Source organism: Anser anser, assembly GCF_964211835.1.
Source record: "Anser anser genome assembly, chromosome: 30".
NCBI lineage: Eukaryota > Metazoa > Chordata > Aves > Anseriformes > Anatidae > Anser > Anser anser.
Genome location: NC_139751.1, coordinates 1743937 through 1851436, shown reverse-complemented (window position 1 = coordinate 1851436; position 107500 = coordinate 1743937). Strand labels below are relative to the sequence as shown.

General features: G+C 50.8%; 6 protein-coding genes and 1 long non-coding RNA gene across 11 annotated transcripts in view; 6 read left to right on the top strand and 1 right to left on the bottom strand.

The window, feature by feature from the left end:
• HOXC10 (homeobox C10) overlaps positions 1–1767 on the top strand; it is a 9616-nt gene extending 7849 nt beyond the window's left edge. The window contains exon 2 of the mRNA XM_083814086.1: positions 1–1767. This exon is cut by the window's left edge and continues 4080 nt beyond it. The gene's annotated coding sequence lies outside the window, so the exon portion shown is untranslated.
• Positions 1768–7057: 5290 nt separating this feature from the next.
• Positions 7058–9879, top strand: HOXC9 (homeobox C9). The gene is made up of 2 exons (XM_083814559.1): positions 7058–7737; positions 9441–9879. The coding sequence occupies exons 1-2, from the start codon at positions 7200–7202 to the stop codon at positions 9683–9685; spliced, it is 783 nt and encodes a 260-aa protein (XP_083670685.1). The 5' UTR covers positions 7058–7199; the 3' UTR covers positions 9686–9879.
• Positions 9880–16529: 6650 nt separating this feature from the next.
• Positions 16530–20463, top strand: HOXC8 (homeobox C8). Its single transcript, XM_083814560.1, has 2 exons — positions 16530–17228; positions 19124–20463. Exons 1-2 carry the CDS (start codon positions 16793–16795, stop codon positions 19414–19416), a joined length of 729 nt encoding a protein of 242 aa, XP_083670686.1. The 5' UTR covers positions 16530–16792; the 3' UTR covers positions 19417–20463.
• Positions 19529–25492, bottom strand: LOC310888146. The gene is made up of 2 exons (XR_014575838.1): positions 24289–25492; positions 19529–21020 (listed from the first exon to the last, which is right to left on the bottom strand). It is a non-coding gene; the product is annotated as an uncharacterized lncRNA (long non-coding RNA).
• Positions 25493–26166: 674 nt separating this feature from the next.
• On the top strand, positions 26167–40298 carry HOXC6 (homeobox C6). 4 transcript variants are annotated; one of them, XM_083814561.1, is made up of 3 exons: positions 26167–26308; positions 28955–37913; positions 39149–40298. In XM_083814561.1, exons 2-3 carry the CDS (start codon positions 37514–37516, stop codon positions 39460–39462), a joined length of 714 nt encoding a protein of 237 aa, XP_083670687.1. In that variant the 5' UTR covers positions 26167–26308; positions 28955–37513; the 3' UTR covers positions 39463–40298. The 4 variants fall into 4 exon arrangements, with proteins under 4 accessions (XP_083670687.1, XP_083670690.1, XP_083670688.1 ...); XM_083814564.1 differs by having other exon boundaries at positions 26168–26308; positions 37705–37913; XM_083814562.1 differs by having other exon boundaries at positions 26170–26308; positions 31527–37913.
• On the top strand, positions 26174–64524 carry HOXC4 (homeobox C4). 2 transcript variants are annotated; one of them, XM_083814558.1, is made up of 4 exons: positions 26174–26308; positions 60579–61276; positions 61375–63378; positions 63866–64524. In XM_083814558.1, the coding sequence occupies exons 3-4, from the start codon at positions 62835–62837 to the stop codon at positions 64207–64209; spliced, it is 888 nt and encodes a 295-aa protein (XP_083670684.1). In that variant the 5' UTR covers positions 26174–26308; positions 60579–61276; positions 61375–62834; the 3' UTR covers positions 64210–64524. The 2 variants fall into 2 exon arrangements, with proteins under 2 accessions (XP_083670684.1, XP_083670683.1); XM_083814557.1 differs by having other exon boundaries at positions 60579–63378.
• On the top strand, positions 40741–44464 carry HOXC5 (homeobox C5). Its single transcript, XM_083814565.1, has 2 exons — positions 40741–43046; positions 43772–44464. Exons 1-2 carry the CDS (start codon positions 42590–42592, stop codon positions 43984–43986), a joined length of 672 nt encoding a protein of 223 aa, XP_083670691.1. The 5' UTR covers positions 40741–42589; the 3' UTR covers positions 43987–44464.
• Positions 64525–107500: the final 42976 nt, after the last annotated feature.

Sequence of the window (107500 nt, the reverse complement as noted above, 5' to 3'; positions counted from 1 at the left end):
GCTTTCCCCTCGTTTGACTTGTTTTTTGCGAGCTTCAGGACGAAGTTTCTGTACAAGCAGTATATTTCGATTGCAAAAATAGCAATGTCCTTGCTCCACAGGACAGGCTCTTGGTCTAAATGTTATAACCCAGACTGAGACAAAGTCTCCGGAATAAAATCACGTGCGATGAAGGAAATGTGTATGTTTAAGCATCGGTTTGAAAACATGTCGCTTTTCTTTGTTTGCTGTGTTAAATATGCTGTGTTTTAAGTGTGAAAAAGACGGAATAGTTGTTGATTTTGGTTCAAAGCAATGTTGCATGGAGTACGACTATTTTCATCATTCTTTTAGGTTGAATACACCAGGCTGGAAAAATGTAATAAGCGAGTTCAAAAAAGGGTAAGGGAAGAAAAAAAAATGGAAGAAACTCATTCACAATACTGTAAATTAATATTTCATCAGGGACAAGGTTGATTACTGGTACTTTTAACCATAATTATTTGATATTAGTGCTGTGATAATTGAATGATTTAAAGGATTCATTACATGTATGATGAGTTTGCCTTCTCTGTATTAACTATCTGCAGATTTCTTTCCCTTTCTTCTAACAGCATGTACAAGACAAAACAATATCTATTCTCTGTATATTAAGATTGATTTTATTTCTGAGAGACCACCCCCCTGGAGAGAAAGAGAAGAATCTAAAGTTAATATATGTTTAGCAACCCAACACCAGAAATGCAATAAAAGTTAAAATCTCCCCTACTGTTTTTTAATTATGATATTAGATCAGGAAGAAGGACGGTGGGAATTTATTGCTCCAACTATTTTGTATAGATGTGCCTGTTTTTTATGTAAAAACATGGGTAGTCAAAAAGACACCATGCTGTTCGCCTTCATCTTTCTTCACGTAATATTGTTTGCTTTGTTGCTAATGTTCATGCACTTTCTGATGCTGTTATCAGAGTAAAATATTAGAGATATTACGATACGCTGGATTGCATAATTTTTCTTGCGTCTCTTTGTATAATGCTCCTCTCCCAGCAGGTGTAATTTTAAAACCTGGAGGCTTTTGCTCGTGTGTGTGCGTGTGTGAGCGCATTGCCTATGTATGAACTTTATCCTTTGCTGCTAGGAATGACTTTGGGTGGTTTTGCAAAATACCTCCTAGCCAAAGCAATGGGTCGGAGAAGTTGAGTAGGAGGCTGTGGGAAGATGGGGTTGCTTTGATAAACTCTCCCTTTTTGCAGCAGGGGAAGAAGTGGGCTATATTCTGGTTTGGTTTCCCCCCTTCCTTCTCCACCCCCCCCCCCCAAAAAAAAAAAAAAGAAAGAAAACAAACAAGCAGTCCTGGTTTACGCAGATATTTGCTCCGCTGGACTTGGAGCAAGTCTGCTGACGGCTCAGCACCTCCCTGCGAGATGTGCCCGCTCTGGGGCTGCAAAAGGACCGGGGCTGCCGGGGGGGAGCCGCGTAAGTGGCAGCAAATGTCCCCGCACCAGGTCGTTCCCTTTGGGTGTCGGGGTGCCCACCAAGTCCTTGCAGAGGCAACGGGCTCCGCAGAGGAGCTGTGCAAGGAGCTGCTTGGAAAGGAGGGGTGGAGGAGGGCAGGAACGGGGCATCGCCTCAATATTCTGTATTTTAAGCCATATCTGTGGCAGATGCAGGCAGGTTTAGCACTGGGCTGATCTCCTGGAGGAGACGTTTGCACCAGGCCAGAGATATTGCGATGCAGCTTGGGCTGGAATCCATCGCCTAAAGCAGCACTCTTCGCCCCTCCGCCCCCCTCCCGCCCCCCCATGCATTTTGTGGGGTTATTGTCTTATTTGAGGGCACCAGACTCTTCCTAACACCTTGTGCTTGCTTTCAAGCTCGCTGGTGTGCAACTGTAGCAGCCAAACAATAGAATTTGCAGACACAACTTGGAGCTTGCAACTATAGTTATCTATGCTAATTACAGGGTGTCTGACAGAAACATAATAAATGTAAAGGGAGAAGTATAGAAATATGTTTCTTCAGGCAGTATACAGTTCGCCTCTCTGGGTTCAGGCTTGTTTTCTTGCTCTTCTTTTAATTTACTTCTCTGGGAAATTTTTTTTCCCCTTCTCTTGACCTGCATTTCATATCACACCCAAAACCGAGCTAACCTGGTATGCCTCAGCGTGGCGTGGGGCTTCGTTTCGTGCCCTCCCCGGCTGCTGCAGACAAGCTGCTGTTTGTGAACATCTGCAGTAGGCTTCGTCTGGTGGAGACCTGAAATTTTGGAAAAGGACACCATAACACACTTAAAGAAATTGTTCTGAGCTTTAATTGCACCTCGGAATTTATTGTCTATTAACCGTACCTCCAACACTGGAGAGACAGGAATTCTTAGCAACAAACAGAGTGGGGGGGGGGGGGGGGGGGGAGAAAGCACTTAAGCAGGTAAAAAACTCCTGCAGTGTCCTTTTAACTAAACGCTGATTTTATTTGCCTTAGCTATGGCTCCCATATTGGGTTAGGTTGAAGTTTCCACGTTGATATAGGGCGCTGTGCGTGCAAGTTCCACCGGTCAGTTGTTGTCCTGGGGAGCTTTCCCTGTATGATAACTTGTAAGAAACCCTGATTAAATATGATTTTCGAGCAGCCAAAGAATTTAGTAGGGGGAAAGGCAAAGCCTATAGCCTGCAATCGCGCTGCTGCAAGAACCACGGATGGTATCTGGCCTGAAATTAATCTCTCTCCATATTTATTTACTTTAAGAGACAATCCTGGAATAAATAGAGGCATCTGGGGGATCAAGAAGTATTTTGCAGCCTCTTCAGAGAGTCTGCTTTACATTCGTGCAATCTATTGTGTACAGTTTCTTCCCTCTCTCTCTTTTTTTTTTTTTTTTTAATAAAAGAAAAGGAGGAGTGAAGAAAAGGAACAAAAGACAGAAGGAACTTGGGCAGGCTAAAGAGGAAGGGAATGGGGAAAGACAAAGCAGGGGAAAGAAGGGAACTTCATCCTGGGCTGGGGCTGGGGATGCAGGCGCAGGGGCGTGCTGCTGGCTGGAAGTTGGCGCTGGCTGCAGGCTGACTTTCGTTTCGCTTATGGAGAGATATGAACCAGCACCTCCCTTCCCTGCTCCGGCACGGCTGGAGGTGTGCAGCGGGGCCGGGGGGGAAGGAGCGGCGAGAAAACGCCGATTTCTTTTTTAATCCGAACTTGACAGTGTTAATTGAACCGAGGGAAAGCGGGGGAATGCTCTTGTTCTTTTTTTTTTTTTTTTTTTTTTCCCTCTCTCCCCTCCTTTTCCCCTCCCCGTGTGTGTGCGTGCGAGAAGGCTCCGTTTGTCTGCCTGTCAAGGGGGGCGCGGTGCCTGCTCGTCCCCGGGCCCCCCGGTGGAGCCCCCGGGCTGCCCCCGCGGGCGGCTCCGGTCCCGGCCTCGGGGTGCCCCGGGCGGGCACAGCAGCCGCAGCCCCTCTCTGCAGGAAGGCGGCGGCTGCTGCTGGCTCTCAGGCCTGCAGTTGCAGCACGGATGCCCCCCACCCCACCCCCAGTTGCTGCCTTTTCCCTACCATCAGTTTTCTCAAAAAAAAAAAAAAAAAGATTATTTTTTAAAAATGCAAAAATCAAAGACAGCAGTGTCACTTCAGTGAGCAGGCTCTCCAGTAGCGTTTCTTTTTTTCCCCTCCCTCTTCTGTCTTTTTATTTTATTAGGATTATTTTTGTCTCCGTTCCTTCCAATCAGGGGAGAATTTCTCAAAGCGAAACTAAAAGATTTCGAAGTAAGCGGAGAGCTCAGGGCAGGGAAGGGATGCAGCTCGGGCTGAGCACACACAGCACTTGCAGGGAGCAGGGCGAACATGGGAAGAAGCATTTAGCTCCGAAAAGGTGTCAGAAGTCAACTGGCCAGGACAGTGCTCAGACAAAGGCTTGATTTTCTGTAACGTCCTAATTTGCGAAGCGATTTTTTTTTCCTCCCTCCGCCAGGAATAAAACAAAACAAAATAAAATGCTCCTACAGCTTGTGGACTGCTAGTGTTAGTTTTTTCTCAATGCAATTAAGTTTGTTCCCCCTGCAGATTCAAAAGGGGAGGTGAGAGGAAAAGATATTAGTCTGCCTGGAAGGGATCTGATAGTTCACCATCATTTCAGAAGAGGTAATCTCCCATTAAACAAGTATCGAAGCTTTTGTGGAGGCATAAGAGTCTAGCTGGAGCGTGCATAAAAGATGTGAGATAACCTTGTAGCTGCTGAATTCAATAGCAAGGCGTGTTTTAATTCCTGTGTGGATGTTTGCTTGGAGCCACTACTACTTAAAAGAAGAATATCTCAGGATCTTGCTTTCTTTGCCCTGCACTCTGAGTGGACTTTATTCACGTAACTTTGCATTCATCCATGGGGATGGTTTCATGTCGAGATAAGCGTGAAAGGAGAATATTTCATGTGGGTTCACATCGTGTTTTGGGATTCTGCAGCTAACCGGGGAGAAAACGTTGTCTTGAGCCGTGTCTTTAGTTTGCTTTAAGGTGAAGTGTCTCCATCTCTGCTTTGTACAGCTTAATTCTCAGAGACGAGCAGGCTCTGAATGGAAGGGGTTTGTATTACAAGCGCTATGATTTTTTTTGTAGATCCCACAATATGGGGAGTGAATAATTCTATGTGCTGGAGGTTTCCGTGTAAATAAAAGAAATCTTTGCAAGATATGTTTGCCTTTGTGTAACACCAAAATGCACCATCCACGACTAATTTAGTGACCTTGTCTGCTTGCATTAAGGTTACAAAAACTGCTGCTCCTCATTATAACTCTGTTGCTTGGGTAATTTCTGCTCGTTTTGTGGTTCGTCTGTGGTATATTCTGACATATTTTTCCTCTGGAAAACGTCCCCACTGCCTCTGCTTTTCGGTGCTTCTCTCCCTCTGCATGCTCAGTCCCTTTCTCTCTCCCTCCTTCTCTCTCTGCCTCTTTTTCTTTCTCTCTCTTCCCTTCTGCATATACGCCTGCAGACAACCCTTCTTTTGTAAGGATTTTCTTAAGAATATTCCACCAAAGTAGAAAAGCCAAGCTGCTTTTTCCCCTGCACATGTCACCTCCCAGTATATTAAGCCTTGCACAGTAAGTATTTTTAAAATGGGAATAGATAAAAGAATGATGATCATATATTTTTTTTCTCGTGAACATAAAAATAACCGTCATTGGAGGGTTGTGATTGACAGATAAATTGGTCTCGATAAAGGCCAAAGAAGACATTCTACTCCTGCAGGAATATTTCCCTTTAAGGGCTCACATAAAGCAGGGGACTTAAAACGGAACGAGGAATAAATTCTGTGGGTGACCGAGTTGATGTCTCTTCCCTTCGAATTTGGAAAACCTTGAATCCCTTCACAAACATCCCCCCCCCCTCATATTTTTCTTTTAAAGCCTTCCCTATTTTCTGAGAGGGAAATCTTATTTCTAGCAGCTGCAAGGGCAGCCTGCTGCAGCTTTTTACTCGAATTAAGGTGCAGGATTTTATCTTGGCTCAGCTGAGGCATGTAACTTTGGAGGGTCTGGGGGCTCTCCTCGCAGCATCACGCCTTCTTGCCTGTTTGTGCCCGGATCTGCTTTAATCCCTTTTCTCCTAATGCTCGAATTTCCCATGCAAGTTGCTGAGAGAAAAAAAAAAAAAGAAAAAAAAAAGGGAATACAATTCTGTCATGTGTGTTCATGGGACCTGCACAGACTGTACAGAGCGTGTGTCACTGGTGAACGCTGCATCACTGGAGACACACTGCCCACCCCCTGTGCCTTCCTGCCTGCCTGTCTCTCCCTAGGAGGAACCACCACCGCTTTCTGAGCCCACACTTTTTCTTGTTCTTGCAAATTTTGACCATTTTCCTCTCTCCCCACCATGTCACCCCAGTCCTATAAAACCCGAGGTGATGAATAGCCCTGGAGAGCCTAGACAATCCAGATTATTATTTTCTTGTTTGGTTTCTTGAAAAAAAAAATAATGAGAGGTTATTTTTGGTTCGGTATCTTTTTTCTTTCTTTCTTTCTTTCTTTCTTTCTTTCTTTCCAGAGAAATAGCCTAACTCCATTCTTTCAGACTCCAATGGGCGTGAGCTATTTACCTACCTGTCTTTCCTTACAAAGGAAAGGTTATTCTCTCAAAATGCAGGCAGGGTATCACGGATTTTTTAACGCTCCCAACTTCTTCAATCGATTTGGTGCAAAAAGAAAAGTTTCCACGCGTTTAAAAAAAACAAAAATCAGAACAATCATGTGCCAACCACACATTGTTTCTCGCTCCTAATACGCAAAAGCGTTCCCATCCTCAGCTACGCCTTATAGCTGAAAGTCAGTCTTACAGTTTTATTTAATGAACGACACATTTATGAACAATCAAATGATCCTCGTAAAAATTTTATTGAAGGACATAAAAACATCCACGACTACTTGCCGAATAATGCAGCCTTTCACTGCAAAAGCTCTTTCCTTTTTTTTTTTTTTTTTTTTTTTTTAAGTGGTGGTGGTGGTGTTATTATTTTCCCTTCCTCTTTTCAAAGGTGCTCCTCACATCTACACATTTTGGTTTTCCTCCGGAAGACACTTATTTTGCAAAGCAGGAATGGATGTGCCTGTGCCCCCCAGATTTCTCAGCTGTTAGGCAGGCTGACGGTTTAGACATCGCTGGAAAAAAAAAAAAAAAAAAAAAAAAAAAAAGATGACAAAAGCTCCGTTTGTGCCTAGAAGCCTCTCCCCCCACGGTCCTTTGGCGAAGTGCGGTGGGGAGCCCAACTCTAAGCCCACTTCGCCCCGCTCCCCTCGCCACCCGAGATATTCAATTTTCACGTAGCCAGCCTAGCCTGGGAGCTGCAGAATCGAAGGACAGAGACAAATTACGTCAAGAAATAGTTCCTGCGCTACCTTCCCCGGTTACCTTCCACCTTCCTCAGCCCTGGGGTCGCCGTGCCCGGCTCGGGCAGGGCGGCCCCCGGCCCCCGCGGAGCCGCCTCCCGCCTCCCCCGCTCCGCGTTATTTCCAGCGCTTTTAGCAAAAGCCAGGTCGCATAGGCGCTATTAAAAAAAGACCTGCGGATTGATCCACGCTATATTTTTGGGTAAATACAATCACGTGAGGGCGGGCAGCCAATGGCAAACTGGGAAAGGCTGAAAAAATAATTACCTGCCCTGATTGTTCTATGAGAAGATAAAAAGTACACATACAGTTCATACAATAATCTTATGAATGTAAAAGAGGGGGAACCATGTCGGCTTCTGGCCCCATAAGCAACTACTATGTAGACTCCTTGATAAGCCATGAAAACGAAGAGCTCTTGGCCTCCAGGTTCCCCACCACTGCCTCCCACCCGGCTGCTGCCAGACCTTCAGGATTAGTCCCGGACTGTGCCGACTTTCCTTCCTGCAGTTTCGCCCCCAAGCCGGCCGTTTTTACAACCTCCTGGGCTCCCGTGCACTCCCAGTCGTCCGTGGGCTACCACCCGTACGCCCCCCAGGCGCCCGTGGGGGCCGAGCCCAGGTACATGCGGACTTGGCTGGAGCCCCTCGCCGGGGCCGTCTCCTTCCCGGCCTTCGCACCCGGCGGCCGCCCCTACGGCCTCAAACCCGACGCCTTCCCCGGGCGGAGGGCAGAATGCGGCCCCGCGGACGGCCGCGGCTACCCGGACTACATGTACGCGGCTCCCGGGGAGCTGAGAGACAGAGCAGCGCAGACAATTCCTTCCCCGGAGTCCGAAGCCATCGCTTCCAGCAAACACAAAGAAGAAAAGCACGAATTAGACCCTAGTAAGTCGAAGTCATTCTTGTTTACAACCGGGGAGGCATTACAGCTTCCAGGACCGTACTCAATAAAATGAAATTACCTTAGAGAGCCCGACCCTAAAACTCCAGATATGCAGGAAGATCTGGGGGTTTGAGAGAGTCCGCCTAGCAGAGCCTGAGAGCGAATATCTGTACTTTGTTTTGGGCTGTTTAGGCTATTTTTGCAGGGGGGCTGTTGGCTGCTTTGATCAAATATTCATCACCTTCCACTGGGGGGAATTAAAAAAAAAAAAAAAAAAAAAAAAAGGAAGGAAATGCAAGGCAGGGAGTGCGTGTGCGAGGGGGCTAGGCAGGGGGAGAACCCTCTTTGCTTTCAAATATTTCCACTTTCAAAGAAGGAGGACGAGCTGCAGCTATCTCCCTGCTGGCTGGAAGTGAACGTGTTGCTGTGGGGGTTTGGGAGGGGAAAGGAGGCTCTCTGAATAAATGCAGAGGTGTCTCTTTATCTGTTTGAAAAATCAAGAGGAGCTGCACCCGTGCAATTGTTCCTAAAATATCCCAGCACGTGGGAATAAAGGAAAAGGTGGGTACCCTGGGCGGGGGGGCCGGGGGGAGAAGGAGCGAGGAGGAAAATTGGGATGGGGAAGGCAAGAGCTGAGTGCGCGCAGGCAGCTGGGGGCAAAAGGCAGCGAGCGCAGGACATTGGACCATACACTTGAAGAAACATCTTCTGCAGCCCAAGTGAGAGAGGGAGGGAAAAAAAACAAGCACCACGAAACCTTGAACACGGGGAGGGGGGGGGCAGCAGCGGGGTCAGGTAACCACCAGCACCACCCGCACCTCCAGACTGCAAGCGGGGACCCGGTCTGCCTCAAAACTGCTGCAAAACCCCCGCTGGAGCTGGGCTCAGCCCCAGCCGTGGGGCTAGCAGGGGGGGGCCGGGGTGCACCATGTGCAGGCTGCACCTCCTGGCCTAACTTTGGGCTCGAAAGGCGGTTTTCGAGTGTTGAGCTGGGTGGCAGCAGCTGGGAGCACCTTTGTGGCTCTGTATCTCGCTGCCTATCTCACACCTCTATTTATTACACGCGGGCCGGTGCCAGGCACCCTCGTGATAAAAATCAGGCGAGGAATCAGGGGGCGAACGCCTGCCTTTTGGCTGCCAGGGAGCTCCCTAAAACGGGGAGAGAGCGAAGGAGGCGAGCACCGCTCTCCCTGCCCAGCCGAGTGGGGCTGTGCGAGGTCCTAAAGGCTAGGAAAAAGCTATTTCTGGGAGCCAGGGGGGCACCTCGAGTGTCATCTTAAGATATTACAAAAATAAACTGGACTTTCCAGGTCTGTGAAAGCTTCGAGGGAAAGTATTGGAGAGCTGAGGTTGTAAAAAGAGTTTATGGGCCTATGAAATGGTGGGAATTTTGACTTTTTATGACTATGTTCTTAGATTACTGCTAGTAGCAGTCATGTGGATAATTATTATTTTAAACCCATTGCTACAGTTTTATTTACTGAAACTTTTATGTGAGAACAGCAGCAAAAGAAAAGGAAATGACCCCTCCAAAATAAACAGATTAAACTCTTCTGAAGGTCACTTAAAATATTTAGGTAAGATCTGCTAATTAAACAGGTTTCTTTCTATGGACACGCCAGGACGTGGAGGGGGGAGGGAAGAAAGGCAGCTGTATACATTGATTTCTTTTTCCAAAAAAAAAAAAAAATATCTTCTTTCTCAGACAATCCCGTCGCAAATTGGATTCATGCGCGCTCCACGAGGAAGAAAAGATGTCCTTACACAAAGTATCAGACCCTGGAACTGGAAAAAGAGTTTTTATTCAATATGTACCTTACACGGGACCGGAGGTACGAAGTAGCCAGAGTCCTTAATCTCACTGAACGCCAAGTCAAAATCTGGTTTCAGAACAGGCGAATGAAAATGAAGAAAATGAATAAAGAAAAAACCGATAAAGAACAGCAATAAAGTTGGCAAAGTCCAGTCAATGAGAATCGAGGGTGGAAAAAAAAAAAAAAAAAAAGAGGCTGTTTTTGGGGGTTGAAATGTTTCTGACTTTGAATGTGCGGATGAATGTTTAGCATTATAGGCAAACACAGCAAGCGTTTTGGGACACGAGTCTTTTCTAAAATGCAACTAAATAAAAGAAAGATGTTTGGGGGGGTTGTTTTCTCTTCCTTTCTTCTTCCTCATTTTTTTGTTTTGTCCTCCTCAGAAAACAAACACAAGAAGTACTTGAATTTTTTTTTTTTAGTATTTTATTTCATAAGTTAAACTGATCCAGTATTTTTATTTTTTAATTCCGTGAGCTCGTGAGTGAATATTTTGTACAAAAGAGAGGAAACAGAGAAAAGAGACTGAAGGGAATATGGCTCAATGATGTTCTGTCATGGTGTTGAACGTTTCTGCTGTACTTATTTGTGTATTTTATTCTCGTCTCAGAACCGTTCTGTAATATTGTTATGTTCGCTATTGTAGAGCAGCTCTATGTAAATATACCTAACGTCACGGAGAAAAAAAAAAAAAAAAAGAAAAAAAAATCTCATCATGGAGGTGTCTTTATTCAGAGCCCTCTGCAGAGGAGCAGCCCCGGGGCTTTGCCGGTGCCGGTGCCGCAGCCTCGGCGGGGTGGACCCGGGCATCCCCCGCAGGCAGAGGAGAGCGGAGCTTTCTGCTTCCTTCCCCAGCACTTTTATATTTCACAGTACCATAATAAAAGGCGCTGAGGTAAGGGTTATATGTGCCATCAATTTTTAGATTGGGATAATTAATTGTACTAATTTATGACCCCAGGCAATCGAAGTATATGTAAAAAGCCTAAATATGGATGCTGGGAATAGAGGAGCTGGCAAAGGCATCCGCTCTCTGCCATCCGCTCAGGGGGAGCTTCTGCGATACCGATGGGTTGCCAAAACTTGGAGCACTGCTGGAAGTGCTGCTCCTCGCAAGACAGCCGGAGCTGCCCAGGAGGAAGGGGAAAAAAAAAAAAAAAAAAAGGATTAAAAAAAAAAAAAGGCTCGGGTGGAGAGGAGCTGCGGGAAAGAAAGAGCAGGGGAATAAAGCAATGCGTGGTGGCGATGCGGCACTCTGCGATTTTTCGGGCTAGAAGACAAAAAGGCAGATTTCCCTCCCTTGGCCCTACACGGGGAGGAAATAAAAAAAAAAAAAAGTGGGGGGGGAGGCTGTTGGCTGCGGAAAGGTCAAACCCCACCGTCCTGCCAGGGCGAAGTGGGTCGGGGCTTTCTGGAGCTGCAGGGGCTTGTGCAGAGGCGAGAAAACGCTGCCCACAGCGCGCTAGAGCCGGGATTTATCAATGGCTCCTTCTCTGGGCGCTTTCCAGGCTGCTGAATGAGAAACAAGAGGCAGGAGATTGTATAAAAAATGAGCAGCGAGGGATGTTTAATCATAAAAACTTGTTATAGGTCCCTTTCTTTAATGAAATGAGTGGAGCAGCGTTTTAATCTTTCTAATCAAAACCAGATCAGGCGAGCAAGATACGTTTGTCGCCCTCGTCCCAGTTCCTCCGAAATAAAAAAATCTGGAAGCGATTACTTCTGCTGATCTCATAAAATATTGCTCTTTAATATTTCTTGCTTAAGCATTTGGAGTTTTTTTTTCTCTTCCCTGATTTGTGTCCTCGCTTTTAAAGCGGGCTCTATTTTTGTCACCGGCGGGGGACAGGCGCACCGCGGTCTATCAGCGGAGCCATCCCTGGAGCAAGGGAAGCTAAAAGCCCTTTTACAATCCCAGTTTTGTGCTAGGTCTGTTTGGAAAACCTTAACGAGCGCAATGAAATGGTCAGGTTAGAAAACATTTTAGCAGAGTGAAGATTTATGGACAAAAAAAAAAAAAAAAAGAAAAAAAGGAGGGGGGGGGATCTTTCTACCTCGTGTCAATTCATTTTTATTATTGTTATTATTAATATTATTTTCCCTCCCGTCTGCTTCTCTGTCTGCGTTCATCCCGGCTCGAATAAAGGATGAAATCTTGCAGGTTTGAGAAGCTGCTCGCCCACCTCCTCTTGGCGAGAGGAGAGAAATCTCTCCGTTTTATTGTTATTAATTAAGAGAAAATCCCAATCATCATTTGGACAGGACTTTGGAGGCAGTTTCGGACCCGGCTCTCTGGAGGGGCTTGTCAGGAGTGTTTAGCGATGTTGAAAAGACATGATGTATGGAAGTTCATTTTGGCCCCCTTTCATTCAAACGGATCTCATTTCCAGTGAGACCACAGCCTGCTCCCTCCCTCCCCCAGCCCTCCCCTCCCTCCCCAGCCTCTTCCTCCCTGCCGCAGCCTCCGCTCAGCCTCCGGTCCCATTAGAGCCGACGGGCAGCGGAGGAGATGCCCCTTTGTCTGCACCGAGCTGCTGCCGGGGCTTTCTTTTGTTGGTGGTGGGTTGGGTTGGGTTAAAATCCTGCCGCAGTTTTAGTTCATGTGCAAGGCCCCCGGTATCCTCACCCCCCGGTGCAGGGTTGCACCAGTTATAAAATGCCATTTGGCCCTGCTGGGAGGCTGCGCTGGTGCAGCTCAGCCATTGAATTTCTCCGCCACCGCAGCCCTCGCCTCCTCCAGTGGAGAAAAAAACCCCAGTGTGGTTTAAAATAAATAATAATAATAAGATTAAAAAAAAAAAAAAAGGAAAAAAAAAACCAGCAACCGGCCATCACCGAGCAGCACAGCTCGTGGCCAGCCTTTCCCCGGATTAATGCATCAAAATGCTCCAATTTCGGCATTCTTTGACATATGGCGCGTGTGTGCAGACGCATACTGATACAGCTATTGTGTGCCTGCGCTGGTGAACATGCACATGTATTTCTGCCCAGGGAGAGAGGTAAAGATGTGCTTATGGCTCAGCCCGTGCTCACGGAGATAGAAATATGTATGTTTAATATATGTGCGTGTCTATAAGGTCCTCGGTGTGTCGGGTGCGTGTGTGGTTTGTGTGTGCCGGGTTTCAAATCTGCCCTTTTGTAAGGCACACAAAACCGACAGGACCCTACAGCTGTCCATAGGTACATTTCCGCAGCCAAAAAAATGCCACTTTTACAACTCTGTTTGTCTCACTGCTATGCGGGGCTGAATAGGAGCGAACAAAACAGGACCCTAGATCTGGCTAGACGTCTGGCTTTAATTGCTTTATGGTTTAAATAAGGTGGGTGCTCTTCTCTTTGAAACCGGATTATTGGAATGTTTTGTCTACAAGCTACAAACAACAGACCCCCTCGGACGAGGGGAGGTAAAAAAATAAAATAAAACCCCAACCCCAAGCCAAAACTGATAAAAGCGGGGAGGCTGCGGGGGGGGGGTGGGGGGTGGGGGGTGGTGGCACATCTGGTGGGTTTGTTTGGCCCTGCGTGCGTGTGTACACACATTGTGCTGCTTTTTTTTTTTTTTTTTTTTTTAATGGGTGAAAGACTGGGGGGGAGAGAGGAAAACAGTCTTCCCCCCCCCCCCCCCCGGGAAAAAAAAAATCCTTGTGTTTATATAGTGCTCCCTGCCGCCCCGCTGCGCTGCTGGAGGCTCCGTTCGCCCCCCCGGGGGAAATAGGAGGAGGTGAAGGGGGGGGTCAGTTAAAACGCAGAGCCCGGGGACCTTCGGGGGTCTGCAGGGGCCCCCCCAAACCGCCCGGGGCGCTGCGCCCCACGGCGGCCGCGAGATGGCGCTGTTGCCCAATCTTAGCGCGGGGCTGCGCGCAGCGGGGAGCGCGCCCCGCACCCGCGGCTCCCCCGCGCCCGCGGAGCGACCCCGCGCAGGGTCCGGCTGGGGAGGGATGGAAGAAAAGGAAGGGGGGGGGCACGGGGCCGCCTGGCTTCACCACCACCCCCTCCCTCCGCTTTGCACCGCGCTGAGAAAAATATAAATTGCCTTTTTTTTTTTTTCCCCTATATATATATGTATATTTTAACGCGGAGCAGCGCTCAGGGCTGACATCTGACGGCGCGGGGAGCGCATAAATGCATAAAAATGCTTGCAGAGAAATTGCCTATATCCAAGCGTGTTTTTTTATTATTTTTTTTTCTCCTTTATTGACTCACGTCACGTATCTCTCCAAAGCCTCTTCCTTTTTGGGGTGGGGAAGGAGGGAATGACATCTTCCAGTGAAGGTCAGGGCAGGGGGGGGGGGGGGGCATAAAATAAACTCCGGGAGTGTACAATGAAGCACCTAAAAGTACAATACAGCCGCACCGCTAACGCCAGAGTGAAGCGCATGCACCCGCAAGGCACATTACCCCACACCCATCCACACCTCCAAACACAGCCAAAACAGTAGAGACAAAGAGCAGCACTTTCCCCAGACACTAAATGTCAAGATATTTCCTTTAAAATGAAGTAGGCAATCGCATATATCTTATTTCATGAAATCTGGAAAGGTGGGGGGGATCCTTTCTTTCACAGTCACTGAAGGCAAACATTTATTTCCCAGCCTAGGTATGACTCCGGCTGTTGAAATACTCGGTGCACCTTTGCTTACTGCGTCCGGGGATAAAGGTTCGAAAAATGCAGCATTTCTTCCCGATAGCAGCCCGAAATGCCCATACCTGACAACTTTTTTTTTGTGCTTTCCCATCCTTCTATTTGCACAGCAGCGTTTATTGCATGGGCAGGCACTGGGATTTTAAAAATAGAAATGCTATTGATTAGAGGAGGAAAATAGTTACCTCGACTATTAGCTGTTAATTAAGGAGCCTCTGTCCCTAGCTGCCCTTTTCTCCTGTTTTGGGGGGTTTCTCTAGGGAATGGGCAACCTGGGGAAGGGAGGACGAAGGTGGGTGCGTGCTGGCAAAATGAATATGGTCATTGTGCCGTCCTTGAGATTATTCGGGTATGGAGACTATTTCTTCACAACTAACGCAGCTTGTTTTTTAAAAGTATTTTCACAATAGGCGATGGAAAAATCACTGTTCTCCTGCACAGCTCATTGTCTGCATACGGGGAGGAAAAACCCAACACATGTAGCCCTTCTGAAGGGAAAAATACACCCCCTATTTCTGAAAATCTAATAAAGATGGACTGAGCAGCTACTGTGCCTTTTCCTCTTCTTGGGAAAGGAGCTGCTAAAAAATCCAGTTTCTGTCTCACCAGAGGGTTGAGCCACCCCGTGCCTCAAAAAAATCGAGAATGTGACCTTTGCTGAGAAGAAAAACACCTAAAATCACCTCTGCAAGCGCAGCTGAGGTGGGATTTTCTCCCTCCACACTTGAAATCGGCCAGAGTTCCCCAGGTCTCTTCTGAAAATAATTAGGCTGCTTTTTGTGGAGGAACATGAGGGAAACATTTAAAGGGCTGTAGACTTTTGAAGGAAACACGGGGACTGGTATAACACTATGTCATTTACAGACGTGGGGTGGATATTTTTGGCGGCTCGGGACTCTACGGAAAATATTCCTTTGCGAAGTGTCTCCCCCCCCCACTCCCCTACCCACGCCTTGAAAAATTAAGGCGAATCCCGGTGATTTGAGGTGATTTTTTAATGAGCTGAGTTCCTTCGTGCGGTCGTAAAATGAAGTGTCCGAAGTGAAATGTTGCAGCGAGTGGTCACTCACGGTGCAAAAAGTCTGGGAGAGGGGCACGCCAACACCACTGCCAACGACGGAAAAATCCCAATGTGCAAGAGCGAGCAAAAATGCCGATGGTTATTTTTTTTTTACAGGCGAAGCCCCCTGGTACATGCACAAAAGGGAGCACATACTTTCTGTCTCACTTTTCCTCTTTCTTCCAAAGTAGCTCTCTTTAAGCAATGGTCTACTTTATTCCCTTGGAAGGACGCTTCCCTGTTATTTCCAGCCGTGGATTTTCAGTGGTTGGCTCGAAAGGAAGCACGAAAAAAAAAAAATAACTCCCCATAATTTTCTGCCTTTATTTTCTTAAAAGAAGGACAGCAAGAAGCAGCCAATCAATAAGGAGAAGCTTCCCTCGCCCGCTCGCTGCCTTTTTGCTTTTGTTTGCTTGTTTGATTCCAATCTTCCAACCACCATCACCACAATAACAACAACACACACACCCCACCAAAAAAGGGGGGAAAAAAGCAAAACCAACCAAAAAAAGGGGGAAAAAAAGGGGGGGGGGGAATCTGGGCTCTGCGCCTCCAAGCACCCCCCCACCCTCCTTTACTCCCCCCTCTAGGTGGGACCAGCCCCACAGAGGTAACCCTCCCTCACAGCCCCCCCCAACCCCAACACAATGACAACAACAACAACAGGGGGGCACCCCCCTAGCCCCTTCCAGCCCCCCCTTGCAAGCGGGCGACCCCACGGAGGGGGGGCTGAGCCCTTGCAGAAGCTCACCCCGATTTTTTTTTTTTTTTGGGGGGGGTGGGGGGGGGAGGGGGTGGGGGGTGATGGGGAGGGCAAGGGGGGGCTGCTTGGGCTCCCTTTACCTGTTGAGGTTACCTAGGCTGACCTCCCAGCGCATGTATTTGCTGCCATCAGTGAAGAGGCTGCTGCTGGGAAAAAAAAATAAAAAAATAAAATAAAATAAAGGGGGGGTGTGGATATTAATGCGCACCTTTCCTCACCCTCCTCCACTCGTTAGGTGTGGGTTCCCCCCCCCCCAGAAGGAGGGCTCTATGCGTGCCCCCCCCCCCCCCCGGCACACACCACCTTTCCTTCACCCCTTCCCCCCCCCCAACAAACCCCCCCGAGCGCCCCCAAATCGCTGTCATTTCCCTCGCAGCCTGTCTCAGTGTGGCGGAGTGATGTGTACATATCGCGTGTGAGGGGAGAGAGAGGAGGAAAAAAAAAAAAAAAAAAAAAAGCCACACCACCGGGATTTTGAGGAATTTGCCTGTGGTGTTAAAGGGAAGGAGCAGAGTTACAGAGAAATTGAGAGAGAGAGCTCTACCTACCGACAGATTACAAGAGAAGTCAAGAGCACCGAGAACCAACCGTACAGACACACAGAGGCACCATGAAACGCCTTTGAGATCGCATTAAAAAAAAAAAAAAGCCACTAAAAAGCAGGACTTGAGACAGTCCAGGGACAATCTCGCACTAATCTAGAATTAAAGCCGTCTTTTTTTTTTTCCTTTTTTTCCTTTTTTTTTTTTTTTTTTTTTTTTTTTTGCATGCGAGGGTCATGAGTTCCTACTTTGTAAATCCTCTCTTTTCCAAGTACAAAGGCGGTGAATCGCTGGAGCCAACTTACTACGACTGCAGATTTCCACAAAGTGTTAGCAGGAGCCATGCTCTCGTGTATGGTCCGGGCACTACTGCTCCCACCTTCCAGCACCCTTCACACCACGTCCAAGAGTTTTTCCACCACGGAACCTCGAGCATCTCCAACTCTGGATACCAGCAAAACCCATGCGCCTTGGCGTGTCACGGAGACGCTTCTAAATTCTATGGATATGAAGCTCTACCGAGGCAATCGCTTTATGGTGCTCAGCAAGAGACGACTGTTGTACAATATCCTGACTGTAAATCGTCTTCCAACAGTAACTCTAGCGAGGGACAAGGGCATTTAAATCAAAATTCGTCTCCCAGTCTCATGTTCCCATGGATGAGACCTCACGGTTAGGACCTTTTTTTCCTCCTCCTTAAATGTTTTCCTTTATTTTTTCTCTCTTTCTCTCCCTCTCTCTCTCCCTCCCCTCTGTCTGTCTGTCTGTCTGTCTATCTATATATGTATGTATGCATATACAAGCACAAACATATGTATATATATATATACACGCACGTACACACATATGCATACATATATATATAAATATAAGAGGCGTAGATGTAAAATATGAAAGGAATGAGCAGTTTTGTGCTAATGTTTCTTCTTTTTAGGAAGACCTTTGAAAGCAAACAAGACAGCAGTTACTAGAGAGCCAGCAAGGTGATTCCCTGCAAAAGGCTTAAATCACAATAAAGTAAAACTTGTTTTTTATTGCTTGCCTTGAGGATAGGCAATAAGATACAGCTCCCACGAGGTTATTTGCATGTTGATAATACACTGCTCTTTAAAATGTCATATAGCCTTTCATAACCGCTTGGAGACGAAGCCTGAAAGGTGGGAACTTGTATAAGTATTACTAATACTTTACATCTGTTTCTTAAAGCCTAGAGATAAAAGTTTAAGCAGAAAAGGAAACTTAGCTCAGAGCTATGGGGTGGGGTGGAGGAGAACATTATACTGTCCTGGGTTAAAGAAGGGGGTGGGAAATTCAAAATAATTTGGGCTGAATGGAACTTTGCTCATGTGAAGTCCAGATAATTGCACAGAAACCTAAATACTTCAAAGTACAAGTTTCCCCCACCTAAGGACCAAGGTTGTCTAGAAGCCTTGTTAATTCAAAACATGTGAAGGTTAGTGTTAATTTTAAGGACAATCAGAGCACCAAAGTTTCTCCCCTAGCTCCCTACGCCTAGAAAATTGAAAAAGAAAGAAGAAAAGAGAAAGAGAAGAAATAGGAAGGAGCTCTGGCTAATGTAGAGAGGATGTGGCCCAGAGAGGCTGGGAGATAGACGCAGAGGAAAACATGATATTTATCTAAGCTTTGACCTAGAGGTAGTCTCAAGGATGCAATCATTTCAAGCTGAAGCACATATATTTTTTTTTTGCAAATGCATTGTTTTTCTCATTAAGAAAGGGCTTTGCAGAAGGAAGTGCAGGGGCTCAGCTGCACATACCTACGTCCTCTTTCTTTCTCTTTGACTATTGCTACAAATGTCCACCTCGAGTTGTTTTAAATGCAATCTCTGTGTTTGCACAGGCACATATCCATCTCTGTATGTGTGTGCTTTAGAGACATACATAACCGAGAGGACAGGCGTAGGGAATTTAATGGAAAATCCTAATTCTCAGGGCGTAAATATTATCAAACAGCAGGACCCTGAGCCTGTATTTTGGGAACAAGATTTGGAACAGGAAAACAGAGGTGGACATTTTGGAAAATAATAATAATAATAATAAGGAAAGAAAAAGAAAGGAAAAAAATGAACGGGAGAATGGGAGGAGAAGGAGAAAGGCTGGGAGGATTTCACGGTGAACAATGCAGCCTTCATAGAAAAAAAATGATTTTTTTTTTCTTTTTTTAATTGAGATGGCCAGCACGACTCACCATACAGAATCACCTTTTGGGAAACTGGAAACATCTCTTTTGTGAATGAGCTTGACAGCCACGTCCCCACACCCATCCAAAAGCAGCCAGAGCTGAATATTCCCCAGAAAGAGCCAGGGAGGGACAGCCAGCTAACGTTAGCAGCCCCCCATAGCAGCGATATGATTATTAACCCTAATAACCCAGCGACTTTCTCGGAGTGCCTTCAGTATGCAAAAAGGCTGAAGGGGGGCTTTTTTGGGGGGGGAGGGGGGCAGCAGATTCTCTAGGAAAATCCAGGCGAGGGGGGCCGGGGGAGGGAATAGCGCAGCCTCCGATGGGGGAGAGCCACGAAGTTATTTTTTTTGTGTGTCCTACAGCTCCCGGAAGACGCAGCGGCAGACAAACTTACAGCCGGTACCAGACCCTGGAGTTAGAAAAGGAGTTCCTCTTCAACCCGTATTTGACACGGAAGCGGCGGATTGAGGTCTCTCACGCCCTGGGACTGACCGAGAGACAAGTGAAGATCTGGTTCCAGAACAGGAGGATGAAGTGGAAAAAAGAAAACAACAAAGATAAGCTGCCAGGGGCCAGGGACGAGGAGAAAACGGAAGAAGAAGGGAATGAAGAAGAGGAAAAAGAAGAGGAGGAAAAAGAAGAAAGCAAGGACTGATTTCTCAGCCCCTTGAAGTCTCGTTTTATGGCAGATGATAAATCGAGATGTTTACGACGGTCATTTGCTTTTATAGAGTATAGAATGGAGAGGCTCACACAGCAGTAACTACCTGTCAAACAGTTGTAGCCTTTTTTATTGTCATAGAAACTTCCCCTACTTTTTTTCCCCTCCCTTTTTTTTTTAAATAGCTGCGTTTTTAGTTCAATAAATACATAGTTGGCTTGACTGCAACAGCAGGGGAAAAAAAATGATCCAGCAAAGCCAAGCAACCCCCACCCAGCAGCCCAAAGCAAGCCTGGAAGCAAATGTCACTGCTCGCCCCTGCTCCCCCTGCCTCGCTGCACCCAGCGATGGGTGCAGGAGATGTATTTATTTGAACAGCTTTGACTTTGCCTTTTTCGCTTGGTTTTGCCCCCAGGGGAAGTGCGAGGGTGCTTCCAGCTTCCTCAGCCTGGTCGGGTAGGGGCTGGTTGGGCAGAGCTTCTTTCCCCCAAGCCATTTATCCGCTCCCTATTAGGGGCCGCTCCTGCAGCCCCTGCGAGATAAGGACGGGATAAGGACGGGCGACCCTACCTGGGAGCGCCCGCAGACACCCGCACCATTTCCAGCGGGCTCTGGCTGTATATAAAAAAATGCCTTTTTCCCTGAGATAGGCCAAAATCCCCCCCCCCCCCCCCCATTCATTTCTATAGGCGCTGTTTACCCTCTGGCTGTGTGAGCACTCGAAATTCTTCATGTACTACCTAAAGGGAAAACCTGCAATAATTATCAGATCTATTATCAACATGGGGCTTACGTATCCTAAATTTTACTTGCTCAGAATTTATTTAAGAGAGAGAGAGCTGTGTTTCTGCCCTGATGCAAGCTACTAAGTAGCATAAAATAATAATAAAAAATAATAAAAAAAAAACACCTTGTATTGTACTTTATCACTACCTATAGAAGGAGTCATGCTTTGAAAGTATTTGTAATGCGGTTTTATTGTCGTTTGTTGCTGCTTATTTTCTTGAAAAAAAAATAAAAAAAAAATCCCAACAACTGAAACTGCCTAGTTGAGAACGCACAGTATTGTATTATTTTATTGTGCTTATAAAGTAGTGTAGAACTAAATTGCACTGAATGTATAGTTATCTATTTGTCTTGACTTATCTGTTAATGCAACATGCTCGAAACAAAAAAAAAATCGTCATTTGTTTTATGTAAAAGCATAGTTCTGCGTGTTCAACCTCTGAATGTAGCAATTTCAGCCAGAAAAAAAAAAAAATCTGGACACCGTGGATTTGTATTGTATACGTGAGACATTACGTAAATAATAATAATTATAATAATAATAATAATAAAAGATTTTAAAAGGACTGCGTTGCCTGCTATGTCTTTATTTGGGACGTGCTGTGATGGGCGAGGAGGGGGCTCTGGGGGATATTTCGTGCCCCAGCCCCTCCTGGCACCCTTCAGCCCCCAGCCCCGGTGGTAACTTGCGAGGCAATGGGCGCATCTGGCGCGGGCAGCACCTCGGGGGCGCAGCAGGATCCATCCTCCTGCCTCTGCTGCGCGAAAATCGGGAATAACGCCGGGAATGCTGCCTGGCTGAAGCTGTAGGACTGCAAAAATAAATAAATAAATAAATAAAAGAAAAGAAGAATAAAAAACGAGATGTTGCAATGACTGCGGTGCTAAGTCTTCCTTCGCCGTGGGAAAAGCTGGTTTTGGGGGGGAATGGTGTGTGTTTGGGGGGGCGTGAAGCGTGTGCAAGGGGGTTTTGCTTCTCCCAGCTGGGAAATGACATTTGGGAGGTGGGGAAGTGCGGCCCCCCGCTCCTGCCCGGTCCCCCCGTGCCCGGGCGGTGCCAGCAGGGCAGGGGACGCAGTTTTCCTCCCAGACGTGGGGCAATTCGGTGCTCGCAGGCGGTCGTTGGCGAATGTTGGCGAGGTTGGGCAGGCATTAGGTGTGCAATCAGACGGGCTTTAGAGGTCTGGGCACCAGGCAGGGGCTGTGTGGCAACGCATTTCCCTATAGGAAAAGCTGGCGAGAGACGCCAAAAAATGAAGTTGGCGAGCAAGCAGTTTATTCACTTCTTTCTTTCTTTTCCCAGACGCAAAATCTGAGCCCCTTTCATCCCCCAAAGCCATACCTCCTTACCCACGGAGACCATCCCCAGCTTAACCTATCCTTTATTTTACTACTGCTACTATTACTACATTACTACTGCTATTACCACTACTACTATTAGCATTATTAATACAATTTTAATTATTATCATTCCTTTTTTTTTCTTTTCTATTTGTCTCTCTCTCTCTTTTTTTCTGTTTTTCGGCAAAACCTGGCGGTGATGCCTTCAGGTCTCTCTGGTAGTTCTCGGGTAGAAGGTGAACTTTATAAATATTTCCTTTAGCACCAACCTCATTTCGTTGAACGAGGTCTATTGATCTGTAAAAACGGGTCTATCTGTATTTTTCTTTCTTTCTTTCTTTCTTTCTTTCTTTCTTTCTTTCTTTCTTTCTTTCTTTCTTTCTTTCTTTCTTTCTTTCTTTCTTTTTTTTTTTTTTCTTGTTGATAAATGGACTACATCATATAGAGCCCAGGGATGCAGAAGTAGACGGGATGTTTACCCAGATATTGCAGATAAGAAAACACAAGGCTCCTCAGATGCAGCCTGATGTACTGAACTATGTCTGGAGGATCGTCTGTGGGCTTCAGACATTCTTAACCCAAACCCCTCCAAGCTTAAAGGATTTAAATGCCTCAGTGCTTGAAATTGCTGGACTCTGCCCAGGAGGGCTGGAAAAGGAGGAATAGCCAAGTTGTGCGGCGCACAGCAAAAAGGGACTCGGGTGGGTGCCCCCACACCCACTTTTCCCCCCCTTTTCTCCCCGTAATTCCATGGCATGCAGCACGGACGCCCCTGCAATGCCAGCGCAAATGGGGCGGGGGGTGGACGAGGGGGGGGAAAGGCACCGAAAGCCGCATCAGCGGGGTCGGATCCTGCCCGGGGATGAGGCTGAGCCGCCGCAGCCCCTGTACGCGTGTGCACGCGTGTGCGTGCGTGTGCAACGCCAAAGGGATGCGTGTGTGCAGCTCCGGTGTGTGCACGCTCCGAATTGCACCAAATACAACCACAGGCATATTTCCCCTCCATCGCAGAGCCTGTAATGTCCTCGTTAACGGGCGTTAATCTCCCAAGAAATGCATAAAAACACCAATAAGGTTTATTCTAGACTTTTCCATGTCGAGGGCAGGCACGTAAGGTAAGCAGTTTTATTAGTCATAAAACAGAGTGGTTTATTCTAACAGAGCTTTCTTCTTGGGGGATATTTATCCAGCGTTTACAACAAGGGATTTTTTCTCCCTCCGCTTGCTATCATAGGATGTATCTGTGCTCATTCATTCGAGCGACAAAAAAACTCAGTGAGAAAAAAAATCCTCTATGTTACTTAAAAAAAAAATCGTGATAAAACCTTCGCATAGAAAATACCCACATTGCTCCCAACGAGGGGGAAAGGAGAGAGAAAACTTATCAAAGTGTTTAAAAATAATAATAAAAAAAGAAGAAGCTGTATCCGCACTCCATCCATCATATTTAAATCCACAAATCTAAGTAGTTTTATATGAACGAATACTATGGAATGACATTTATCTATCAAAAGGGTCTGGAGTTAAATTATTGAAACTACAGCCGCAGCAGTTAGTTTTGGGGTAAATGTTTATGTTCTGTAGTCAACACAACAGAGTCGCATCTTCAGATGACATCCAGTTATTTCTGTAATCACTCCATCATTTCAAGAGAAAAAGAGAAGAGACCATTTTATGGGGTAAAGTAATTTGAAAGAAGATTCGCTCTCCACAAAGTGGCTTATTCAGAAATGATCATAGCTTCGGTATTACTGAAATTAGACTCATCTACCCGCCTGAAGTAAGAAATATCGTCCTATTCCACGCTTTTTATTAGCCAATCAAATTTCCTTCGGATCTCCATTTGTGATTTGTGAAAAATATAATTCCTTGAAAAGCTGAGTTTGAGCATATTGCTTATTTTGCCTTAATTTATTATTCTAATCACAGCAGCCGCTGTGTGATAATGCATCCATTAGGCGAAAAAATTCGTTTAGATTTTATACTCGAAAATGGGCACAGATTATATTTTAGAGACAACGAATTTCTCGGGCATTAAATTTTTTTTTTTTTTTTGCGCGGATTGCGGCGAGGAAGGAGGGTGGCGAGGAAAATGCGCCGGGGAGCGGGGCGGAGGAGGGGGGAAAGTTTGCGAGCCAGACTTGGGAAGAAAAGGCGATTCTGCCCCATTTCCAGCTCGTCCTATTTTTGCCTCCCAGACTTCCCCCCCCCTCTGTCCCCCCCTAAATGCCGGACTCTTTTATCCTCCGCCCCGAAAATAGCCTTGCTAATACAGGACCCAAGAAAGGGAGAGGGGAGGCGGTTTTATAGACGGGGCTGATGCAAAGAGCGAAGTGATCGCCCGAAATGCTGCCGAGGAAATGTGTGCACAGGTTACTTTCTGCCTGCAAGGATAAAATTTCCTGTTCACATTATGGAATTTATTATCTTGTCTACTCTCTGGAAAATGGGGTCTCCATTGTGCTCTGGAAGCTGTTGTGGTCGTAGTTTCCCCCCTCGTAACTTTTAACTACCTGTTATAAAATTTATTGGTGGTTTGTAAAGTGAATAAAGTAATTTCCCTTCCATCCGGTTGTATTACAACCTTTGTGTTGTTTGGGCAGACAGACACGCATCCAGCCAGGGGGAGAAAAAATAAATAAATGAAAGGGGCAGGGAGGGAGACCCCCCCCCTCCCTCCCCTCCCCTTTTTTCCCCCTCTCAATTAAAAATAAATTAAGGCGCCGAAAGGAGAAATACCTGCAGAATTGTGCTGTCGCTGGGAATGTGCAGGCGCAGGGGGAAATTGGGGAGGAAAAGCTGTTGCGACAAAATGTGCTAGACTTCCCCGAGCATGGGATTGCTTGGCCCTGGGTGCTAAAATTTGGCATTGGAAAGGGGGGGAGGCTGGTGGGTGTATTTCTGTCCGTCTTGGGGTAAGGAGAAGAGCATCAGAAAGCTCTGCGGCTCCTCGCTTTGGAGCATCTGAGCAGGCTGGGCTTTGCGGTCTCCTATTTACACAACTTGTGGTTCGCGACGTGCCTCCAAAGCAGGCCTCTACACGGCTCAAAAATGTCGCTCGCCCCCCCGATCAATATTTCCCAGCCTCTACACGGAGCCCTCGCCTGGAAGAATAAAACTAAAAAAAAAAAAAAATAAAAATAAAATCAAAGGGCCCCCAAATAATTCCGCCTTTTATAAACCGTCGCATCCCCGACACCATGGCGCGATAAAACAAAAGGCTGGAGGCTGGAGGAGGGAAAAAAAAAAAAAGGATAGGGAAGGCTTTAAATGATTTAAAAACACGTATGTAGATATCCCTCCAGCAAATCATAACGCTGGGTGGGTTTAGGAAATTTAGAAGGGAGCAGGCAAGAGTTTCGGGGTCAATATCGCGCCTCGGGCTCAAGTTTTGGGTGGGATTCGGGCAGCTCCGGGCTCGCCCCGAGGGTTGGGGTCGGGGCCGGGGGGACCCCACAGTTCTGCGCCCTGGGAAGGTTTTTTTTTCCAGCGGACACACCCTTGGGTGAAAGAGCAGGGATGGTCCCGCAGGGACCCCGGCGGGGCTGTCGGGAATGGCCATTTTCTGTGCTCTTTTTTTTTTTTTCCTCGAGCGTCTTGTTCTTCATGTCTAATTCCGTGCCTTTATAATTAACATACCGTCATCATTTAATTCATTCAAATTTTAAAGGCAGCGTACTCCATTTCTATCTCCGCTGCCTCTCTTCCTCGATTTTTTTTCTCTATTTACCCCCCCTTATTAATTACCAGCACGGAGACTCTGTGCTGAAGGCCAGATCTCCTTAGTTAAAATGCTGAGAATTAACCCGAGCAGCTAATAACCAGCAAATTAAACCGAGTCTATCTTTAAAAAAAAAAAAAAAAAAGAGAGAGAGAGAGAAAGAAACCTCCCCGATATTAACGCGGTCGCTTAAAAGACAAAAAAAGGGGGGGGGGGGCAGTGAAGGAGGGGGGCCGAAGAGGAAAAAAAAAATCCTAATATTAAAAAAGAATTGTATAAACATGGCGACAGACGAGAGCATTTGCACTCGTCACAAAAATGCAACGCATTCCTGGTTGTTTGCAGAAAATTTACAGCTAAGCAATAAAAGTTTACGACTGAATCACAAGTTGGATTGGCCACAGGAAGTCATGTGGACTCCATCCATGAACGTGAACTTTTTATTGTGGTTTCTCTTATGACTCTTTCGCAGTAGTCTTTCCTTTAACAGTCCAAGCAGTGCCAGGGGTAGGATGGTATTTTTCCCCCCCTTAATTATTAGCGTGATGATGATTATTATTTTTTTTTCCAAAAAAAATCTAGATTTTTTTCCCCCCCTCTCTCCTTGGGGTTGGAATTCTTGGTTGCTTTGGGCATTTTGGCATTAATGAGTTTACTGCTGCGTCTGGTTGCCGCCTCCTATTCCCCACCCCTAGGGGCAAAACGCAATGCATTTCCTTTGCAGGATGCGATGATGAGGGGGCACAAGCAGTTGTAAATACCTTTTTTTTTTTTTTTTAGGGGGGAAAAAAAAAAAGAGAGAGAGAGGGAGATTCCTCCTTAAGCTTCCCCCATCCCTTTGCCCAACCAGAGAAGAACTGTTTGGCTTTTGTTTCCATCTTTCTTTTTTTTTTCCCCTCTTTTTTTTTTTTTCCTTTTTTTTTTTTTTTTAATGTTTCTGTGGAGCTGAGCTGCAAGCGTCAGTGGAACAGAAAGAGAGAGAGACAGAAAGAGAGAGAGAGAGAGAGAGAGAGGGAGAGGGGGAGACAGGAGCCTCTGGTAAGTGTTCCCTTATTGGTTAAAATGTGTAACTAATGATCCATAGCCCGGGTGTTAAGGATAATGATGCATCGTGGTGCGAGCGAGGGGAAGGCGAGGGGTGTAGCTTGGATATGAGGGAAAGCTGCTGCGGGTCGGCAGAAATGCAGTTAATTCGGGGAAAAAAGGGTTTGCTGCTGCTGATGTCATATTCGGGGTGCGGGAGGCAGGTCGGGGAGCCGGCTGCGGGGCTGGGGAAAAAAAAAAAAAAAAAGAAGGGGGGGGGGAATGTGGAAGGGGGGTGGCCGGGGGCTGGGGGCGCGCTGGAGCAGGGGGAGGAAAAAAATCTGTGTCTAGAAATAAGCAAAAATTCATCCGCTCAACTTTTTCCTTAAAAAAATTAAATAAATAATAATAATAAAGGGGGGGGGGGAGACGCATGCGCGGAGGGGCCGGCCCGGCGCAGCCCGGGTGGGTCGTCCAAGGCTGGGGTAGTGCCATATTTAATGAGCTGCGCTCCTAATTGTGTGCACAAGGCTCGGCCTTGCACGCCCATTCCCCCCCCCCCCCCCCCCCGCAGCCCCCCCCCAGTGGCCAGGGCCAGCGGCCGCGGCCTGCTCCTCTTCCGCGGGGCTGCGAGCTTCATTACCGGGCCGATAATTAATATTAAGAGCTGGCTGATTAACAAAAACATCTCTGCACCCTAAGGCTCATCCTTTTAGTCGCTTTATTTTTGCAACCTCGCGGCTTTCGGGCGTAAAGTTCTCCGGGAGGGGTGCTGAGCATTTATTTGATTGAATTCCCCCCACACCTTGCAAGGAGCAATTGCTACCAGCTCCCTGTCGTGAAATAATAATAATAGCAATAATAATAATAACAAGTTTCAGGAGCGCTCTGGTTTTCCTGCGAAGTGGTTAACACGGTGTTGGCTTTTCGGTTTTATTTGCATGCAGGTCCCTCCCCTCTCTCCCTTATTTCTCTCTTTTCCCCCCCCGGCAGCGACTTGAATTCAGGTTTAAGGCGTGAGATTTAAAGGGTGACCCTTCCCCTGCTAACCTCCCCACCTACCTCTCCATCCACCTCCCTCCCCACCTACCCATCCATCATCTAATCTTATCTATCTCCGTGTATATACCGGTGCCGTGTAAGGAGATATATAACGTAGTGACTTCATTTCCTCTCGAGGTTGTCTCCCTTTTTTTTTTTGTCTTGATGAATTCTCCTTGTTCAAAAAAATATATATATATTATAATAATAAATAACAAAAAGCAGCTCGTGTGTGTGCAGAGATTTGCTGCTGGGGATGGCAGCGCTGTGTGTGCACGTATAGGGCTGGACAGACAGATGTACACATATATAGGGGCAGACAACAAATAAACGATAAAGCCTGACATTGTTGTGCGGTGGGGGAGGGGTGGGGGAGGCGATTTTTTGGGCTTATTGTAAGCGATTTTGGGGGTTCGCCGTGGCGGCAGGGGCAGGGGCACTGCTGGAGCTGCTGGGAGAAAGGAGAAGCCTGCAGGACGCTGGCTCCTCACTTTCTGCCTGGCTGCCTTTTTTTTTTTTTTTGGTGGTTTTTAAATAAAAATGGCCTCCCTTATTTTAATTTCCAGCGTACGTTCGCAGAAGTTAATTAGCGAAAGTGGTTGCTGAAGTTCTCGGGTGGTTTCTGGTTGCGGTGTGCTGAGAGTGTTTGAAAAAGAAGTTTGGTGGGGTGGAAAAAAAAAAAAAAAAAGACAAGTTGCAAAAGTTCCGGATCAGCCTTTCTGTTCTCTTCCCTTTTCTTTTGAGAAATCTGGTAAATCCTTGCGCCTGCCTTTGGGGCTGGAAATTATCGGCTTCTCGGGGGTTGCCCGCAGCAAAACCAACCGCAGTTCTCCCCTAAAAATAAATATTTTTATTTTAGCTTTGCAGAGGCAACTCGCGTTTCCCCGATTTTTTTTTCTTTTTCTTCCAGAAATAAATAGATGGTTTGGGGATGGGACGCGAAAAAAAAAATCAGGGAAAGAGACGATTTTGCCTTCGTTTTGTTCGCAGGGGAAAAAAAAAAAAAAAAACAAACCAACAACAAACCCGTTGTGTGAAGGCTCTGCCTCTAACGCTGCTAGTCGTAAAGACATTTTATGAGCAAACAATGAGTGTTTATTGGAACCACATGATTACAGAAATGGGATCTTTTATTGTTTTCAGACCAAATCCGTCTGCTCCCTCTGGCCGGCCCCGGCCGCTCGCTCGCTCCCCGCTTCCGTGAGGCCTGGAAGCCTCCCCAAAAACAATTTTAAATGTATTGATTTTCGGTTTCCCCTGACATATTGTCATCCTTCATATACCCGTAATGCCGAGAAACGTTTTAGGACGTAGAGCAGGAATAACGGAATGATTTATACACTTCGAGTTGTGTTTTTTTTTTTTTCTTCTTCTTCTTCTTCCCAGACTAAACCAGAGGAAATAAATTGTGTCTCGTATCTCTAACATCAGTGCTCGGGAGGGATTATAGGAAAATTGCCACGTGTTATTGACATGGACTTGCAGGGAAATAATAGCTTTTCGACAGATGTAGTCGGTAGGGGAAAAAAAAAAAAAAAAGAAAAGAAAAAAGGCAGGATCGTGGAGAAATTTAAAAATGGAAATTCCGCTGTCCCCAAAAGCTTCCTCGTTTATTTATAGGGGCGTTTTACACCGAAATACTGCCTGCGAACCTATTCGCCTCCGAAGGACGCAAATCCCAGCCGCGTAGGAGCAGGGATTGACGTTTTGCTTGGAAGAGCCGCAGCCCTGCGGGACGCGATCTGCCCCACGCGTGGGCGCTTAGCTCGGCTGGCACCCAAGGGCGCCGAATTCAGGACCGCGGAGCTCCAGCGTGGGGCTGCTTCCCTGTGCCAAAGCCGCCGCGTTGTCAGCGCCTGGAAAAACCTGGCGCTGCAAAGAGCCGCCGATAACCAGGCGATTTCCCAACTTGTCGTGTGAAGGAATTCGGCTCGGGGAACGAATCAAAGAAAAACCCACCAGAAATAATAGATGAGCTCGTGCCAAACCACCGCTGGCGTTAGGTGCGAGCGGTGAGCGTGGTGGTGTCCAGATCGATTTTCTACGGGCTCCGTATCTCAGGAGCTATTGCACGATTAAATGTTATTTTTGGCCGTGTTTCTGCCCGGAGCTTTGTGCACCAAAGACTTTCGAGGGGGAAATTTGCGGAGCTGGGCTTGGGGAGGAGAAGGATAAAAAAGCGAGGCTCGGAGCGATTAAAAAAAAATATCGATGGGTCAGAGTGATAAAAAAATTCGTCATAGAGGAGAAATTGGACTTTGGGCAAAGATGATGCGTAGCATTGGGGGATCAAGGTTTTTCTTTTTGGCGGAGAGATTTGGAGATCTTGTTACTGGTGTTGGCGGGGCTGTAATCCCTGCAGCTCGCGCTCTCAGGGAAAAAAAAATGGAGAAAAAGGGGAAAAAAACCACAACAGTTGTGATTTTCACTGTTTGTGCTTGAGGTCAGGGCTAACAGAAAAAGGCCTTTCCCTTCGGGTTTGGGTTCGCCGGGAGAGAAAGTGTGGGCTCGGGTTTGGGCGGAAAAGCAAGGAAATCGGGGCAGGGCGCCCCAAAGTGTTTTACAGCAGCGTGGTGACCTCCAGCCGGGGGTGCAAGGGGAAATCGGGGGGGTGGGAGCAGGGGAAAGGAGGCGAGAAGCAGCCCCGTCTCCCTCCCCCTCCTCCCCAGACACAAACACAATAAAAGGCAGAAGTCCCCGAAATTGCGGGTGTCTGGACGCAGTCTGCAGAGGACACGCTGCTCCCGCTGCCTTTGTCGCATGGGGACACACCTTGCTGTAAAAGGCTTTGTCCCCAGACTAAAGACCCAAGACTTCAATGGGGGGCGGAGAGGAAACCCAGAAAAAAAAAAAAAAAGAAAAAAAAAAAGAAAAAAAAAGGAGGGGGAGAGAGCAATGCGGAAAAAAAAAAAAAAAGAGAGAGGGAGAGAGAAAAAGCACACAAAAAACCCACAACCCCCCCAGATTCGTCCTCCAGCCAAAGTCCTCGCCCCGGAGCTGGGGATGCGGGGGCACGGGGCTATTGTCCCACAGGTATTGCCCCCCCTTTGCCCCCCTTCCCCCCCCCCCCCCGGGAGTGTTTAAATTTCTGCACGTTTTTGTTTACTTGTTTTGTATACTGCCACCAAGTGACAGAAACTTGCAATCCAGCAATTTTGCAATTTGGTGCCTTTTTTTTTTTTTTTTTTTCCTCCCCCCTCTTTCCGTTTGTGTAAAAGGGGGGGGGGGAGGGAGGGGGGGGAGACACAACACCGGGGGTGGGCGACAGAGGATCAGACGGGGAGGGGAGAGGAAAAATAACCCTGCTCTGCTGGGAGAGGGTGCAAACGTCTGCAAAACGTTATCCCGCCATAAAACCCCACTTTGCAAAGAAGTTTTAGTCCCTTTAACATTGAGGCGTGTGTGTCCCCCCCCCGGCCCCCTCCTCGCTCGTCCATAAACCCTCGCCTGAGCTGAACCAAACTTCCCAAAGTTTCTCAAAGCCATTCGAAACTCCTCGGTTGCACTTTCTGCTAATTCGAGAGTTTTTTTCTTTTTTTTTTCCTTTTTTTTTTTTTTTTGTTCCTAAGCGCCTTTCGTTCCGTGTTACCGTGTTTTAAATCATTCCAATGTACGTGAACTCATAAAAATAGATAAGGCATGTCAACTCAGGAACGGTATTTTCCCCCTGAAAATATGAGTGTATTTAAGCAAATCCTGAAATATTAAATTGTTGCTCGATTAAAGACGATGTAAATGTATAAATTCGCCAAAGTACTCAAGAGGTTGTCTCCAAATATATAGTTTAATTCTGCCTAAGTGATCGCCTCTAAAAAGAAACATCATTAAGGCAACTATTATTGTTTCCTGAATTATTATTTTTTTTTCTTGCGACCTATGATTAAATTTCTGCCTTCATATCTGCAAAGAATAAAGTGTAAAACTGCCTATAGTTAATGACAACAATTTTTCACTGCTGAGTTATCCTTGCGGAACGTAATAACATCGTACTCCTTTTTATTTTTAATCTGTACACCGAGCATAAGCAATCGCGTTGGTACATGTATGTACGTATGTTTACATGTAGGTGCACACACATATGCAGCAAAATAGCGTTTTGGGGGGATTTTACGCCACCAAGTATTGTCCGTGACGAGCGTGACGTCACGAGTGCCACTGTCCTTTTCATTTTTTGCCATTTTAATTTTTCCAGCGGGATTTTAGGGAACGTTTCCAGTCCGTCGCGAAAAGCAACACCCAAAGGAAACCAACAACAACCAAAAAAAAAATCAGATTTTTTTCCCTGCTGCAACGCCCCGCTCGGGACACCGCTACCTGCGGGCACGCCGTGACGCCATCCCACCCCTCCGCCCGGCAAAATTGGGGCAAAAAAAGACATTTCCATGCATGAGGCCGAAGGAAAAAAAAAAAAAAATCCACCCACTCGCCCGCACTTTTAGCGGAGGAGCCAGCAGGAATGTTTCGCAGCCGCCAGCCACTTCCCTGTAAACAATGCACCACTCAGCGATTTCACATCTCCTAAAATATTGGGGCTTTCTCGCTTTTTTTGGCTCCCCTTCCTAGCGCTGGAGATACTTCTCGGGCTTTTGGCGTGGAGCTGCAGCGCCCGGGGTTTTTGCCCCCGCGTTTGCGGGAGCCCCCCGGCCGGGCTCGGTTTCGGTGCTGCCTCCTTTGGATGGGCCGGGGGTCGCCAATGGATCTGGGGAAAGGAGAAGAAAAATGAAATAAATCAATCCCGCAGATTAGGCAGAATATTTCAGAAAGAAAAGCCTCCTCCGCCCGTCGCAATATCGACGCGGAGAAAATATAAATAAACGCTTAAAAGTGTCAGAAAGTGCTTTCAAGGCTCGGCAGAATGAAGGGATAAATTTCAGAAGTAGGAACACATTAATTTCTCTTCCCCACACACCTCCCAGCTTCCTGTTTAGGAGACATGTGTTTTGACAATTTCCAGAATTCTGCCTTTTTTCTTTCTTTTTTTTTTTTTTTTTTTCCACCCCATTCCTTTCCCTGGAAATGTGTGCAGAGAATGAGGGCTTTTGCAGGCGAGGAGAAAAGCCCGGCTCCAGGGTATTTCCCCACTATTATTTTTATTATCATTGTTATTATATATATATATATATATATATATATGATTTTTTTTTCCGCGTTGCAACCTGGAGTCGCCCTGAACTTTGCAGGGCGCCCGAAGGGCACACTTTCCTAACCCAACTCTGAGAATAAAACCAGGACAACAACAACACGTTTAAGGCCATTTCCCACCGCCACGCAGCAAAAAATCAATAGGAAAAGGCGAAGGCAAAGAACTGCCTCGTCTGGGAACCCCATCCGCGGGGCGGTGAATGCTCCCTTCTTTATCTACCTAGGGCGAAACTGGGTGTTGCGGAGCTTCGCATTAAAAAAATCGCGGAAACGGCGCTGTTTTCTTTTTATATTTTTTTTTCTTTTTATTTTTTATTTATTTATTTATTTTTAACCCGTCTTCTTGGAAAGATATGGGTGGCGGTGGGGGAAAATGGGTGTTTTCGCTAATTATGGCTCTGTGCATCTTTGTGCGGGAGATGCCTTTTAATTGGCAAATAAACCTCCCAAATAGGCCACCCTCTTCAAATCGCGCTGTCTGCAGCGCCGGAGTAAAGTTTAAACAGTCTATCAAGCTCTGAATAGAAGTATTCAGGGGAAGGAGAGATTTCATCTTCTTCTCCTTCTCTCTCTCTCTCTTTTTTTTTTTTTTTTTTTTTAATCAAGAGCTGCCCAGACTCTGACTCCGAGGTTGTAATTACAGAGAGCAGAGAATAGACACGGCTCCAAAACAATGCGAGCCATTTCAGGCTGGGGGAGAGGTAGCCCGTGGCGAATATGCTCCACATAAACCTCCAGGAGTTTGTTGTTGTTATCGTGGTGCCCTTTTTATTTTGTTGTTCTTTTTTTTTTTTTTTTTTTTTTTTAAGCGTTATTTACAGCAAAAGCAATATTTGACTAGGAAAGCCCTGTTGTAAAGAGCAGGAATAAATTCCCAGCGAAAGACCCAAATAAATAATTAGGACTCACGTGTGCCATAAATGTCAAGTTAAAAAAAAAAAAGGGGGGGGGGGAAGCAAAGGGAAGGGGGGGAAGGAAGAGATAGCATATACAAGGTGAAATCAGTTTAAATAAAAAGGCTTTTAATGGCATCACTTGTATTTACCTCTAAGAGCTTCAAGTATTTAATCAGATGTGAGCACGCAGCCTTATGGCCAGATGTCAGTGGCGTGTACGCGCGTGTGCGCCTTGCACACTCAGGGCTGTGGGCACATCTGGGGGGGGGGCATCGCCCCTCTGCAGCACAGGGGTGCCCCCCCCGCCCGCCAGCATCCCAAAAAGAGGGCGTTTTGCAAGCACTTGGCATAACAACCCCCCCCCACACACACCCTGCTTGTACCATTGGGATTTTTTTTTTGCTCCGGGGAGGGGGGGGGGCACGTTGGGGCTCGGTGCCCCCGGTGTGTCCCGGTCCCCGGGCATGGCATGGCCGCGGGGGTAGGCGGGGGGGGCCCGGCTGCTCCCCGGGCCGGGCTCGGACCCAAGTGGTCAACGTGGCTGGAACAAAACAGGCAAATCCCACCCAGCCCCTCTTCAAACAAACAACCCGCGGCTCGCAGGGCTGCGCAGAATGCGAGCCTGACAGTAGCGGTTTATTAAGGCTGTAGGCTGTTTAAGGAGGGAGGGGGGGACACCGATTTGGATTTGTTTCCTTTCAGTAATTACTGAGGGATAGAAAACACATGTGTTGGGCTTGCATTTTTTTGAAGCCTTTTTCTAAATCAGTTCATCAATTCGCTAATTATAGCTGGGAGGGGGGAGGAAATCTCCCGACACATATTTTTTCTTTCTCCCCCCCCCCCTCCTTTCCCTCTCCCCTCCCTCTCTGTGTGAACATCAGAGTGGGGAGAAGGGGGAAAAAAAGGGGGGAATATGGCTTATGAGTGGTGAATGTTATTTCAGATTTCTATGGGCGCTTTTCTTTTCTGGGAACAAAGAGCAACTCCTATTAAAGAGCTACTCGAAGACTTGTACATATTTCTACTGCTGTGTAGCACTTTTAATAAAACATCTGTTCTTGCTTCTGCTGATGAGTTTACATAATTGTTTGCAGACCAATTTAACCAGAAAGCGCCCCACATATTCCCTGTACATGTTTTCATGGGGGAAAAAATAAATACCTTTTTGGTAGTGACATATCTTGATGAAATACTTTCGAGAAATCCCCAAACTGCTAGAAAATATCAATGGGAAAAAAATATCCAGTGCATTCAAAACGTGAGACTGAGGAATTGCAGTGAGCAAAACATACTTTAATGATGCCTCATTTGTATTTGGAGAAGCTTTTTGGGGTGGCTGTGCTTTTTTTTTTTTTTTTTCTTCCTACCCTCTCCTCTCTGTGTCTCTCTTTTCTACCCAGAAACCTGATTTTTAACGTGGGGAGAGGATTCTATTTTAAGTTTCTTTACGGCAGCTGGTTTCTGTTCACTATAAATCGACCAGACTTTTAAGACTTGCCCTCTGTTTAGAGAAGTAATAAAACACTTAACTTTCTCGACTCCTAGTCACACGGTTATCACACAGGTCTCGGATACAACAGCCCCCGAGCACCTATACAAAAAAAAAAAAAAAAAAAGTGGGGGGGAAGCAAAAGCAAAAAGCAAATAAAAGAATAATAATAATTAAAAAATCAGCCCAGAGGGTGTCCTTCCAGCACCAGACTTTCCTCCAAACTTTGGCAAGGTTGGCGTCATTATAAATGCCCTTCCATAGGTGAAACTCCCCACGTGAATCTGCCCTAGCAAAGGTCCAACCCATAGAGCTGGAGCTACTTTTAATTTACTCGCCAAATTGCATTGGGCTGTAAGCAATACATAAGGTAAGACAACACGCCAATAACTGCAAAGCCCTCATTCATCCATCTATCCGGCCAGTCCATTTGTTGGACCCTGCAACAATTTAATATCTGGAAGCAGCTTTCAGGGTTAGCGTTGGTTTCCAAAGTAACCATGCCCTGAAAGGACTGGGTTCAGAGATGTGCCCATGGCTAACAATATTTGCAGCACAGCCCTGGCTCTCCAGATATGTCCAGCTGAGAGTGCCTCTGGCTTGGGGGGGGGGGGGGGAGAAGCAGAAGGCGGAAAAAGCCCTCTGTAATTGCATTTCTTTGCTACTTTCTCTATTTTCTCCAGTTTGTTGGATTCCATAAATTCCCGGGTAGGCTCTGCCAGAGGGCTGGGGGAAAGGGGAAAGGAAGAGGAGGGGAACGAAAGCAAACTGAAGTTCGCTTTTTTGGGGAAAACGCCTGTAAATCTTCCCCATGTCCATGAGTCTTATATCTGTACTAGGCTGGCTACAAGTTGGGCAGCCTAAGGTAAAGTCAGGCTGCGCTCCCTAACAAGGTACATGTGCTAAATAACATGGTGCATACTTGCAGCTATCTCCTTCTTTTGGTTAGAAACTTTATTTTTTCCCCTAGTGACACTCAGGGGAAGCCTTAACGTTATAGAAGATGAATACACGAGCTTTTTTTTTTCAGTTGTAGTCTCGTTTATGGTTTTATTGCTACCATTGATTACTTTGCTTTGTTACACAGAGGAAAAAGAGCATAAAATCCGTTGGCATCCGGGTTCCTGTTATAGCTGGGGAAAAAATATACAGCCCCCCCCAACCCTTCTTTGTCAGCTAAAATCTTTTAGAGATACATCGCTAAAAGGAATTAAGTCCATTGATTGAGAACAGGACAAACAAATGCTCTCAGTTTCGAATTTGAGTGTGCACCTAGAAACCCTCCTGTCAGCAGCCCCACGCACCCTTACATTTAAAATAAGAATGTGGACACGAAGGAGGTTAAAAAAAAAAAAAAGAGAGAGGAGGCCAGGGTTTCCCCGCCATAATTGAATTTTTAAATAGGAAGCCACCAGAATGATAAAGATACCTTGCAATATTTACAGATCAGCAGGTATGTTTTACATTTAAGGGGCAATTTATGGCTCTAGATTGAAATTAAAATTAGATTAGCTGTCTTCATTTCAATTAGTTCTAGGTGCAATCTACCCAGAGAAGATGTAATATAATCCCCTCTTTCATCTAACTAAATATTTGCAATAGAAGTTTCCCAATCAGTTGTAAATATCTGAAACTATAAATTTCTGCAAACATAAACACGAGGTTGCGTCCCCAGCCCAGGCTCCCAATTGCTCTCAATTACGGATAGAAGTGCTCTTTTTTGTTGTTGTTGTTGTAGTTGCTGTTGAAAATGTAAATATCCTCTAGCATTGCCACACGTTGAAAATTAGCAGGGAAACGTGCAGGAGAGAAATGTCAAACTGCACTAGAGGAGAAACCTAACTTCCAGGCTAACCTGAGTTCGCAATGTTGTGTGTTTCTTGTCTGTCTTTTCTTTTTTTCCCCTCCCAAAGACATACTTTAGGAATGCTCTGAAACACGTTATCAATTCAGAAGTCGCCATGTTTTCCCCCTCTCTTTATGTAATATTTTCTCATCAGGAACACAACCATTTGATTCCATAATATTGACCAATGCTACATGAGAACAAGACAAAAAAAAAAAAATCGGGATAATTTATGGCTTAATATTCTGTGGACATCTGAGATTTATTACTGTGAATTCTGAGCTATTTTATTACAAGATATTAAGCAAACATTTCTTTAAAAAAAAAAATCCAAAAGAAGGGAAAAAAAAAAAAAACCACAACACAACACACGGTGCCTCCGAAGCCCAGTGTCCATGGGGCAGAAAAAGGGGGGCGTGGGGGGAGAAAAGTTGAGGCTGGGTTGGGAAATTTGCACCAGCTCCCACTTGGCCGCAGCTGCCTCCGGGGCAGGACCCAGCGATGGCTCCGGGAGCGCCGCCACCCCCCGGCCCCCCCCGGGCTCCCCGGGGCTGCTTGGGGGGTTTTGGGGGTGCAGGACTTACTTTCAATGCACACTTAGTTTCAACTAGGGAATCAACAGAAGCAAAAGCAATTTTTCCCTTTTTGACACCCGCCTCCCCATTGGCTCCCCCCGGGTCAGCTGACTTTGTCATTTTGTCTGTCCTGGAGCAGAGCCTTCCCTATAACAATCTAGTTCAGACTACAAACTGGAGACAGAAATAAATATTAAAGAAATCACACAGCCAGGTATAGAGGACGATATGAATTCCTATTTTACAAACCCATCTTTATCCTGCCATCTAACCAGTGGCCAAGAGGTGCTTCCCAACGTAGCCCTCAATTCAACTGCCTATGACCCTGTCAGGCATTTTTCTACTTATGGAGCAGCCGTTGCTCAAAACCGGATTTATTCTTCTCCTTTTTATTCACCGCAAGATAATGTTGTGTTTAGCTCCAGCCGAGGACCTTATGACTATGGATCTAATGCTTTTTACCAAGAAAAAGACATGCTTTCTAGCTGCAGGCAAAATTCTATGGGACATAATACACAGACATCAATCGCACAGGATTTTACCAGTGACCAAAACAGGAACACTTCGCAAGAACAAAAAACTAGCATTCAAATATACCCATGGATGCAGCGTATGAACTCCCACAGTGGTAAGTTTTACAGCTCGGAGATATAAATTAAATAAACTGAACCATCTTTACGACCTTCTCCCTAGCAGAACAGGCTGAGCGACTTTTTATGGCCCCATAAAAACAATAATATAGCTCCTTCACAGTTGCAGCTACAGGCCTTTTATTTGTTAAGTTGTTGCAAGCAAATATGGCTTGTTATGCTCTTTCTAATTAAAAGACTTCGAGAGTGTAAAATATCTATAATAAAGTGCAGCGAGCTCTGCTCGGGAGTTAAGCACAAAATATTACTGGGGTAAAATAAGTTTTAATGATGGGGGCGGAAAGTGCGGTTGTGCTCCCCGCAGGACGAGGGGCACTTTGCCCCCCCCCCGCCCCCCCCAAGCAACCCCAAATTGGCTGGAAAAGGAGAGAGATGGCGGAGGGAGGGGGGGGTTAAAAATGAATAATGAATAGTAAAAAGGGAAAAAAAAATGATAAGGGAAAAATAAATAAATAAAGGGGAAATAAATAAAGGGAAATAAATAAAAAGGGGGAAATGAGTGAAAAGGGAAATAAATAAAAAAGGGGAAATAAGTGGAAAGGGAAATAAGTAAGAAGGAAAATAAGTGAAAAGGGGAAATAGGTAAAAAGCAAAAAAGTATAAAAATAAGAAGCAGAAAGGAAAAGAAGTAAAAGAAATATAAGTAAAGAAATATAAGTAAAATGGGAAAATAAGTAAAAAAAGAAAAAATAAGTAAAAAATTAAAACATAAGTGAAAAAGGAAAACATGAGTGAAAAAGGAAAACATAAGTGAAAAGGGATAAATAAGTGAAAAGGGATAAATAAGTGAAAAGGGATAAATAAGTGAAAAGGGAAAAATAAGTGAAAAGAGAAAAAATAAGTGAAGAGGGAAAAAATAAGTGAAGAGGGAAAGATAAGTGAAAAGGGAAAGATGAGTGACAAGGGAATGATAAGTGAAAAGGGAAAAAATAAGTGAAAAGGGAAAAAAAACTGAAAAATAATTAAAAAATAAAGGAGGAAAAAAAAACACAAATACAAAAGAGATTTAAAAAAGAAAAAAAAAAAGGCAGCATCCCGAGGGAAAAAGTGCCAAGGGGGGGATGAAAAAGGAGGAAAATGGGGGGGTGCCGGGGAGGGGGCGGCGGGGGGGGGGGGGGCGTGGGGCGGCGCGGGGCTGCGCGGGGGCGGAGGGGCGCGGGCGCTCGCCCCCCGCGCTCACGATTTTTAGTCTGTTTTGTCTCGGCTCCCCTAGGAGTGGGCTACGGGGCCGACCGCCGGCGGGGCCGCCAGATTTATTCCCGTTACCAGACGCTGGAGCTGGAGAAGGAATTTCACTTCAACCGCTACCTGACGCGGCGGCGGCGCATCGAGATCGCCAACGCGCTCTGCCTGACGGAGCGGCAGATCAAGATCTGGTTCCAGAACCGGCGGATGAAGTGGAAAAAGGAGAGCAACTTGAGCTCGACCCTCTCCGGGGCGGGCGGCGGGGCAGCCGCAGCCGCCGCCGATAGCTTGGCCAAGGAGGAGAAGCGAGAAGAGACAGAGGAGGAGAAGCAGAAGGAGTGAAAAGGGACGCAACCCCCCCCCACCCCCGCCCCCAACCCCCTCCGATCCCCCCCCCCAAAAAAAAATAAGAATACCCCCCCCCCTCTATTTATCACTGGCACAATGTTTGGCTACGGTTAAAAAAAGACAAAAAAAAGAAAAAAAAATAATAATTATTCTTATAAAAGAAGAATAATGGGGGGAATTATATAAAAAAAAAAAGGCTAATGTGGAAATGTGGAACCCCCCCAGCGCTCCCCCCACACACTTCAGAACTCCCCGCTCTCTTCAGTGCCCCCCCTTTCCCCCCGCACACACATCGCCTATTTATCTCACTCGGAATAAGACTGTTTCCAACCGCACACTTATCCTCTCCCCCCCCCAACCTTCAAGCCCCCCCCCTCCTCCACCTTCTGCCCCCCCCTTCCCCAAATTGGGCTTGCGAGAGGCACGGCCCTGGAGACGGCCTCAGCCCCCCCCCCGCTTCCCCTTCCGCCAGCCACACGAGTTTCTCCTCCCATGGTGAAAAATCTGAATCCCTGCGAAAGCTCCTTCCACGTAAATATAGCATTTCCGAGAGTACCCTACTTGTATTTAAGCAGATACCTGGGCTCATCACTGCATACTACAAACTGTGACAGTTTCTGTGTGAATATTTTTAACTGTGTTTGTGGTACCTGTATTTATATTTATGTTTAGCACTGTAATGTTCCACGGTATAAAGTGAATGGAGTTCTATAGCAGTAGAAGAGAAAAGAAAAAAAAAAAAAATCTTGTGTTACACCCTCTCATGTATAAAGGTCATGTCCAGAGGACTATGTTGAGTATTTAATAAAAACTGAATATTATTTTTAAAGTTTATAGAATGGCCTCTGAGCTTCAGTTGAAACCTTTCATGTTGATAACAGCCTGTTAGAAAGTTCACTTATCTTCTGTGTGTTGTTCCTGAAAATCAGCTCCCTCTCCCCTTTTTCTCCCTCCTTCATACCTCTCTCATTCAAGAGTATTCCAAAAAAAAAAAAAAGGGGGAAAAAATACATTTTGCTTTGTCTCCTTGAATTAGTCTTGTTACTGTATTGTTCGGTGGCATCAGGAATCTATGCCATACCTCTCGCTTCATGATTAAAATGGATTTCCAAAGTTCAAAACAGTATATATTTCTTATTGCAACCTCCTCAGTCAAATACCAGCTCCAAGGTTTTGATTCTTTTTATTACCATTGTTATTATTTTGATTTAATTCGACCTCTCCAAAGCTGAGAATCTGCCAGCTCTGCGGAAGGACCCACTTCCCCTCAGCCCTATCTCGACCCAATAAACCTTTCCAGGGAGGGGGGAGCCACTTTTATCCAGAAACTCATCCTTGGGAGAGCGGAAATTGTCGATATAACGCTATGAAACAAACCCTGCTGATGGGAGTGCTGTGGATTGCAGGCTCGGATAATGTATTACGAAGGCTGGATAAGAAACTGCATTTTCTCTCCTCTTTGTCAGTGCTCTCCTATTTGCTCGGCTGTTCACTAGGTAGCACTCAGCCGGGGCTAACACTGCCCTGGAAGCTGCTTAGTCCCCTTCAAGTTTTTTTTATGAAACAACCAGGATTCGGTGTTAAGTGACCATTACCAGGAAAAAAAATAAATAAAAGGGACAAGAAGGAAAAAAAAAAGAAAAAAAAAAAGGAAAAAAAGGAAAAAAAAAAGCCTGGGGAGGATTTTTCAGCCCATCCTTTGCTCGTCTCCAGCCTGGAATGTGCGGGCGATTTTTGAAAGGCGCAGGAAAGACGAAAAAAATCTGTCTTAAAACGAAACAAAACAAGCAAACACCACCACCAACCACAAGCCAAGAGCGTTTTGCAAGAGGGTAGCGACCTGGACAGGGAGCAGGAGGCTCCCTGGGTGTAAACCATTTTGAATTTCAAAAAAAAAAAAAAAAAAAGAAAGAAAGAAAGAAAAAAAAAGGACAAAACCATACGTATACCCACCACCACACATATATAATTCAGCGTCTACAGAGAGAAGGAAGGCAATATGCAACACCCAGCGCATTGAAGGCATTATCTAGGTATTGGATGGATACCGAATAGAAAGAAATGTGCTCAGGTCTGTAATGCGGTGCCCGGAGCCGCAGCAGGCTGGGGGGCTCGGTGCTGCTCGTCTCCCACCGCACACACACCGTGCTCCAGTGCAGAAGGGAGGGCTGGAAAGTCAGATTTGGAGGCATTTATTTCCCTCGCAGTGCCCTTTGAAGAGAGGGCTGGTTTCTCAGCGAGCAGCAGGCAAGATCCAGGCTTCTGCCAGCAATAAATTGCAGGGGGAAAGGTAACAGGAATGTAAACTTTGGCGCATTGGAGGAGCTACATGCGAGGAGCAGCCCGTGCATAGCGCTAAGGAGCTTCCCCGACCGCCACCACTCCCTAAATCTGGAAAGAAAAAAAAAAAAAAAAAAAAAGCAACGGGGAAAGTGCTTCCTTCCACCCAGCCAGCAAAAAAAAATACGCCAAGATTTATTACGCGGAGCCAACGCGCTGCTGCGAGCTCGCACCCACTCAAAACCGAGCCTTTCCCACGAGATGCGATTCGGGGATGCGCGCAAGGCGGAGGAAATAATAACAGTAATAATTAAAAAAAAAAAAAAAAGGAAAAAAAAATTAAAAACGTGGGAACGGAGGGATGGGGGGGGGGGCGCGGAGCTGCGCGGGGGGGTGCGGAGCGGCGGTGCGGTGCCGGGGCAGGGCGCTAGGTGCCGCTGCCGCCTCGCCGTCCCGCGGCGCGCTCCCCCGCGCACCCCCCGCGCACCCCCGCGCCTTCCGCGGCGCTTCGCGGGCGCCCATCAATAACCCGCCCGGGGTCATCAAGGCAAATTGATGACTGGCCGGCTCCTTCACGTGACGCCACTTAAATATCCCATATTTGGGCAGAGCATATAGGGGGAAAAGAAAGAAGAATCCCCACCTATAAATTCTGCACTTTAGGAGGAACAAAACGGGCCCCCCCCCACCCCCCCCACCCCACCCCTGAACTTCAAAGGGCCACAAATCACCCCAATCAAAGCGGTTGCACAAAAAAAAAAAAAAAAAAAAAGGCAAAAAATATATCCCCCCCCTCCCCAAATTTTTTCCCCCCCTTTTTTTTTTTTTCCCCTCCTCCGCCATGAGTTCTTACGTCGCCAATTCGTTTTATAAGCAAAGTCCCAATGTTCCTGCCTATGCCATGCAAAGTTATGGAAATTATGGAAGTGTGCCTGAGGTTCAGTCATCCAGGTACTGCTACAGTGGCTTGGATCTAAGCATCACATTCCCCTCCTCTGGGGCTGCCAACTCTCTGAGCGGCTTGGACATGTCTGCAGCCCCCCGAGCTAACCCCGAGCGACCTTCCTGCACGGTCATGGGTTCTTCAGGGCATCCTTTAGCCAGAGACGACCAGGCACCTCTAAACCCCGGAATTTACAGTCAGAAGACTGCTAACACGGCGCTGGAAGAGAGATCTAAGAGCTCTGGCGAAATCAAAGCTGAGCCCGTGCAAACAGCACAACAAGGAGGACCACAACTGCAGCAGCAACAACCTCCACAAATTTACCCGTGGATGACCAAACTACACATGAGCCATGGTAAAACTTTCACTTCTTGATTTTGTTTCACAGGATTTGCCTTGGTTTTATAGGCCATACGGGGCAAATAATAAAAAACCTGAGGTCGTAAATTTTACGACTAAGGCATCAATTGCTCGTAAAACTGTCCACTAAAAGGCTTAGAGGCTATATACGCCCAAATTTATGACAGCATAATTGGATCATAGAAACAAAACGTGTATAAAAGGCAATATTCCATTTTTTTGGGAAGGGGGGGTTAAAAATAACTTGAAATACACATGTTCTTTTAGGGTGAGCTTTAAAAAAAGACACCAGAAGCGAAGGTGGAGGGAGGGAAGCGTGGGCAGAATTTTCCCCTCCACCTTCCCAGGGCTGAGGAAAAGAAAGGCGAGAGCCCCAAGAAAAGATATTTCCCTCCTTTGTACACTTCCTTATTGTCTGAGAGGAAACAGGTTCACTTCTGGCTAATCTACATGCGTTTGATCTGTGCCTTGGAAGGAAGGGGGGGACTTGGGGCTGAAGGTGTTGGGGAATGAAGGATTTCAGGCTCCTGCACTCCCAGCCTCCCTGCGTGACCAAAGCCCAAGTGCCCGAAGTGCCCCAGCAAACTTCTCTGTATCCCGCTCTTGTACCCCGATTTTATCCTTAACAAATAAAAAAAATAATGAAATAAAATAAAAAATACAAAAATAAATCTCTCCAGAATCGGTTTGGCTTTTCATGTGGTGTCTTGCGTTTTCCAGAAACGGATGGCAAACGGTCCCGGACCAGCTACACCCGCTACCAAACTCTGGAACTGGAGAAAGAATTTCATTTTAACAGATACCTCACCCGGCGGAGGCGCATTGAGATAGCCAACAACCTGTGCTTGAACGAGAGACAGATCAAAATATGGTTTCAAAACCGGAGGATGAAGTGGAAGAAAGATTCCAAGTTGAAAAGCAAAGAGGCTCTTTAGGTGGGCTCGCAGGAGATGGGGGTCCAGCTCTTTCCACGAGTTCTGGTGTAAGCTACCTTGAGGAAACTTTTATTTCGGGGTGGGGAGGGAGGGAGATGCTGAATGGACTCTGGTCCGTACCCTCACAAATCCGTCAGACAAAGGAGATCTCTTGTTAGTATGCAAAAACCCGCTGTTAGCTTCATGCAAAATTTAGTGTATCGCTCTTTAGGTTGTTACTAAGTGTCCTAACCTGTGCGCTCTTTGGGGAAAAAAATCACCGTGAGGTTGCTCGAAAAAAAAAAAAAAAGAAAGAAAAAAAAAAAGGCTAAAAAAATATAAATCCGCAGGCTGGCTGGGTCCTGATCCGTCAGCTCTAAAAATCGCAATATTCATAGGAAAAAAATAAAAATAAAAAAAAAAATCAGAGAGCTGGCGAAGGAGGAAAAGAACAAAAAACCGAGAGCCAAACGCCAAGCCTGAAGTCCCAGCCTCCTCTTTGCCCTCTGCTCGCCCTTCTGGGGGAAGGAAATGGCTGGTGTGTGTTGGGGGGGGGGGGTGAGCCCCCATCTGCCTGCCGGGATGCTCGGGCAGGACCCCCCCGCTCTGCTCCCTGAAGTCGGAAGGAAAATGTTGACCCTGGCTGCGGCTCGGCAAAGCCCCACCGCTGCCTCCCTGCACTTGTCCTCAGCCCCCCGCGAAGCCTCGCAGAGGGGCCGGGGGGGTCCCCGGGGGGGCTTTTCGTGGCACTCGGATGGCGTTATTTTATTATTATTTGCATATAAAAGAAATGAATAGACCGGGAGACACCGGCTTGCGCGGACCCTCCGAAATCTCCGAGCAGGAGAGTGCAGCATGGGAGATGGGGGAGGGAGAAATAGCCTCTGGACTTAATATTATTGTGTATTTATTTGTTGCGTAATTAATGTAGATTTGCTAAATGCTAAGATATATATTAAAAGGCCAAGGCGAACCCAGATTTGTACATCTTTGTCTAAATTCAGTCCATTGCAGTAACTTTTTTTTTCTTTAATTCCGCAATAATGTTCTCGGTATATTTATTGGTTGCCGTTTTGTGTGCGAGAGGACCATGAAACTTATATTTTGTCATATGGAATAAACAGTAAATAACCCAAAAAGTTGGCGTGCCGGGCAGATGCCTTTCTGTGCTCCTTCCCCGTCTCGGAGCAGCTTTCGGCTCCTCCTGCTACTTTGGCAAAGTATTGATTCTTTATATTGCTTTTTTCCTATTTTTTTTTCCTATTTTTTAAAAGCAGTTTTCGGGAGAGCAGAGGGTGGAGGGGTGCTTTAGCGCAGAATGTCCTTCTCCCCTTCCCCGGAAAATGTACGTGCTGCTCTTCCTATTTCCCAGAACTGTATTGGGAAGGGGGCAAAAAGATTTATTTATTTATTTATTTATTTATTTATTTTTGGTGTTTAGCTCCTGGCTGGGCCTTTATGGACGTGCCCGGTGAGCTGCTCATGACCCAGCTCGGGCTTGTTTTTTTTTTTATTGTTTTTTTCTCTCGGGCTTTTCCTTCCAGGCTGGTGTCCTCGGCTGGCAGATGGCATTTTAATAGGAATATCGGTTTAAAATTACCCTCTCTCTTTCTCTCCCCCACCCCTTTCCCCCTTCATCCCTCCTCTTCTCTCCCCAAATGTGTAATCGGGGAGAAGGGATTTTGCCCAAAGTCTCGCAGCCGGTGCCTCTCTCCGCAGGTTGGGCAGCACCTGGACTCGGCAAGGAGGTCCCAGTGCCTAACTGGAGGTGACTGGGATGGGCTTGGGGGGCGGTCTGGCGGGTGGGGGGGCTCCAGGCCCTGTTGTGTCCTTCCCCCCCCAGCCAGGAGAGAGGCTTTGCTTGCAGGGATGCTCTGGGGAAAGGGGGGGCTGCACCCCCCAGAGCCCCTGTGCTGGGCCCAGGGCTGATGGAGGTGCTGGGGTCAGGGCTGGGGGCTGCTCCCCTCCTCGCTTCCCTGCTGCTCTGCCCCCAGACACCTTTTCCTTGGCTTTTTAAAATATTTGGAGGTATATTTGCTCTCTGCTAACGCGGAGGGCCTAATGCGGAACACATGGGCTCTGCTCCCGGGGTGGAAACACGCGTTGCAGCGGGAGTGCGCATCCGTCCCGGAGGCTCACACTTGGCTCCAGATGGACTTCTCCAACCCTACAGCCATATGGCATAGGCGCGGGGCTGCGAAAATTGTTTGTGTAGGGTCTCCCCGAGCCTCTCCACGTGCTCGCCGCCCGCGGGCGCGTACGGCGGGCGCAAAAACCCTATAGAGCCGCTCGTGCACCGCGGCGAGGTGCGCGCACACGTCTATACGTCTGCGGGAATATTTGCATAGAGCTGCACCTATATTTCGCAGGCACATGCCTCCGTGCACCCAGACACACACAAACACACACACACACACACGCAGGGTCACTCCTCTTGTGTCTTGCGAGCTCTTTACAGGAGAAACAAATGCTTGGAGAAGCCAATAAGCTCCATAAAACTTTATAGGATTTCCTTTACACAGCGGAAACAATGGAACAATTTCCTGAACCTGCAAACAAAAGTTTCTTCCAGCAGCAGCTCCGGCTGCCTTTACGGGTACAATTAGCACAGCGTGCTCAAGTGGGGAATCTCTCGCTATTATACGAGGCGTCCCGAGCCTGGAGGGCTTTTCCTTTCTATCTCTCTCTCTAGTTTTTGCATTTATTTATGATTTGTGGACGTTGCGTTCTGGTTATTTGGCGAGTTGCGAGCCGCAAAGAATGCTCGCGCAAGCCCGGCGACATTTAATTTTCCTGTCATTTAACAGTCAGGCGAAAATCCCCATTTTTTGCTGTCCCAACTGTCATTTTGCCGTCCGTTTGGAGTGAAATACTGCAAAGCCAAGCAGCGCTCGCCTTGCACATTTATTTGCTGCCTGAGCCAGTTTTCGCTCACCACTGGGGCTCCCTGACTTGGGGCCTGGGGTGATTGCAGCGAGGCTGGTAGGGCTCGTAGCGATTCCAATCATTTCCTTTTAGGATTTTATTTTTTACCCATGCTGTGTAAATCTATTGACTGGTTGTTCAGGCACAAAAACCTCTTGGCGTGTACTGGTAATTGCTCATTATTCCGTTCTATTTTCTCTTAAACAATGTATTACCCTCACTCTCACCGGTATTATTGCGCCGTCTCTTGATTATTATTTGTATTCTGATTACATTTCGTACTTTAACAGCGTCTTTTCTCTCCCTTTTTAACCGGGAAGCTGTCAAGGCGTCTTGGTTTTGTCAAGGCAAGGGTTAACCGTCTCGGAGACCACTCGTGTTTTATCTGCGAGAGCAGTCGAAAATAATCATAGTAATAATAATTTAAAAAAACCAACCCTAAGACTTTAAAATTCAAACTTTCGGATTTCCACCCTGCGGAGCGGAGGCAGTTACTTATGATTAATTATTCGCTCATCCTGCCCTGGGGAGGGGGGCGAGGGGGCCCGGGGGGCTCTTTGGACCCCTCGTCCCTCTCTTCTTTAGGGGTATTTTGCTCGGGACTGGTTGATGGTTGGTGGATGTTGTTGCTGGTGCTGTCTTGAAGAGATTTGCCTTTTATTTCCCCTCTCGGCTGCTCAATCCCTTCCCAAAGACTCTGCCGAACAAGAAGGAAATAGAAAAGGACTTACCTTGCCCCGTCATCCGTGTCAACCCAGTGAGAACTTAAAATGGCCCAAAAACAACAAACAAACCAAAGTTGCATTTTTTTTATATAAATCCAGGACTTTTTTTAAAAAAGCAAAGCTCTTTTAGTTTCACCGAGAACATGAGAACATTAGCAGAAATACTCATGGCTTCTATGTGAATTTAGTAGTTTAAAACTTTTGAAGGTTATTTATGTGGATGGCCCTAAGCAAAAGCCCTGAATGGCTCTCAGGGAGCACGTGATGTCATTAAACTAAGTTTTATGGTTTGGGGGAGCTGACAAACCCACAATATATTTACATCATATATAATCTTAACTGTCCACCATCGCAGCTGCTAGAGCTGTTTAATGCTGGGACAGTGGGACAGGCGCTTAGTGCGGAGCGCGGCGGCGGCGGGGCTCCAGGCGGAGCGCGGACCCCGAGCATCCCCCGGCGACCTCCGTAAGTTTTGCCTTGCTCACACTTTTTCCCCGGCTCGCCTTCTGTATCATTCATTTATTTATTATTTTCTTTGTTATTGTCCTTGTTTTTTTATTTTGTTCGTAGAATTGCAAACTAAAATCAGCCTCTCCCGCCCCCCCCCCACCCCCCCTTCCTCCTTCTTCCGTGGGAGTTGGGCAGGAATGCGAGCAGTTTTGCAAGGGGCGAGCTGCAGGCGAGCATCTTATCGGGCAGGAATCTCAGCGCCTCTCCCCTCCCCAGGGCTGCTGGAGACGAGATAAGGCCAAAGAGGTCTCTATGGTACTGGTTCAGCAACCCACCCCCCCCCCGCCAGCCGGTCCCCCCCCGGGGCACAGCCCGAAGGTGCGTGGCCCCCAGTTCCCACCCCGCCCCCGTGGCGAGGAGTTTGAGCGGATTTCTTCGTGTCTGCGTGGGGTTTGGAAATTGATTTATTTAATTTTTTTATTATTATTTTATTCTTTCCTCCCCGTGCGGTGAGAGTTGGGCTTTGCAAAGAGAGGAGGGGAAAGGGAAAAAAAAAAAAAAAAAGGAAATTAAAAAAAAAAAAATGCACCCCTGACGAAGTGCATGCGCGGAGGCGGAGGCAGGCGGGGGAGCGAGGCCGGTGCAGGTGAGCGGAGGCTGGGCCGCTCCCGAGGCTGCTCCGGGGGTGTCCCGGGCCCCCCCCCGCCGTGTACCGGCAGGGGAGCAGCTTGGCAGCCGCCGGTTTGTCCCCCGTGGGGTGGCCACGCGTGGGAGGCGGCTGCAACCCCCCCCACGTCCGAGTCTGGGGAGCCCCCCGTGCTTGGAAAGCTCTGGGGGCCCTGGGAGCCCCCCCCAAGGCAGAAAGAGGATGTGGGGTCCCGTCGGGGGGGTCAAACTTGCAGCAAAGCCAAGGAACTGGGGGGGGGGGGGGTAGAGGTGGCTTAGCCCCCTCGACCCCCACTTTGGGGTCCCCCCTGCGTGGAGCCAGTCCCGGGTGGAGCAGTGGGGCACCCCCCCGTTATTTTCCACAGGAGTCCTGCTGCTCTGGGTGCTGGGGGGGAGAATCTCAGCTTTGTGCCCCCCCGCCCCTTGGGCCTGCACCCCTCTGCTAGGCCCCGTCCTCCTGGGTTTACCCCAGGCCTCAAGCCTGGTATAGAGGGGGGGATGCTGCCCCCGGGGGGGGGGCACGATCGGTGTGTTCTGGGGAAGCTGCAGGTTCCTAATGTGGGGCTTTGGGGGGGGGATGATGCACCTGGATCAGCCCCCTCCTCCCCCCCCCCGGCCTGGTGGCACTGGCTGGGACACACGTGTGACACTGGGACAGTGCGTTTGGCTGGGGAAATGAGTTTCTTTTTCTGAAGGGGGGGCTCCATCCCCCCCCCCCCCATAGCGGTGAGAGAGACCCTCGGGGCTTTACGTGCAGGAGATGCCCCTGGGAAGTGATTCCCACCTGGGAGCACCCACCCACGCCCTGTTACACCCCCGTGTGCATGCGCACACGAACTCATGCACACGTGTGTGCACGGACAGGCGTGCAAAAGGCACGCACACGCATGCACACACGTGCACACACACATGCAAGGAAGCAAATCCTGCATAAATGCATGAGCACTTGTACACACGTGCAAATGCACCCGCATGCACACCCATGCCAGTACACATCCAGGCACACGACTGCATGCTCCTACGCATGCACACAAGTGTGCACGTGCCTACAAAGCTGTGCACACCCCCCCCTTTCAAAAATGTGTGAACACACACAGGGTCTTGCACGCGCACAACCCCCCCAGTGCACGTGTGCAACCTCCCTGTGGGTGCAGGAGCTCTGTGGGTGCTGAGCCCCCCTCGCAGGGACCACCACTGGGCTGGGAGCAGGCGAGGGGGCTGCCCCCCACCCTGGGGTGCTCCGGGGGGGAGCAGGGTTGCAGCCAATTTGTGCAGGGACAAATCTGGGGTAAGGCCGGAGCGAGAGGCAGGGGGACGGTGACAGACTTAGGGACCCCAAAACTAATCTCCATAGCCCCGTGGGGGGGGGGGTCAAGCCCCCCCCCCCAAAAAAAAAGCAGAGAGCAGCCCAGCAATGGGACCTGGGCAGCCCTCTCAGCCCTGTGGTGTTGTTGGAGGGGTTTAAGTCCCTCCTCGAGATGCTTTGTGGGGGGGGTGGGGGTGTCTTAGCCCATCCCCAGCCCTCGCTGCCCCCTCCTCTTTGACCCCCCCCCCCCCTGTTTTTGGCTCCAGGGCCGTGGGCCACGCATGGGCCAAATGGGGCCATTGCCAAGACCAAACCTGGGGGGCGCAGGGAATATTTTGGGGGGGCTTCTGTCGGCTTTTCGGCATTTTTCCAATGAATCGCCATCTGGGGCACGCCGGGCATTTTTTTTTTTTGGGGGGGGGGGGTTGGTGTTGGTGTGGGTGCGTGGATGGGTCCGCGTCCAGGCAGCTCAAATCAATGCGGAGCCCCCGGCGGGTCGCTGCGTTGCGGAAATCTCCTTCATTTCCAGCGTCAGCATCCTTTTCTCTCCGACCCCCCCTCAGCAGGGGTCTCTGTCCTCGGCTCCCCCTGTGGCTGCCCCCGGAGCGAAATATTCCCGAGGTCTGGCGAGAAACACGGGGGTGGTGCTTGAAGGCCGGGTTTTGGTCTCCCTCGTGGGGGTGGAGGGGAAAATCCCCCCCCGTCCCACTGGGAAGGCGTGTGCACCTCCCCGGGGGGGCCGTTTACCTGCGCCCTATGCAGCAATGGGCGTCTATAGGGCGCTATAGGGCTTCGTCCTTATAGGTCTGCATGCCCTGAGACCCCTGCCCAGAGCAAGTCACCGAGAGGCTATAGAATCATGAAACGTCAAAAGAGAGTAGAAAACCGAACAAAAATCAAAATAAATATAAATACATGTATTTTTTTTACACCCCCTGGAGCAGCGTGATGTCCCCAGGGCTGCGGGACAAGGCCACTGTCCCCAGCTCGGGGCCCTTGGGTTCCCAGCGCCCTTTTTGTCGCCCCACAGGCAGGGTGGAGGTCCGGTCCCCCCCCCCCCCCCCCCACCCCGGTGGCACTGGGGGCTGCGGTATCGTTCCGGTGCTGAGAAATATCGCGGTTCCCGACTTTTCTTCCCAGACGTTAATAGTTGGAAAAGATGGTATTAAAAAAATAAAAATCTAAATCAAGCCCCCCTGCCAAAAATATGGTGAGCTTCATCGCTGGGCTGGGGGTGCACAGGGGCTGGGGAAGCCCCCCGGTCGTGTCTCCCCCCTCCCATCACCCCTAAACCACTAAAAAGAACCTAAAAACGCGTTCTGGGACAGCACGAAGTCGCTCATAGCCTGGGAGGATATAAAAGGGATTCGGAGATGCCCCAGGCTCCAGCAGGAACCCCTCAAAGCGGGGGCTTCGCAAATTTTGGGGCTGGAGGGAGAAAGTTTTGGCGACCGACGTGAAACTTGGCCGGTTCTTCCCCGTGCGCCCTCTCCTTTTCCACCTCTTCCTTTCGGTGATGGATGGGGACTCATTAAAAATAAATGTTGGGGCTGGAGAACTGCCGCCAGCGCTTCGGGAGGTTTTGGGGTTTCGCTTGAGCATCATTGGGGTTGAGCGTGAACGCTGTTCGCCTTTGGGGGTGCTGCTCCCAGGTCCGGTCGTCTATTTAAAGAACTAGGTTAAAAAAAAACATTAAATAGTTCAGAAGAGATGCCACTTGATAGTACCAAGCAAAATAATTTTCTGCGTAATTGGACAGGAAAAGGAGAGAGGGGAAAAAAAAACCTACGGAGAATGACGCAGGGGATTGTAATTTGCTCGCCTCCGGCTCGGTGCTGGAAAAATGGGTTTCTAGGGGGGAACTGGGGCGCTGATGGGGGCAGCAGGGGGTGGCTGCTCGCAGGGTTTTGCTCCCCGAGGTGGGCAAAGCGAATTTGGGAAGCTCGGCTCCGCTCTGCCCCTGCTTTCCCCAGCAGAGCCGCGCCGATGGTATTGATGGATTGATTTTATTGATTTATTATCCGCTCCTCAAAGCGCCTTCCTATCAAATGATGTTTTGATCTGGGTTTTCCCGGTCAAGAGTTGAATTCCGAGTTATCGATTTTTTTTTTTTTCCCTCTCCCTTTTTTTTCGGGGGTTTGCTTGCGATTTTTCTCTCGCCTGGCAAACGCGGGAGCTGCCACCCCCCCTTGCCACCCTCCCCTCCACTTTCTCTCCTTTTAGGAAGGAAGGAAGGAGGGGACGAAGGAAAATAAACAAACACACGTTACTTTCGCTCCACTGACACATGCTTTACACCTCTTTATCCCCAAAACTTTTCTTCTCCTTACCACGCAGGGAAAAAGGGTCAAGGCAACGCGGTTTGGCCAAAAACGCGGGGGAAAAAAAAATCTAATTTCCGCCTTTACACATATTTTTTTTGCTTTTCTTCCTGCTTGGGCTGTGTGTCCGGGCAGATTTCCATCGGGGCACCGGCAGGGATCTATACGTGGGCATCTATAGGCGGCCGGGAGCCTGCCCACATGGGTCCGGCCCCGCGTGTGCGCAGACACGTGCGTGCGCGCACCCTTGTGTAAACAGACACGGAGATATTTAAATGTTTTCTCGGCACTTAGCGGATTTCTCTGCTTCGCTCTCAGCGGTAAAATAATCACAGGGGAAGGGAGAGCGGCTACTGTTGACCTCTGGTATTTCGCTGCTTTCGTTACCTCGCTGCAGGCGGGGTGGCAGAACCCGAGCTCATCCGCCTCCAAAATCACGGCATTTTCCTTCCTGGGGCTTTGGCGGTGGCAAAAAGAAACCAAATTAAAAATAAAATTAAGAAAAAATTTGAAGAGGGAGCCAGTAAGCAATACTGATTTTTCTTTTTTTCTTTTTAATTTTTGGTTTCAAGACACCAGCTCCCCCCTTTCCACCTCCTTCCCCAAATCTCCGGCTTTGCCCTGCGGTTTGGGGAGCCGGGCGGGGGGGGGGCTCAGCTCCCAGTCCGTGTCCCGCAAGGGGGGGCCCAGGCTTTGTGCGAGGGCCCGGTACTGGCGGGGGCACGCAGCGAGGAGCCGGCTGTGAGCTGCCGGCCGCACCAAGCTCCGCAGCCGCGCCCCGGGCCAGGGGGAGTCCCCCCCCCGGCCGCACACCGGCAAAAGTCGCGACACGCGACACAGGGAGAGCCCTGCTGCCACGCTCGGGTAGCGGCGAGTGCACCTCCGCCCCCGCCCTCATTTCTCCCTCTCCTTGGAAAATCTAATTTTCTTTCTTCTTTTCTTCCTTCCTTTCTTTCTTCCTTCCTTCCTTTCTTCTTTTCTTCATTTCTTCATTTCTTCTTTCCCTTCTTTCTTCCTTTCTTCTTCCCTTTCTTCTTTCTTTCTTTCTTTCTTTCTTTCTTTCTTTCTTTCTTTCTTTCTTTCTTTCTTTCTTTCTTTCTTTCTTTCTTTCTTTCTTTTTCATTTATTTTCTTCCTTCCTTTCTCTCTTTCTCTCTTTCTCTCTCCTCCTCTCTTTCTCTTCATCTCTTTCTCTCTCCTCTTTTTGCCTTCCTCCGTCTTTTTCTTTCCCTCTCATTTTCTTTCTCGCTTTCTCTCTCCCACTTTCTTTTTCTCTCTCCCTCTTCTTCTCTCTCTATTTCTTTCTCTCTTTCTTATTCTTCCTCTCCCCCCCCTTTCCTTCCTTTTCCTCCTCTTCACACCATCACCATCCCCCTTTCTCTTATTCTTTCTCTTTTCTTTCCTTCTCATTTTTTCTCTTTCTATACACCTCATCCTTCTTTCTCTCTTCTCCCCTATATTTTCCACCTTCCTTCGCCCACTCCTCACCCACCCCCCAAATCCTGATTTCCCACCCCAAACGGAGGCACCCCACAACCCACAGAAAGCAGCCCCTGAGCAGAGCCCAGCTCCGCCGACACCTTGGGAATTTTCCCACCCTTTCTCCTCATTCTCTCATTCCTGGGATTATTTTAACACCCCCCCCCCCCCCCAGCAGATTCCTCCTGTACTGGACCTTAGTGGGGGACCCAGTTTAGGGGCACCCAGCGCCTGCAGAGGTCAGACACCCCCCTTTTGGGGCGTGAGGTGGAAGACCCGTCCCTTTTGGGTTTAGCCTTCACGAGAGGGTATTGCAGGCTGAGCTTGATGGCTTTCTGTAATTAATATCGAAGTCGCTCGGCCCCCGCCCCGGCCCCCGTCTCCTTCTCCCCCACACTTCATCTTCACCCTTCACTGGCAGCCAGCATCCAGCAGAACAGCAAGCTTGACCTAAACGCCCCCCAAAATCGGGGATCTAAGCAAATCCACCCCCCAAATAAAGCCACCCGGCTGCGTCCAACCCTCCTCATCTGCTGAAAGAGATTTAGGGGAAGAAATACGTTGGTTTTTTTTTTCCACCGCCCAAGAAAAGCCTTGTGTAGATGCTGAGGTGGGGGTTCCTTTTCCTTACTGGGGGGCTCATTCTCCCTCTGGAGCACACGGGTGGGATTTGCTAGGAAAAGGCCACTCGGATGCGTGTTCACGCGGGGGGGGGGCACAGCGCACCCCGACCCCCGCATCCCTCCGTGCTCCGCCGAAACCCAGCCCCTTGCACCCCAAATATCGGCCTGCGGGCGACGCTCCGGTTTAAAAGCAAGCAACCAAAATTCCCTCTTTCCGGGTATTTTTGTTCTTCTCCTTCCCTGGCACTTTCGGGGAAGAAGAAAGCCTTTCGGACGCTGGAAGCCGGGAAATATTTACCTGCAGACTCAAGCTGACACTTTACATCTGTGTCTGCTCCTCTTCGGTACCTGTCTCTGTCGAAATTAATTCTCTATAATACTGTGGAGAAATAGAAAGCTTTAAAAAATAGGCTGGGCTCCGAGTCGCTGGGTCATGTGTAAGGGGAGAAGTGGAGTATGAACAAACCTATATTTTATGTGAGGCTTGCAGCGCGCTGCAACGCTCCTGCGCTAATGCCTAATTCTTCACTTAGCCCAAACGCGATGCTTCGAGTCAGAGCTGGGGCTTAAAATAGGATCTGGGGGGGAGCTGGCTGCTCCCCGCAGCGCCCCTCACCGTGTCCTCGGGGAGAAGGGCTGCTTTCCCCTTCTTTTCCCTTCCTCCCCACCCCGAAAAATAACCATAAAACCACAGCTCACCTTTCCTAGTTTCCCCAGCAAACCTAAAGGACAGGGGACACCTTTAGGGCTGGGAAAAGAGGATTTTTTTCCCCCTACGGCCCAGGCGAGCGGGCCGTGATTTTTTTTTTTCTTTCCTTTTTTTTTTTTTTTTTCAGGAAAGCAGCCGATTTCTTATCAGGTCGGGATTGATGCTGGCGGCCTGGTTCTGTATATCATCCCCGCGGCTCCTCTTGTTCAAACCCGGCTCCTTTTGCTCCCGGGGCTGTGAGTGATGGCTCCTGCAGCTCCCCATGCCGCCGGAATCCTAATGGCCCCGCCGAGGGGGAGACCCTCTCCCCGCATTTTGCTGGCAGGACATTTTGGGGAGAAAACCCCGCAAATCGCTGCGAACCCCGCCTGAACCCTTGGTGCTGGAGGCGCGGCCCCCGCGGAAGCCAAGAAACGTTTTTATTAAAAGGTTTTGATGGATTCGCCTTGGGGATTAACTAAGATAATAGTTTATTGCACTGCGAAAGATTAAACTGAAAGTACCCTAGTGAAAAAAAATAAATAAACAGTAGAGGGAACGGGGAGCGCCTTTCCCAGCGTTATAGCCGTTGTTTCCAGCCTTAACGGGGGTCCCCGGGGCTGCGGGGTGTCCGAGGTGTCTTTTCGGGGCATTATTATTATTATTGCAATTATTGTTAAGATCTAACTACATGTGATATCTGGGCGGAGCGGCTGCGGGCTGTGTGCGTGGGGAAGATCCCCCTCCCCGTCCCGCAGCCCCCAGCCCCAAATTGGGGTGCTGGGGGGTCCGGGGGAGCGGAAAGAGCCGGATCGGCCCCGGGGGGAGCCAAATTTCCCTGACTCACTGCGAGCTGTCAAGGCTCGGGGTCCTCCTCCCTCCGCACATGTGCGCGGAGCTGCGGGCATCTGTGTGCCCCTCTCCGCCGGCATGTGTAATGTCGGATTTAAGAGCGTGTTTACACAGCTAGAGAGTTTGAAACACGGCCCGAAACGCGATAAAACGGTCCTCTAAATCATCCTGCCCTTGATCCATGGCTTCCACATCTGCGGCTGGGTGCGCGCTGCTGGGGATCTGCCCTCCATGTGATGCTGCCGGGGCTCTGCCTCCCTGCGCGGGGCTTCCGTCCTCCTGTCCTCCTGTCCGTCTGTCCTCCTGTTCTCCTGTCCTCCTGTCCTTCTGTACCCATGTCTTTCTGTCATCCTGTTCTCCCGTCCTTCTCTTTTCCTGTCCTCCCGTCCTCCCATCCTCCCGTCCTCCTGTCCTCCTGTCCTCTCGCCCTCCTGTCCTCCCGTCCTCCCGTCTCCCCATCCTCCTGTCCTCCCGTCCTCCCGTCTCCCCATCCTCCTGTCCTCCCGTCCGTCCCTCCGCGCCCCCGCCTTTCATCAGCCGCCACCCAGAGCAAGGGGGACCCGAGGTTTTTAATAACAGCGGGCTATTGATCCGAGCTCTCGGCAGCGGCCAAGGTGTATCGACGAGGGCTGTGGATCTCATTAGGGATGTGCTCAGGGATGCATTCGCTAAGAGCAACGCGGCCATTTGAACACCGAAGCGGAAAAACGAAGTGGTTTTCATTTATTTATTTATTTATTTTTTCCTTCCCTGCCCTTTGCTTAAAAAAGTGCCCGGCGATGAGGTTGTGTCCCCGGGGACTGCCCCCGCCGGACTGACTTTTAATTGCGAAAGGGTGGCAAAAGGAACGAGCCCAGCCTGCTGAAGCCTGGGCTTCGTCTTCGCTCTGGGAGGACTCAAAATGAAGGGGAAAAAATGAGTTTTTGCTTTGCAATGCGGGGAAGGCTCTTTAATTCCCCTTCGCCCCCCCGGCTTGGTGCCAGCCTGGCCAGGGGTCCCTGCACCACCTCAAACGAAGGCTGAGAAATCTCTGCCACATTTACTCTGCAGCTAACAGCGGAGCAGGGCTTTTTATTTCTATTTTTCCCCTCAAATCCCCCCCTCCAACCCCTTCTGGGGCTGGATGAACTTTCTGGGTGGGGGGACAGGAGTTCATTTGTCGCCTCTGTCCATTATCCAGAGAAACTTCTGCAACATCCCCCCTCCATCCCCATCCCCATCCCGGTCCCAAGCCAGACTCGGGCGTTATCGGGGCTCAGAAGTGCGTTTGTAAACACGAGGGGGTCCGGGAGAGGAGGCCGGGAGCGGAGGCGGGTGTTAATTATTAATATTGTCATCCTGGAGGAAGATTTCCAAGGGGCGAGCAGTAAGTACCACTCAAGCAGCAGCTCTCTCCAACAGGAGGGATCAGCCTAAAGTTTGTATATGTTTCCACCCCATACAATAACAGCTAGAGATCTGTTAATGGGCTCTCTGTAGCCCCTGAACACTTTCCCCTGCAACTTTCCCCCCCGCCCCCCCGCCCTTTCTCCAATACAAGCCCAATGTTTTCTTTTCAACTTAACCCAGGGTTCAGCAGTTATCCGGTGGGTCATTATAAGTATTCTTTGTCTCCGAAAAGTCAAGGAGAAACCTTCGCTCCGGTGTCTATGGCACTTGAAAGCATCCTCCAGCCTCTGCCTCTGCCTCCCCTGCCCGGGCTGGGGAGGCTCCACCGGACCTTCCCCCCCCCCCCGGCTGCAAATAAATAAATATTTTCAGGCTAAAAATGGATCTGAAAGGGAGCCAAGGAGAGAAGAACCCCCCCAAGACCAAGAAACCAGGGAAGAGCCCAGACGCAGTCACATGAACCAGGGCAAACAAGCAAACAAATAAGGACCCAAGGACTAAAATGACTGCCGAGCCGAGGGTTATTGCTTAAATCCAATTCCGCGCTGCTCTTTCAGGGCTCGGGTTGCTGGCGAGCAGGGCTGCAGCACAAAGAAGGAGCTCCCCAGCCCTGCTTGGAACCGCACGAGAAGTTGGAGCGGATCGAGATAGAAACTTGATTCCCAGCTACTTTGATTTATTTTAAACAAATCCTTTCTGAAAAGGAAAAGAAAAAAAAAAAAAAGTGCGTTTCCTACCAAGCAGCAAGTTACACTTCTGCTGGGCTCCCCGCTCCGCCGGGTGCCGAGGAGGTCACGGGCTGGACGCCAGCGCCAATTAAATGCTAAATAAAATAGAAGATATTTGTATCCCAGACAAACCTCGGCTCGGCTGAGAGGGGTCTTCGCTCACACCAGATTTGGGGATTTTTTTATTTTTTTTTTTCCCCTCCGTTTTGGAGAAGGAGAGAGGGGCAGAGCGGGAGGTGAGAGGAACAAAAACCAACAATTTCTCCAGCATAAAAATGAAACATCAAATTAGTTTGCCTCTGGGCTTCATTTTTCCCCTTCTACATTATAACTAGTTATTGAACTCGCTAGAAGATCTAAAGGCCATTTGTGAGGAGAGAAATTTCAATGGAGTTCCCCCATCAATAACTCCTTGGCAGTGACCTATTGGATCAAGTCAAACAGTTGAGGTGAAATTCAGGTCACGCTGTCTAACCAATATTAAAATGCGCCCACTTTTTAAAAAGCCACTTTCAACGAGATTTGAAGAAAATTGAATTCCTGGGTGGGGTGAGAAGGGGAGGGGGGGGGGGGAGGAGGGAAGGGAGAGATTGAGAAACTGGTTTGCATATATATATTTTTTTTCCCCCGCAAACAAACAAGAGGGATTCATCTTTAATATTTTAAAATGAAGGGATAAATATTTACATTATTAGTTTCTTTGAGACGAAAGAGGCTCAAAAGAAAAATGTGAAGGCTAGGACTTTGGGTGACAGGCTTTGCTTATTAAAATCGTTTTAGGCCGATTCATTACTTTTACTGACAACAGATTTAAGAAAAAATCAATTAAACATTTGCATATTTCTTTGCATAAATTAGACCTGTCTATTTGCATTACGAAGGAACAAAAAGAAAAGGTCTCTTTGCACTTACTGCTTTCAAGTTGTTAGAAAAATTAAAATTTAATTAATTATATGTCATTGCTTATGTCAGAGAGAATCCAACTATTTTCCCCCCTGAAAATAAAAAAATAAGATTGTATATAAATATATCCGTCTTTCCTCCCCCCACCACTAACGTAACTTATTGTGCAATAATCACCTCAAAACAAGCCCTTAAATGCTCGGAATAAAACTCCACTCCAAAATTTATTTCCACCTCCTGAATCTCAAGGAGGCAGAGTTCATACCGCGCGAGCTTTTACCCTGCTTTTACTATTATTATTAAACATTGGATAACAAAACCCCAGTAGATAGGTACTTCATTTTTCTGGAAAGCACAGATTGCTAATGGGCTGAGGTACAGGTTACCAAACGGTCAGTATGGTAATAGCTAACACAATGAATCCGGAGAGACAATGCATACTTATTTTTCTTCAGTACTGTCAAAAAGGCGCTTTGTACTTAAAAACGTCCCCGCAATGGTAACCAGACGTATATTTTGCAGCCTGCTTCCTGGCTAGGAAAAGGAAATAAAGCTCAGAATTATTTTTTTTCCTTTTTTTTTTTTTTTTTTTTCCTGCCGAGGTGCTGCGTTGCTCTCGGTATTGTCACTCCCGAAGTGTTCATCGGCACGGTGCTGGTGGGGGGACGAGGGATGGAGAGCGGTGGGAGGGCTGCTTTATAGACAAAAGAGCCAGATTCTTGTACAACTATTCTTCACACGTCCCCGCAGACTTATTTTACGGAGAGGGGAAAACAATTTTAAAAAAAGGAAAAAAAAAAAAAAGGTGTTAAAAAAATAAAAATCCTCCAGATACTTGGAGCTCTAAACTCCAGGCAAAAAGGCAAAGGGGGGAGTGGTGTGGAAAGACAAGCAAAGAGAGGGGGAAAATAGGATTTTTTGTGCACTTGTAAGACATCGGGGGCAAGCCCCCCCCTCCCGAACACACACACAGGATGAATGGAGGACGGCAAGAGAGGGCTGGAGGAGCCGGTCCTTGCGGAGAGCTCCAAAACCCAGAATTTTGGGGGGAGTCCGGGGGTGGGGGGAGGCAGCCGGGGCAAATAAAGTTGCGTTTCCCCCCCACCACTGGCGAAGGAGTTGGGAGTCTGGGGCTGGACAGCGGCAGGAATGCGTTTGGTGACCTTCACGCCTCGGATTTTGTAGTGCTTTGATTGCTGCTGGTTTGTTTCGCGGATTATTTTGCTTTTTAAACAAACCCACCCAGCATATCCTTAAGAGAGCTACCTGTGGATATTTATTTATTCTGCTGGTGCTTATTGAAAACCATATATTCAAGGGGTGGGGGGAAGGATGTGCGTAGGTAAAAATTACTTTATTAACTCTCCATCTTTATTCAATATTCCCTCAGCCTTGGAATAAAGTTGTTGCATCAGTCTGAACTATAAATGTCAAAACCCTGCATGAGTCTGAGGTGTTTGGGCAGAATGAAGTATAGCTGGAGAAAAGGAATTTATTGGAGATATTTAAATCAATGTTTTGGGTTCCGGAATACATTTCTATTCATGTCTTTTTCCCAGCCTCGCAGCTCCCATCCCCCTTCGGTCCCCATCTCTTCTGGGAAGAGCCGGGGCTGTACCTGCTGCTCCAGATCTGCAGCGTGTCCCTGTGCAAGTCCTGGATTTACAACTTGAGGAAGGAGCACGCTTTGTCAGCGCACGGGGCAAGCAATTAGTCAAGCCCTGCAAATCAGCTGCCAATAAACCCCATAAACGCTCGGCAACAATAAAGCGAGCAAACGAGGGATTCCGGGGGGGGGGACAAAATACAGACGGGGCTTGGCTGGGGGGGAGGTGTCTGGGGGGGCTCAGCCGGGGGGTTCAGGCGCATCCCGTGCCTGCGGGGGTCCCAAACCTGGTCCAGCAGCGGCCTCTGCCCCCAGCCCCAGAGCCCCCCCGGCCGGGGCAGGCTTTTTTTGGGGGGGGGCCCAGCCGCCCCCCCCCAGCCCGCAGCCCCGGCCCCAGCCCTCCCGTCGCCTATATGTACCCTGTAGGCTCGAATTTGTGTGAGCGTCTCCAAGTCACAAATTCGTCTCTAGGGGAATATATGGGCGATGCCAGAGCCTTGGAAAGTTGTGCTTTCCTTTGATTCCCTTTAATTGCAGCGGTTCTAATTAAATCCTCAAATCCTGCTGATGTCATTTTAAAAGGTAGTTATTCAAGTCCAAAGCAGCGTTTGCCGTTTGCCAGGGCAGCGCCGGAGCGGGCTTGTTAAAAAGGTAGAGCGAAATCACCGCGATGATTGGGAAGCGGGGGGGCGGGGGGGGGGGGGTGATAATAATCAAAATAAAATCCCATTATTACTTTTCATCTCCAGAAGAAACAGCAGCTACCGCAAACACAACTCTCAGCCAAGAGCACAAAGAGCCCCGACCATTTCGCAGTGACTGATTTATGGCGTTTTACAACCCCATAAAAAGCTGTAACAACCAGCCAAAAGCCTTCGACACCGCTGGCACATTTAGTCTAATAAATAAAACATAAACAGTTAACTTTATGTGTCACTTTTATTGTTATCAAGTAAAATATGGCAATGCCCTGCAAGCTATGATTTTCAACTATAATTGTTATCAAGCACAAGGAGGGAATACCCCACCTCCCTTCTCTGCCCCTCTCTTTAGGGCGAGCCGTAGATAAAAAGCCCTAATTGAGGGAGCTACAACCCTCCCAAAATGTTGACATCCATTTGCAGCTCCCTAACCTGCCCGGGGCGGCTCTGCGGGCTGCCAGCTGGGCGCTGGGAGCCATTTTTAACGCATCCCTCTAGTTTTTTCCCCCAAAAAAATCCTCGGGAGCCCCCTCCCCAGCTTGAGGGCCAGCAGGTAAAATGCCCGGTGCAAGGGCAAAGCGGCCTGGGTGTGCACACGCGTGTGTTGCACACGCGTGGGGGGGGGGGGTGTCACCCCGTGTGCCCCCCCCCGGGTGTCCCCTACTTGCAGCACCCAGGGTCGAGGGGAAAGCAGGCTGCCCCCCCCCCCAAAACCCCTCTCTGCTCCCAAAGTGGTGGGGCTCAGCAAGGAGGAGGGAATTTGGGGAGCACGAGGAGGGGTCCCCCCTGCTGCCTGCAGTGGGGGGGGGTCGGGGGGGGTCCCTGTTTGTGTAGGCGGGGGGGGGGGTGTCCCTGCACGCCCCTGGTTTAAAGCAGGGTCACTAACACCCGTGGGATCTGCACGCCCGGTTCTACCTTGCAGGTAACTTGTGCCCCCCCCCCCCCCAAAAAAAAAAAAGATGCTGGCAGTGCTTAACCCTTTCCACTCTGGAGTGGAGGTGGCTGGGAGGGGGGGTGGGGACAACCCCCCCGGAATGCCCTGTCCCCTCTCCCCGGGCGGGGATAAGGGATAGGGGTGTGTGAAGGAGCTGGGGGCTGCAGGGGGATAGGAATTTTTTTTTGGGGGGGGCTGCAGGGTCAATGCAGTGCCGGCCAGGACACCATGACCCCCATATCCGGGGGGGGCTCGTTGTTCCCAGCCCACACTCCGGGGTGGGGGGGGGGACACCCTTCAGCCCCAACCCCCCACATTCCCCCTCCCCCCCCCTCCCTTTGTGGGGTCCCCCATTGTTCCCACGCCCCCCAACCTCCCACCCCACAACACCGGGGGGGGGCCCCAAGGGGCTTCCCCCGCGGGCTCCCCCGGCCGGAGCAGTGCACCCCGAGCCTTGCCCTCTCTCCCACTCCCACTCCCGTCGTCCCCCCCCCAATTTGGGTACATTTTGCAAAAGCTTTTGGTTCCTTATCCGGGGACTGGGCTGGCGGGTGTGATTGGCCGGGGGAGTCACATGGTGAAAGTAACTTTACGGGGTCGCCAGCTAGTAGGAGGGCTTTATGGAGCAGAAAAACGACAAAGCGAGAAAAATTATTTTCCACTCCAGAAATTAATGATCATGAGCTCTTATTTGATGGACTCTAACTACATCGATCCGAAATTTCCTCCATGCGAGGAATATTCGCAAAATAATTACATCCCAGACCACAGTCCGGAATATTATAGCCGGACAAGGGAGTCCAGCTACCAGCATCACCACCAGGAGCTGTACCCCGTGCCACGACCCTCCTTCCCCGACCGCCAGTTCAGCTGCGGTAGTATCCAAGCTCCCGGCAACCCGGCCGCGCACCAAAGGGGACACGGGCAAACTCCAGGAGGCCAACACCTCTCAGAGAAAGCACAGCAGCTCTGCGAGCAGGCTGCTCTTTCCACCTCCTCCACCACTCCTTCCCCAGCCCCTCCAGCCTGCAACCAGCCAAACCCCGACCATCCTAACAGCACAGCTTCCAAACAACCCATAGTCTATCCCTGGATGAAAAAAATCCACGTCAGTACTGGTATGCAACTTTTATTTTCCTCTTCTGTCTCTCTGCTCTCTTATTTTCACACCATGCTCGCTCGCTCGCTCTCTCCTCTCTCCTTTTTTTTTTTTTTTTTTTTTTATTTCCTTCCCTTCCATGAGAGTCTTTGGGTTAGCACAATTGAACTGGATTTACGACTCCGAATGGGTAATTACACCCACCATAAATTTTATAGCCGAGCTACTGTGGGCAGCCTTAGCCATGTGGCTCGTTCTGTTATGTATGTGTGAAACTCCGAAAGCTTTGTAAGGGGTGCATAAATAATTCAGTCTTTTGAGCCAGGGAAACCCCTTCCTATTAGAATAGAAACTCTTGAGCTGCCCAAAGTTCTTTATTACCTATTTAGCCTATTACTTTCTTCTCCCGGCTCCTCCAGTCGCCTCTCTCCCTCTCCCCCGTCCCTCTCTCCATTCATGCTAATTTTCCTTGTGTTTTTTTTTTTTTTCTTTTCCCTCCTTTCCAGTGAATCCCAATTACAATGGAGGCGAGCCCAAGCGCTCCCGGACAGCCTACACGAGGCAGCAGGTTTTGGAGCTGGAGAAGGAGTTTCACTATAACAGGTACCTGACCCGGCGGCGGCGCATCGAGATCGCCCACTCCCTCTGCCTCTCCGAGCGGCAGATCAAAATCTGGTTTCAGAACCGGAGGATGAAATGGAAAAAAGACCACAGGCTGCCCAACACCAAAGTGCGGGCGGCGGCCACCGCGGCGCCCCCCCCCGCCGCCCCGGCGAGCACGGCCGGGGGCGAGGAGCTGCCCCCCGCCGCCGCGCAGGACCCGCGCCCGGAGGATATCACCAGGTTATAAACACCCCCACCCGCCCACAAATGACTCTGGATTATTTATAGAAGCTAATATATATATATATATATTTTGGTTCCGTTCCCCCCCCCCCCCTCCCCTTTTCCCTCGTAGGTTCGATTTCTTTTTTTCTTTTTTTTTTTTTTTAAATGATAATAATAATAATTATTATTTTTCGGCGCGTATAAAAAAAAATGGGTCTCCCCAAGACCACGGGCTGTAGATGCATGTCAGATAGCATGAGGCCAGGTGTCTGTACCTGCAGGTTTTTTTACGCCATTTCAGGGGTTTATTTATTTTTTAAAGCCGGGGGGATGGGGGGCGGAGGGGGAGGGCGGGGGGGAGGAAGAGGTAAATGTTCTGTTTAGATGAATTTAATGAAGAAATGGGAATAATATTGACGGCAAAACAAACAAACAAAAAACAGGCGAATGTAGGTATATTTTCCCTCCGCATTACAAATGCACAATGAGCGAAGGAGCTATGAAGTTCTTTCGTAGAAATGTGAAATAAGCTTAAAAAAATCACGATTTAAAGAAAACAAAAACAAAACCCCACAAACAAAAACCAGATACGAAACAGCACACAAGGGTGGACGAGTCTTTGCTGAGAAATTGAGAAGAAAAAAAAAAAGAGAGAGAGAGAGAGAGAGAGAGAGAGAAAGAAAGAGTGACATATTTAAAAAATAAAAGCAGAAGAAGGTTTTAAAAAGTCAGTAGCTAGTTTTTTTTGTCGTGGTTATTTGTGTTTTTGGACTGATTTTACATGATCATTGTAAACTTGCAATAAAGAGTTTTAGTGTGTATGTGAAAGTCCCAGTGTTCAATAAACCAGTCAGTGTGAATTAGTTTTACTTTTATGTCTGGTGACTTATTTTATCCTCACATCTCCCCCCTAACCCGCCCCAAAATAATAGTAATAGGGATAATAAAATGCTGGGACGATGTGTAATGGATCCCATGTGCACCAGTTACTGCTTAAGTTAAGTTTAAGCAAACATAACGATAACTCTGTACTCCAGATTTTATGACATCACGACGTGGCCAGTGACTTTAAATCTCAGAGCCTCCCAACCTGTAAATATGGGGGGAAAAAAAATAAATCTGGTTTTCAGACAAGGGCAGTGCTGTGGATTGGGGTTAGCTTCCATTCATACCTCTTTATTTTCTTCCCACCCAACGTAAAATTGTCTATTTTTATCTCTTCTCCCTGCTTTGAAGTTTTCTCCTGTGTGTTATTATTATTATTGTTATTATTATGGTGATGATTATTATTTTCTTTTGCTGTCGTGGCGTGCTCTTGTTGACTCGTTCAGCCCCTAAAGCCAAGAGGTCCTATTGAATTTGGAGAGGCAATGAAAAGGCTGTTAAATAATAATAATAACAATAACAATAATGAGAATAATGGTAGTAATAGTGCTAATAACTGTAATTCATCGCTCCTGGCCTTTGGAGGAAGCATGCAAATTGGCAGCAAGGGGGGATTTTAGGAGAAGGTGCAGGGGGTCCATGCTTCCCAGGCAGGGCAGGGGGGGCCTGGAGGGGGTCTGGGGCTGGGCCCCCCCTTTTTTAGGCCTTGGCTTTGGGAAGTTTGCTCAGGTCCCTGCTGCAAAGCCCAGGGGCTGGGGAGCGAGGCCTGGGACGGGCTGAGGGCAGAGCAGCCTGGCAGCCACCTTCCTCTGGCTTTATTTCATTTTGGTTTATTTTTTTTTCTCTCTCTCCAAAATCGATTTAAGCTGCCATTAAACAAATCACGGGCTCCAAACCCTTTGTGATAGCTGGAGGACGCGGATCTTTAAAGGGATGAAGCGAAGGTTGTAATTTATCCTGGGGAGTTTGTATGTAAAGCTCATCAGCTATTTTTTTTTTAACATCCTGCTTTAGTGATATTAATATAGGGACGAGGCTGGGAAGATAAAACACCTCGGCAGGGCTCCATTACTCCTCTTGCAACGTTTCCTGCCCAGAGCAGGGACCCGTGAGGAGCCGGTTGGGATTTTTGCTCTTCCGAGCCAGATCCCAGCCCGCACATCTCAGGCGGGGAAGCCCCATAAAGCCCAGACCCCTCCAAAAAGAAACCCAAGCAAAAAAACCCTGGGCAAACAGCACCCCGAGGCTCGGCCCGTGCCGTGGTTTATTTTTAATATCCTCCTGGACAGACAGGAAATCAAACAGAGAAGGGGGAAAAAAAAAAAAAAAAGGTGGTGGAAAAAAGGCACCAGGGAGGGGAGAGAGGGAGGTTTGAAACAGCAGAAAAGCTGCGGAGAAAAAGGGGCAATCCCTCCCCACCCTCCCCAAATTTCAGCCTCCCCCAGCCCCCTGGGTGATGGGGGGGCAGCGCTGGAGGAGGATGGGGAGGACGCAGCATGGCCCAAAATGGGATTTCTCCCTTTTTTTGGGGGGGGAAAAGGGTTTTGCGGGTTGGTTTGGGGGTTTCTGGGGGTGCTGCCCCCCCTACTTCTCCCAGCCAGCTCTCGGGAGGGGTGCGGGGGTGGCACCCGGGGGGGGGGGGGGGGCAGCGCCCCTGTCCCTGTTGGCATCGCTCTGCACCCCAGCCCCGGCACTTGGCCGTGACACAAGGCGAGGGAGGCGGGGGAAAAATGAAAAATAAATTTAAAACATAGGGTTGGAGGGGTGTTAAGGGAGAAGGGGGGGGGGGAGGGAAAAAGAAAAAAAAAGCTGCTGGCTGCCAGCAGCCCCAGCCGCCCCGTCCCTTCGCAGCCTCTTGACGCCTCCATGGAGGGAGGCTGAAAGAAACTTTATTGAAGTTGGGGTAAACGGGAAAACCGGGTTCATGGAGAGGCCAACTTTTCTGTGCCAGCAGCTCCTTTGGAGGCGAGGAGGCTGACCCCGGAGCCCTCCTGACCCGCTGCCTCTCCCCCCGTGTTCCCTCTGTGTCTGCGGCCCCAGCTTGAGAGGCAGCAGCAGCGCTGGTGAGCGGCTTTGTGGGTTTTCGAGCCCGGGGGGGGGGGACGCGGTGCGTGTTGTGGCATTGTCTCCTCTCCGAAATAAGCCGGGAGAAAAAGGGGAGAGAGAAGGGGGAAGTGGCGGCCAAACTTCTCTCCCTCTTTTCCTCCAGTGCTGCTCCGCTTCCCGGCTGGCCCAGGAGCGCTCCCAGCCACGTAAGTAAAAGGAAAGAAAAAAAAAAGAAAAAGAGAAATAAAAGAAATAAAATAAAGGAAAATATAATAAAATAATCTAACGTAACCAATCCCGAGCAAAAAGTGAGCCCCGGAAAGTTCCTTTTTTTTATTATTTTATTTTTTGCTGGGGGGGTTTATTGGGATGTGACCAGGAGCAGAGGTTTTGGGGTGGGCTGGGAAAGGGGCTGCTGCAGGGCGAGGTGGGCAGAGGTGGGCAGGGTGTGGGGGGGGCAGATGGACAGCCGGCCGGACAGACAGCCAAACGGCTGGAAGGAAGGTGTGCCCCCCCCCCCCCGAGGAAGCAGGGGTTGCTCACCCCCAGGCTGTAGGGCCCAGGGCTGGCCCTGGCACCTCCAGGTTCCGCCGCAGGATGTGTCCCCCCTACCCGGCTGCTGCATTGTTCCTGCTCGGATAATTCCCCCTACTTTGATACGGGGCTATAAAACTCCCAGCACCGACGTGTTTCTGGGGGGCTCAGGCTAAGAGCTGAGGTCAGTTTGGGTTCGGTTGCTTTTCTTTTGCCTCTTTCGTGTTCCTGGAGCCCGATTTGCTCGGAAGTTGCCCGCGAAGTTGCAGCGGTTCCTTCCGCAGCCCCGAGCTGGATTGCGCTTTCCCCTCTCTTTAAGGACCCGGGTTGCAGGAGGGCTGGGGAAGCCGTTTTGCGAAGGGCTTAGGTGGCCAGAAAAGGGGGGGGGGGGGGGGGGAATAATAGTTACAAATAAATAAATAAATAAAACCGCCAGGAAGCCTTTGTACGCCGAGGCGGCGAGAAAACGGGAAAGGAAAAACCAGAGCTGCAGAGATGCTGCGGGGCGATAAGCGGCCCCCAGCGAGGTGCCCGCGGCCGGAGGAGAACTTTTCCCCCTTTCCTTCTCATTTTCGGGCCGGATTCCCCCCGCTTTGCCCCGGGGCTGTGCTGCGGGTGCTCTGGCAGCCGGCTCCGGAGCTGCAAACTCGTCCTCCCCGGCGTTAATTGGGATTAAAAGGCAAACACGCAGCCGGGGTTAAACGAGTGAGTTACTGGCTCGCCCCAGCCCTGACAGCACCTCCAACGTGCAACTTTTATTTATTGTGCTCTCGTATATCATTATCCAGAGATATAGTTTTATGTACTTCCTAATCTGTCGCCGTGATTAATTTTGATGGGCAAGGTACCAAGCTAAACATTTTGGGATTTTTTTTTTTTTTAAGTGAAAGACTCGGATTTCCTTTCCAAACAGCCAGCAGCCGCGGTGGGGATGCTGGTAGCAATTTTCAAATATCACCTCTTCCTGCCTGTTTGGGTGTTTGCTTCAGTGCAGCCGGATTCGCCTCTTTTTAAAGGGAAAAAAAAAAGAAAAAAAGCGTGCTGGTAGTGTTTTGGGGTGATTTTTTTTTTTCTTGGAGAATAGATGTGCATGGGACAAGCTCCAGGCTTGTGGAGTGAGCAAAATAAATAATAGGTAAATAAATAAATCATCCCTTTCTGTGTAGGGAATTAAATACTGCTTTGTAAATGATTAACTTTTCTTCCCATGTCTTAATTAACATTTTCCTTGCTCTCTAATCCAACATATGTATCGCATAATTTCCCGAGCCATGTAATGGATACGCTGGGATGCAGCAGAGGGGAGAGGTGGGAGCGCTCCCTGCGCCAGAAGGAATATTTAGCTGTATCCCCCAAAGGAAACTTGTTTTTTATTTTCCTCTTAAACCTTTGCTCCAGATCCTTCAGCTGCTACCGAAACTCTCGCACTAAAAATAGCTTCACCCGCGGATTTGGGATTTTTTTTTTCCCCTCCCCTTCTTTTCGAGGAGTTTGATGCTTTGCTGACACTTTTTGATACCTTGCCCCGCGAGGAAGAGGAAGGAGCACCCGGGGAAAACGACGCTGCTCGGGCACAAAATTCCCATTTCTCCCGCCGGGGCTGTCAGGGGGCCTTTCCAAAGCATTCCCCCAAACTTTTATCCTTTTCCGTGTGTTTCCTATTGCCAGCTCCGGCTCCGCTCTGCTGACAGCTGCCACTCAGCTCCCAGCCCCAGCTCTGGGGGCTCTTGTGCCCCCCCCCGGCTTACCTGGGGGTGCTGCGCACCCCCTTGCCTTCAGCAGCACCACCAGTTTGGGTGAAAAACAGCAGAACATCCCCCCCCCCGGCAGCCATAAAACACGGATTTGAGCAGCGGAAGGCGCCCACCCGAAGGTGGGAAAGGAGGGGTGATTTATAGCAGCCCACCCCCCCAAAAAAAACCCCGCACCTTCACCCCCCTCTCGGCATCTCTCCCCAGTTAATTCCGTCATTACAGGATCAGGAACTTAAACAAGCTGAAAGTGGGTCGAGAATCGGGAATTCGAGGATTTTTTTTAAAAGATATTATTTTTTTTAATTTTTTAGTGCTAACCTGGCAGCTTGAGGCTTTCTACTCCCAACTTTCCCCTGGAAATAAAACTGCGGGGGGAGCCCCCAGTGCTGGGCCGTGTGCCGGGGGGGGTGGGGGGTGGCACCCCTCCGAAGACGCATTGGCCCCCCCCAAAATCGGGGACTTTTAAATAAAAGTGCGGCCGCGGGTGCACTTTTAGCCATGCCCAGCCATGCACGCAGCCAGCACATATGGATTTATTTATAGGGACCACTGAGCGAGCATGGGCAGGCGGAGAAATCCGGCGAGATGCATTCATAATTATAATTTATAATTATCCCCCATTTTTACAGGGACAATTAGAGTCACACAAGGCAGGGAGCTGCGAGCTGAGGTGCCCGGGGAGGAATAAAAGCGGGGACACCCACGCGTGTCCCGCATCGCGCAGGTACACGGACACGCGTGGCTCTCTGCAGCCCCAACTCTGCCATTCCTTGGGATTTTTTTTTTTTAAGCACCGCCGAGCCTAAAACCCCGAACACCCCCCGCGTTTAAATCCCCCACCACGCGTGGCATTCCCTGCGTTTTGTTCCCCCTGCCCGGATTTAACCTCGGAGGAGGGCGCAGGGATGGGCAGCGGCGTTTTGCAGAGGACGCGAGATAAGAAAAAAAAAAAAAAAAAGAAAAAAAAAAATCCCAAACGCCTCAAATCCCAGATACTCTGAAATCTTCCCAGCCCCAAACCCACCCCAGGTTCCTTGAAGTGCCTCTAAATATTTAAAGAAGAGCCCATAAAGTGTTTACGTCCAGGTTGGCTCTGCAGCAGCTGGGTCATGACCCCGCTTTGGACAGCAGGACAAAAGGGGCTTTTTTGGGGGGGGGGCTGGGGCGGGGGCGGCCACCAGCCCCTGGCCGGCAGGTTCAATTTGATGGGTCTGTCCTCAAATTTGGGGACAGGAGCTAGGGGTGGGGGGGTGCGTGCGGGAGGGGGCTGCGAGCCGGGATTGATTTAACGCGGGCGCTTTTATTTGGATTTGTGGGATTTTAGCAGGTTTTTAATGATTTCTCCCCGTAGTTTGGAGGTGATTCACCGCCGTGGAGGTGAATTGGCGCAGGGCGGGGGGGGGCAGCCTGCTGGGGAGAAATCAGCTCCTGCGGGTGCCGAAGCCGTGGGAGGGGGGGGGCTGAGAAAAACCCCGATCCTCCCCCAACCCTCATTTCAGGGGGCAAAAAGAAAATATATATACATCTGTAATATATTAAATAATGAAGATAGATATTGTTTGCCATGGTGGCTGGAGGGTTTTCGCGCAGGGGGGGGGGGTCTCGCCCTGTCCCTTTCCGTTCCCAAAATGAGTCGGGGGGCCAAAGTGGCTGAGGGGGGGGGTCTGGATTGAGGTTGGGGCAGGGGGCTTGGGGGCTCTGCCCCTTCTCCCCATCCCTTGGAGCTTCCCCGCCGCCCCCGCCGGCTGCCAACTTAGCGTAGCGGCAGATGCCACGTTGCAGCCGAAAAAAAGGCTTTTTTAGCCCATTCTGAATTGGGAAAAAAAAAAAAATCAGAAAAAAAAAGCCGCCGGGACGGGCCTCTGCCTTGGCCGCATGGAGCAAGTTTGCTGCCGATAACATCTGGGGGTCGGGGCCGGTGTCTTGGCGGGGGGGGGGGGACACACCTTCGGGGCCAGCTTCAGGATTTTCCCGGCTGGGCTTCAAAAAACGCATCAGCACTCCAGGAGCATCTTTAATTATTAGAAAATATTTATTAGCGATAATACGTGGGGCATTTAGCGCTAATGGGCAGCAGCGTTTGCGGAGACGTAATTGCGCGGAGATGTAATTAGACATGCATTTGTGTAATTTAAGGAGCTCTAAATATGTTTTTGCGTACACATGTGTGCGTGCATGTCCGGGTGCACACGGCTACACCGAGGGAAAAGTTTTTCTTCCATCCTCGGACTGCATCCAGCTGCAGGGAAGGAAAAGGCAAATGTTCAGTTAATGCCATTTACCCCCTTAGGAAAACGTGTGAGTATATTGCTGATTTTTTCCTGCTCGCTATTTTTTTTTTTTTAATTTATTTATTTTTTCACCAAAAAAATAAAAAGATAATCCCGGGAAAATCCCCTCCTTATCTTAAAATAAAAACGAATCAAAGAGGTTTTAAAGGAAAGAAGCGCAGGAGGGGAAATAAGTAGGGGGAGAAATGCAGAGCAATAGGAAGGAAGGGGGGTTCTCACCTCCCCTCTGAAAATATAGGGGTCAGCCTAACTTTGAGGGATGAATAGGGCAAGGCAGAGCCCTAAAAGTCCCCCCCACCCTTATTTTTGGGGGGTTTGGGGCTTTTCAGGAGCGCCGTGCCCGCACAGCAGCACCCTGCGGGGCCCTGGGACGCAGGGCGCGGGGTGGTGGGCGGTTAATCCAAACACCTCCGCTATCTGGAAAGCATCTTCCCGGGAGGGAAGAAACATTTTTTTCCCAAATATGGGTAGATAAGAGTGGGAAGGTCCCCAGAAAGGTCAGGAGCAGAGAAAAACCTGGCTGCAGCGAACGGCTCGGGCACATATTCGTGCATGTGTGTGTGGGGGGGGCGGGATGGACAGATGTGGGAGGATGCCCAGACATGGGGTGCTGCTTTGGGCGGATGCCCAGATGTGGGGAGACGCTTTCCTGGGGCACCCAGCCTTGGGTCCTGCTGCGGGTGCTGCTACAGGCAGGGTGTCCGGGTAGGGGGAATGCATCCAGATGTGGGGCGGCGCTACCACGTGGAGGTATCCAGATGTGCACCGATGCCCCCTGCAGTGTCCAGCCGGGGGGGGAGTCTGGGTGTCGGGCTCAACCCTCTGTGGGGTGCCCAGAAGTGCGGTGCCAGCTCGCTTGGCTCTCCAGATGTGGGGGCCGCTGACGCCGTCCAGATGTGGGGCAGTGCCCGGATCACAGGGACCACCTTCGGACGCTGCCCAGATGTGCGGCCACCGCAGGGCCGTCCAGATGTGGGACGTCGCCCTAGGGCGCACTCCAGCTGTGCACCAGGTGCCACCTGGGTGCAGGGTGCCCCCCTCCAAGGTGCCACCCAGATTTGGGGACCCTCCTGGCCCCGTAGTGTTGATACGCGGACGGGCTGCGTGCGGGTGTGCGCGCTGCCCGTCTTCCCCCGTTGCAAAGCGGGGATTCCTTGAGCAGGCTCCGCATGGGTGTCTGGCGGAGGCAAGCTGTAAATCCAACTGCTTTATAACCCTGGCAGCAGATGTTTTAAAGCGCGCTTCCCTCCCCCCGCGCCCCGGCTCGCTGTTCATCACACCGGCCAGGCCTGTGCTCGATTCCCCTCCTTTTTTCCCATGCTTCAACCCCAATTTTCTCTCCGCTTCCCACCTGATCCCTTTGGAGCTCAGCAGCTCCCTGGCTGGGACCCGTCGCCTTCGCCCTTCTCCGGGGAGCTGCAGCATGGAGCGATATAAACTGCAGCCTTCCCCCCCACCCCCCCCCCATTGCAGCATCTCTACTTCTACTGGGGGGGGAAAGATGGGGCAAATCCCCAGGGCAAGGCCCCCAGGAAGGGCAGGAGGGAAGGGAGAGAAATGGGGGCAGGCACCCCAACACCCCTTTCTTTCTTCAGTGCATCCGCATATGCCAGGCATGTTCTCATAGCAAAAGCCTGGAGACAATTAGCCAGGATGGAATCCATTGTTTCCTATAATAGCTTCCTCTACCCCCCCCCCCCAAAAAAAAAAAAAAAAAAAAGATGTGTTTGCTCCAGTTTGGAAAATCCTCAAAAACACCCCAAGGAAAAAAAAAAAATCTCTATATTCCCGAAGCCTGAATTTTGCTTATTTTTCCACCCTGCTTTCCTGCAGGAAGCTTTGGGGGGGAGGTTGGCCTGGCTGGTGCAGCCCCCCTGCACCCCTTGGAGCTGGGAAGGGGTTTGGGGAGGGGGGAGATGTGGCTGTTCTAACCCCCAGTAACCATGGCGATGCGGAGCCGCAGCATCCAAACCCAGCACCGCTTCCCCCGGCCGCCCCTCTGCTCGTTAGCAGGGCCTGCCACGCTCCTGCGATGCATACAATATTTATCTTGATTAGCCAAACACGCTCACCTACCATATTGTGCTGCTGCTGCTGGAGGAGCGGGGTTTATGGTTGGTTTCTTTTTCTTTTTTTTTTTTTCTTTTTTTTTTTTTTCCCAGCCCTGGTTGCAACTCGAGGGGGAAGAAAATCAAGGTGCGGTTGCATCCCCCCAGCATTTCTCCAGCGCCACGGCGAGTACCCAAATTTCCCATCCAAAGATGAGACTAGGCTGGGGCGCTAACGAGTGGATGCTCTTAATTCAGGGCTTGGGTTTTCTCCTAGAATAAAGGTGATCTGAGACCTGCTTTGGGCCGAACCTGGTGAGATCAGAGCCTGGAGAGGCTTTGCGTGGAAGATGTGGGGAGAAGCAGCACAGAGGCACCGAGCGTTGCTCAAACACCCTCGCCACAGAGGGATCACAAGCAGCGGAGGTGGTCGCATCCCTGCAAGGCTCCATCCCCAATCATGATGCTGCGGGGCCAAAATAAGGACCCAGTTCCTGGCACGGACACGGTGCTTCCAGCAAGGGTCCGAGGCCATCACTGCTCACCCTGCCCTGCCCTGAATGCGTCGGTTTATGTCCCCTATTAATTTAAAGCTATTTTTTCCAGGCCTTTTTAATTTAAATCTATTTTTCCAGGCCTCTGGAAGCATCCGTGTTTGCACACAGGAGTGTGAGACGTGTGTAAACGTGTTCATGCGTGCGTGTTTGCACACGGGTGATACCTGTGCACGTGTATGCATGCACGCGTGTGCACCCAGAGGTGTGTATGACACCTCTGCACGCAGCTGCTGGACATATTTGCACGCACAAATGGGTGCCATTGAGTGTGTCATCAGTGTGCACACACATGCCCGGTGCACGCTCACGTACCTGTGCATCACGGTGGGCACGTACGCACACACACGTGTGACCAGTGTGCAAATATGTCTGGCACGTGTGTGTGCACATGTGTGTTGCTGAGCAGCTCACAGTGGTGCTGAGCCCAGTGCAAGCACCCAGTGCAAGCCTGGGGACTGGGGGGGGCTTGTTCAGCCCCAGCAGGGTGCAGTGGTCAGGACTGTGCCCCCCCCCCCACCTTGCACATGCACCAGGAGGGGGGCCAGGCTGGGTGCTGCGAGCCCTGTCTCCCCCCCCCCCAAAAAGCTGCAGCGAGGCCTCTCAGGGAGGGCTGGGGATGGTGCCCCCCCCCCCGGCAGCCCTGCGGGGGGGCTGGGGCTTTGTCTCCCTGCATATTTTACCAAAGGGCACCCAGAGGTCAGGCTTTATTGGAGAAAGGCCCAAGATCACCAGCAACGCTGGCCTGCCTTTATACTGGGGGGGGGGGGGCTTGGAGATGGTGGGAGGGGCCCAGGTAAGAGGGGATGCTGCCCCCAACCCCTCTGGGTGGGTTTGCTGCTTGGGAAAATGAGGTTTGGGGGCTCTGGGGGGTTTGGAGAAGACCCCCGCCCGGGTATGGGGGTGTCTGGGGGGGGCAGGCATTAATGGTGGGTTTGCACCGTGCATGGGGCTGGGGGAGGTGCACTGGGTGCGCACTTTTGGGTGGGATTCTCATTGCATTTGAACCCTTGGGGGGGGTCTGCACTGGCTGTGCACCTTGCAGGGTGTGTGTTTATGGGGGTCTGTGCTTACTGTGCACCTTGGGGAGGTATTTTTTTTTTGGGGGGGGAAGCCTCTGCCTTTGGGGTGCGTGCTCTGCGCGTGTGCCCCTGGCTGCGTGTTCCCTGTGTGCTGCCTGCACGCGCGGCTTTCGGGCACGGGGACAGGGACACCTCGGCCCTTTTTGCACTGTTTCTTGGGGAGGAAGGTCTGTGCAAAATCTTGGCTTTGTGCTAGTGCGCGGCCAAAGCTCTGTGGTCGGTTTGGGGGGATGCACGAGGGTTTTTTTTGTACATGGGGGTGCAATTGGGCACGTTTCATCCAACGGGGGGGCTGTGGCCACGCATGTGTGTGCACGTCAGAGCCAGGGCTGGGACCTTGTGTGTGTGTGTGCACATGTAGGGGTGTGTGTGCACATGTAGGGGTGTGTGTGCGCACATGTAGGGGTGTCTGTGCACACACAGGGGTGTGTTGCACACGTAGGGATGTGTTGCACATGTAGGGGCGTGTGTGCACGTGGGGGTGCGCATCCTGCAGCCGTGCATTAGCCCGGGGAGGCCGCGGCAGGCACTGCAGAGGCAGAAACGCCATAAATCCACCTTTCAGCCCTTTTTATGGCCCAAATCCCCATTTCACACCGCTTTCCAGAAAACCCCATTTCCGACCCTTTCCCACCAAAGAGCCGCTGTGACTCGGTGCGCCCCCCCCTCCCCCCCCGTGCCATCACAGGTGACTTCGCTGCAGGTTCGTGTCCCCTCGCTGCCTTTGAAGCCATGCCCGGTGTTTACCTACAACTCTTAAAAAAAGCCCTGCAAGCGCCAGCAGCCGCGATTCCCCCCCCGGGAGCTGTAGGAAAAGGCCTTGGTGGCTCTTGATTAAAAGTAACTTCAGTGGAAAAGCTGCTTCGCACTCAGTCGCTGCCGCTGGAGGCCGATGATCCTGCACCGCGCGCAGGGAACGCGTGCGTGTGTCGCGTGTGCTGGCATGTGCGTGTGCTGTACATGCGTGTTGTCCCCTCGTGGGGACGGCCCAGCCAGGCCCTGGAGGAGCTGGGGCTTGTAAAAATGCGGAGGAAAATGGAAAACGAGCAGGGTCGGGTTGAAGGCATGGTCCTGGAGTTGTTCTGCATCCCCATCTCCTGAATTCCCAAGTTGAGGGATTTGGTTTTTGGAAAGGAAACGAACTCCAAAAGTTTGCTTAATAATAATAATAATAATAACAATAATAATAATAATAATAATAAAATAATGGGAGGAGGGTGAAAAAGAAAGGACTTTTAGCCCCAAACCTCGCACTGCACCCTGCACTATACCCGAGCAGGAGGAGCGGGGACTCGAACTGGGCACGGGGCGGGGATCACGTGGGAGCCCCGGGGCCGGGGCGGGGGGAAAGGGGGGGTCCGGAGTGTGGAAAAGGCTGGGAGATATTTAAGGCACTCCAGGCAATTGCTCATTCGGCGGTGAGTTATTACAGAGCCGAGCCAAAGGTTATTAGAAAGGATAAGGGCAGCCATAAAACCAGCACAACTAGCATGCTTTTCCTATAGAGATTATCATTATTGGCTTATTAATACACGATAATTTTGAATTATACACTGCAATAAATAGAAAAGGCTTGACTCGGGGCTTTAAATATTTTATGAATCTCAAAGCGAACATTTTAAGGAGCACCATGTGGCTCCGACCCATCACACGGGCTCGGCTTCCTTCCCCCGTCCAAGTTCTTTTGCCTTCCCCCCCCCCCCCCTCCTTTTTCCCCTAAATAATAAAATAGAAGTGGTTCTAAAGAGCGACCAGATTAAATTGGCAACATGTGAACGAGGAGGAGGCGTGTTCTGCCCAGCCGAAAATAACCGATTTGGGTCTTAAATGGATATTAAACTGCTCCGAGCGGCTCGGCGAGCCGGGAAGGGCTGAGGCGGCGGCTGCTGGCCGGGGCTTTTTTTTTTTTTTTTCTTTTTTTTTCTAAAATTTAGCTCGGCCACGAAGAGAGGGAGGAGAGAGGAGGGTGTCTTGAGCCGTGCTCCAAAGCCCGGGTTGCAAAGCGGGGAAAAATTGCGGGTCCCCACCCCTCCTTGGAGTAGTTTGGTGAGTTTTTAGTTGCCTTTTTTTTTTTTTTCTTTTTTTTTCCCTCGGTGCAATGCGAGCAGCTTTCGGATTTTATATATATATATTAAAAAAAAAAAAAAAGCTTGTATATATATATATAATATATAATGGAGCCGCAGTGATGTCCTGCTGATAAAAGGCACTTTCCGAAATGCCCCGAGAACCATAACTCTGCCAAGAAACCGAAGTTCATTTCCTAAAAAGCCAATAACAGCCACAATAAAAGCAAGGAGGAACCTAACCGGGCTTTGAATCCCGCTTCCAACCCTCCCTCCTCCGGTTCCTTTTTTTTTTTTTTTCCTTTTTTTCCCTCTGAAACGCATTTTTAGGGCCTCACGGAGCCCCTAAAACGACCCAAACCCAACGGAGACGCCAACAAAACCGCCCCGGCTCTCAGCGTTCACCTACCGGCCCGCAGCGCTCAAGAAACACAATAATTCTAGCTAGCCAACTCTTCCCAAATCTTTGGAATTTGCACCCAAACTCCGGCGTCTTCGCCCCAGCCCGGCGGCTGCAAACCCGGCGGCGGCTCCGCGCCCCGATCTCCGCCGGAGGAAAAAGCGGATTTCCCCCAGATTGCTCCTTATTTTTTTTTTTCGCTGCGATTTGGATTTTTTTTTTTCTTTCTTCTTATTTATTCTTAATTAATTATTATTTTTTTTTTTAAGCCGCAATCTCTTCCGGGGGCAGCGGGAACGCCTGCAGGAGGAAAAAAAAAAAAAAAAAGAGAGAGCGCGCCGTGCTTTTCGCTGTGTAAATAGAAATTAAAAAAAAAAAAAAAAAAAGGAAAAAAAAAAAGGATTTATGAAAACCCAAAGCCACGCGGCCCCTCCGCGCAGCTCCGCTCCTTGCCGCGGGCCCCCCGCGCCCCCCGAGCATCCCCAGCGGCTTTGGAGGGGGGGTCCCGGCCGCTCCCCCCCGCCCGAAGCTCCCCGGAGCTGCGCCGCTCTCCGCACCCGGGCTGCAAAATGCGACCCCCCCCAGGCTTCCCAGCCAGCATTTTCAGCCTGAAAAAAGGGGGGGGGGAAAAAAAAAAAAGAGAGAAAAAAAAGAAAGTTGCACGCACGGTTGTCGCCCTCCTCCAGCCCGGGTTGTTGTATTTTTTTTTTTTTTTTTTTTTTTTAAGGCTCCTTCAGGTAGTAAGCGGTGCATGGACTGGCTTTTTTTTCTCCCTTGTTTACAGCTACAGAAGGCAAAAGAGCCATAAATCTTGGGGCAGCCCACAGAGACAAGTACATTTGTATGCATCGTTAGAAGCAGCTAATACCTCAGCCCATTAGCAAAGCACGGCGAGCTGGAGTTTCCGGTGTACATTAACTTACAGTTAAATTCTGGAGGAAAGGGCACTGCGAATTAACATAAACCAGATCCATCATATTGTTTGTCATCTCCGAGCAGCCAAGCGGGGCGCGCGGGAGAAGGGGACGCGGGTGGGGGCAATATTCCTCGTGGCTGGGGCCGAGCTGGGTGGTAGTTCCCTGGTTCTGTTTTAAATTTTTTGGCCCCAAGAGCAGGAGGGATGCTGAGCCGGGGGGGTTGCTTTTCGGGAAGGGGGGAAGTTGGGTGTTGAAAGGAGCGAGACCCTCCTTGGCGTGTGCACAGGGACACGCGTGTGCAAGGACACGTGTGAGCACGGACACGCGTGTCCCAGATAGCCACGGGGCTCGCCCAGGGCCCATCTGTATGCCGTGCACACTCCTGGGTATTTCTTAATAGGCTTTTTATATATTTTTCTCTCTCCCATTTTCTTTCTCCCATTAGCGGATCGATGGCCCCTCCGCAAAAGAGACCTCTCCTCCAGATCCATTATGCCAGCTATTTCCTTTCACTAATCAATGCTTTTTTCTCCTCCATCTCCCCTTCCACCCCTTTCCTTCCTCCCACCCCCCCCACCTCCTCCTCTCCAAGCTACACCCCACCCTTCCCACCCCAGCACCCCAAAAAAAACCCAACCCCACCCCATGGAGGGGCTCAGAGGCTTCATTTCACCCTGGGAAGAGATTCATCCCCCTCCCTTCTCTTCCTCACACCCCACCCAGATAATTTGAACTTTTGCTATTGCTATATTATTTTTTTTTTTTTGCATTTCCCCCCCCCTTCCTTTCCTCCTTCCTTCGCCCGCGAAAGCGTTAAAGGTAGGAGCCCGGCACCCGCATCCAACAGCAGGCTTTTGTAGGGCTGATTTATGGCTTCAATCTTGGTTCACCCAGAGTTCACGGGGATTTGCTGTTCCTGAGGGCTAAAAGATGGTCTCACTTGACAAGTGTGACTATTGGAAATGCCTCTCTCGCTCGCTCGCTCTCTCAACTGCTGCGTTTCGAGAGTGTAAAAGGCTTTCTAATTGAGAATGAGACTCGGGGGCTGCGTGTCCCCCCCCCCCCCCCCCCATCCCCATTGCTTTGCTCTTCAAGCGCAGCCCGGATGGGGGGTCCTGGCTCCGCGCAGGTACCAGTGGCAGGAGACGGGGAGCAAAAATCCCCCCAAATCCCCCCCAAGCAATGGCTTTGGGTGAGGGTGACATCCCCCCCCCCCCCCCCCGGCCCTGTTTTCCAAGGGAAATCCAAATAAACCTACCCCCCACCCCGAATTCCTTCCGAGCCCCCGCCACCGCGGGTTTTAAACAAGTAAAATAGTTTATGGAAGGCATCGAGGTCTTAAACTCCCGCAGAAGCATCAACCATAAATTACTCGACGTGACTCGCTTCCCAATGCGTCTCCCACTGCTTGGGGCCAGATCCTGACGCCGTTTCCCCCCCCCCCACATTCCCCTGGTGCCCCCCGCTCTTCCTCCCCTAGCCCCTTCTCCTCCCCCCCCCCCAGCCTGGCCTCATCCTCCTGCATCAGCCAAAATTTTATTTTGTTTTGTTTTGTTTTTTGGTGCCGCAAATGGGTTTGTGCAGCGAGCCCCCGCCCGCGCTGGGCTGTAGGATAACCCTTGTGGGAATGTTAATCAGATGCAAATTTGAGCCGCAGCTAATCGCTTTCTGGGCCAGCGAGCGCGCGCGTGTGCATGCGTGTGCGCGTGCCCGTGTGTGTGTGTGCGCACATGTCTAATTTATGCTCCGAGCTAACGAAGCGGGCTCAGCGCCGAGCGGCGTGCAGGTGCGCGGCCGCCTCGCCGTGCCCCCCTCCTTCCCCAGGCCCGGTGCAGGATGCGGCCCCCCCATTGCTGCCTGGGTCTGGTGGTTGGCACCCAGCGCAACAGCTGGGTCCCCATGCGCATCGTCGGCTCCATATGTGTATGCTTCCCTACGCACGTGCCTCTATACATGCCTCCACATGTATGTGCCTCTCTATATACGTGCCTCCATATGTATGTGCCTCTCTCTATATGTGCCTCCATAGGTATGTGCCTCTCTCTATATGTGCCTCCATATGTATGTGCCTCTCTATATACATGCCTCTATATGTGCCTCCATATGTGTGTGCCTCTCTATATATGTGCCTCCATATGTACATGCCTCCATATGTACATGCCTCTCTGTATGCCTCTATATGCATGTGCCTCTATATGTACATGGCCTTCTATATATGTGCCTCTACATGTATGTGCCTCCATATATATGCGCCTCTATATCTATGTGCCTCTCTCTACATGTGCCTTTCTCTTCTATACGTGCTTCCATATGCATATGCTTCCACATGTATGTCTCTCTATGTCTCTTTCTATATGTGCCTTTCTCTTCTATATGTTCCTCCATATGTACGTGCCTCTATATATATATGACCCTCTAAGTATGCCTCCATAACTACGCGTCTCTCTCTTTATGTACCTGTCTCTATACGTGCCTCCATACGTATCTACGCCTATAGAGGTGCGTGTGCTGGTCCTGTGAGCAGCCAGAGGTGCCCGGGGAGGTTGTGTGGGCTCCTGCAGCCAGCCCCAAAAGTGCAGCATCGCTATACCGCCCTGCACAGAGGCAGCCTTATATACGTGCCGACTGCGGAGACGTGCCTCGGGGACAGAGCTGCAGAGGGGGGGTTGTGGGGTGATTTCTGGGGACGGAGCCACAGACGTGGGGGGGGCCTGTATGTCCCCGTTTCTGGATGTCTGCAATTCTGTAGGGTGCTGCTTGTGTACTTTTTATATATATTTTCTATGCGTTTATATATTTTTTCTGTTTTCCTTACTCTCCTTGTGGGCCATATGGATGCGCATCCGCAGAGGGGGCTCAGTTGGGCCCCCCAGGCAGTGTCACCTGGCACGGATGGGGCTCAGGGGGACTTCACCCTGCCAAGGGTGCTGCTCGGGTGGGTTCACCTATGGGCATGAAGGAGGGTGGGGGTCCCCTTGTTCACCCCCTGAGCCCACCCAGGGCCCCCCAGCTCAGACAGGAGCAGACCCCACGGTCACCCGTCCCTTTTAGGACACGTCACAGACGTGTGAGGCTCTCCCAGGGGACAACTTTCAGGTCTTTTTCCCCCAAAATCTCATGGGAGGTTGCACATCCCAGCAGACACCCCTGGCTAACCCCCAACCCAACCCCTCCCCATGCCTCCCGTCGCTTGGCGTCTCCTATAGACCTCCTATAGGTCTCCTATAGGCCTCCTATAGCTTTTCTCTCCGCATTTCGGCAGCATTTGGGATATGTCATCGAGGTCCTGCTGCTCCTAGGGACACCCGACTCTATAGCACCCACAGCCCCGGGGCACGGCGATGCTGCCTCGCACCCCGTCCTCAGCACCCTCCCTAGCCCCGCAGCCCCCCAGCAACACCACCAAAACGCCTGGCTCCCGCTGCGACGCCTCCCGTGGTTTCTTAACCTCCGTTAATTTCCTTAAAACAACGCGCCTGGGCTGGAGGCAAGCTTTAATCCCGGCTCCGAGCCCTCGGCATAACTCCTGCATCTCAATTCGTGAGGTGGCAGGCATTATATTTTGCTGTCACTTTGGTTAGCTGCGTATTAAAGAAGGCACGGTGGGACGGCGAGATGGATGGGGAGAGGTGGCAATAAAGAAAGAAAGGAGGAAGGAAAAGCAGGAGGGAGGAAGAGCAGACCCAGGTCTACGGGGGGGGGGAGGGGGGCTCATCGTCCTGCCCCATCTTTGGCATGCTCTGATGATTTCCCCCAAAAATGAGGGGATTAAATCAGCTGGGGAGCCCCTGGGGCTTCTCAGAGCGACCTGCTTGGGCTGAGTCCGGATCCCATCCCCCAGCCCCAGAGATTTGGTGGCGTATCCTGTGCCTGGGGGGGAGCTGGCGAGGGTCTGCCTGGGGGGAGGCCTCCTGCCATGGTAAAGGGGGTGGGAAAATTGCTGCGGCCCTATTATGTCGTTTAAGAAAACCCCACAGCTCTGTGTACCCAACAGCATTGCGCATTTGGCCCCCGGCTGCCGGCAGGTTCAATCCGGGCGAGACGTGGCCACGGGCAGCAGCGCCGGCTTCCCACCTAGCTCCATCCCTTCTGGGGACAGGAATTGGGGCAGGTGTGGGGTCACCTCTGCAGCGCTGCCCCCCCTGCCCACCTCCATCCCTCCCCGGGGATGCAGCTATTCGGAAAGAGAAGCCGAAATCCGGCATCGGCACGGTGCCGGAGCAAAAGGGAGAGAAATGAGCGGGTTTGGGATGCTTTGCAAAAATCTCCTCTGGGTCCCCATTTTTTTTTTTTTTTCTTCTTTTTTTTGGCTTTGGAGGGTGGGGGCCCCTGCAGCAGCCCCCCCAGAGCCATGTTGTGCAGCACCCGCTCCGCCGGCGTCTCCCCTCTTCCTCCCCGTGGGTTATTGTTTCCTAAGCAAATAGAGATGTAAATATACGGCAGCTCCCAGGCGGCTTTGACCTAGCAGCACGTTGCAATTCTCACTGCCATTTACACGTCCTCGTCGCACTTATTTATTTTCATTAAAATAGTTAAAAAAAAATCAACCAAAAAAAAACACAAACCACCCCAAACAAACAAAAGAACCAACAAGGCAAGGAGGAGAGGAACCCTTGGCTCTCCAAGCTGCTGGGAATAAAGTGTATTTTCTTTTTTCCAGGAGGCTCTCTGGGCTGCTTTCTCGGCGAACACTGCTCTCTTGTTCTTAGAATCACTTTGCCATCTTGTGGCTCTCGGGAAGGAGGGGCCTCACCCTGCGCTCACCCCCATTAATCACCCGGACAGCCCTCGCTTGGCGAGGCCTCTCACCCTTTTCATCTCCCGGTTTGTATGCAGCCGCCTGCCCGCTCCAGCCCCGCACAATGCCGCCTCCTCCCCGCAGCATCTCCTCCCCGCGCCTGCATCCCGCTCCCGAGCACCCAGGAGCATCCGCATCCTGCATCCCACATCCCACAACCCACATCTCCCATCCCTCATCCTGCATCCCTCATCCCACATCTCTCATTCCTCATCCCTCATCCCTCATCCCACATCCACATCCTGCATCCACATCCCACATCCCGCATCCTACGTCCCTCATCCCGCATCCATACTCCACATCCTGCATCCGTATCCTGCATCCTGCACGGGGACAAGGACACTGCTTCCAAGTCTATTTTATTGCCCCCCTCATGGCTTCCGAGATGATTTGCCCGGCGTTGCAACCAGCCAGTTATTATTCCACTGGGGGAGGACTTTATCCTCCTGGGTGCCAAACTTGGGGGTGCAAGCGGGTAGCTGGCACCACGCTCAGAAAGAGACATGTCCCAGTCCCCTTCAAGGAACCTGGTGCAAGCAAGAGCAACCACTGCAAGGGTGAAAAATGAGGAGAGAAAGTGCAAATCCCGTCCAATTGCAGATGCGGTGCATTTTTCTCTCCTTTAGATGACTATTCATCTCCCGTGCGTGTTGGAGTACGGATGAGGGCTAAATGCTACTAGACATGTGTGCACATGCCCTGGCGTGGTGCAGAGGTGTGTTTTCCCTTATGCAGGTGTTTTCCTAATTCATGAGCACACCCATGTGTATATTTGGGGTGGCACCATTGTGCAAGGCATGTTTTTGCACAGGACAGATGAGGGCAGCAGGAGGATCTGCATCCCTTCTGCTTGCCGAAGCCCCAGCCGGGGGCGACGGGCACCCTGCTTGCTGCCGCGAAATGCCGGCACCCCGGAGGAGCCAGGAGCTCGCCGGCTGCTCGAGCGCGCCCGGAAAATGGCTGCTGTAAGCGAATTACAACTCCATTCCGGGAATTAAATCACAACTCGGCGCTAACTCAATTGCACCTCGTACGGCGGAAAGGTCAAGCGGGACTCGCGCTCGCGGCGTTCCAGTAATGAGAGCTTCCAGGCAGCCTCGCCCCGCGCTAACGAGACGAGTGGGGGCCGCCCCAGCCCCTTCCCCTCCTGGGCTTCTTCCCACAGCCCTCGGGAGGGTGCAGGAGGCCCCTTGCACACCCTTGCATGCATGAGGCAAAGGGCAGGTGGCTTCGCGCAGGCGTGCAACGTGCGGCTTTGTACGGATTTAATGCAGCTGTGAACTGCAGCCAAAAAGATGGGAGCAGGCTGGGGTGATAGATACGTGTCGGTGCAAAGCATCTCCCTGGCTCACCATGCTGGGCACAACCAGGAGCGGATTTCCTGGGACGCAGAGCACAGGAGCCCGGTGGGAGCCGGGGCGGGCAGCGTGGTTTGGCCTCGTTGCTAGACCAGGGCGCATGGCCCAGCCATTTGCCTTCATCATTGTTGGATTGGAAATGCCCCGGGGACCAGCTGCCCCCAGCACGCTGGAAATCCCCAGCTGGAAACCCACTCACCCCCGCTCCATCCGCGGGTGCATCAAGCAAGAGACGCTGGCTCAAATGCTCTGCAGCGCGCCAGCAGCCCTCTCCCAGCGCCGCGCGAGAACAATGGACAATAAATAAATAAACACCCGCTTTTTTTTTTCTTTCTTTCTTTCTTTTTTTTTTTTTTTAACCCGAAATCCTCCCCGTGCATTAGCATGCAAGGCGCTCGGTGCCGCTGCGTGACCTTTCTTTGCACCGGCTTCTGGGGAGGAGCGCGGCGCGGCGGCGGGATGCGAGCGGAGGGGATTGCGATGCAGATTCTAATTTTGCGATTACTGTCACAGAGCCATTTGTCACCTGCCCCGGGGAGACTCCGCGGACGTCAGCCCTCTGATGCTTCTTATTGCTGGCCTAATCTTTACAGATTGAATTAAGATTGGGGGACTTTATCAGCGGATTGCGCTGGGTGAAGGGTTAGGCGCGGATTTCATTTGTTGGGCGATGGAAGGATGGAGGCCTCTACCCCACCGAGCCGAAAAGGGAAAACCGACCCCAAAACCAACACCACCAACACCACCAAAACCCGCCTATTACCGTGTAATCAAATCGCCTTTGAGACGCTTTTCGGAATAAAGCAAGATGGATGTTGCATCCGTCCCCCCGTCTGCAGAGCAGAGGCGATCGCCCTCCATCCAGATATTAATTCTTCTATTAAATTAAATAACGCGAAGGGTTGTGCTGCTTTCATTAAGCGTCGTGGGCGAACGAGCTCCCTGCAGCCTTCGTCTCCCCGTCTCCCGCTCCTCCGAGCAGCGCACTAATTAGCAACAGGCAGCAGAAATGCTCGTCTGCCTCCCCTTCTCTCGCTTATTAATCGCTGCGAGTAATAAATAGACTTCTGGGGCTCAAGGCGGGGACGTGGGTGCCGGCGGCCCTGCGAGCGTGGTGCAGCGCCCGCTGCTGCCCCTTGTGCCTTGGGCACCTTTTGGGGTGCCCTTCCAAAAAGACAGAGGATGGATGTCGTCACCTCCTGCTGCTGGGGGGGAACGATCGCCCCGAACAGGGTGAATGTATCCTGCTAATGAGGCTGGGATTGGTAATTACAGGTGGCGGTGCTCGGTCAGGGTATGAGCCACTGATACATCCCTCCTGCAGTGTCCATGGGAGGGATGCTTTGGGATGGCGATGTAGGAGCCTCAGTGCATCCCTGGCCTTGGTGGAGGTCATTTTGGGTATAAACCCCTCGTCGTGGTTCACCCAGGCTCCCTCTGGAGTCAGTGGAGAGAATTGGCACAAATCAGGAATTTCCAGGAAAACACCCCAAAGTGACCCAACCCCTTCCCAAGGAGTGAGCCGGTGGCTTAGGCAATTCCAGCTGGAAGGGGAACAAAAACACATCTCGAGGGCTTGCGCAGAGCCAGATAATGCAAGTTCTCTGCTCACCCCAAAACGGAGGGCTCCCAGCTGGCTCCCTCCATCCCCATCACCCACCACCGTGTCACTGCGGCCCCGCCAAGGGGTGAGAGCTTGTTAAACGGTGACAGCCTCCTCGGTTGTGCTCATCTGCCCGGCCTTCACTAGGAAGAGATTGATTTAAAACCTCGAGCTCGAAGCCCGAGATCCTTTCTAAAAAAGCCTTGCTGCTCATTATGGTAATTGGTTTTGCTCGCTCCCTTGGCAAGCCCTGGTAAGGAGCTCACGGCCCTGGCTCGCCCCTGCCCTGTGCTTGAAGACTCGGCCCCGCTCAAGGATTATTGAGTTTCACGCTGACGTGCTTGGGTTTAGGAGAGCTCAACTATTTTCCACCCTTTTTCTCGCCCTGGAAAAGCAGGGGTTTGGTTACAGTGCCGTGGGAAGCACTGTGCTGAATTTATCCTCCCTCCTCCCTGCTTTTGCTCATCCTTTTAATGCACCCTGGCTTTGCACATCAACGCTGGCGATTCCAACGCTTTGCCTGAGCATTTGGGGTGCTCACACCTGCTGGCTTTTCTCTTCCAAAGCCCAAGTTCCCCTTGAAAATTTCTTAGTGAAAACAAACAAACAAATAAATGAACAAACAAAAAAAAAAGAAAGAGTAGAGGTGGCTTCACCCTAGTTTGCCACAAAGACAGCCCCGACCTGGGGGATTTCAGCAGGACTTTGGTGTGCTCCATCCCGTCCATTTTTAGGAGAGAACTTCTTTCAAGCTCAGCTGTTTGGGCTTAAAAGCCCAGCCCTTGGCACTCAGCCCTTGGTATTAATGGTGCTCGGTGGGCTGCCCTTTATGTTACAACACAATGCTCCACGGCTCCGGCCGAGCTTCTCGGAGCTGCCTGCCCGGGGCTGCCGGCTTCCCGATACAGCTTCGTGGGACCTATAAAACCATCAGCCTTCCCCTGCAAACAAAGCCAGTGCACATGCGAGGCCGGGGGGAGGCAGGGCTGGGAGGCACGGAGGACGGCGTCTGGTTCGTGCCGTGCTCAGCCCGAGGGTGGGATGCTCTCCCCGGCTCCCGGTTGCTCGCTCCCCTGCGACGCATTGCCCATCCTCTTCCCAAAGGCAATGGGGGAAGAGGGGCGGCTGCAGGAAGCCATTTGCTGCATCCCGTAAGCCACGGGGGGTGGCGGGGAATTGCCCACGCTGAGGGAGATGCTTTTCTCTCTCCCTGAGCTGAGACGAGAAGCTCGCGGACCTGCGGGCGTCTACGGTAAAGAGAGATGGATCCTGACCGAAACACCGGGGGAGCGGCAGTAAATTACCTTCCATTGACTGAGGAGCACTTTCATCCCTACCAAAGTGCACTTTGCATGCATTTTGCATGCACTTCAAATGCACTTTAAATTAATGCACTTTAAACTCAAACCCTTAGTTAATTCAGATTTGCCTGCCCGCGTGTTCCCTATCAGGCGCATCCCCAGTGCAGGACCCAACCTGAGGCCCCCTGAAGCTGGCAGAAGGGCCTCCAGGTTGGCTTCATCCCAAATCCCATGGCTACAAAGGCAGCGTCTGGCCTCCCCCTTCTGTCCCCTTTCTGGGGAGAGGTGGGCGCTCGCTCCCTCATCCTCCAAAGGGATGCTCAGGACCCAAACTAGAGTGCTCCACCTTTCTCTGTTGACTTTGGAAGGAGATGAGGCAACTGATCCATGCCAATATTTTCTATTTGAGCAAGGAAATTCCACCACTAGTGCTGGAAAAAAAAATGTTCTGCCCTCCCCAGGCTTTTCCTTACTTCAATGAGCGATGCCCGACCTGCATGGGGCTGTGCAAAAGACAAGGACGTGGTGCCAGGCAGACTCCAACAGTCCTCTGGTGGGATGGGGATTTGCTGAGCTAATTTTCACCTTTTTCACCCAATCTGCTCATTCTTTAGCCACGTGCAAGGTCACGGTAGGGAGACAGCAAGCCTACCAGGCCCCACCATCCCAAAGCTTGCTCTACACCAGCCCCATCTGCAGGCTGTGGGACTGCGAGGTGCTCTGCTCTCAGCCATCTTCACGTTGCCTCCCGAAGGGAAATAATTTTCTTAGCTACCATCCTGCTAACATTCTCCTGTATTGATCCATTGCCAATTGGCTGTTCTGCAAGAGAAATGAAGCTGGCAGCCACGGGATTAGCTGTTAATGAGTCAGCGGACTCTGAAAGGACAAAGTCAAGGGGATGCACTCTTGAGAAAATTTGCCAGGCTGTTTTTGGCAGGAGGTGAGGATGTTTGGGGTTTAGTCGCTCTATGGTCTAGGGTGGGCTGTCAGAAGTGTGGATAAGCCTCTTGGTCTGTGATTCATTGGCCTTTCCAATCACTCCCAGCTTGCACAAGCAGCCGTGGTATCGCAAAGACTGGGAGGCAGCCATGGTCCTTGTAATGCCTGCCTTCATAATATTTGATCATTTCATATTATGATAATTTCATATTATGATATTTCATAATATTCATAATAAATAATATTAATCAGTTGGGTGGGCACTTTTCATCTGCGTAACATTAGTCATTTAATAGATGTGCCTAAATTAGGAACTTCATGCCCCAAATCCTCTCTACGGTCAATGGAGAGAGACAAGCACCTTCAGGACTTAATTGAAGTGCTCATTGCAAATCCACCAGGAATCCTGCACCAGGAAAGGGAAACCCCCAAATCAGTGCCCCAAATCCATCTTGTCTCCTTCCATCAACACCACAGGAATAGAACATTTGGCTAAACCCAACGCTGGTTGGGTGGTGAAGCCAGATGGATCCTGTCCTTTAAGAAAGCAGCTGAATCTCAGCCTCAGCATCCCCTGGAAGGACAAGCGAGCTCGTGATGCTGGATCAGGACACAAGGGAGGCGGGTTCGGGAGCCAGAGTGCTGTAAATCCTCGCTGCGAGGCACGTTGGCAGCTGGGCAAGCCCGGCAGCACTGAGACATATCTATAAGGGGACATTCATCAGCATTAATCCAAATCAACTTTGAAAGTGGATTAGCTAGAACACATAAAGCCCCTTTCTGGACACTTATTCAGAATTAGAGTTGGTTTAATTCACTTTAGCTTAATTCGCAAAGCTAAACCGAATTAAGGCTGGCTGCCTTTTGAACGAGCAGCTCCATGCGCGGGTTTAATGTAATTTATCTCGCCCGCTTTAAATTCACGCCTCCAGCTGATCTATATGCCACCGGGGAGGCAGGCTGGCAGGTGACCCCAAGGTAAGAATTACAGCCCAGTGTCCCCGTTCGGGCTCCGCTCTGCTCACAGCCGGCGAATCACCCGCTCCATGTCGGAGCCGTATGCTGGGCTGCCAGCCTGCCACCCGTGTGAGTTGTGGCCGCCCTGAGAGGGTTTTTTGTGACACATCGCATGGTGAAACGCAAGACCAAGCAATGTGCAAGGGCAGGGCTGCGAGTGAGGCAGCTACGCTGCGGGAGGAGCAACCGGGAAAATCACTCTTGAAGCATCCACGGGGATCTGCTGGCACCTGAGACCGTCAGCACACCTCCTGTCCTGGGGGAGAAGGTCCCAGTGATGGTAAATGCGATTTCCTGAGGGATTTTGAACCTTTTAATCTTTTTTTCCAGCCCTGATTCCAGCCCCTTTCGCCTCCTTGTTCTCATCCAGGACAAGACCCTGGGAACCAGCCAGGCGTTTCCCCACCCGAGCTGGGAATCTGACCCCAATTCGGTCTCCCCCTCTGCAGACGATGGCGTAACGCTCAAAGCACGGGCTCCAGCACAGAATTCCTCCCCTCCTGGCCGTTCCCATTTGGGACCTGCCTCGGCAGACCCCGATTTCACCCGGCTTCCTCCCAGGCAATGTCACTGCACCACTGCCATCTACAGCGTGACCCCCAAACATCTCAGCAGGGTCACCGCGTCCTGGAGCAGGATGGAGAGAGAAGATCTTCCAGCCCACGTGTCTCTGCTGCCCCCGATCCATGGGAGGGGATGGGAACCACAGGGGGCCCTGAGCAGTATCGGACCCTCCGAGGAAATGGTATCTACAGCAGCAATCGTGCTGGAATTTGGCTCAAAATGACCCCATCAAACTGGACACTGAGAGGGGAAATGCCTCCACCGGGGCTTCGAGGAGGTTTCTTGTCTTCTCCTTATTAATCACAGAAAAGAAAGCGGGTCTCTTCCCCTCCCATAAATCTTGCTGAGCTCTTTGCTGGACCCTTGGCTCACCGCCTCCCTGCTCTGCTCCTCCAGTGGACAAACTGGGGAGGAAAACCGGTGTTCCTGCAACTCCAGGCTCCTGCAGGGTGCTAAACACATGCTTAAAGTCAGGCAAATGTTTCCGTGCTTCATTAAGCCTGGGCATTAAAATCATAAGCTTTTCTTTAAATTCCTGAGCTGAATTTCCTTGATTTTGGGGGTTTATTGCTCAGTTTGCTACAGATGAGAGGAGGAGAAAGTCTATCTCCTTGGGCAAAATTGGGGTTCCTATCTTTCATCCAGGCAGGACCTGGTGCCTTCGTCACAAGGCTCCTGGTAACTTGTTAGGAAGCCCCAAAATAATGAACAAAGGAGGAATTTTGAACATTTTATAATTATCCTAAGAGCTACTTTAGCATCTCCTGAGACTCTGATGGACTGCCTTCAGGTGTCACTGATGGAAACACGGTGCCCGCTGGGCTAACACCTCTCTTTTTGCTTGTCAGTGATGGAGATACAAGGCCCTCGCTGGACACACTAGGCTTTCAGCTCCATCCACTGGGACCAAAGGAGCGAAAAATCTGGGGGCTGGCACTGCTCCCTGTACCCCCATCTCCTCAAAAAAAAAAAAAAAGGCCCAAATATTGCCAATATCTTCATATCTCCTAAATGTCTGGTTTCCATTAGTCGATGGGCACCTCTTGAAGTATTTCAGCAGAGGGATTTTAAATGGTTCTAGCACGAACCACTCTCAAGGTAACCATTATTATATCTCAAAAACATTTTATTACAAAGGCATATGTATGTTTTAGCAATGCTCAGATGGCTACTTAATGTCATGTTTATCCCAGGCCAGACGCTTCTCAGAATGAATGAGGACTGTAAGATCCAAGTTCCCCTTTTGTTTAATGGACTTAAAGTTGTTTAAATCATCAGCTTCACCCGAATGCCTCACTTAAAACCGGGCGGTCTATTTTTCTCCATTAAAAGTTCATTCGTCAGAAGTGTGGGGCGAGCCTTTCTGGAAAGCCCTGATGGAGAACAAAAACCTCCATTCTAGGTCATGGCTATGGGTTCGGTGTTCTCATGTGGGATTGGCCATTTCTTGGTAGAACAGGCCCAAAAATCACAACCTCCATCCTTCCGTGCACCCTTGCTGGGACGGGTACTGTGGTGGCCCAATGCATACCCTGGACCCTTTTCCTCCCCCCGTGCCCCCTCTTTAAGCTGGACTCCCCCAACCCATGGCTCCCCAGTTCCTCCCCAAGCCCCTGTGGGTGGTGGAGATGGGGACAAGCTGGTGGCAAAGGCCACCATGGGGTGTCTAGTTCAGCACAGACTGTGGAGAAGGAGCGCACTCCCCTTGGAGAAGAGCTGGGCAGCAAGGAGCGAAGCCAGGCAGCGGGTTTGGTTTTGCAGAGCCTGAAGCAGAGCTGAGTCCTGCTCCTGACACTGGGTTTTGCACGGGTGGGGATTTAGGATATCAAGGTAGAGACAACGTGTGCAACCAGCTCCCGAGAGGACACAAGGCTTGGGGTGGCTTCTCCATCCACAGCCACTATTAAATCTGAAGATTTCCCACTCAGATATATCCCCTGGCCTGGACAGGAGAAGCCCTGCAGCACAAACACAACCAACTTTACTCTCAATATTGTCCTTTTTTTATTCCTTCCACACCCACAAAGACACAGAGCTGCCCCCACTGTAACCCTCAAAGCCCACAGGCTGCAATTCTCCGCCAACCGCCGCCTGGGTGACTTTGTATTCTCCTTGCAATATTCATGCGTGTGCGGTACAAATGTAAATACATCCAGGCTGTCCCGCTTTGATTCATGCTTTGGTATCAAATCTCATGTGCCTCCCCGGACGCCATAAATCTCCGCACGGGAACTCCACCTGAATTGTTCTTTGTGTGTGTCGCAGGTCAGGATGAGGAACTGCGTGGCGGGGGGAGATGTAGACCCCCCTCGCCAGCGCAATATTTCCATCCGCCTCCACGGATTGACGTCTTCGGGGGGACACAGGCGGCACTGAGCTGGAGGAGATCATCCTTGGGCCAGGCTGGCTCCAGAGGAAGAAAAATGTGGAAAAAAAAAAAGTGCTTTCTGGGGACCTGATGTGTTACAGGTCACAGACCTTGTTGTCCCAGCCCGGTGGGGAGCAGGAACGTGGTCAGGGCAGTGTCGGGAGTTTTGCCACCAGCCCAGCCATCACTTGGAGTCATTTTGGCCGCCCAGGAGATGAGGTCCCACCTACGTGTGTGCTCAGGGTCCCCGCAAAGTCAACGGACAGAGCTCGGCATGTCCAGAGCCTGACTCCGTCCACCAGAGAGCCGTGTCTGGGCCGGGACGGGTGCCCATGGGAGCTGGAGGCAGCCAAGAGCCATCTCACCACCCCGTGACTGCTGCAGAGCCAGGTCCTTGAGGCGGTCCTTGAAGCATCTCCTGGGTGGGCTGGTGAGAGCAGCGACCAGCACCAAAGTCCCCAAACTGGTGGACAGAGAGAAGTGACCAGAGAGCACCCAAAACCACCACGTCCTTCCATGGGCCAAGCACGCAACTTCAGGGATGCTCTGGCACGGGGCACTCCACATCCCAAAACTCTCTCTACAATCAGCTGAGATCCCACGGAGCAAAGCTTTGCTGGCAAACATCATCCAGACCCAGCTGAGCTCACAGCTCAGGGCAGATTCCAGAGAAATGAAGTGGGTTTTTTTGAATCTTGGGGAAAAAAAAGGAATGAAACACTCGCGGACTACCAGGGAGAGCAAGACTCACCAGCAAGAAGGATTGGAGACAATTACGGAGCCCAGCACAAAGCCCTCAACATCTTTCATTATATCCACAAAATTAAAACACGTGGAGTGAGCATCGAAAATTTGCTGGCTAATAACAGAAGTAAAAAGTTGTTAATCAGGCACGTGACCCTATAAAATAAAGGGAATAATTGAAAAGATATCTAATTTATCTATTGAATGCCTCCAACGCTCTCTTTATCACTTAGATGGACAGAATATAATTGGTATGGTGAAAGCCATCAATCTTAGGAAGTGGGCTTTCTGTACAAGATACAACTATTACTGTCATATTATGACACCATAATATCAAGATCAATGACATTTTAAATGCACTCCAGTTATGGGCAATTGGTGACAATAAAAACAGTGACAAATTGATGAAACAAGCGCCAAATGATCTGGTGTCTAAAATAAACCATAAATAATCTTCTTAAAAATATATATCCGCCGAATTCGCAGTCATTGGCGGGGGTGGGGGGACGTTGACTTCTTCAATTGATCGATTTACCTGGGGACAGAAGTATCCGATGGACTGCGATTTTCTTGAAGGGGCAACTTTCTGCTTTGATTTAGGGGTTATTCCCATGCAGTTTAATAATGTTATCGTTAGCATAATTATTGCCATAAAAAAGAAAGGTTATCACTTAGAAGTGGAAGCTACTCCCGGCTGAAGAGTCAACACGATTGCGCAGTAAACACCAATGCATTTTTTAAATATTATGGCACCAGAACAGAAATATTCCCTCGGGGTGTCCGCGGCCCTTAAATAAAGATAATAACAGAGGCAGCAATCACGTCTGGATCTTTGCAGCGCTCTGCTCGCAGGCCTGGCCGTGCTCCCGGGACAGCATTTGCTTTTTTTAGCAAGAGGTCAGAGTGAGCTGAAATCCTGCCTTTGCGCCCTCTCCTGCTGGTCCCAAACCCGTCCCTGGTCAGTGTCACCTCCCTAAACTCAGCCTGAGCCCCATCAGCAGGAATGGAAGACCCCAAAGACAAGCATGGGAAAGGAGAACAGACCCTAAAGGAATGCACCCAGTGTAACAGGTCCTACAGGAACAGATCCTATAGGAACAGATCTCATAGGAAGAGATCTCATAGGAATGGGGCCTAGAGAAGTGCATCCTGGATCCTACAGGGACAGATCCTATTGACATGGATCCTATGGGAACGGATCCTGTGGGAATGTGTCCTATAGGAACAGATCCTATAGGAATGCATCCTAGGGAAACAGATTCTATTGGAAGGGGTGCTTTAGAGGTACAGAATCTCTAGCAATGGATCCTAGGTTAATGCATCCCGTAGGAATAGATCCTAAAGGAATGGGTCCTACAGAAGTAGATCCTGTAGCTGTGCATCCTAGAGAAAAGAATCCGATAGGGATGGACTCTTTAGGAATGGATCCTAGAGGTACAGAAGCTGTAGCACTGTGTCCTAGAGAAATAGATCCTATAGGAATGTGTTGTATAGGAACAGATCCAGTAGGAATGCATCCTACAGAAGGAAATGAGGAGAAAAAAGTGAGGAAAGGGCCCAGGGCAACATTGAGAGCCTGGGGCTGGCTGCTGGCCTAGGGGAGTCTGCATCCCACGCATCAGGGCTGAGCTGGGGCTGGGCCAGAGAGCAGCTGGTGGGGAGGGAAAGAAAGAAAAAAAAAGAAAAAGAAAAAAAGAAAAAGAAAAAGAAATCTGTCTCTTATTCAGTTTTGTGGCATTTAAAAAAAAAAACAGCAACATCTTTTTGCCTTCTCCTTTGTGTGTGTGGGGGGGGTGGGTAATTATCTTGTTTTTTTGGGGTGCTGGTGGTCATGAAATCATCTGTGTTTTTTTCTCCCTAAAGGAGAAGGAAGGGTGATGCTGGAGGTTGCTCAGGGCTTTTGGGCTGGGACTCACCTGGCCCTTGGGAGGGTGTTGGGGTGGGAGTCGCGTGGTGGGATGGTTCCCATGGTGGGATGGGTCCCATGGTGGGATGGGTCCCATGGTGGGATGGGTCCCTTGGCAGGACTTGTCCCATGGCAAGAGGGGTCCCAGAACCTGCACAGATGGGTCCCCAGCAGGCCCACCCACACAGGCACCTTCCTAGGGACGCTTCCACCTGAGCTGCACCCACCCAAGGGTGCACCACCGGGCTCCTCATTAGCTTCAGGCAAACCCATGGAAGCACCACTGGGATCTTCTGGGCAACAGCAACGTCTTCAGCCAGGCTACATCCCGACGGGCTCTTCAAGGAGCTGGGCACCTCTGCAGGCATCCACGTGTGGATTTACACCAGCACCGAGGCATCAGTGTTGAGACCTCCATGAAGGCTTGGCCAACAGAGTGTGGCAGAAGCACAGCAGGACTTGGCCTGGCAAGAAAGGGCTGGGGCACCGTGCCCCGCGCAGGAGGAAAAAATAATGAAACGGAGCAAGCACAAAAAAAAAAAGAGTTTCCTATGGGCAAAAAAAAAAAATAAAAAAGGAAGCCAAGGGAAAGCAAGCACAGAGGACCTCCTCCCCGCGGCTCGGTGGTGAAACTGCTCGGTTCTGCCTCAGACTTGTTCCCTCTTCTCTGTATTTGATAAAAGGCTCAAAAACGCCGCCACAATGCAATGAAAAATGGCCCAGAAATGGAAACTGCTCCCGGCTCCGTCCAGATATTCGCACTGCTCGGATTCTTTCTGGATGAGTCTGCACCAGAACCATTTTGGCTTTCAACAGCTCGTTCCTCAGCAGCTCCGCACATCGCTGCCAGGCACATGTGGTCCTCAGCCCCTTTTCTTCAGTGAATTGCCCCAAAATGACTGTGCGGCCAGCAGGGACTCAGCATCAAGCTTAGGGGTGGGGGATGATGGAAAATCCTTCCTTTGGACCCCCCGCTTTGAGCCAGAGGGGATTTTGGGGCTGGACTGGTCCCCAGCTTGTGCTGATGCTGGTGCAGCTGGTGGGTTTCAGCACAAAAACACGAGGCCCCAGTGGGTGGGGGAAGGCTCTCGGGTGTGGCTGCTTGGTGTGGTTGATGCCCAGGGAGGAGGCAATGGGAAACTCATGGGTTTCATGTGAAATCACCAAATCCATCTGCTGGGATGACGAAAAAGGGCCCTGGGATGGGCAGCGCATCTTAGAAGACCTCTGAGGACTTTCTCCCCTAACCCAAAACCGCCCCCGTCACCCTCGCTGCAAACCCCAAAGAGACACCACCTAGCCCCGGCAGGACAGGCTCCTCCGTTTGGGTAGAATTCAACTCATTTCAGCTCAAAGCAGAGAGAACCCAGCGCTTGCATCCCAGACTGCACCAAATTGGGGCAACCTCTGGAGAAACGCAAGGCAGGGACTGAGCTGTGGTTCAGAAGGGGAAACTGAGGCAGGGAAAGTGGTTGCTCACAGCGTGCTGGGGACGATGAGGAGGGGATGGAGCCTCCCACCCCGTTGTGCTGCCTCACCTCCACTGGAGGCCCTTCCCAGAGCCTCCTTCATTCAGTGGCTTCATCAATGACCGTCCCTAACGAATGGCTCCGGGCGAAGTCGAGCACCCACTTAATTAAATGCCGGAAGATGCCGGGCGCAGCCGCCTCGCCTCGCAGGCATCGCTCACGCCCACGATGATAGTAAGCGGCTTTAATATTGAAATATGTGCCATTTAGGAAAGTCAAGGCATCTCCGAGCAAAAAATAAAACAACGTTTAGCTTGATGAAAGATACGCCGAGTAAATACATTAATAGGAGGTAATTGAAAACTCCCGGGTAATCTTTAAGCAATCATGAACTTCAGCCGTCGGGGTGGCGGGGTGTATATCCTGCGCCGGCCGGCACGGCGCGGCTTGCCGCGGCTTTTACAAATCACAGCCCGGGTGTTTTATGGTGCCAGGTCTCGGAGTGCAACAGCGGTGTCATATTTAGATTTCTAATTATATTTCGAGATGCTTCAGTGGCTTTTCCTGCCGCGCAGCCGCTGCGGCGCGCGGACCCGCTGGCAGCGCCGAACAAAGGGGGAATTGCGGAGGGGAGCAAAGCGGTCATGAGCCATAAAAGAGAGAGAGGACAAGGTATCACCTAATGGAAGAGATAAAGATGTTCCCTCTCCTCTTCCCAGGCTGGCTTATATTAATATGACAGGAGTCTGCCTGCTCCCACGAGCGGACAGATGAGGAGACCGTGGTGGTTTATTTTTTTTTTCTTTTCCTGCTGCTTTGCAATTTGCTTCCATTCTCCGGCCCTAAGCAAAGGTCCGTGAGGCAGGACTTGGCGCCAGCATCCTCTCCTCCTTCCACCTTGCTCAGCAAGATGCAGAGGATGCACCCTTGGGATGCTCTCCCATGGGTGCTGGGCTCCCTGTGCATCAGGAGGAGGGGACCCCTGCGTGCCCATGGTGCCACGGATGGGAGCGGGGTGCTTTGGGATGGGGGACCCCACGCTCCCCATGCATGGTGGCTTTTGGGTGTCGGGGTGATTGTGCAACTGCTGGAGGTCTCTGCTCCCGGAGGAAGGCGAAGTGCCACTTCTCCATCCATCTGTCCCCATCTCACCATCTCTCCATCACCTACTCACACCAACCAGGAGAAATTCTTGGTGCTCTTGGGGTGCCAATGTGCCCTGCCCCCAGGAGAGGAGACCCCCAGCTCAGAGAAGACCCCCGCTGCCAGCTCTGCCCCCGGGCTGTGATTTTCAGCCAGACTGACGGACTGACGGACGGCGACGCCGGCTCCCCGTGCGTCCCTGCCCTGCTTTGCAGAGGCTCGGCAGTCCTGCGGGGAGCGGGACATAAATCTCGAGGTCACAGCTAATACCCATTAACAAGCAGCACTGCTTGTAGGTGATTGCTAGGGATTCTTTATAAGGCTTTTGCAGATGAATGGACTGCCTGCGGCCATAAATACACTGATCCACGGCCGCCTGCCTCCAGCACCGGTGCTCTGACCATGCTTGGTTTGTTTCCTTAAGGTTTCCTACCTTGGGCTGGCGGGGAGGGTTCAGAAACCAGCCCCAGCCAGGTCAGAGCCCCCCCGGTATGCAGGATGCTGGGCAGATCCCTTGGCCAGGGCAAAATTCACCTGAAAGGGTGAGCTTGGAGGGACCCGATGTCTGGCCCTCGTGATGCTGTCCTGCAAACACCCACCCGTGGCCACATCGCGGGTACCTTTTGCTCAGAATCCCTTTGGGATCGGGGCATGGCACCAGCTGGGATGATGCTGGATGTGGAAAACACCATGGGAAAATATTTCAGCGTGGGAATTACCTTTGGAAAACGGGCTTCCCACCGTGGTTTGGCTATGTTGGCTTCAGCGAAATCTCAAAGATTCTTTTTTGTTTTTATTTTTATTTTTTTTAAGGTCAGATCTGGCCTGGGTTAAGCCCCAAAATGAGCAGCAATGAAATGCCTTGCCCTGATTTGCATGAATGGATGAGGAGAGCTGAGCTTGGCACCCGGGGATCCTCTTTTCCTCCTTTTAAGAGGCCCTGAAGATAGAGTCATCTGTAGAAACTCATTACTATCTTTAATTAGCCTTAGCTTTAATTAACCTGAGGGACCAGCACCCTGGTGCCGTTGCCCCACGCTTGGTGGCCCTTTCCATGCAGAAAGCCACAGCGTGGCCGGGGGCACCACACAAGGGTGGACAATGAGAAGACGCTGGGACACTGGCAGTGATGCTGGAATGGGAGGGGACCCCGAGAGCCACCTTTGAGGATGGGGAAAATGGGTCTAAAAAAAAAAAAATCTATAAAAAGCACCTGGGCTGCTCCTTGTGGCAGCATTTCACCAAGGAGAAATTGAAAAATCTCACCATTTCTCTGCATTCTTGTGACTCCCAGGTTTGGGAATAGGAACAGGGAGCAAAAAGGACCCAAATGCAACCTGAACCCTCCCAAACACCCCAAGATCGTCAGACCCCGAGATTTCCCAGCATCGGGCAGCCCCAGACGATTCCCAGCCCCGCCAGCCGCCCTTTGAGATGCCAAACAAATAAATAAGGCAAAGAGAGAAAGCCCGAGCTGACGGATAGCCCCGGAGGGAGCCCAGCCTGCGCCGGGCAGCCTCGGGAGCACAAAGGCGATATTCTCACCCTGTGCAAAATGCATTACCGCCGCCCAGCCCCGCGCTCCGTCTCCTTGTGTAAATACGGGGAATTTATGGTTGCTTCTCCCCCCGTAGCCCTGAGGACGGTATTTGGCTGGAGGAGAGGAGGGCAGGCTGTGTCCTCGCATCCTCTGAACTCCAGCGAGGGCTCGGGGTGAAGCAGAGTTTGCTGCGTCTTTCCAGAGAGTGGGAATAAATACAGAAACGCAGGGGAGGAAGGTATCGTAATTCTTTCGTGGAGCTGGGAAGGAGCCTGTGGTTAGCATGGGGGCAGCGCCTGGGCTTGCTCCAGCCCAAAGAAACAGAGAGAGAACGGGGTCGGGGCAGGGGGGATGTGGAGGGGACAGCGGGAGCAGGGCTGGGGGCTCCAGGTGGGAAATGAGGTGCAAGCCCAGGGGAAATGCTCAGGGTGGACATGGGGTCCCCGCTGCCCCCGATGGGGAAGGGATGAGATGGACAGAGGCAGGAGGCTCAGTGTGATGCAACCACGGAGGTGCCTGGCTGGCTGCAGGGTTTAGGTAAGAGAAATGGTGAAAATCCACTTGGAGAGTCCTTGGGAAAGGGGAAATGTGGGTTTGTTTTCCACGGTGGCCAAACCTTACGGTTTCCTCGGGGTGGCTGAGTCCAAGGTGGGGTTGGCAGAGCCACAGTGAAGCTCAACCATTGTGTTATGGCCAAGCTCAACCACTGGGTTGCGGCGAAGCTCAGCCATTGGGTTTTGGCCAAGCTCAACCGTTGGGTTATGGCAAAGCTCAACCTTTGGGTTATAGTAAAGCTCAGCCATTGGGTTATGGCCATGCTCAACCAATGGGTTATGGCCAAGGTCAACTGCTGGGTTATGGCTAAGCTCAGCCGTTGGGTAATGGCCAAGCTCAACCAGTGGGTTGGGTCCCAACTCAACAACAAAGTCATGGTGTGAGGTGTTGTCCCACCACGCCAACAGGACTCGCTCCTCACCCTCAAGGGCTTGGCTTCTTGTTCCCACTCCCAAGGCTGCTGTCTGCTGCCCAAACACGGCACTCAGTTCCTAAGGATTTCGGGGCAAAGTGAGCAAAAAGGTACTTTTGTGCAAAGGACTGTAGTCTTCCCGGTGGACTTGGGACATGGAGACATCCAAGGGCAATTGTCACCTCCCCTCAAACTGTGACGAGGATGAAAACAAGCCCCCCGTATGGGGTGGTTGCTGTATAACCCAGCTGGAAGCTTCCCATATCCTGGTTTACCAAGGGAAAGCGAGGACGATCCGACTTGCGGCAAGACGCTGGAGCAGAACTGCAGCTGCAAATATGACCAAGGTTGCTCCAACGAGGCCGGCGAGTCGTTTCTCTCATTAGCAAACGGGAAGAGAGAGCAGTGCTGCAGCGGGGACAAATTAAGCGAAGCAGCAGGCATGACGTCGGCGCCGGGCCGGCAGAGCAGGCGGCTGGGAGCCGCTCGGGGTGCGCGCGGGGAGCGGCTCCCGGCGGGGGACCCATTTGTCGAGGATGCTTTAGGAGTGATGGAGCCGTCCCTGCCGCGCGCCGGGGCTCTCTCGGGGAGCTGGGTGTATTCGGGGGATTTTTTTTTTTCTAAATCCCAACCCCCTAAACCAGCCTCTCTCGGGGCAGATCAGTGCAGTTTTTACACCATCAAATTAACTTTTATGGGGGGAAATGTCTGTTTTCAACAGATTTTTTTTTTCATAGACCGAGGCTGCGCTGCTGCTGAACACTCAGTCAGCCCCTAACGAGGACGGGAAACGCTTCCAACACCTCTGCCAGCGCAAAGCGAGGCTACAAATAAACCACTCAAACGGACGGCTCTTGTTCTAATCACCCCATAAAATGTATTTAAGCGGCTAGCCTGAGACTTTCCAGGGGTTTATTTATCTATTTATTATTGCGGCTGACCGGAGAATCCTTCTCCTAAAGAGCCCGGTGCCAAGAGCCTTGAGTTATGCAAAGGCAGGAGGGGCGCGAGCAGGGAATCGCTGTGCTGCCGCCTGCCGGGACCGGGGGGGGCAATGGGGGCACCCCAAAGAGGGCTACCACTGCTTGGAGGGCTGCTGGGGTTTCTACTGGGGTGTCTTGGGGTCGTTTTTTAGGGGAAAGGATGTATTCAGATAGATGCACCCATGCCTGAGTGGGCACCCGGGTGTCACTTTGCTGATCTATTTGCAATTGCAATTTGGGGGGGGAAGATATTGAAGTTTGGGGATGTCCCTCCCTCACCTGGGGGACGCAGTTGCAATGTGGGGGATGATGCTTTTCCCCGGTATGGGGGATGCAACTGGAATGTGGGAGACGTAACTGCAATTTGGGGGATGAAGCTGCAGTTTGGGGGTGAAGCTGCAATTTGGAAGATGTAACAGCAATTTGGGAGGATGAAGCTGCAGTTTGGGGGGATGAAGGTGCAGTTTGGGGAATAATGGTCTTCCCTCATACAAGAGATGCAATCGCAGCGTGGGAGAAGATATTCCCTCCTCATTCAGGGGTGCAATTGCAATATAGATGAATGCAACTGCAGTTTGGGGCAATGCAGCTCCAGCTCGGTGCCGTTCCTGCCTCACACCTCCCGACGCGCAGAGAGGGCGCACGGATCCCCCCGTCCTTCCCCCCATCACCTCTCTCCCTCCTGGCATCTCCCCACCAGGCCCTGTGGATGCTCTGGGGTGTCCCCGGCAGCACCGTGCACGCCCTCCTCCTTCCGCTCTTATCTCAGCCCCTGCAGCCTCTGCAATCACCTCCTTCGCACGCCCTTTCCTCTGAACCCCTTCCAAGGCTGTAATTACACCGCTGGGAGCCGCTCAGCCAGGTGCGGAGGCGCCAGGACCACATAGCAAGAGGCAAAACCCCACCGCGGCGGCCCTGCAAGCCAAGGGGAAGGCACGAGGAGACCCCCCCAGGGCTCAGAGGCAGCCTGGGTCACGGTTCTGGGGGGGGTCAAATTGCGATCTGCAGGATGCAGTCACAATCTGGGGGTGCAATCTGCAGGATGCGGCCACGATCTGGGGGTGCAGTCCCTATCTGGGGGATGCAATCCCTATTTGAAGACAACTGCAAGCTGGGGATGCAATTGTGTTTTGGAAGCAATTGTAAAATCGGGGGTGCAATTGCGATTTGGGGGTGCAATTGCAATCTGAGTGTACGACTGCAATTTGGGGGTGCAATCGCAGCTTGGTGTATGCAAATGCAATTTAGGGTTGCAGTCACAATTCGGGGGTGCAATTGCAGCCTGGGAATGCAACCACAACCTGGGGCATGCACTTGCATTTTGGGGGCGCAGCTGCAGTTTGGGGCTACAAGAGTGACTTGGGGGAGCGATTTAGGGATGCAACCTGGGGCACGTGCTTGAATTTTAGGGGTGCATTTGCGATATGGGAGAGGAAACTGGAATTTGGGGACGCAACTGCAATCTGGGCGATGGAATCGCAATTTGGGGAAGGCAGCGAGAAATTTGGCACTGAGGCAGCCCCCTGCACCCATCAGCACCCATGGGTGGCCCCAGGCACGAGCAGCTGCTCTCCCCTGCCAAGCCCCCCCGGCACCACACGTCCTCGCACGCTCCGCTCACCTCGATGCTCCTGGATTCGGAGGTGATGGAGCGGGCAACAGCTCCTTGCTTGCTGGGGGCGCACTGGGTTGAACTGGTGTGGACTGGGCACGTCGCCCTGCTTCCCATCGCTGCACCCCCTCTTGGGGAAACTGCTTATTTGGGGCTCTTTGGGGCCCTTTTGATGCCTGGAGGTGGGTGCCAGGAGGAGAAGCCCCTTCCCCTTGCCATGCGCTGGCTGTGGGCTCATCCCCCCCTTCCCCCCCACCCCACGGTGCAGCTCTGGTTGCTGATCCGGCCAAAAACCTGTGCCAAAAAAAGTTTCTTCTCGGCCCAAATGTGCTGCAAAAAAAAGAGCAGCGCATCCCACCCTCTGAGCCCTCACCCCAAATATTCCCCTGACTCCTCCTCCTCCCCAAAACAGCGTGGAATCCCCCCAAAATCCCCTGCAAGGCTTTTTTTTTTTCTTTTTTTTTCCTCCCCCCTTGGAAAGGGGATGCCAGGAGTTGGGGGTGTTGCAGCCCCATCCCTTCCTCCGCCACCCCAATTAAAAACATTAACTCAGCTGCACGGGGAGCAGGAAAATTTGCTGCAAACGGGGTTTTTGCTGCGAAAGGTGCTCGTTTCCAGCAAGATCACGCCCCAGCCTGGCTTTAAAAGTCCACAAACTGGCCAAGAGTTGGAATTTTACAGAAATTGTGCACTTTTCATCCCGGGGAGGACAGAAAAGAGAGCCGAACCCCAGAAGCGAGGACACCCGTTGAGAACTGAAGGCAAAGGGGGGATTTCGGGGCGCAGCCCCCCCCCCCTTTTTCCTCCACCCCGATGCTTCTGCCCTTTACCCGGAGCCTTCATCCCAGCCTCTTCCCACCTCTCCCCGCTGGCTCAGCACCACCTGCACCCCGGCCTGGGCAAGGGCTGCCGCGTGGAGCCAGCAAGGCAGAGCCCCGTAAATATTAATCAAGGCGCTTTGCTCTGTTTAGCTCCGCGGGATGCAAACAGATGGGAGACGAGAGGGCTTTTTACCCAGCCGAGGAGCGGGGTAACTCAAACCTAATGAATTCCAGCAGCGGAGCGTTTTTCCATAAAATCAATAGCGGGATACGAGGCGTAAATATTTTATTAGGGTCTCGGGCGGGCGGCGAGGCGCTGGGGGGGGGGGACGCACGCGGGCTCGGTGGGTTTGGAGCACAGGCCTGGATGCGTCGCGGAGGGGGCGAGGGCGCGTTTTCCTGGAAAAGAGGGAAAAAAAGGGAGACGGGGAAAAAAAAAAAAGCAGCAGAGACTGGAGGTGGAAAGGCACCAGGAGCTTCTCGAGCACCCGGCGTCGCCGGCGCGTCCCATCCCGTGGGGCGGGCGGGGGGCTGGCGAGGCAGCCCCGAGCCCGAGCACGTCCTGAGCAAAAAGTGCTCTCTGCTCATTTAATATTAACAAATTGAAATGAATTATTGTAATGCCAATTAACTTGTAGCTGTCCCTTATTAATAGTAATTTAGATTAATATTTCTTGGAAGCGGGAACGCGGGGCTCAGGGCTACGTGCCTCGAATACCGGAGCGCGGCGGAGCCCTCGCCTTTAGTTATTTTTCTGTTTAGCTGACTCCTCACTTTTTCAGCCCAAAAAGGGGAAGGAGGCCCTGTCCTCAGCGGGGGGGGGGCTGTCCCCCCAGGTGCCGAGGTGAAGGGGCAGGGGGCCGGGGGGGACACTCAGAGCACCCCAAGGACCCTGACGCTCGGTGGAGAAGCCGCCCCCCGGCACAGCCCCATCCATGGCCCCCCCGACACCCGCTCCTCACCCCCCGAAGCCGACCCCAATGAGAGCCCCCCCCCGCGCCCTGGCGATGCGTGGGGAAGGGGGAGAACCCCTAAACCCAGAGGGTTTGGGTTGCCTAGCTGGCTGGAGGGAGAAAGGGTGGGTAGGAGAGAGACTGGGGGGGGTCCAGAGGAAGTTTGGTGCTCCCCCTTTTGGCAACCAGAGAGAAGGGGACGAGGGAAGGAAGAGGGAAGGGAGGAAGGAGAAAGAGGGAATGGAGATGAGAGGGAGAAAAAGAATGAGGGGAAGAAAGAAGGAGAGAAAGGAAAAAAGGAAGAGAGAGAGAGAGAAAGAGAGAAAGAGAGAGAGAAAGAGAGAGAGAGAGAGAGAAAGAGAAAGAGAAAGAGAAAGAGAAAGAGAGAGAGAGAGAGAGAGAGAGAAAGAGAAAGAGAAAGAGAAAGAGAAAGAGAGAGAGAAAGAGAAAGAGAAAGAGAAAGAGAAAGAGAAAGAGAAAGAGAAAGAGAAAGAGAGAGAGAGAAAGAGAAAGAGAGAGAGAAAGAGAGAGAGAAAGAGAAAGAGAGAGAGAAAGAGAGAGAGAAAGAGAAAGAGAAAGAGAAAGAGAAAGAGAAAGAGAGAAAGAGAAAGAGAAAGAGAAAGAGAGAGAGAAAGAGAAAGAGAGAGAGAAAGAGAAAGAGAGAGAGAAAGAGAGAGAGAGAGAGAGAAAGAGAGAGAGAAAGAGAGAGAGAAAGAGAGAGAGAGAGAGAGAGAGAGAGAGAGAGAGAAAGAGAAAGAGAAAGAGAAAGAAAGAGAAAGGAAGAAGGGAAGTGAAAAAAAGAGAAAGGGTAAGGAAAGCAAAGGGAAAGGGAAAGAAGAGAGGGAAAGAAAGAGAAAGAAAAAAAAAGAAAGGGAGTGGAAAGGAAAAGGGAAGAAAAAGAGAAAGAAAAAAAGGGAAGGGAAGGGAAGGGAAGGAAGGGAAGGGAAGGGAAGGGAAGGGAAGGGAAGGGAAAAAGGGAACGGAAAATGAAAAAGGAAAGGAAAAGAAAAAAAAGAGAGAAAGAGAAAGGAAAAGAGAAAGGGAAAGACGAAGGAAAGCCCGGGCAGAGCCGGGCAGAGCCCCGGAGCTGCGGCCCTACCTGCGGGCGCGGCTCCCGACGGGGCGCAGGGGCCGGGGGCGCGGCGGGGCCTCGGGGGGGCCGGGGGGGCCCGGAGCGGCTCGGGGCCGGGGGTGCCGGTGCCCGGGGGGGGTCGGGTCCCAGCCTGGGGGTGCCGGGACCGTGGGGGGGGAGGGAGGGGGGGGGGGTCCCGGGCAGCGGAGCGGGGCTGGCGCCCGCCTCCCCCGAGCGGCTCCGCACCGAAACTTGCGAGCGGGGCCGCCCCCCCCGCCCCCCCCCCCCCACCGGGGCCCGTCCCGTCGAGCCCGGCCATTGGCCGGCTCCGCCCCGTGACCACCCCTGGATCCGATTTCAGATTTTTTTTTTTTTTGGCCTTTTCTTGCCTTTTTTTGCCCGCCCCCCCCCCCCCCCAACCCCCAGCTCCCTTCTTCCCCCCCCTCTCCCACACCCCCCCCCCCCCTCCACCTCCCATCCCCGTGCTCGGAGCCCCGCGCGGGAGATCGGCCCCGGACCCCCCCGGACCCCCCGGACCCCCCGGACCCCCCGGACCCCCGGACCCCCGAGCGGGACCCCGAGGTCCCCCCCCCCCGGAGCCACCCCCCAGGACCCCCGACGGAACCCCCGGGACCCCCGGACAGAGCCCCCGGGACCCCCCGACGGAGCCCTGGGACCCCCCCACGGAGCCCCCCAGGACCCCTCGACGGAGCCCCTGAGACCCCCGGGCGGAGCCCCCCGGACCCCCCCCCCCGATGGAGCCCCCCCGGGACCACCCTAACGGAGCCCCCGGCTGCGCCCGCCCGCGTGCGAAGTTTGGAGCAGCGGCTGCAGAGAGGTGAGAGCCACCGGGCTGGGCCCCCCCCCCGGAGGGGGCTGAGCCCCCCCCTCATGGACCAGGCAGAGCCCCCCCAGATCGGGCTGAGCCCCCCCAGACTGGGCTGAGAGCCCCAGGCCAGGCTGGGCCCCCCCAGGATTTGGTGACCCCCCCCCCCCCGGGATGGGGCTGAGCCCCCCCAGGACCTGGCCGAGCCCCCAGGATTTGGTAAAAGCCCCCCAGGATTTGGTAAAAGCCCCCCAGGATTTGGTAAAAGCCCCCCAGGACCTGGCTGAGCCCCCCCAGGACCAGGCTGAGCCCCTCAGGATTTGGTAGCCCCCCCCCCCCGGGATGGGGCTGAGCCCCCCAGGACCTTCCTGAGCCCCCCAGGACCTGGTTGAGCCCCCCAGGACCTGGCTGAGCCCCCCAGGACCAGGCTGAGCCCCTCAGGATTTGGTGAAAGCCCCCCAGGATTTGGTAAAAGCCCCCCAGGACCTGGCTGAGCCCCCCCAGGACCTGGCTGAGCCCCCCAGGATTTGGTAACCCCCCCTCGGGATGGGGCTGAGCCCCCCAGGACCTGGCTGAGCCCCCCAGGATCTTCCTGAGCCCCCCAGGATTTGGTAAAAGCCCCCCAGGACCTGTTGAGCCCCCCAGGACCTGGCTGAGCCCCCCAGGATTTGGTAACCCCCCCTCAGGATGGGGCTGAGTCCCCAGGACCTTGCCGAGCCCCCCAGGATTTGGTAGAAGCCCCCCAGGAC

What these genes read in the sequence shown, in the direction of transcription:
- HOXC9 (XM_083814559.1), top strand. Translation starts at nt 7,200, where the DNA reads ATGTCGGCTTCTGGCCCCATAAGCAACTACTATGTAGACTCCTTGATA. An exon ending in AAAGCACGAATTAGACCCTA is followed by an intron (nt 7,738 to 9,440) that starts GTAAGTCGAAGT and finishes CTTCTTTCTCAG; the next exon opens with ACAATCCCGTCGCAAATTGG.
- HOXC8 (XM_083814560.1), top strand. Translation starts at nt 16,793, where the DNA reads ATGAGTTCCTACTTTGTAAATCCTCTCTTTTCCAAGTACAAAGGCGGT. An exon ending in CCCATGGATGAGACCTCACG is followed by an intron (nt 17,229 to 19,123) that starts GTTAGGACCTTT and finishes TGTGTCCTACAG; the next exon opens with CTCCCGGAAGACGCAGCGGC.
- HOXC6 (XM_083814561.1), top strand. Translation starts at nt 37,514, where the DNA reads ATGAATTCCTATTTTACAAACCCATCTTTATCCTGCCATCTAACCAGT. An exon ending in GCGTATGAACTCCCACAGTG is followed by an intron (nt 37,914 to 39,148) that starts GTAAGTTTTACA and finishes CGGCTCCCCTAG; the next exon opens with GAGTGGGCTACGGGGCCGAC.
- HOXC5 (XM_083814565.1), top strand. Translation starts at nt 42,590, where the DNA reads ATGAGTTCTTACGTCGCCAATTCGTTTTATAAGCAAAGTCCCAATGTT. An exon ending in CAAACTACACATGAGCCATG is followed by an intron (nt 43,047 to 43,771) that starts GTAAAACTTTCA and finishes TGCGTTTTCCAG; the next exon opens with AAACGGATGGCAAACGGTCC.
- HOXC4 (XM_083814558.1), top strand. Translation starts at nt 62,835, where the DNA reads ATGGTGAAAGTAACTTTACGGGGTCGCCAGCTAGTAGGAGGGCTTTAT. An exon ending in AAAAATCCACGTCAGTACTG is followed by an intron (nt 63,379 to 63,865) that starts GTATGCAACTTT and finishes CCTCCTTTCCAG; the next exon opens with TGAATCCCAATTACAATGGA.